This window comes from Parasteatoda tepidariorum, chromosome 9 (genome assembly GCF_982258835.1).
Source record: "Parasteatoda tepidariorum strain Cologne lab strain chromosome 9, Ptep-v5.0, whole genome shotgun sequence".
In the NCBI taxonomy this organism is placed as follows: Eukaryota; Metazoa; Arthropoda; class Arachnida; order Araneae; family Theridiidae; genus Parasteatoda; species Parasteatoda tepidariorum.
This window is the reverse complement of record NC_141763.1, coordinates 43,006,424-43,126,712: the sequence shown is the minus strand read 5'-3', so window position 1 is coordinate 43,126,712 and position 120,289 is coordinate 43,006,424. Positions and strand designations below refer to the sequence as shown.

At 28.4% G+C, this 120,289-nt stretch overlaps 2 protein-coding genes across 6 annotated transcripts; one reads left to right on the top strand and one right to left on the bottom strand.

Annotated features, from left to right (window-relative positions):
- Positions 1-5,380: 5,380 nt before the first annotated feature.
- Positions 5,381-29,992, top strand: Arr1 (arrestin 1). Its single transcript, XM_043052374.3, has 10 exons — positions 5,381-5,443; positions 7,155-7,215; positions 12,120-12,370; positions 15,167-15,294; positions 20,543-20,763; positions 22,243-22,315; positions 24,426-24,569; positions 26,393-26,479; positions 28,627-28,695; positions 29,673-29,992. Exons 1-10 carry the CDS (start codon positions 5,396-5,398, stop codon positions 29,737-29,739), a joined length of 1,149 nt encoding a protein of 382 aa, XP_042908308.1. The 5' UTR covers positions 5,381-5,395; the 3' UTR covers positions 29,740-29,992.
- Positions 29,993-30,799: 807 nt separating this feature from the next.
- Positions 30,800-83,072, bottom strand: Ctps (CTP synthase). 5 transcript variants are annotated; one of them, XM_071187194.2, is made up of 18 exons: positions 78,331-78,595; positions 77,658-77,728; positions 62,282-62,453; positions 60,817-60,986; positions 59,367-59,465; positions 59,097-59,213; positions 47,203-47,286; positions 45,788-45,868; positions 44,288-44,587; positions 42,763-42,890; positions 41,762-41,856; positions 39,882-39,994; positions 39,711-39,755; positions 37,540-37,636; positions 36,420-36,569; positions 35,836-35,961; positions 34,751-34,849; positions 30,800-30,886 (listed from the first exon to the last, which is right to left on the bottom strand). In XM_071187194.2, exons 2-18 carry the CDS (start codon positions 77,694-77,696, stop codon positions 30,873-30,875), a joined length of 1,929 nt encoding a protein of 642 aa, XP_071043295.1. In that variant the 5' UTR covers positions 77,697-77,728; positions 78,331-78,595; the 3' UTR covers positions 30,800-30,872. The 5 variants fall into 5 exon arrangements, with proteins under 5 accessions (XP_071043295.1, XP_071043294.1, XP_071043297.1 ...); XM_071187193.1 differs by lacking the exons at positions 77,658-77,728; positions 78,331-78,595 and adding an exon at positions 82,824-83,072; XM_071187196.1 differs by lacking the exon at positions 77,658-77,728 and having other exon boundaries at positions 78,331-78,727.
- Positions 83,073-120,289: the final 37,217 nt, after the last annotated feature.

Below are 120,289 nucleotides of genomic sequence, written 5' to 3'. Positions count from 1 at the left end.
GTTAAATCAGCAAGCTATTTCCAAATTCAGTTTTTAGCAATTGACAGAAACTTGTTTACTGAAAGCGTTAATAATAAATTGTTAATTTTTATGAATAAATTAAAATGTATTAATTTTCCTTTTTGATGTTTTCTAAACACTTCTCTTCATTTCAAATAATCCAAACAAATTGAAAGACATTAATACTTTTTACTAGACCATTTGATTTTTATACATCGCTTTTGTATTGCCTAAAATTTTGCACATTTTTCTCAAAATTAGTTGTTAGCAAAAGTATATAATTTTCGTTAGGTGAACTTTAAAATATGTTTATATATATATTATAAAAACTTATATAAAATACTTGTCTTCTATCAGTTTTTTTTTTCTTCAAAGATTGCTTTTTAGAATAAATAGGTTGTCAATTGCCCAATAAAACTCAGAATAGAAAATGAGAAAAATATATTTTAGAAAGCAATTTTAAGTATAAGAGTGAAAAATAGGAAAATAAATATAATTTCTTTTTACCTTTAAAAAAAATTATCTACTCCTTGACTCTTACATAAAAATTTATTTTTCCCTTATTCCATCCTTTATTTATTTATTTTTTGCAATTTATTGTCTCAGCAAATGTATTTGTATTTATCAAAAATATGTATTTTGTATTTAAAAAATTACATATTTTTTTTTAACTGTTCATTTAATGTAATATTTCTTTCCGCATAAAATGATCAACAAACAATATATTTTATTCTAATTATATTATATTTTAATTACATTGTATTTAAATTTACATTGTATTTAATTACATTGTATCCAAATCACTTGAAAATTCTTTCCTTTATCTACTAAATAAAATTAAAAAAATTTCTGATGGCGAACATCACAAATGATTTTTTTATGTTAAAATGTTTTTAATAAATATCTTATATAACTATGTAGATAAAATGCTTGGTAATATGTTAAGCTATATTTCAAATCGTTCAGGAGAGCCTTTTTGTAAGCAGTAAGATGTCTTTAAGTATTGCCGTGTTACATAGTGAAAGTTCCATAAACTTGAAAAGTCCTTAACAGGAAACAATATTAAGGAACAGTTTGATGCTAAACTGTCACCTTTGGAAAACAGTATATCATCTTAAAGCCTTCAGTATTCATATCTTTCTGTATTTGATTTTATTGCAACCTTTTTCTCTTTGAGTTTTGTGAATACCGAGTGGAATTGTATATAAATGTATAAAGATATATTTCTATTTTAAAATGTTTTTAATTGTCTAAAAATAAAATTTATTTTTACGTTGTATTTATTAGTCCATTTTTATTAAAATAAAGTCATTTATAATGAAAATAAAAGAACTTACTTTAATGGTTAGTTGTAAAAAAAATTGTTTTAAGTTAAGAAAGACACATGTAAGAACGTATACATCGCATGTATACGTTCTTACATGTGTCTGTCAAGAAATAAATTATTGTGCAAAGTATGATAAACAATTTTTCCTTGTTTTGCCACTTTTGTTTAAATCTATTCGTAAAATATATTTTTACTTAATATTTTGTAATTGCTATTAACCCTGTGCGGAGCAGCAAATTTTGGTTGAAAATTTTAGTGGCAACTGCAACCCTAGAGAGTATATTCTTATTGAAGAGGCATGCTTCCTCTCGTTGTTGCTTAAAAAATAGTGCAAAGATTGTTAGAAATTTGTGAACATTTAGAAGCAAATAGTTGTACATTTATAGTGGTTTATATCATTTTTGAATCAAAAGTAGCCAGACTGGCAACAAAGTGCCAGAAAGGGTCAAAATGATTATACTGGTTATCAATCACAAAAACTCTCTTGCCACCAAATTTGGGCATTCACGGTCACTGTGGTAAATGATGATAAGTCTTTTTGAATAGGGATCGGGGTTAGTCATTTCACTTTAGTGTGTGTCCGAAGAATCATGCCATTTCTTTAATTCTCTCCCTTATAGAAATGATTTTACACATATTCCCATAGCTGCAGACAATCTAATACTTTCAGTCCACAGGTGTTCTCATGATAGCTGGATAATAAATAACATTTATTATGTATATCTTTACAAACTTTCAAGTCAGCACATGAGATATTCATAAGAATAACAGGCAATCATTTGTAATTAAAAATTAAGTTCCTATATCTGATAGAGTAGGAGATTAATGACATGTAGGCAATAGTCGGAACTGATACTGTTAGCAGGTTAAGAAGCTTAAAAGTTTTTAAAACTGGTTTAACCCCGATGCCCGAGTGTGCTATAAGAAAGCTTAAACCTGCTAATCGAAACAAGGTATAACTTGCTGCAAGTAACATGTCTCTGAGGATTGGGTTTAGACTTTGTAATCAGTATGAACGCGTCGAAATATAGTAAGCAATTTAGCTAAAAGTGAATTTAAACATAAACTTACTCACAAATATTACTTATGAATACGTAAAAATTGGAATTCATGATTTCTCTGTATGTTTGTCTACTAAAAAATTAACTCGTTTATGCCCAGCCACAATAAGTGGTCTCTACTTATGGAGAGTCCCACAGTGGTCTGATTGTAAGACACGGTTTCCAGTTGATCATCCAGGAATCACTGGCAATGGTCAGTGAGTGGGTGGTTGGCCATTTCAATCACAGCCTGCGAAAGTACCAAATGCTAAACTGTTCTACTGTAAAGTGCCCGACTTCGCGTGCAGATTGTCGGGTTACTAAAGCGGATGAGCCATCCTCTCTGCAGAGGATCAAAATTGGGATTGTATGTCTTCAGATTGTCATCAGTCATGCTTACCAGATTATCGCCAATAGAACGTTGGGCAGTTCTAGTGCGATGTAAAAAAACTACTACTACTCAGTGATCTCCAGATATTCTATGGTAAGTGAGCAAATACTAAGTTTTGTTATCTCCGAGCGATCTCGACGTTTGTCAAACGCTCTGTAGCGTCGAGGTAGCGGTTTTTAAATTTTACCATATTTCTGTAATATCTCTTCTCTAACTTGTACTATCTTCAAATTGACATGTAAAAATGAATTTAAAGGGTTTGTAAGTCGTATTTGTTATGATATCTACTTCTTCAGCACTACAGCCTGTCATAGGCCCATGCTGTCTTCACGAGCCTTCCTCTTTCTCTGTCTGGAGCACCAGATTACCATCGATTGACTCCCAGATTCCAAAGATCTCTCTCAACAGAATCAATCCACTTGGCGAAGGCTTTTTTCCTTTCCGTGAACCTCAATTTTTGAAAAAATCACAAATTTAGTTGAGTTTGATTCATTTTGTAATGATAACCCAAATCTGCATATATATTGTGTAACAATAAGTAAACAATACTTCACAACTTTTCGCCTATGTTTGCTTTTTGAACCGTAGAAAGAACCCAGAGTGCAAAAGGTTAATATTTTATTCTAGATAGAAACATCGCGTTTTTAAAAAGTATTTCCGAATAATGAATCACTACTTTTTGAAGAAAAAAAAGAAACGCTTTTTTAACAGGGCGCTATGCATAAATTCTTAAAAATTACTGATAAACAGTGCAAAACTGTAAAAAGAAACCTGAATAATAAAAATAAGTTATGGTAAATTTATTGTTTTAAATACAGTTAGCAATTTTTTATTTTAACTACTACATACCTGATGGCTATCACGAATTTTTATCTTTAAAAAGGTTACATAACTTACATTTCAATATATTTAAATTAATTTGATATAAAATGTTTTTTACTAAACTCATAAAAAAAATTTAATAAATCTATAAAAGTCCGGTAATTAAATTTTTGAAATTCTAAGTATTATTGAAATTAAAAAAAATTTCTATCTTTATTCACCTACTATAAAAGAAAACTCTGGCCAGAAAATTTGAAAGTTTGCATCTATCACTAATGCTTCAGATAAAATCTTTTTAACCCTTGTTCGGCACAGCAAATCTCAGTTGAAAATTGAAGCAAAAACTACTGTGACCGTAGATAGGATTCTGATTGAAGAGCTATATTTGAGAGTTCTATCTATGTTGTTAAAAAAAAAAATTATTTATCTAAGAAGCAAATAGTTTTACATTTCTAGTGGTATAGAACATTTCCTAGTGGTTCAATGCTGTAAAGAGTTTAAGGCCAAGGTTCCTATCAACATTTTTAAAAAAGGTAAGACTGGTAACTCAATTATATCTTACCTAGAAAAAAAGACATTCTTATTTTCGATAGTATATTAATATTTTAAATATCAGAACTGAAATTATGCTACTGCGATATTTTAAAACCCGAGTGTTAGGCAACATTCGAAAACATCGGGTTCCGTCACCCATAAATAGTCTACCCCTTTTTTTAAAGGTACTTTTTACAAGATTGCTTTTTCGTAATATTATTCTGAAATGAGTTAAGTTGATAATTACGATGAAATCCTCTTATGACTAACTTTTGTTTTAATAATTATTTGAAAAAAATAATTCAATCGAGATTATTTTAAATAACCGTTTTGAGGTTTAAAATTAAGAAATTTACACTCATTAAAGCCAACATTGAAAAATATCAAACTTGTCTAAGCATTAATGGTCTACCACTTATTCCATGCATGTACTTTTTACATCATTGCAAAGTGTTGCATTTTTACAACAGTATTTCGGAATGGGTGGAATTATGCTACTGCGAAAATTGAAGATACTAGAAAATATCGAATTCGATTAAGCATACATATCCTACCACTTAGAGGTACTTTTTACATCACTACAGAAGTACTAAGCGTTGTTTTTTTGTGAAAACAGTATCCCAGTATGGGTTAAGGCAGTGCTTCCCAAAATGTGGTACGCGTACCCCCAGGTGTACGGGAACAGTTTAGCGGGGGTACGCGTTCTTATGCGAAATATCTTGCAACATATGAAAATTTCAAAAATATGTTTATTAAAAAACAAAACCAGCTATGAAAATTTACGATAACGTATTTTTCTATTGGCTATTCTTTGCAGAGTTAACAGTTAATAATCAGTGGTGTCAACAGCCAGTTGTGATTTTTAACTTTTGTGCACTTTTTATAGTAAAAAATACATTCATTTTTTTTATTAGTGGTACACAGCGTTACAAAAAATTTAGAAAGGGTACACAAAATTCATAAGTTTGGGAAACACTGGGTAAAGGCAATATTATGTTCGCTGCGATAAAATCATTTTATTACCATCTCTTGTTTTATTAATGTTTTTTAAAAATCTGACTCATAAACTATTTTAAGCAATCGATTTCAGATCTAAATATACATAATTTGCAATTTTCATTTGTTGTTAAAAAATGTGGAAGAAGAAGAAGCCATGGAAAACTTTCGTTAAATACATAATTAGATAATAAAATACTTATTGGGTTTCTCTCGGAAAAGAAACTTTTATGCATCATAAGTAACCATATTTGCTTGTTTACTTCGCAGCTGATTACATCCAAGATGGTTGCTACCTGCAGAATCTACAAAAAAAGTTGCCCCAATGGAAAAGTAAATTCTATTCTAATTATTATCTATTCTAATTTGATATTCTAATAACTTTAATTTTGTGGAAAAATTTCAAGAGCAACTAAACGTGTTGAAAATTAGAATTTCGTTATATTTTGCAGGTCATTTTTAATCTAAATGTGTATGCAGTTGGACCTCGGTTTAACGAACGGATTCCGACCGACAAATCCGTTCGTTATATCAAATATCAATTTTTATAAAGGTATATTGGTATTATGGTATAAAAATATCAATGCAAAATACTCTTAGATAATGAAAAGAAGTGATTATTGTTTACTACGAGCTTAAAAATTATAAGTTGTACGTTAGGAAATCAACTTTAAAATGATCTTAATTCTTTAACGCTACTTGCTTTGAAAACTTAATACATGCATATAATTACATACTTGGATTAGGGTGTGAAATATTCAAAATTTCAAGTGCGAAAAATAGTTTTAGTTTCATGTGAGAATTTTTTTTCCAGATTTTTGTACGTTTAATCAAAGCTAAAAATTCGCTAAAGGAGAGCATTTTAACACCCTTTTTGACGGACAGAAAAAAATTCGTTAAATCGAGGTTCGACTGTATATATATACATAAAGTGTTAGTGCGTTTATTTTGAAATGAAGAACATGTTCTCTTCTTTTAGCCATTATTTTTATTAAAAAATAATGATTTCCGATCCTGATGATTTAATCGTAATAATGATTATGTGATGAATAATGATTTAATCGTAGATCCTGAAACTGAGAATCGTTTTTCTTTTTACCTCCATTCATAATGAACTTCTAGCATTGTTGTCTAGCGTCCTTTTTCATCATCATGAAATTCTAGCATTGCGGTCTTGTTTGAAATGCAAGTGAAGTAGAAAAGGGGCACATTGCCACCCTATACATAAGTGAAGTTTTTACTTTTTTTCTGTATCTTGGAGAGGGATGCATCACTACAGATTTTGGCTGCTGTTCGTCGTATTCTGATAACATATCAAATTGGAAAATATCATTGTTGGGCCTTCTAAAAGAAGTTAGAATTTAATTTAGCAATATGTTGGTAAATATAATCAATTTTTAATGGGCGATGTATGTCTATGTTGCAAGCAGAGCCTCTGCTATATTGCATCAAGCGTTCAATAGGTCACAGGTCAACATGTTTGGATATTTATAACAGGATTGCTAATCTTTAAAGGGAAGAAAAATACTGGTAGAAAGAAAACGACACTTTTATCCATTTTTAGGAAAGGTAAATTATCCAAAACAATCACGACTTATTATTATTATTTTTTAATAACATATTCAGATATTTTTTAACTGACAATAAATAGTGGTAATCAAGTATAATTAACTTCTCTTAAAACAAAAATAAAAATTAGAGATTTTTACAATGAGTACTTTACGTATATCGAAAATTAACAGCCATGTAAAATATTTTGATTTATATAAATATCGTGATTCATCTCAATTATTTTAATGAATAAATTACTAGCCATTATTTTAATCAATTAACAGCCATGTAAAATATTTTGATTGATATAAATATCGTGATTCATCTTTTTTATTTTAATGAAAGAATTACTAGGGCTACCACTTTTAATCTATTTAAAAAAATGTCCTGTGCTTTTAATCGCACCAAAAATAAAGTTTTACTTATTTAATATTCCCTTGAAGTCAAAATGTTTTGTCTTTTCATACTGTGCATTTTTTCTTTCTTTATATAGGTTACATTATATCTATCCAAAAGGGAATACGTTGATCACATAACTTTTGTAGATCCAATAGGTAAGAAAATATGTTTACGACTAATTTTAATTTCAGGTAAAGTAGTTACAAAAGTGTGATTTGGGGATTTGTTTGTCAAGTAGACTATAAACGCTGACTTGCGAGAGAAAAAAATGTAAACGGTTTATGTATAAATACGGATTATTAATCGAAACTGTACACAAAAAACAACCAGATTGGCTTCGAAACTTAAAAGTCTGTTCTAAAATTACTTTTTGTTAATAGAATCCATTATTACTTTAAATATTGTAGAAGTTTATATTTTCAAAGTGAGAAAAAAATGGTTAATAAGTTATTATTAAAAACAGAAGGGCAATGAATAAAATAGAACCTTGTAAATAAAAATCACAAATATATTACAACGATTAATTTCGTTGTTACAAGTTTCGTAGCTATTATGTTGTTACTTTGTTACAATTCTTTGCAAGTCTGTTGTTACAAGTTTCGATGCTTCTCTGGGGTATGATATCCAGAACACTATAAAATACAGAAAATCCTTACAAATGAGCGGATAAGATTAACGAAATACATAACTTCATACACTGAGGAGACAAAAGTCGCGAGATACCTTTTAATATCGTGTCCTCCAGCTCAACGATATGATAGGCTTCACAAAAATCTAAGCCTGCTGAATAAAAAAATGTTGTAAGACACAAAAAAAAAGAAAAAAAATTAAGAGCTTCGGTAGCACAAAATAACAATTAATGGCATTCAATCTGTTAAGATTGAGAAAGATCAACATTCGAGATCCCAACATAATTCAATGAATTTTTTTATTATTATAATTAATACGAATTTAATTTATTATCGTCGTTGAACAACCAACCCAAATTTGAGTTTACGACTACTAATGTTCAATTCCGTAGCCTCGTAATTTTGAACCCAACCCAGAAGACAAGGGAACTACTAGATCAGTACCCCCAAAGGTATTGATTTATTATACGAACCTGAAAGTCTTAGTGACCCTGACAGATTTAACGTGAACCAGTCACCATTTAACGCACAGGAATTTTTCAGCCGGCTGGATTCGAACTCCCGTTCTTACGAACACGAAACCAACACTCTACCAACCAGACTATCCCGGTCCAATTATTACATAATATAACAAATTCACTATCACTTTATATCTTAATTTGAAGAAAACAGACAGTATTTACGAACTCAAATATTCATGGGAACACTTATGATAAACTAGCCGCCAGCTGGTCTACCTATAACAACTCACCGCTTCGCGGCTCCACGTTCTTTCATACTGCTTTCGGCAGCATTGCTCTAAATCCTCAGCATAATTATTTTAAATTTCAAATTTAAGAATAAGTCTTTTTCGAATTGGCCAGCTGTGGCCAGATGCTTTGCCCAACCAAACTCAAGGATCCACAGAGTCGCTAATTGCCCCGAATTATCCCGATCGTTTAAAAATATTGAAATAAAGCATTTCCAGCTTTTCTGCTTGATTCATAAAAAATAGATGATCTGAATTTGACTTCCATCTTGGTAAAAGCTTGATTACTGTCAATTAGACTAATTACCCTCAATTACCGCGATAATCACAAAACATTGAAATGAATCTATTGAATGGTCAGAATTAGAGAAATTTCTATCTTGGTACGGAAGTGCTATTTAATATTAGTGTCAATAAGGTAAAATATGATCTCGATAATAACAAAATATCGAAATAAAACTTTTTAGTTTGTTTACTTATAACATAAAGGACACACGGTCCTAATTTATGACTTCAATCGTGGTAAAGACGTGCCATCAAGCATTTCTGTAGATTTAGCTTACTACCCCGATAACTATAACCCTTACAAAAGAGGTTTTTGAGGTTTATAAGATGTTTCAAGGCGTCATGGTTGATTTGAGGTTTATTCAAAGTTAATTAAACGAAGAAAAAAAAAACCTTAGAAGATCAACCTTCCAAGGTGTATTATCAAAGTGTATGAAGTTGTTTTATTCACACTCGAGGTTGATGGAAATCTACTTTAGAGCAATCAGCTTAGGGAGGCTGTTTTTTAGATGCACGGATTATTTTTTCTACACTTCAAGCAAATATGTATATTTGAGCAGTGAATAATTTCGCCCCATCTAAGCTAAAATTATTTGAGTTATATACGAGATTGATTTTGTGAGGTGTAAATGAGGTTGAAATGAAGGTTTATAAATGAGGTTATTTTTGGTGCAAAACTTAAGCTCATTTTCCACCTCGGGTGTATTTTTTTACAACCGTCAAGCTCAAAAACAGAGTATTTTTTTGTAAAGGAAAATATCAAAATGAAAACTTTTTTTTTAATTTTTCTATACATATATTGCATAAAGAACAGATGTCCTCAATTACGGGTCTCTAACTTCGTGGAAAGTGGGAGAATTAGTGATAAGTGAATGAATGAGGCGTATATATAGAGAGAGAGCCATGACATTATGACCACCCTCCATCTATAACAATGGGCTTGACCAGGTTTTCATGGTTTCTCGTCCAGGAACAATGTTTTCATGGGGTACATTAGGACCCATAATCTTCATAGAACAATCCCTGACGTCTGTAAGCTACTTGAACATAGTTGCAGACCAGGTTCACCCATTCATGGCAACAGTTTTTCCTGCGGGGGATGGTGTTTACCAGCAGGATAATGCACCATGTTATAAGGGTCGAATCGTCGAGGAACATTCCAGTGACTTTCAAATCATGTCTTGGCCCCCAAATTCACCTGACCTTAGTCCAATAGAGCATTTGTGGTCCTACTTGGAAAACCAAATTCGTGCTGCCACGCTACCCCCTCGCAATGTGAGTGAATTGCAGGACCAGTTGGTGGGGAGGGCTTGGTACCAGATACCTCAGACTACCTATCAGCACCTTGTGGAATCAATGCCACGGCGGGTGCTAGCAGTTTTGAGGGCTAAAGGTGGTCCTACATGTTATTAGCAGGGTGGTCATAATGTATAATGGCTCTTCGGTGTATATATATATATATATATATATATATATATATATATATATATATGTATATATATATATATATATATATATATATAAGTTCAAAATGAAGAATAAAACAAAGAAAAATTATAGACATATGAAAAAAAGGGGGTGGGAAATAATAAGTAAAAAAATAACAAACATATTATTTAAAAAAAAAAAAAAAAAGAAATGAAATTTTAATTAAAAAACCGGGAAAAAAAAGATATAATCTTTTCTTCAGCCCACACGATTATATCCGCAAAACAGAGTGCTTTCTGATATTGTATCAATAAAGCCAAAGCAAAATATATTAATACAATAGTGTGAGGAGCACTCAAAATTTTTTTTTATAAAATAACTACATAAAAATAGATCATAAAAAGTAAAAATAACATGTAAAAACAGATAATAAAATAAAATAAAAAGAAAAAACATTAAAAAGGGGGGACTATAAAGCGAGTAGCAAAATCATAACAACTTACATGGACTGATATTTTTCAAAAATGATTTAAAAATGTTTTCGCAGAAAGATTGCCAGATTACAAAATATGAAAACAAAAGATGAAAGCAAAAGCGCAAATTGAGTGTAACAAGAGGGTTTTAAAGTGTCGTTCCTGGAATCATTTCTTTTATCGTATAAATCAACAAAGCAGATATTTTCAACTTTCATAATACCCAAATCCAAAAAATTGAAATCTGCTTTGTTGATTTATACGATAAAAGAAATGATTTTAATATTAATAAACTAGTTACTTGGAATTCTAATGTTTCTAGGAGCATCTATTTAAATACCACTTTTAATGAAATGAACAGAATTAAAAGAATATGTAGTAATATTTATTTATCCAAAAAACAAATCGATAAACTCTTTCAAAATCTGATAAAAAACAATGGATTATCTATTAAAATTCTTTCTTTAATAATTTAAATAATTTTTCTATGTGCTAATCCATATCGTGCAAATCCGCGGCTAAAATTATTTGCAAAGCAGGCAATTTATGTTTCTCTTTTCTATTTTATATTTTTTCTTAAATAAACATCTATCTTCTAAAACTATTTATGATCAATTTTTAAAATTATCCAGTATAATATTACCTTGCGCACATCCATTTCGGGACCATCCTTGGTAACTAACAAATCAAAACTCAGAATAACAAATCACTTCAGCAGTGCAGTAAGAACGACACTTTAAAACCCTCTTGTTACACTCAATTTGCGCTTTTGCTTTCATCTTTTGTTTTCATATTTTGTAATCTGGCAATCTTTCTGCGAAAACATTTTTAAATCATTTTTGAAAAATATCAGTCCATGTAAGTTGTTATGATTTTGCTACTCGCTTTATAGTCCCCCCTTTTTAATGTTTTTTCTTTTTATTTTATTTTATTATCTGTTTTTACATGTTATTTTTACTTTTTATGATCTATTTTTATGTAGTTATTTTATAAAAAATTTTTTTGAGTGCTCCTCACACTATTGTATTAATATATTTTGCTTTGGCTTTATTGATACAATATCAGAAAGCACTCTGTTTTGCGGATATAATCGTGTGGGCTGAAGAAAAGATAATATCTTTTTTTTCCGGTTTTTTAATTAAAATTTCATATATTTTTTTTTTTTTTTAAATAATATGTTGTTTGTTATTTTTTTTACTTATTATTTCCCACCCCCTTTTTTTCATATGTCTATAATTTTTCTTTGTTTTATTCTTCATTTTGAACTTATCTAATGAGTGCTGTTTACTTGCAGCTTAAGCGCAATAAATGATACTTATTGTTTTTCTTAACTTTCTTAGTGTTTTCTTGTATTTATTTATTTATTTATTATATATATATATATATATATATATATATATATATATATATATATATATATATATATATATATATATATATATATATATATATATATATATATATATATATATATATATATTATTTACTCATTGCAGATGGTATTATTCTATTGGATGATGAATACTTAAAACATCGCCATGTCTATGCTCACGTGATTGCTACTTTCCGTTACGGCCGAGAGGATGACGAAGTAATGGGTTTAAAGTTTGTAAAAGAACTTTATTTGGCCTCCGAACAAATCTATCCTCAACCAATGCAAGAGGAACCCACTACCAAGACTAATTCAAAGATGCAAGATCGGCTTTTAGAAAAACTTGGTCCAAATGCCTATCCTTTTACACTCAAGGTAAAATGAAATCTTTAAATGATATCTTTATTCATTGGCATAAATAAATATTTATTTATTATCATTAGATTATCAACGTGAGGAGATAGAAAAATTTCTGGTTTCAGTTTTAAAAATATGATCGCAGGAATCGGAATATCAGAAATGGGAGGAGACCCTTTTTAAAAATATATTCGGAGTTACATCGTTTTTTAATCTATTTTCATCCACATCTGTTTAAATCAGTTTTTTAATGATATTGCTAAATACTATTTAAATTTATTATGACCGTATAATAAACAAACTTCGATACAGGGGGGGAGCAGGGTTAGATCATCGACTCCGCTAAGACCCACCGAGTAAATGCGATATACTAGCTCGTAAAATTGGAAGTCCTGTGGTCGGTCGCTAAGTAGTACCATGGGTACACGGACCTGGAGAAAACTCTCTTTCCTTACAGATCTATGTCTAATTTGAAGAAATGGCCTCACGAATGAGTGGTGCTGCCATCTGTCTGTAGGATTTTGACGCAAGACGTACTTTCACCCTAGCGGTGCTCTTCAGTAATACGAAAGGCGTACCTTCTTGACTTAATTCGCAAAAAATAGTCACTGGCTGGAGAGCTTGGCTTTTTCAAGTGTTATTAGAAACAACAACAATAATAATTTCTATTGTGTGTAAATATCGATCATCTTACAAGGGAAACTAGGGAAGTGTGACTCGCCAATTTTGAAATAAACTAGTGGGATATATGCTTCATGAGAAATAATTTTAGGGGGCAACATTCGTTTCGGCCCATAGAAGGTCCTGTGAGAGATAAAAAATAATTCGATATATAGAAAAAACGGTATTTTACTACTTCAATGCAGACTATTAGTTATTGTAATTATCTCATACTCCAATTAATTTTGTGGTACTTTCACGTACTATATAATGCATATTTACTGTCAAAACTGATTTCGAAAATTTTATATATCTGTAGTTTTTCAGAAAAACCTGTTAGGTTAATTTAAAAAAAAAAAAATTGACATCAAATTTTTAAAAAAATTTCTTTTTAAAAATTTTCCAAATTAATTGGAGTATGTAAATGCAAATCAATTAATTAATTAATAATTAATTTGCTAATTAATTTATAAATTTTCTAATTCATTTATTAATTAGTAACTTAATTAATTAACCAATTACTATACTGTTCGAATTAATTGGGACAAATGAAAAAAGAGTGATTTATTGAAACTTTAGCCTTTAATCATTACATACCTTAAGTTACATTGATACATGTCTGTAATAATATGAAGTATGTCCTCCTTCAGCAGATATGACTTCAAGAACATGTTTTGGCATTGATTCCACTAGTGTAGCGCACATGTTCTTGACTTCATCGTCGTGGAACCATACTTGAATAGCACTTTTTATCATTTGTTCTGCTGTCGTGCAATTCATCTTGGCTAAGCTATTCTTTAGAATATGCCACAGGTTCTCAATGGGATTTAGGTCTGGTGAATTACCAGGCCAATCAAGCACTTTTATTTTGTTTTCTCGCATAAAATTCTGGACCAGTTTGGAATTGTGACAAGGGGCCAAATCATGTTGAAATGTTCCGTCGAATGTTTCCATGAATGGAACAATCCTACTATGTAATATATCGATGTATTTGACTGAATTCATCATGCCTTTTAGAGGCACTAAGCTTCCAGTGCTGTTGGTTGTGAAGAAGCCCCAAAACATTTGTTTAGAAGGGTGTTTTACTGTCTGTTGGATATGATCTGGTCTAAGACTTTCGCATTCACTTCGTCTATCTACACTTGATTTGTATCCCTGCACAAATAAATGTGTTTCATCACTGAAAACCACTTTCTTCCAGTCATTTACAGTCCATTTTTGGTATTTTCTGGCCCATGCTAAACGTTTTTTCATCATTTTCTGAGTTAGAAATTGTTTTTTCCTTGGTCTTCTTGCCTTACGTCCAACTTCTAGAAGCCTTTTTCGTACAGTTGAAGTACTCACATTAACACCACAATCCAATAAATCCCTTCGGAGGTCTGTGCTCGTCTTTCTTGGATTAATTTTACTATTTCTTATTAGACTTTTATCAGTTCTTGGAGTAGTTTTCCGTTTGCATCCACATTTTCCTTTTCTTTTTGGAGAGGATGAGCCGGAATCTTGAAATGTTCTGAGAATTCTGGAAACACTAGATTTCCCTACATCAACTGCTGTAGCGATATATCTTACTGTCATAGAAGTGTGTTCATTAAGTGCGATAATTTTTGAGCGTTTCCTTGGACTAATATCCATCTTTTATAAGCGCATCACTTGTGTTAGACTAAACTGAAAATTATAACCACCAGTTTCCACACTGAAATTCTCACAACTGAACTACAAATACACTAAAACTAGTCAGACGAGTAAATTATAGTGAAGATCTAACCGTCACCGCAGCTCAAGGCAGATATAACTGTTTTGAAGCGGTTCGGGACATCACTGGCAATCCCATACCCACTCGAATGAGAAAATCTTGCTTGTCCCAATTAATTCGAACACTATAGTAGTTACAAATTAATTGGAGTATGAGACAATTACAATAACTAATAGTCTGCATTGAAGTAATAAAATATCGATTTTTCTATATCTTGAATTATTTTTTATCTCTCACAGGAGCTTCTATGGGCCGAAACGAATGTTGCCCCCTAAAATTATTCCTCATAAGGCATACATCCCACTAGTTTATTTCAAAATTGGCGAGTCACACTTCCCTAGTTTCCCTTGTTAGTCGTAATTTTTATTTCCCTAATAGTTTTATATTTTCATTTATTTTAGCTGCCCGAGAACGCTCCTCATTCTGTAATGTTACAACCTGGAGCTGAAGAACAAGGACAACCATGTGGTGTATACTACGAGGTTAGAATCACAGTAGGAAATACTCAACATGACAAAGGGCATAAGAGGTGAGACATATTTTACATCAAGTTCCATATTGGAAATTTTAACAATTTATCTTCCGGTGGTAATTGCAAATAAAAGGTTTCGATCATGATACCAAGTGTGAAACAGATGTAGCAACATTTTTTCAATACCAACACTTGATTAGCTGTGTGTATGAAGGTTTTAAGTTCAATTTTAAAGAATTAAGTTTATACGTTGTTCGCTGTTGGAACATTTGATAGAAGATTTAACGATGGTAATTTAAAACTGTCATCACGCCAATGGCCTTCATTGTCATACCATCTGTTCTTCGTTGCATTAAAATTGAAACAAAAGCGCAAATTCTTTTAAAACTTGTTTATTTTTCTTTAAAAATAGTAATCATTTTCAATCAATGACAATACTCACGATAATGGCTTATATGTTGACATAAAAATAGTAATAAAATAAATAAGTAAAATTTTTTTTGATGAATAAATCTCCCGATACGTTGCAATAATATATAAAAACCTAGTGCAGAAGACGAGTTATTTCGTCCACCATGATGATAGAGTTAAATTCGGCTTTCATAATCTCAAATGTTAAACAGTGATAAGAACATTATTCCACTACCAACATTTGAAGAGCCGTGTTTATAAAATCTCTGTCTGCGACATTTTGTCATTTTTAAAAGAGAAAAATTTGAGAGAATTTGTATAGTTATCTATATCCAATAGTGTTGACCATCTATATAAAGTAAGACATTAAAAAATAACTTTAATTTAAATAACTATGGAGCTTCCTCCCCTGCTCGCTAGAGGTAATCAATTGGTACTTTTTTCTGATCGTTCGGCTCACTCCTTTTACCTGTCCAAATCGTATTAAGAATGGGTTACTGATAGAGCGAAAAATAATTAAAGTATTGAATGGAGTTGGTATTCGTTCGTAAGGAAAAGCAGTTTAATTATTTCAAAATTAATCAGATATTTAAACAAAGTAGCATCTGCTTCAATTTACTGCATTGTGTAAGAATGCCTTATTAAAGTAGTAAAAAAGTTTTGTTGAAATTTGTAAAATGGTTTATGAAAACTTCATCATGAGTCCGAACCCGAAAACAAGCTCGCGTCGGGCTGAGACCGTCGCCAACCCTCGGAACAACTTACTTAGTTCTGAGATTTCTTTGCTTCCTCATTTCACGAATCTTAAATTTAAAATAAAATACATATTTTGGAAAACTATATTTATATAAGTTTAGAATTCAAAAATGGAAATACAAGTCTGAAAAAAAAAACATCATTTCGATTTATTTATTTATTTTTTTAGTTTTTGCCCAGAATAAAATGAGTTTAGATAATTAGTCGTAGCCTATTAATGGTCTAACTAAGGGGCTATCTGGCATCGAATACCCCAGTCCCAACGCCAAGAATTTTAAATTACCAATGAATGAATTTTAAATTAACAGTGAATGCACCAACTAACACTTAGGAGCATGAGAAGAGATCCAAAGTTGGCGAGTTATCGATAAATAATATAGCCAAAAAAAAGTTAACCCCACTTCATTAATATTAAATTTTAAATAAGCTTGCCACAGTTTCAACATCCAAAACACCGTGAGAAATGACTATAACCCTGCAGTAACCGAAACAGATTTGTGGTTGGAGAAATAAAGCAGCTTAAAATTAAAAATAAGTTTTGATATTCGATTTAGTCGCGACAATGAATTAGTGAGTTATACATTTGTATTGAATTAAAAAGTTAGCCTTTACATTGATTATTAAGAAAAGAATAAAAGTATTTATCTTCTCTTTTATAAAAGTGATTAAATCAAATAATTGGTTTTATTTAATTATAATTGGATTAAGGATGATAAAAAATTATATTCAAGAAATTAAAAGAATTTTGAAAGCTATGAAAATACGAAAACCCTAAATGTAAATTATTTAATTACTCCAAAACTAATTATAAATTAATTAGTTTTATAACTAGCTTTGAACAGTCAACACAATTTTGAGAGTATGACCATCAATCCGTAGTCTTGTAACTTTGAACACAATACAGAAGACAAGGGAACTCCTAGATCAAGCATTTTTATTTCATTTTACAATCGTCGTTGAACAGCCCACCCGAATTTTGGGTTTATGACTACTAATGTTCAACTCCGAAGCCTTGCAATTTTGAACCCACAGAAGACCAGAGGACTCGTGGATCAAGTATTGGGAGAAATATGTCTTCGTAGAGGAATTTTTGATTAAACTGACCCACATTTGCGTTACATGGAGAGGAAAACCTCTCACGGTTAGACTGACGGCAAGGAGTCTAACCCATGATCTGTCTACCCTTGAGGATATTTTACGTCAGCATTGCGGTCGATGCGAGCCGGGTGCGGAATTCGTATTGACCAACCATCGCTGGGATTCGAACCCGATTTACCTCATTTGAAGCTGAACCTCTGTCTTCTGAGCTAACACGGCTCTGGATTAAGTATTTTTTTTTATTACCGTCGTTGAATAGCCGACCCAATTTTCTGAGTTTATGACTAATGTTCAACTCCGTAGCCTTGTAATTTTGAACCCAATCCAGAAGACAAGGGAACTCGTGGATCGAGTGTTGGGAGAAATTTGCCTTCGTGGAGGACTTTTTAGATGGAGCTAACCCGCATTTGCTTTACATAGAGAAGAAGACTACGAGAACCTCCCACGGTTAGCCTAACGGCAAGGGGACTCCGACCCATGATCCGTCTACCACTGAGGATATTTCACGTCAGCACTGTGGTCGGTGCAAGCCGGATGCGGAATTCGTATCGACTGGGATTCGAACCCGGTTCACCTCATTGGCTGGTGAACGCTCTATCCTCTGGGCCACCACGGCTCTGGATTAAGTGTTGGGACAAACCAGCCTTCATGGAGGACTTTTTGATAAAACTAACTAGCGATTGCGTCACAAGGAGAGGAAAACGTCCCTCGGTTAGCCCGACTGCAGGAGAATTCAAACCCATGATCCGTCTGCCACTGAGGATAGTTCATGTGTAAACTGTGATCGGTGCGAGTCGGAAGTTCTAAAAATTTCGATCAACTATATCTGGGATTCTAACCTGGATTAACTCATTGAAAGGCGATTCCTCAATCCCCTGAGCCAATGCGTCTCTCCAAAACTAATTAAAAATACAAACAAAGTGAGGATTGAGCCAAATGAAATTCTGCCTGGTGATGGAGCCAGTATATTGCATCTGTCAGCAAGCCATCCTCTGTGGAAAGTTCAGAATTGCCAAGTCGGAAGTTCTAGCTCTCCACATTATTTAAAGTGGCAGTTAATTGATAATTAAGTTAGCAAAACTTCTTAAAATTTCGCCTCCACCTAAAGACAATGCTATTTGCTTTTCCGTCATTTCATGTATTTCTTTTAACTATACGTATTTTGTGGTCGCCAAAATCTTTTTAAAACAAGCATTAACCCTTTCGCGCCGACTGTCACAAATACGCGCCAGCATAAAACTGTATCAACCAGGGTAAAAAGATAAAACTGGTAATCAAAGTAATTCTTTAGCAGTTTATTTGTGGGCGGAGTTATAATTGTTTGATTTATTTAATTCACCATTACTTTGTTCGAAATAAAACTATTTAGTTATACTTTGAATTAACATTGATTATATACACTGGTGAGCAAAACTTAAGCAACAAGTGGTTTTTCGGCCACAGCTCCCCAACAAAGTATAAGATAGCCATGAAATTGTAGTATAATATGCACGTAATTCAGTAAAAAGATTATTTGTATGCAAATTTTAGAAATAAAACGTCGTAGGTGATGTAAGTGTACGTAAACCTTGTGGGTCGGCACGCGCAGGTCAAAGCTGTGATAAAAGGATGAAGAGCACCGTAGTTAAAGACATTCGCTGCAAGTGCAAGTGATTTGTTTTGTGTAAAATGTCTTCAAGAAATCATTTAGACGACTTTACTCGAGGAAGAATGATTGGGAAGCTTGAGGAGGGGCGTAGTGTGACCAGTGTTACCGAAGAGTTCGGGATCAACAAAAGTGTTGTTTCTCGTGCTTGGAATGCCTTTAAAACTACTAGTACAGCTGTTCGGAAGGTTGGTGGTGGCCGTCCAAGGAAAGCAACACCAAGAGAAGACCGTTACATTGTCCTCCAGGTGAAAAGAAACCGTTTTCAGTCAGCGAGCGCCATATCTCAGCAACTGTGCACAGCACAGGACGACAAGTATCAAGATTTACAGTGGCCAGACGCCTCCACAAAGGTGGCTTATTTGCTAGACGTCCTGAACGCTGCATACCTTTAAAAGTTAGCCATCGGCGGCACCGTTTAGAGAACACGAAACCTGGACACCTCATCAATGGAGTCGCGAGATCGTTACGGTGGTCCTGGAGTTGTCGTCTGAGGTGGCATTATGTTGAACGGGCGGACTGAGCTTCAGACAGACTTCATTTTTATGGATGACAATGACCGACCACACCGTACTGCTAATGTTCAAGAGCTACTGGAAAGTGAAGATATCACACGAATGGATTGGCCAGCTTACTCTCCAGATCTAAATCCCATACAGCATGTGTGGGATGCATCAGGGAGACGTCTTGCGACACGACAGTATCCTCTTGGTAACGCCCATCAGCTGAAAGATGCGTTAAAGGAGGAATGGAGACGTTTACCTCAAGAACTCCTGGATAATCTGGTGCTTAGCATGGAGAGAAGATGCCAAGCAACAATTACAGTAAGGGGAGGGCATATCCCATAATAGGGAACATCTGCCAGTTGTACTTACGCTTCTTCAGGCAATCATGTGTAACGCCACTATATGTCAAATAAAGCCTTTTTTTGTTCCATACCCTACTTTAAGCTTTATATTCATTTCTGCGCCATTATTCTTTTACCATCGTTTAAGTACAAAATAATGTACATCATATTCAAATTTCATGCCAATCGGATGATTTCTTGTAGAGTTATGACAAAAAACGCACTTGTTGCTTAAGTTTCGCACACCAGTGTATGATTAAACTAACAATAATTAAAGTAAAAGCAAAATAAGTCTGTCAAATTAGAAACGACTACATTTAAGTTACCGTTTTTTATTTAATTACGTCCCGATCCTGATTTTGTACGAATGCTTTTCTGAATCACCCGTCCCCAAGGGGTTAAAACAGAAATTCCGCTACCACTTCAAATATTTGCAAAAAATCTCCGGGTAAAAATCGAAAAAAGTTGGTATGTCTGAAAGTGTTTTCCAGACAGAAATTTCTTCTTGAAAAGTGATAACTTTTCTTTTATCGTCTCAAACCATTTAGGAATTCAGTATCGATGGCCATTCGTAAGGTACAGAGAGCTCAGCTGATAGGTAACCGTCAACCATGCTCTGTCATCAAGAAGGATTTTCTACTAAGCCCAGGACATCTGGAATTAGAAGTCACCTTGGATCGTCAAGTGTTCGCTCACGGAGAGCCTGTCAATGTGAATATCGCAGTCAGGAATTATTCCAATAAAACTGTCAAAAGGATCAAAGTCTATGGTAAGTAGGGAAATTTACCATTATATATTTAAAAAAAAAGTGCTTGGACATGCGTGGGCTTACACTAAGTTGAAATTTTACAGGCAATGACTACCACTTAAAGTTTGAAAAAAATATGCACACTCATAATTTAATTTCAAAACCCAAATTAACCCTATTATAACAGAGATGCCAACTTGCACCAGACAGAAAATATATATTATAGGTAGTTTATCAATTGTGAATTTTGGTTTAATAAATTCAATTTAATAGGTTTTAATCCAACCCTATTTCTAAATAATTCGTAGGCTTATACAATTCACCACTTTATAGTACTTATGTCATGCTATACCTTTTAAAAAGCAAGCAAAAATAGTCAAATATTTGCAAAATTTACTTTGTAGTTATTTACCGTTTTTTTTAATTATTTTAGCGTGTGCGGAGCAGTTGGCATCTCTGTTATACATGAGTTTTTTTTTTATTTGAGTTATAAAAATATTTAGATATGATACAAGCCCATTTAGTATTTCGGGATTGTAGCGTTACAATTTATTTGTGGAAACTGTTGTCCTCTGAATGATTTTTAGTTTCCATGTTTCAATGTAGAAAAGCACTAAACGGGAATGAAAGGAAAGTCCTACTAACATCGCACTTACTTTGGCACCCGATGGAAAAAAGTAAAAGAGGAAGGGCAAGACTTACTTGCCAAAAATAAATGCACCAAGATCTTTGTAAAGCAAAACTAAATGGATGGGAGAAGGCAAGAGGGCTGGCTGAAAGCAGGGTTGCCTGAAAAAAGATACTTGAGATCTTATGTGCCACCTGGCACGAAGTGGATAGGCAGACCAAAAATGTTTGTAAAATATCTGCATTACAAAAGGCGAACTGAATTTCTAAAATTGACGTGAAATTAAAGCCTATAAAATTTACGATAACCTCATAAAACATTTGCTATCACTTTTTAAATTTTTTCAGACTCATGCCACCCCGTAGAGTCTTAGTTCATACACAAATGGTTTCTATCAATCATACAGGGTGTCTCAGGATTATTGGGGACAAACTTTCAGGGGAGGTAGGAGACATCACAAGGATTTCGAATTGCATTGCAACTCATGATCGGAAACATCTTGGGAAATTAGTGTTCTTTCACGGAAAGAACTTTCCTTTCCAGTAAACCTTATGCTTGATTTTAGTGGTTCATATCATTACCAAAAAAAGTGGGACCCTAGCTCCTGAGAAGATTTCAACATGCATTTTAATTAGAAGCATGCTAGCATTATAGTCAAAATTTTGTTGTATGCTAATAGAAGAGGTTATACTAATTCTAACAAACAAGCAATTCTAAAAATCTTTACTAATTTATAATTTAAATTTCCAATTATATACTGGTTATATATTAATAGATTTTCCAAAACATAAGTCAATATCGTGTTAAATGTTTGCATTTTCTGTTCATGTTCATGATGATTAATACTGAGCAATATTTTCATTTATTCCCAGGAATTCAAAATGCTGATATTTGCATGTTTGCGAGCGGACATTGTAGAACAATAGTAACTTCTATGGATACCGAGTAAGTACTCTGACTCCTTCACAATTTATGCCACATATGAACCACTTTCGGCAACTTTGCTCTTAGTATTTTAATCATAAAGAAACAATTACACTGGGCAGACATTTTTCTGTTGCATGAGATTTATGAACGGATATTGGGTATTTCCGCGATGACGATTTCAAATCTGCAATCGGTTTCTTTCTACTAGCTATAGTTTTTATGCAATTTGATAATATATTCCCAACCAAGGATTTTTTAAAATTGACTGGAGAGAATAATGAGAGTCCTTACTTCTCCGCTACGTAGGGAGTGGTATAAAGAGGGTGATAATACATTTCAGTTACGTTAAGGTCGTATGTTTTTTTTCTTTCCTTTTTTTGTCTTAAGTGTTATCTTTAAAGAAGCATATATATATATATATATATATATATATATATATATATATATATATATATATATATATATATATATATATATATATATATATATATATATATATATATATATATATATATATATATATATATATATATAATGCTAAAACAATTATATATTAAATATAATCCATAAATAGAGCATTTATCTAACGCGCAAACGTTTAAAACCCTTTCCCACAAGAAAGTAATAATATTGATCTAATTATCTCAAAAAATGTGATGATGTGGCTTTAGTAGCTTGGGAAATTGATCAGTCCCACGCTACTGAGACCTATTAAAATTTAAATATATTGTCCAGAAAGATATAAAAACCCTCTTTCCAAGGTCAAATGTGCTATTCTCCACCTATCCACCAGCATGTAAGGTTGTCATTCTGGGGCTCTGGCCCTTACTTTAATAAAATTATATTATGATTCCTGCATTTTCCTGTATCTTTTTCAAGAAGCACCGTCCACACCCACACTACGAACTTACAATGTTTAGGCTTTCAAAGCGTAACATACATATATATATATATATATATATATATATATATATATATATATATATATATATATATATATATATATATATATATATATATATATATATATATATATATATATACACACGTTTATTATGAAGTTGTACTTTCTAACAATAAAAAAAAGACTTATATAATTTTGAAAGAAAAAAATCTGTAGCTTTCCGAACAAAACAAATTTCAGATTTGGAATCCCCACACCAGAATTTAAGTGAGATCATAAATCAAGTACGTATTTGTATAAATGAAACAAAAAATATGTTCCCCAAAGTTATTACAGGGTCAAGGAATGTAGGACGGAAAAGCTGGCATTAAAACCATTGCACTTGCAGCTGGTTTTCATAAAAGTTAAAATAAGCTATTACTAATCTTACATAAGAACTTTCCATATATATGTGTGTATATATACATGGGTGTATTTGTGTTTGTATGTGTAATATTTGTGTTTCTATGTCATAGCTGTTAAAATATCTTGGTAGCATTTATATTTTAATCTTTTCAAAAAATTGGCTATAATGAAATGATGAATTTCTTACTTGTTATTTTTCTTTTTTCACTCTTCCATCTTGATGTTTAATTCGAGTCCCGAAATTCAAGCAAGATTTAAATCAATGACTAATTTTGTGTTGCAAAAAAAAAAAAAAAAAAAAAAAAAAAAAAAAAAAAACGGCTTAGGAGCTGGCAATTGAGGGTTAGTAATAATGCAGCACTAGACGGAAGAACAACGAGCTTTAGTTCCTAAATTTCGTACAAAATTATTGATTTAACTTCGTCAACTGTGAAACGAGTAATAGAAAATTACAAAGAGACTGGATTAGTTCGATACATTAAACACGCTGGTCGTCTATTAATAAGACGTTCAAATGATAACATCAAATCAATGCGTGAGAATGTCGTTAAAAGTCAAGGAGCATTATATTATCGATTCGGCGTCATGGGCAAGAATTGCAAATTTCAAGAAGCTCCTTACAGCGAACGCTCACTAAAGATTGAAAACGGCCAGTCTAATTCGACTCCTGTATATAATTAATATGTTGAATAAACAAAACATGAAAACTAAAATTTGTATGTACTGTCATTTTGCTATAATGTTCCTATTTTCAGAATTAACGACATTCCAAATCAAGGGATTTCGGTAATATTAATTCAAATACTTTATATCGTATAGATCCGGATGCCCAATTGGACCAGGAGGCACTCTCCATAAAGTCGTAGAACTTTATCCCACAGTTGTTGACTCTCAGAAAACTAGGGGTCTAGCCCTCGATGCTCCTGTTGGAGATGAAGCAGTTTTTATGGCAGCTTCAACTATGTAAGTATGTAGTGTAACAAAATATAACTTCGGCAATTTAAACCATATTTTTGGAGCATCGATATTTCTAGGCAGCTTCAACTATGTAAGTATGCAGAATATCATGATTTCAAAACTTCAACTATGTATAGAAAATACCAATTTTACTTCACTAGTATTAATTAGATTCGAAAATATTTTTCGGCAGCTTCAACTGTGTAAGAATTTTTAATATTTATAATACCTCGGCAGCTTCAACTGTGTAAGAATTTTTTATACTTATAATATCTCGCAGCTTCAAGTGTGTAAGAATTTTTAATATTTATAATACCTCGGCAGCTTCAACTGCGTAGGAATTTTTAATACTTATAATATCTCGGCAGCTACAACTGTGTAAGAATTTTTAATACTTATAATATCTCGGCAGCTACAACTGTGTAGGAATTTGTAACACTTATAATATCTCGGCAGCTACAACTGTGTAGGAATTTATAATACTTATAATATCTTGACAGCTTCAACTCTGTAAGAATTTTTAATACTTATAATGTCTCGGCAGCTTCATCTGTGTAAGAATTTGTTATACTGATATTATCTCGGCAGCTTCAACTGTGTAGGAATTTTTAATACTTATTGTATAATATTTCGGCAGCTACAACTGAGTTTCAAATTATTAATATTCACTGCTCGTGAGTTTTATTTTCAAGTGTAATATTTACACATTGATGCGGATTAGAGCCGAGTCAAACTGATTTCATTGAATAGAATAAAATTTGGTTAAAATTAACAAATTTTAAATTTATATTTAGACCTAAAATTGAGGGGATGTCATTATTATTATTTTTGAGAGTTTAATGGGTATACAACTGGGGAAAAAATCACACACTTATGTTCAGCATACATTTACGGATGGTGTTTTCAATATAAATTAAACCACAACAATCTCGAACTTTTGGCCGGCTCTACTTCCGGTTAGAAAGTATACAGCTGCTTACTACAGCTTATTCTGCTAGGCGATATTTTTTTAAACAGATAATTTTGTTTTGAATAAAAGAAATAAATTATACAATTTCTGAGCTCAAATCTGCTGTATTTCATAAGATATTAAGTAATTCTGGCGAGTTTCATGTGAAATTTGTTTTAGTTATTGAGAGATGTATTCTCAAAAAAGGTGACATGGTTGCAAGATTTTGAAAGAACTCGCTTTTTGGCAGTTCTGATTTGGCCCTTTTTTACTTGTTTATTATTGTCTGTTCTTGGAGCAAGCTGTGCACCATCATACGTTAGTGTTGACTTATAGTTCGAGCAGAGAGATTAAGTTCATTTTACAAATTATAATTTAGGTTTAAATTCCTAAGTTGGCACATTGTTAACAGGGTAAGAAGTGTTTTATAACGATTCTTTTTCCAAATAACAATTCTTACGTCTTGAAATTACAGATTTTCAAATGACGATTCTTCTTTTAAATACAAATAATAAATCAGGTAACAAATACACGTGTACAAGAAATACCACTCAAGATAGTCTCAAAACCCAATGATCACGTTGTGAGCCAAATGGCTTCAAAACACATCAAAAACAGTGGCCAGGAAGTCTAGTCAGCCAAACGCTTGCAGCGCTCCCCAGTATAAGAAACACTATCCATTTCAATTTTTCATATTTTGAGTTTTGTGTGTCCCCTGATATTTGTTTTACAATTCATTACTTATTGCATTCTAGGACCATTATGATTTCTTTACCTAATAATGGTTGTCTTAGTTTTAAAAAATGACGTAAAGTTATAAAAGCATAAAATAGTGAACCCTTTCGGAAAAAAAATATTTTATCTATTTGTTCTTTTTCAGACTTCCTGAAGACCAGGAGAAAGATCCTTTTGGCATTATTGTATCGTACTCAATAAAGGTTAAACTTATCTTAGGAGCTTTAGGAGGGTAAGTTAATTTTTAACAAATCAAAACCATGCCAAATCCTAAAAGTGAAAGTTTACGCGCCTCGTTTAACAAGTACACTGCTAATATTATTCAAAACTTAAACTGATTTGCGGCCGGGATAGCCTGATTGGTAGGACGTTGGGACCATGTCCAAGGGGTCGTGAAATCGATCCCCACCAGCCGATTTGCGTTACATGGAGAGAAAAACCGCGAAAGCCTACCACGTTTAGCCTGAAGGCAAAGGGACTCTAACCCATCATCCGTTTGCCATTGAGGATATTTCACATCAGCACTGTGGTCGGTGCGGAATTCGTATCAACCAGCCATCACTGGAATTCGAACCCAGGCACGCACCTCATTGGGAGGCGAGCGCACTATCCGCAGAGCCACTACGGCTTTATATGAATGGTTGACTGTATGAAGCTAAGCACGAGTTGCTTTTTTTAGTTACTATTCGTCGTAAGAATTCCGGATTCGGGTTAATTCGGGATTCGGTTTGAAAATGGGCGCCAGTCAATATTAATATACTTGTAGTACAATAGGACACGTTCTTTCATTTTAACTTCAGCTTAGTCCGTTTAATTTTAGCAGAAAACAAATTTGAACAACTTCTAAAGCATGTCGTGATGCAACCCAAAAAAATAACAAATGGCGATATTTTATACAAATATATCCAAGTGAGATATACTACACAAAATATGGTAAACCTTACGCTTTATTTATGTAGCGATATTAATTTTCCTAATTTTATTTATGGCTCAAGACCTTTTAAAATTTATAAATTACAGAAAGCTTTTTTATGCATGGTAAAATTAGACGTAAATTTAAACACAAATCACAATACTAAATCATCCTAGAATCAAGCTTATTCAAACGAGTACTATATACGTTCTATTTATAGGACTTCATCGCCTCGTAAACGTAAAAGGGATATACAGGAAGTTTAAATAACTTCCGGTTTTAAGAAGATGTTGAGACCCCTATAAATCAAACTTGTAATTGATTTTCAACAATTTAACCTCCTACTTTTAGTTTACATCAAAATCGTCATTAGAGTAGTAATTGCATCGTTAAAAAATTATTCAAACGTTGCAGTTACAATAAACTGTACTAGAACTAGTCCTATACAGTTTTATGTTTCAGCAAAACCTGTTTTTTTTTTTTTTTTAAATTAAAAAAATCTTGAATCGTTGTACCATCCAGAAAAGATCGTATGACATATTTGCATTAAAAAACTAACGACTTTTGCATTTATTTATTTTTACTCATACATATATAGACATTGCTCATTTACAAAGACGACTTGGACATGTCTGAAATACATCAGGGTTATTCGAATCAGTTCACTCCATGGTACGGAGCGTTTGGCTAGGCAGGAATAGCAACTGGCTTTTATGGGAAGAGAGTTAGCAAAAAATTACAAAAGTAATTTTTACAGGGTTTTAGCTTTTTTTCCCCCAGGTGTTAAGAAAGAATTTTTATTTCCACTGAACTAATTTTAAATTAAGATTCCCATGTTTTCCCTGAAGAGTATGACTCATGCCGTAGCTAAAAGAATATCAGCTGGTTTATTTGTTTTAAATTAATTATGACTGCAATAAAAAGGATTTTCCTAACCAGTGTGAAGTGTGCGCTGACCATCTAGCCACCCCTGACCATATATTAAATTGTCTGGGGCTCTGCAGACCAGATCTTTTCACAAACCTAATTCTAGCATTGGATTTTCAAAGACACAAATTTCACAAACCAGATGTAGCGTTGCTAAACAACGGAGATATGCAATAACAACAACATGACTGCAATAGATTATTACATTAATGTGGAATTCTAGTGTTGCCTTTGATTAGGCACCAGAACGTTAAATAGGTCACTCGCAATAACATGGACAGTATGATGAGGAGAGATAAGTGAGGCTCGATTAACCTTTCAGCAGGTGGCAAGAATGATGGCGGTTAACAAGAAAAACCAGACTGAAGGCCTTATGTTACCTATGATGGATAAAGATTATTGGTTATATAGGTTATTGTTTAAAAATCCCACTATGTTCCATTTATACTCATTTTTTATCTGTAATTGAATGAATTCTTCAACATATTAGCATCATTTACAAGCTACGTACTTTAAATCATCATCATTTTTTTTTCTAGGGAGGTTGTAGCTGAATTACCTTTCGTTTTAATGAGTACTGGAACAAAGAAAATAGCTGCGGATCATCCGTAAGTTTTCCTTATAATTTTTAAATTACAAACATTCTGCCAATATCTTTTATTATTATAAACTGTATATACACAAGACCTATTTCTGTTTTCTTACCAGTTTTTCGCCTTTTCTTTCCTTTGTTCCTCATTAAAAATTCTTGTGACTGATAATTTATTTTGTAATAAATAAGCTCGTTTAATTTTATTTTTTTAAAACAATAACTAGTCGACTTATTTCTTGATTGCTTTAATTGCGGTCTCATTGTAAGATTTTTTTCCTAGTTTTTTTTAGCACATTTCCACATTGGATAAGATATCTGCTTAAAACATCAATAGCAAGTGTTTAGTCTGTATCAGAAGAACATGGTGACTCATTCTTTAGTTCATTACGATGTCTCATTCTTCTTCGTCATTTTCATTCATTGTCTTTGTAAATTACGTTTACATCCCTTAATTCAGTAAAATTATCTTCGTTACAGTTGGGCTTTGCTGAGTTTAAAAATATTATTTTTACCAACATGCCAAAAAACTTTGTCTTTAAACAGAGAAGCTGTCACCCTTAAATACTGATTTTTCTGCCATTAAGGAGTTGCAAAATATTTTTTTTAAATTAAGACTGTCGTAAAAAAAAAAGAAAAAAAAGTGTAGTTAAAGAAAGACTCTAAAATATATGAAAGCATGTGTGTAATTATGTATTTAGCAGTCAGAAACTAATGAAAAGTAAAAAAAAATTATCTGAAAAAGAAATTAAAACCTACAACATTCAGGTAGGAGGCAATTATTCAAGCGATATAGAAGCAGATTTAAAAACTTAGAGCTCATACAGTCACAATATGCCCACACCTTAGCCGAAATAATCTAAAACGTTAAGAGTTTTTTTATTTGCTAAACATTTATTAGAAATCATAAACTAACTATTCTTATCTCAAATTCTGGCTCTACTAAGAATTTTGTTTGTAACTGAGCAAAATCTCTCACAAAATATTTATTTTCAGGTCTTTAGTGGCTAACAGAGAGCTATCAGTTGAAAGTACAACACCTCAAAACAAAAAGGAAGCTTAGTGAGTCTCAAACTCAGAAGAATGGGATACATTAGTAAAAAAACTATTTAAAACTTGTCATGCAAATTTATTGTGTACTTAATATTATCCATCAGAGAAAGGCAGAAATGTTTATTCATGGATGTATTAATTATAATATTAATTATTTATATTTAAATTTATAGATTCAATTTTTATTTCTGAAAATGTTATTTTGATCTAAGTATAATTAATTGTACATCTTTATGAACAATAAAGAATACCTATTTTGAGAACATTGATGTTTCTTTTTCAAAAGTCTATTGTCGGCATGATCAATCAGTTACAAAAGCTGTTAACAGCACTTTTAAAAAAAAAAAATCTAGGATAATTGTATAAAATATTTTGTCAATTAGCAGATTGATTATTTTTAAAAAATAAATAAATTGTATGACTGTCATGGAACAGCAGACCTAATTTTGAATTTATGACTATCCATGTTCAACACCGTAGCCTTGCAATTTTTAATCCAACCCAGAAAACAAGGGAACCCCTGATGTAAGGAACACCTAACTTAAACAAGAGAAGTTCTGGAGTTGAAAATAAGCATTTAAAAAAAAAAAAAAAGGAAAATTGTTCTAAAAATGATACAAGACCAATTTCTTGTTGGACAAGATATTGAAATTTAGATATCTCAATTAATTCATTTTCTAAGGCTTTTTGGATATTTTAATTACATTCACTAATCCTTCTTGATTGATAAAATTCACAGACCTTTCCCTGTTCTGTGGCTACCTAGTATAAAAATAAATCCTTTATTTTATTTTGTATGAGAAATTATTTTCAGATAAATAAAAAGTTAAAATGACAAGTTTGATGAAAATCTTCTTAAATTTTAACTATATAATAGCTTTAATTTTAACTACCTAAGGCCCATTAAAAAATGAATGTTTTGCTTTGAAAACTGAAGAGTAAGGTTCTAAATGACTTTTCAATGAATTTAGAAACATAGGCTTTAGAAAAGATAGTAACAACTGAAAGCTGTTTATGAAATACGTTTTCTAATGCTAACAAAACTAGATCTATAAAAAAATACAATAATGTATGTCAAAAAATATTTATTAGCACATAATTATGTACATTTCAATAGAATTTTTATAAATTTCTCTGCTAACACTATTTTGCATGACCTAAAGAGAAAAAAATAGTATTTGTAAGCATAAAATATTTATTTGATACAATGTAAAACATTTGATGAAATTAATCACTAAAATGAGAAAAAAAAAGAAGTTTTTATGCCAATTTATATATTAAAAGGTATTTTAAATCTGATAGGTGAACTAAAATGTCAGAGTATAAAATATATTAACTTTTATATAATTTGTTAAGATCTCTTTTTGTTTCTATCTAATCATTTTCCTTTTTTGTATTATTTTTTGAAATTTCTTAATAAACAGGAAGAGGGGGGGGGGGTGGAAACACCGTAGATAATAGATTCAAAGATTAGAACGAAAAGTCTCAAAAATAGCAACTGCAAGATTGGTCTCTTAACTATAAAATCATAATAATTACAGATAAATCGTAATAGTTGGCACCTCAGACAAAACATTCCTACTATATTAGGACATATATAATCCAAAGTAATTGGGATGATACCTACTTTGGATCATAAAAACATAGCTGCCAACCTTAGGAATCAAAAATTAGGAACACTATATGTGACAAAATAATACGCAAAAAATTACGAGAATAAGACTAAAATTTAACTATTAAATAAAAACATTAATAGACATATATTTAAATACCGTAAATTAGTAAAACAAAACTAGAAACACTATCTTTTGTGGGAAATAAATAATATTAATATTTTATAATTAGGAATACCGGTATAATAATTTAAAAACAACCATTACCTATTAATATATAATTATTCTTCTCAAAATTATAAAACACAGGTAAATAATAATCTACATCATAAACAAATATTTCTGATGCAAGTGTTAAAATACTACAATAAATTAAAAAAAAAAATAATAGTTGTTAAAGATTCATCTTAGTGAAATGATCAGCAACAGCTATTGGAATAGTATTTCCTAATAAAAAGCTACTAAAAATTACTTACAATAAACACATTAAGCGTGGTTGCAGCGATCAGAATAAGAGATTGGTTAAAAAGCAAATATACTGCAATTTTATGAAAATTCAGATTTTTTATAAAAAATATCAGAATTGATTTAAAAATTAGGAACAAATCCAAAAAATTCAAAACAGTTGGCAGCTATGTAAAAATATTCAGATCAATTGAGATAATATCATTTTTCAATCCATACTCATCAATAAATTCTGAAACTCAAGTTTTGAGAATAATACTGCTACATGGTATTTAAAATAAAATTCGATTTAAACAAACTTCGATTTGTAAAACAGGTATAAAGATATTTTAAAATTCATTTACAATGAAGTATTTATAAATGATAAAAAACAAAAACAAAGAGATGAATGCAAGAAAAGAAAAAAAAGATTCAGTAGGGGCTGAATTATGACAGAATATTATTGAGTGAGGAGGTTAAAGGGAGAGGAAAAAATAAATACATATGCAAAAAGAAAAAAGGAATCACACTTTAATTAACAAAAATATTTGTAAATTAAGCTTCTACTAAACTTAATTTTTAAAAACTATTTTTTTTTTTAAACTTCAAATTTTCTACATTGTTATCTAGTACAGTGAAACCTGCCAAGTTGACCACCCTTGTAAGTTGGGCACCTGCATAAGTTGACCTAAATTATCAAGAACGGAATTTTTCCTACATAATATAACGAAGCAAAACCTTTGTAGCTTGACCACCTGTCTATCTTGTATGTTGACGACTGAAATAAGTCAATTTTGTCTAGGAGTATTATGAAATTCTATTCTAAAACCCTCATAAGTTGACCAGAAAAAAAAAAAAATTCAGAAAATTTTCTGTCATTTTTGCAATGTATGTTAAAATTTCACTTGTTTAGCGAAATAGTGTAAAAAGCTAATCAAAACCCTTTTGTGAGTTGGTCATCAGGGGAAACTGTAAGGGGTCAGCTTTTGACCATTTCTTTCATCCGTTCATTGAAAACAGGTGTGTTAGTTGAAAAGTTGCTCTTCCAGTTGCAATAGTGAGCATTTGAATAAATGAATGCTCTGAAATATGCTTTGATTCTTTATTTATGGTCTTTGATCTTTAAGTGTAGTAAATAAATTTTAAAGTGATCAAATAATTTTATTTTGTTAAAGTTTTCAAATTACATGTTTTCGTGTTCTGATATTTTAAGAAATTATATTTATTTAACACTTCACATGCACAACTAACGAAATAATCTTTAAAAAAAAATTAGTTAAATATTAGAATTATATGTATCAAATTGAAGTTCATTCAGGTTTAAACACATTTCTTAAGATATTCATTTGCATATTTTCTGAATAAAATTTTTAAGTCAAGTAAAAAAAAAAAAATATTAAATATATAGCAACATGATATAGGAAACGAAAAAGTAAACAATGACCCACCCCCTCTATATGTTGACCACTAAAACAATGCACCACAAGTGGTCAACTTACACAAGTTTTACTGTATTTAATTTGGCATTATTCACTAAAAAAATTTATCTAATAAAATATTACCAACATGATATGAATTGTTAAATGTTTTATTGAAAAAGTATAAACAAATTTCGCATTCTTAAAAAAATTAGAATAAGCTTAAATGATTTTGTTCCAGAAGCCAGTGCACGATTGCGCTGTAAGAAATTTAATAACTGATTTTTTTTGTTTTAAGAATGATTTTTTTTATTACTTCAATATGGATTAAGGCGCATTTGATTCTTAAGGAAATTCATATAATGAAAGATTACAAACAGCATGAACTGAATAGTTAAAAGCCTTATTTAAAAAATAAAGATAATATTGTGTGTATATTTAATTTACTATAAAAAGCTTTAAAATAATCTTACAGTCTGTTTTATTACATTTTATAACACCTTCTTACTTTTTTTTTTCATTATGAGATTATAATGATAACAAGCTTGAAAAGGTTTTACACTGCATTAAAATAAATCAATAATTAAAGCTGAATAAATTCAGAAATTGATATACAACATAAATATAACAGTCATGGGTGATTGTGACACTAAGTAAAAAACCCTGAAAATTTTATGCACAAAAACTCGATAACAAGATATCAATTTCTATACTAGTCATATTCAACATAATTTTTTGAGCTAAGATTTATAATTTATTTATTATTAAGATTTGAGCTAAGATTATTCCCTACCAAATGGTTATATTGAATTTTTAAATCACATAAACACGAATCGTGACATTGGATTTTAAACTTGCATAAATTCAAATCCAGATATTGATTGTATATTAATTTCTTATTAATACAACATATTGTAAATATATACAATATATTGTATATACAATATATTGTAAATACAATATATTGTAAATACGAATTGCCATATTGGATTTTTAAACCGTGTGAATATGATTCACAAGTGTAACTTTTAAATCAGTTAAATACAAAACTCGTTGTTTGACATTAAAATCATGTGAATATGAATCGTGCTGTTTAAAAAAAATCTGACAAAATAAAAAAAAATTGGTGTAAAAATTATGTGCATGAAAACGTCTCGCTTACGCGATTTAGTGAAAGTTTCGAAACGTAAATTTTAGATCACCAAACTCTTATATTAAATTTTAGACTGTGGTGAAAATTTTGTCGTTTTATAAGTTTTTTTCCGCAGAGATTCGGCAATAAATCACACGCCCTGCTCTTAGTTTCTAAGCCTGGAGGGATGATACAAAAAACTAGAAAATCTGGGGTACACACGGAATACAATCACTTTTGAACAGTGTCAAGAACAATAATTTTTTTTTTATTTAGTTGAATATTCAGGGAAAAAAAGAAATAAGAAGGAAAAATGTATTTTCTTGCATTATTTTGTGGAAGGCAAACAACAGAAATGAAAGAACTACTAAATTATAATAAAAAATAAAGATGGAAATAAGAAAGAATAATTACTTGTGATTGATGTGGGCAATGATTCATTTGCTTCAATTTTATTTTCTATTCTATCACATTCATCATCTGAATATATTGAATCATATTGAGGGATAGTACCTGCAATGAAATTCAAAATATTAGTTGGATAGAAGCTTGAGCAAATTTGAAGACCTGACTTCTTATTTTTTTGAAAAATGAAAAGCATTTAAATGGATAACTCTAAATACTTTATCACAGATAAAATTATTGTATTAATATCATTTGTTTTCAAATAATAAAAAAAAACTTAATATTTAATTATTTTTTTTTAAAACTATAACAATCTCTCTAAATTTTATTTGACACATCATGGGTCTTGATTTTGAGTTAGAAATCATTTATAAAATCAAAAACCATCTGTCACAAATAAAAAGTTATTAAAAAAAAAGAGCTTGAATTTTAACTTTGTGAACTGTAAATCAAAGATCAGGGGGGAAATGTCAATTTATGAACAATTTTCATATATTTTGAAACAAAATTCCCAGGAGAAAAAAAAATTTATGCTGATTCATAGAAGATCCTAATGCCAGTTAGTTACGTTTCATTGAGGAAAAAACACACACACTCGAATAGTGGGAAATTCAAAAGTCCTTCAAAAGTACTTCTTTATTTACTTAAAAGCATCACTATGATTAATAATTATTGTATATAGGCAATTGTTTCCCTTTATTTCTTCCATAACGAATTTGTGTCGCGACCCAGGCCCATACATTACACAATTTCCTTTTACACTAAAAATTCATTTAAATGAACAATTCTTAAGAACTTATAAGCAAATCACAAGAAACAAAAAACAAGAACAAATAAATAATATTATTTGGTTTACAAATAATAGTCTAGCTAGTTTGAGAGTGTTATAGTCTCAGAATTAAAAGAATATATAGTTTCATTTAAAACAATTTACATATTTACGCTCCTTCAGCAAATTAAATATTATATATTATTGATAACTTAATGAATATTTTTGAAAAAAAATTTAAAATCAACAAAAAATTAATAAATAAATAAAAAATTTAACATGAATTAACACTATAAAATAAATAAATAATATTAAAATATATCACCTTTTTCAAGAACATATTTTAGTTTATTGCAGGATGCTAATATGAATCCTAAGTAAGGGGGAGAAGGTTTCATAGGTCTAGACATATATTCAGGATGAAATTGAACAGCAACAAAATAAGGATGATCTGAAATGATAAACAAAGAATTAAAACATGTTATGTCTTAGATAATACAAAAATCAAGAAAGCGTGTAGAATTTTCAAAAATATTCTTAAATGGCAGCCTATCAAAACAGTTCCTGATTAGCCCTTTGATGCAGAATTTTTATAAAAGATATTTTCTTCATTATTTGTATTAATTTAGGTCAAAATAAGCGAAAAATATTATATTTAGCATTTAAATAATTCATGGTTTGGTAATACAGCATTGAGCACCAGCATCTCTTTTTGAGCCAATTTTAAATGGTCCAGTCAGATGAGCAAACCATCATTAATTTCAAGCCTCAATAAAGGTTAAATAATTATTCATTCAAAAGAAATAAAAATGATTAAACAAATTCCAAAAACAAATTTTTAAAGAAATTTTGATTTAATAATCCAAGTATTAAATAAGGTAAAACACTAAATAAGTATTTTAATATTACCTTGTAATTCTAAAATTTCTAAACGTTCACCAGTTTCATCTTCTGCAATAAATTTGAGACCTCCTTTTTCGATTTCAGGAACATAATTCTTATCCACTTCATAACGATGTCTATGACGTTCTTCAATGACATCTTTCTTATATAGGGATCCTAAAACAAAAACAATAGTCACATAATCAAAGGAAATTTTGGAACAAAATTATTTTTTCAAATGCAAGGTAACTTTACAAAATCATTATAATGAAACAAAGACTAAGCCTAACTAGCTTAATATCATTTAAAATGTGATTTTATGAAATAACTTTTTGAAGAAATAGAAAATAGCTCATTTGGTAAAGTGAAATTAAAAATGTGTCTTAAAGTAATTTTTTTTCGTAATGTAATAAAAAAAATTACCATTGAAAAATAAAAGACGATAAGTTAAATCAATATTATATCACTAAACATTTTTAACAAAATTGTTCCCAGAATATCAGCAATGAGTTTAATTAGTATTGCATTATGAAAATGTATTTAATTATTATTCTTTACAACTTAATTTTACAAAACATAAAAAAAAGCAACTTACTCAATATTGTATCCTTAAAAAAATGTATTTCAAAGAAATATATTTATTGCGATGAAACTTAATTACCCATGAAGTAGAAAGTATTAATTTAATATTATATCTCTAAGTGCCTTTTTTTACAATATATTACATAATTTTTAATGAAAAATGAATTTAATTAGTATTGTATCATTGAAGCTGGAAATATTATTCTTTACAACGTAATTTAATAAAATATTATAGTAAAATAAAATAAATTATTCAGTTTAACTTAAAATGTTCTTTTATAATATATAATGTAATTTTATAAAATATTATTGAAGAATTATATATTTGGTATAACTGAATATGTATTTCATAATTATTTTTCACAATGTAATTTTTTAAAATTTTATAAACCAGTTAAAAAAATTAATCATACATTCTTTTAAAACAAATTGTTAAAATTCAATGCAGTAAAAATTTTGAATGAACTACATAAGATAAGCTTATTTGTAAAACATTAAAAACTTTTAAAGTTACCTTGCAACAAAACTTTACAAAATCAACATCAAACCACAAATTTAAACTTACTTAGAATTGAATCATTTGTTTTGAATATTGTAACTTTTTTCCCAAGTCTCATTGTTCCTCCCATTATTCCAGTATGGTGTTCGGGCATCTCAATTATCTACAGAAAAGATGTCAAATATTATTTTATAAAGAAAAAAAAATTTATAAATTCACAATAGGGCTGAACAGTAATGTTAACATATTGCATATATATAAGAGCACAAAGCAACACTTGTTATTATTACTCAGATGGAGAAAAAAAAGAAATTCCTTACTTATTATACATGCTAGACTTTTACTTATAAGAATATTAATAGTACAGTAAAATATAAGACTAAATTCTGATGTGTAAAAAAAAAAGTTATGTTCTAACAATGTGTTAAATTTTGGAGTGTACACTTTTCAGTGTGAGGTAAAAAATTGCACTACCTTGTGAGTCAAGTTTTAGCAAGAGAGGATCGAGGGCAAATAGGAGAAATTTTATAGGTTTCTTAACAAATAAGGCATTGTTTTTAACAATTTTTTTCAGATGAATCCTATAAGACAATGAACTAACAGTTAAGAAATAATAATCATTTTAAATATAAAAACCACAAAAAACTAAGTCCAAAAATTACAAAGATTTTAGTGTAGAAAAATTATTCTTTGACTTGTATCAATTTACTCTTTTGATACACTATCTAGTAGACATCTAGCCATAAAAAATATTGCTTCTAATGTTTTTTTTTTTTTTTTTTTTTAAAATGAATCAAGATCAAGTACAAGTTGATAAGATAAACAATTTAACTATTAGTTTTATTTTATTCTTAATTTGTCGTACATGATTCAGCATTAAAATGTGCATCAAAAACACTTCACTTGTTCATGTAGCTACCAGATGTGTATGTAAGCACAAATCATATACTGTTTGCAATTAAAACCATGATTACCTAAAAATTATCGCCATTGTCTTATATTTGGTCATATTGCACTGAGAGTGCAAATATACATGAAAATAATGCCTTACTTGTCTAAATAGCAATGTCAACACTGTAAATAAGTAAAAAAATAGGATATATTATACCTAAAACTCTTATACTAGTAGAGTCAATGAATTGAGATTCATTTCATTTATTTAAAAATGAACGAACGCACCCGCACACACACACAGGAAACAATACTTCACTTGTATAGACAGCAACAACAAAAAGAAGTACACAGCTTGTTGTTTGACAAGATAACTATGTTCGTTGCATAAATAGGTATGAGTCAAACATTATATGTTTTTAACATGAAATTATTATAATTTCTTAATTATTTATCCTATTCCTTCATACTCATAAAAAATATCTAATCAGGACTGTACCTAACATCAGAAACAATACCCAATATGTCTAGATTTTACTAGTATTTGGTTCTTCCTTAATTTTCTTTTTCTTTCACGCAATTTTCAACCACTTACTAAAAAGAGAATGCTTAACAACTACTGACTGGTTAAAACTTTCTGAATATACAGGCTTCGACGAATTTTGGACTATCTTTACCGTACTATCAAAAACGCACAGTAACAATGCTATTAATTATTTTAAATACATTAATTGTGTACATATTTCACATTATGGTTTTCTGAACTAAAATTGAAAATTAAATGCATTAAGCATAGACTTAATGCTATTAAAAATGCCAGTATGATTATTTTCACTGTTTTTACGAAAACTGATAATCCTAGCTGTACGTTTAGAGAGAGTTACAAATGACCGAATGCTCAGTATTTTTAAATTTTTTTTTTATTTATTCACATAGTTTTAACATTTTGGGATTTACGAGTTTTAGACTGTAATACACAATGACAAAATACAGCAGCATTTATTTTTCCAGAAGTAAAAAAAATTCCAAACAATTTCACTCCACTTAGAATCCACAGCTGCAAAATAACTAGCAACCCCAAAAAATTTTGAAACTTTCCTAAAACAATTGCTAAAAGGAAAATATGCCATTTAATTTAAAAATAATGTTTTAACTGCGGAAAAAGTTATAAAAGGGAAAACTAAGAATATTTCACATCAAAGCTATAGAGAAACTAAAGGGCAATAAACAAAAAGGCAAAACAGCATCGAAATAGAAATATTAAAGCCTAAAAATTAAAAACCACATGATGTATAAAAATATATTGTTATTAATATATATATATATAAAATTTTAAGAATACATACAACATGCTTCTTGTTCCGCAATTCGCTATCAATATTTTCTTGACTCTAAAATAATTTCAAAAATATGGAAATAAATATTCAAAATTAAACATACTTAAACAATATTGCTTAACGTAACAGAAATATACCAAAATGTACATTAGTTCTTTAGGAACACAAAAATATACTTACAAGACCTTTTTTGCTCAATCTGTCTTGAGCAATTTCAAATGAATCTGCATCCTCCCACCCTACTACATTGCGAGCAAATTCCACAACAGCTAATTGAAAACCCAAACATATCCCTAAACAAAATAGATATACATATTTAAAATTCAAATAACTCCTAGGCATAAAAGTAACAAAGATAATTAGGAAAAATACTTAAAATACAACTTTTTCCCATGCATTTTCAGACACTATTTAATACTTAGTGACTTTTAGAAACTTAGTTATCTGATAATAGAATTTTTAAAAAAATTGGAAATATCATTCCATAGATAATTCTGGAGTGTTAACTTTGAATAATTTAATATGCTAGTAATAAAAAAATCTACACTATCAATGGTGATAATTTATATTTAAAAAAAAAAGCTGTGTTAAGTGCACTCCCCTATTCGAAATTTCATTTCTCAAATAACAGAAAAGGAAAGAAATTATTCTCTAAAAAGCTATCTCTGATAACACTGCTGCTTAGTACTGCATATATTTAAAAATTTAAGAGTATCAGTTGATTGGAATTTATTACAACATAGGCGAAGATTCCACAGGGCTTGAAAAGATCTGTCTCAAAAATTTTAAGTTTGTAATAATAATGAACTGTTACAAAAACTGAATTCATTTTTACTTATACAATTTTTCATTTAAAAAAATTTATTTTGGATCAGATAAATGCTAGAACAAAAAACATGCACTTGTTAGTTTAGATAAATGCAAGAATAAAAAGATGATTCCACACAAAATCTACATGTTATATTGCTTACTTTCAGCTCACGGGTATAAGTCGCAGATTATATAAAAAATATAAAATTTTTGGATTTTTTAAATCATTTGTTTCCAAGATATATAGTTTTGAAAATGATCTTATAATAAAAAACACCATTTATAATTTTACTACATTTAATTTTTATTTTATTTATTATTTAAAATCATTTTATAAAATATATATTAAATTTAAAGATTTTTAAAAAATAAATAAAAACTAGAATTAAAAATAACTAAAAAACTAGAATTACAGACATTAAAAAATAAATAAATACTAGAGTTCAAAATAATTTGCTGAAATTTAAAAAAAACCCCAAATTGAAATTTTATCTTTTTTCAGAAAAAAAATATTTTACTTATTTCCTATTTTGAAACTTCCAGAATGAATTCCTATTGGATCATAAAGAAACAATATTTTCTAATACAACAGTTACATAAATCAGGTAATAAAAACCAGATTTTGTGTTATTGAAGAACTGCACTGGCAAAAATGTGGCACATTCATGTAAATACATGATTTATGTATATAAAGTATAACTTATAAACAAGTGGCGAAAAAAATTTTTTTGTTGCAAAATGAAAATTTTGCTATACAATATATAAACATTAAAAAATATGAAGAAAAAAAAATTATAAGAGTAAGTGAGTATCCTAACTTATAATTGATTGATTAATTGCTGAGTTTAATAAAATAAAAAATATCCATACAATAGTGCAGATAAATATTTAATACTTATATCACAATAGCTAGCAATGAATATACAGCACTAAGCAAAAGTTTTTAAAAAACTCAGTGAAATAAAATCAAAGCATGCAGAAAATGTCCAAATCTGTCAAAGTTCATGAGGGAGGGGTAGAGAGACTTGGGCAGCGCTGAGGAAATTTTTGATTAAAAAGTTTTTTTTTCTTCTATTTATCATAAAGCTAAACAAAAAATATTTAAAAAATTATTTGGACTGTAATAGACAATGCAAATCACCAATCAATAAATTACTTCTACAAATTAATTCTGTTACAAAATGAATAATTAAAAAATATAAGTAAAAAGTAAAATAAAAATGTATTTTTATATACTTAAGCAAGAGTACCTAAAAATGGAATTTTATTTTCTCTGGCCCATTTGATTGCTGCCATTTTTCCTTCAGACCCATTAGAACCAAATCCTCCAGGAACTAAAATTCCACTGTAAGAATAAAAATAAAACAAACTATAAACATTTTTATTATTTTTTTTTTATTTGGAGTAAGATTTGTATGCTAGTGTTATGTTTAAATGTCAGGATTTGAATGTTAAAACAAATAATGTTGCATCTTTAAGTTTAAATTGTGAAAATCAAATAACAACATACCAATATTCTGTAAATGTAGTTCATATTCAATCAAAATGTTAAATGTAAATAAAAACAGCTAAAATAAGATAAAAATTTAATATAAATGCAGGAATTAATTTAGCTTTTGAGTATTTGTAAAATTTAACAAGGAGAAATTTTACTTTGAAGTATAGGTATGCTGGTTTTTAAAGTCAAATACCCTTTGAACAAATGCGAATTTCATAAATGGCAAATAGTGCACTGTAATAATCTTAAACACTTAATATTACTAAAATAAAGTTTCAAGATTTTGAGGAGCAGAAAATGGCATATTTTGCTTGATTAAACAAAATGAAGTATAAAAAAATAGTAAAATAGTTATATAATAAACTTTCAAATATATATATATTTGAACAAGTAAAACTATAGTTTTATAATGCATTTTAATGTATTATGCTGATTCAATAAAAATGCGTACTATATTGAAAACAATAACTTTTCCTAAAATCTGTAAGCATAAATTACTGTAAGTATAGATTACTTTCAAATTAGTAACTGTATAGTAATTACTTTTAAAGACAGGTTGTGTAATAATTATTTAACAATGGTAATTAATTTTAAAATACTAATTGTTCAAATATTTTCTAATTACTTTGTAATTACAATAATAATAGTAATTAACTTTAAAGCACCTAATTATATACTAGTTTAAACTTACACATCTGTAAGTATAAATTACTTATTTAATCTTTGAACAAAATGTAATGTGTAAATACATACTCAGCTTTGCATAAATTTTGCCAAGCTTCATGATATCGCATGGTTTTTTGAGTGAGAGTTTCAAGATCATTATCTGTTTTCGGACTGCTTTCACAATCAGGTTTTTCAAGATCAGCAGCAGCAATGAACTATAAAAAGAGAAAGTAATTAGCGTCTTAATATTAACACTGACTCTAAATTTTACAACAAAATTTAGATGTTGCACAGGGGTAAAAAAAGTAGATATACAAAAGAGAGGAAAATTCAGTAGAGAAGATAGACTTTTAGGCAGTGATATATATATTAAGGAAGAGGTAAGTAACTATTAAAATGCAATCCTCACAACAATAGAGAAAGAAATTATTAAATAAAACAAATGATTTACCTTATAAAAGAATGAAGTTAAAAGAGTGTATACTCCACTGATTTTTCAATGGGGAGGAATGGGAGAAACTTGGTGTATCACTCACTCAGAAAAGAATAATAATAAATAAAGTCAAATTTGGACAGTTAAAAAGGGAAAAAAGGTGAGGGCAAAAAAAATCTTTCATAGCGAAGATCTAAAGAAGATTTTGACCCTAGTTAAATGCGAAAAGTTGAACTGCGAAATAGTTGACTGGAAAAAATGTTCTAAAAAAAAAGCAAAGACTCATCTTGGGCTGTCGTGTCACCAATGTTGATGATTTATATGAAGTTGAGTCTTTCAAATTTTTGATTGATAATAATTTATCAATGGTCATAAAAATATTTACTCTTAACATGTAATTAGAATTTGCAATCTCTGTGTTTATTTTCCAGCTTATAAGTAAGAAGATTATTTATTTGATTTTTAGTTTTGAAAACTAAATTACAGCAAATATAAAATTTCAAATATTACAAAAATATTAATATAAGAATATAAAATTTAAAGTGTTATCTAATTTAAACACTAATATATAAAAGTTAAAATGCAAAATTTTAAATGACACAGCAATTCACATTAATTATAAATATTAATATTTGATATAAATTAAAAGTTAAGTAAAGTGTTAAATTTTAAATGTCACAATAATTCACATAAATTGTGATATAAAACTTAAATAGTATTGTTTAATTTAAACATTAATATTTTATATAAATTTAGCTAAAAAAATTAAATGCGAAGCAATTCACATAAATTGTAGACTATCAATTTTTTTTTGTAAAAGACAGATAATGATTAGAAGACAATAAACCTTTATGACTTTTAATGTTTACAATACAATACATGATGAAACAAATTTAGTAATTGCATTAATGTACTCATAACACACAATTCACATAAATTGTGAATACTAATATGCAATATAAAACATAAATAGTATTATTTAATTTGAATATTAATATATGATATGAAAGCTAACTAAAAAATTAACTGATTTAAGCAATTCTCATAAATTGTAAATCTATCATCTAAGTTTTTTTTGTCAAAGGCAGGTAATGTTTAGAAGGCAATAAACCTTTTTGACTTTAATATTCACTAAACAATACATGAAAGAAATTTAGTAAATGTGTTTAAAATATTTACTTTCAAATTCAACTTTACACTGCACTCTAAAGTTGCGTGCTGCAAAGCTTTTATGACAGAAGCATAGGAATCTTCTAAGCCAGTATATTTTCCAACTAACGCAATTTTTACTTCATTTATATGATGATCCATTCTTTGGACAAGTTTTTCCCATTTTTTAGAAAGATTTTTACCTTCTTCAGATAAAGTTAGAGTTCTTAGAGGTAGCTGTAAACGATCATGGAAAAATTCTACCATTCCTTGTCCTTCCATAAACATTGGAACATGATATACAGATTTCACATCATGTAAGCACACAACCTATAAAGAAGAATATTTAAAAGATGGATGAGAAAAAGTTGGTTTTAAAAATTATAACAATTTCATCTAAAATTATCACAATAAAAAATGTGTTAGAACTCTCCGAAAAAAGTTAAAACTTTCTGATAAAACCACAAAAAATATTTAACAGAGATAAAAACTGTTGTAAAAAGAAAATTTGCTGTTTTATATTTAATTTTATTCTTTCGTTATGTATAGAATAATTTATAAGTAAAATAAAGTGTTTAAGCATAGACTTGGAAAAAATTGAATTTTTTTTTAATAAATAACACGAGTTAAAAAAATGAAATTTCAGTTTACCAGCTCTGAGCGTCACAAACATATAAAAACATTGAAACTCTTGATGGGATTAAACTAAAAAACAATTTTGAATAACTGTTGAAAAAAATGAGAAAAAAAAACATGCTCCCTATCAAGATAGTAATTGAGGTATATATGAAAAGTTTTTACTCACAGAAGTACAAGAAAAACACTCAACCTTTTCAGGGCTTAAAATTAATGATGACCTTTAATCCAAGACCACTAAAATTTGACTAGGAACATCATAAAATATATAGTCTACGGACTTCCAAAAAAAGCTTTCGACGTTAAAGGAGGGTGTGCTGTTTTGATTTTTGTCCCAAAATAGTATATTTCATGAAAATTGTGAATGTTACACATTCACTGTATTTTTCCATTTGGATTAACCAGATAGTAGAGAAAATAATTGGTGGATAAAAAACAAAATGGTGGATTCATATGCAGCTTTGCCAGGAAGAGCTACAATTTATCTATTTAAAAAGTGCACATATTTTCAAATAAAAGCAAAACTTCAATTTCATTTTTACTTAAAGTATAATTTATATTCCACTAATATTATTCTGGACTTCTTAAGTTTATTTGAAAAATACTTTATAAATCAAAACCATATGAAATAAACACCTTTTTTAAAAAACTCATCTAAGTGAACATGTACTTAGTTTAAAAAATACGAGAAAAAATTTGCTAAATACGCATTTAAGAAACCATTTATCAATTTACATTGCTAAAATACAATCTTTGTTACGTATGTACTCACATCATCTTACCATAGAGAAGCACCTAGCCATAATTTTCATGATTTATATTTTAACAATATATAATCTTTACACAATAATGTTTTTTATTTAAAAAAATAATAAATCGATAAAGTTAACTTACTTGTTCTGGTGGTACATGGCAGAAATTTGAAATTTTTTCTTTGACAACTTTATCAATGGGATTTTCACTCCTACAAACAATCTTGAGAGAAAAATAATTCAATAAGATATTCAAATTACATAAAGAGAAGCATTATATAAATAAATTACATTGTGGTCTTGCAATAACAATATCAACCCTGAAAATCATTAAAAACTTTATTATCTTGATCACTTTAAATTTTAAAAATAAAAATTATTTAAATTCTTAAGTCAATTAATTATTAAATTTTCCATAAGAGATTTGTGTTTTTGCATTATATAATTTCAGATAAATACCATTACGAATGAGTTTCTGATCCATGAGATTACAAACTTTATTTCATACTAACTTTGTCATGCAACCTTAAAAATTGCAGTCATAAAAACTTTTACGCAAAAGTTATACTCTATAAAAAAGTGCACTTTTAGATGCATGGACAAAATATTCAAAAACTTATTAGTGAAAACGTAAAGTAAATATGAGATTAAAAAATTAAGCATTTAGCAAAACATAAGATTTTTTCGGCATTGAATTATAATAAGTAATAATATTTATATTTAAACTTTAGAACTTTGAGACAACAAACTTGATTATGATTATCAAACTAGGAAGTTTGATAATCATAAATGCTAAATACACCAAATGTAAGTTCTATTTTGTACATTGTTTTAGAACAAGCTTTAAGTTTTAAAAAGAATGTAGAATAAATTGTGTAGTATGTGTCTTCAAAGTGTAGAATGCTCAGTAATATTTTTCACGGCTACACAGTAGTATTAAAGAAAATAAATATAAAAAAAATTCAAAAGAAATGTAAGCAAATTAAAGGATAGAAAAAAATTTTAAGGTACCAGCTTAGTATTTGCTAAAATCAACTCTAAGTTTCATAAAGAGTTTAAATCATAGTTTTATTAATTCAAAGTAATTTTTTTTAAGTTTGGGAAGACAAATCAAGTGCACAATTTTTAAATTTAACTCTTATTCAGCTTAAAACTCTTGAAATTCAAAGATTAACTTCTAATCCTAATTGGATCTTCACTAAATTTCAAATCACAGCTTGTAAATCAGAAAATTTAAATCTCATTGAATATTAAAACAGAATGTTTATTCATAATGAAGGTTTATTTAACTTGATTTCAAATTTGAGAAATAGGACAAAAAAAAAGTACAAAATTTAAAAAGTTTTAGGAAAAATCCATTCATTAAAAAATTTTGGATTAAATATATATATATATATATATATATATATATATATATATATATATATATATATATATATATATATATATATATATATATATATATATATATATATATATATATTGCATAATAAAAATCTATCTTTGTTTATAAGAAAAATAATTAAATGCAGGTATATTAAGTATAAACCAACTTACTAAATCTGGTGAAAGTCCTAATCCTCTTAACTCTCTCACACTGGCTTGGGTAGGCTTACTTTTATGTTCACCAGTAGATTTTGGCTATAAAATAAACAGTAAGGAAATTATTGTAAGCACCAGAAGCCTTTAAGAATAAAAATGAATTTTTTAAAATTAAATTGAGCATTTTTTAGAAGCTCTTTTACCAAGGAATACAAAAAGCCAGCATTGAAGTAATACAGCAAAACTCCATTTTTATGCTGTCTGTTTCATGTTATCGCATTTCCTAATTAATTTTTTGCTTGTCCGTGAAACTGCCTATAATGTTAAATTATCCCGGATTTTACATTTCTGTTCTTAAAACCCCCACTTTATATGCTTCTTTTTTTTTTTTTTTAACAGATCAAAATCATTTTTTCGCTACAAAGTTCGTGCAAACTTTTTCTCAATTTGCTTTTTAAATTTTTTTACTTATTTTTTTTTAAAAAAAGAGACTTGTTTATTAGCTGTTTGTAGCTTGTTGCCTTCTAATTTTCTTTCTATTCTATATTAAACATTTTGTTTGTGAGAGAAATTTTCTCCTTGTGTCAAAATCAGACAGGTGGTAGGATAGGTAAAGCAAGGGAAGGTGGAAGGTTAAAGGAAGCATGGGAGATTAAATAGTATAATTTTCTAGTTGAATATTTTCCAGCGAACCTCAATCTTTGAATCTTGAAATAATCTTATCTTTTAAAGAACATTATTCTAAACAACTGGTTAGGTTATCACCTCGTTTTTGTGAATTCCGGTAACTTGCATTATGCTTTTAAAGCAAAAATAAATGTTCTGGAAACTCAGAATTAATTTATACAACATTGGCTAGCGTCAACTAAAATGTATTACAAATAGGTTTAAAAAAACATTTAGGGTTTAATTGTTTCTCGGTATCCAACGGAAAACATTGGACCTTTAGAATATAATTGCAGGGCTAAAGATCTTCAGAAGTCTATGACGCGTATATTGAATACAACACATCCCATTACTTTTCAATTCTTCAATATCAGATTTGATGCTTGCTTCAGATGATAATAAATCATAAAGTTCAACAAAAAATATCAAAGAATATAACCACAAATAATCAAGAGTTTGAAAGGATAAAAAATATAAAACATTTTCAAATAGCAAGTATTAAGAGGAATATCGTTGAAGTTGTAAAAAATTTTTTAAAAAATTTTTAAAGGTTACCCATTTCTCTCTAGTAGTTCATCTTGCAAGTGTCAATTTTTTTAAAATATACATATATTTTTCAATACCTCGATTTTGTGTCATCCCACTTCCAGCATTTTTTAACGCCAGTCTGATGGAAAATGAAAAATCGAGGTTCTACAGTATTTTAAATAGTAAAAACTAGATCACAAATTTTTTCTTTCCATTATCATAAAACTGTGAATGTTTTTCATACAAATGTTAGATTTTTGTAATTAGCATAAATTTGAATAACTGTTACAAACTAAAAAAAAAAATTAAAATAATAATAAAAATTTTATATTATTAGCTAAAAATCATCATGACATATGACAACAGTGCCTTAAAAATCAGCTTTCAGAATTCAATCGAAAAATAACTAAAAAGTAAATAAATTAAAATAACAAATGTATCAACAATTTATCAGATATTTAGTTTTTAATAACAGATTTGTAAAATAAAAAATTAGATTTTTCTTAAATTATCTATCTAAAAAAAAATTTGTAGCATTTGTATATGCTGTAAGAATATATTGCTGGTAAGTCACATTATTGGACTATTAATTTACAAAAAGTATATCATTCGTATGATTGAAGTAAATGTACAGTCCGCAAAAAAACAAAAACGAATCACCCTGAATAACTTTCGTTCTAATGATCGGATTTTCACGAACTAAGTGTCAATCTTAATGGTTCTTGTGGGTGACTTCAAATATGCTAATTAATTAGTGCTAACTATTAATTAAGTTACGAAATCAGACACAAAAACGCACTTTCTCTGAATAAGCATACATTTTTTTCCACATATTTGGATTCTTAACCTTAAAAATATAGGGGGTAGCCGCAATCTGGGAAAAATGGTCCCCATAGTTTGGTCAGGAGAACGATCCAAAGTTCGTACCCCTTAATGTTAATTTAACTTTTTACGTTTTTTGTCATATTTTCAAAACTAATAAAGCAATTTAAATAAAATTGCACCCACTCATAAAACTCATTTATCCAAAGATAATATCATGAAAAAAATAATTTTTAATGATTATTAATTATTTTTTATTATTTAATTAAAGAGAGGATGAAAAAATTTTGAATTATAAGGTATGAATTTTTTTATACCATATTAATCTACATATTTTTCAATTGAAAAATCTAGTTTCAACTGTTTTTATTTATTAGAAGCTGAGAAAAATTAAAATTAATTATTTAAAAAAAAATAATTTGGCGACAATAAAGAAATGATTAAATGGGGCGATTAATATTAAAATGTGATAAACTTGACATCGCGCCGTAGTGTAAAATTTCATTCATATTTTTTTCGCTAATAATCGTTTGCTAATCTTTTAATTTTTATTGATTTCTAACTATAAAATACAATGTTTCCTTTTTAGTCGCTTAATAATTTATTTGCAATTTAGTAAAGAAATTTGAATAAAACATTTTGAATAAAAAACACTTTATTCAAGGAATGTCTAGTTTTATAAAATAGGATATGATATGATCTTCTGATAGAATATGATTATACACCAGATTGTGCTTATTTAATGTGATTATTTTTTATTTTCTGATTTTGTTTTTCAATAACTGATACAATTTCAATAATATACATACGTATGCATAGATTTGGAATAATATGTTTATCAATTTCTTGAATATATATTTTATAAATATTAATAAAAATACGTAATCAACTTTTCTAAGTATCTCTCGCAACATCGCAAATTTCTCAACATCTTATAGAGTAAATTAACGAATGAAAGAACACTTAAGCTTAGCTTGCCTTTAAGAAAAAATCATAAAAATTTCAAAATCTGTAATTTTAGCTAAATGATGGTGTCAACATATTTGTTATTAAATACAAATTATGTAAAAAAAAAATTAGATAACTTACAAAATATTGTTTTAGGCTTTTGGTGGTTTAAATAATAAGTAGTAAGATAACCAATAAGTAGTAAGATAACCAAGTGAAGGAACAGTTCTTACCAGTGAATAAACACTAAATTTTCCAGTGAATGAACACTTAATTTAGAAAATGTTTCATGCTCGTTAGGAATCCATTGGCCACACAAATGTCTAAAAACAAGATTTTTCTCGGAATTACACAGTTAACGCAGAAAATGTTACTTTTTTTTCCGTCATGGAATGGAAAGTAAAATATGTTTGAATACATAATTTTAAAAAAAAAATGTTTTTCATTTTTTTCCCTCACAGTTTAATAGTCCGCTCTAAATTATGAATGTTTATCATTGCGTAATCCGATGCTTTTATTATTATTATAATTAGATCACTTTTTTGTTTACTCTTTTGGTGGTTTATTATTTTTGGTAGTTTATTTTGGTGGCTTTGGTGGTTACAGTTTTTAAGCTATTTTTTAATCTTTTTAAGTATTTTTTTTTCTCTTCGTCATATTTTCTGCTTTAACTTTTTTTTCAGCTCTTTCAATCTCTTGAAATTTTCGTTCTTTTTCTGAAGTTAATGCAAAAAAGTAATTTTTTCTTTTGATTTAACCCTCCTCTTTTTTCCAGATTTTTGGCCAATGTAAATGTATCTTCGAAATTTCTTTTGATTTTCCAATACCATTTCTAGAATTCCTCACTGGATAATAAATGAGAAAAAGGAGTTTCGAAGTTTGAGTCAAATCCATCTCTCATTGACTTATATCTAGTGGGTCTTCAGCAATACTTACCATTTACTTATGGAACCAATTGTTTTTGCAACTAACAATGCCTCAAGAGGACTTATATCAAAATCAGTTTTCAAGATACTTTCATTATCAATGTTAGTTGCATCAGCTTCAGTGCCAAAATTTGATTAACCAAATGTTCTTTTTGAAATAAATTCTTCAATATTGAGAAAAGCACAGGCTATTGGATATTTGGGAGATTAAACTTTTCTGTCGTCAATGTTCCTTTAAAAATTTGCAACATAACTTGTGAGATTTCCCTCTCAAGCTCCTGAAGAAATAGTGCATCGTAACTCTCGAAGCACGTATTTTGTTGATAAGTTGTCTTGCTCATTAACTCTTGGTGTCTGTTTTGCATGCATTTGTTAAAGTCAACGTTTTTTACATCGAATGGAAAAATATCGCATTTCATAAAAGCATTTTAACTTCATCAGTTGATGCCTCAAAATCTTATTTAAAAATGTATGTAAAATTTTCTCGACATATTGCTTTACAATTCTTTTAAGATCTAACGGGAGATTTCCCTGAATTGGGTAGATAACTAAACTAGTAGAAAATTTGTTTTGATGAACATAACTTGCTCAGTTTCAAATTAATATGAGATTTATACCTATCCAAAACGAGCAAAATAGGGAATTTGATAGCATTTTTAATTAGGCGTGGGTAGAAACATTTGCAATATATTTGTAAAATGTTGCTGCGGTCATTGTTTCATTTCATGAATCGCTTTTTCCAATGAAATATATAGCAGGGACTGATTCTGTAATATCTCAAAGAATTCTTCAGTAAGGAAAAACTACCAATTGAGGTACTTTTTCTTTTCTAGGTACTTAAGAATATAAATCCTTATAATTTTTAGAGCCAAGGATTTTTCCCGTTTAAGGGCAGTATTCAACTCTTGTTTCGTTCGCATTGTAAATGCAATCACTTTCTAAAAGGATGCCAGGCTACTTCATCTAAAGTTCTTAAAACCAGTATTTCGAATATTATTCTCTAAGGGAAGTTTTGCCTTTTGAAATTATCTTCGCATTGCACTGAGTTATCGATGGATGTCGCCTTAAAAAAAACTTCACCCATTTTTCACCTGGATGATTGTCTTTAAATGGATTTTTCCTACCAGTTCCTGTCTGGACGTTAAAGACCGCAATAAGATAATAACTTAGCTAATTATTAGCACAAAGGCCTGCAAAGAAATTTTCTATTCAAGCTTTTATTATTATATTTAGTCAGTGAACATGGCTTATTAAGGTGTCTAAGGTATGATGTAATAACTAATCACTATATTTATAACGATAAATAATTAACAAATTATTATTATAATTCTTTAAATAAATTTAGCAATTAAATTTGCATTTTGAAATGAAATTGTTATAGGAACTATTCATACAACATTTAACTGAATTTAAGGTGTCCTCTATATCACAGAACTACTAATTATCCTTGTAAAATCATATTTCACACATACTGTTCATTCACTGGGAAATCTATTCCCAGTGAAGAAACTTGCCTGTTCCTTCACTGGTTAGAAGTTGTTTTTTGTACTTTTAACATAATTTTGATGTATAATATGACTAAAAGTACAGGAAAATTAAAACTTTTCTTTATTTTCATTAACTTGAAAAAATCCCAATAAAGGAACACTTGTTTATTCATTGGTTTTTCATCGTTTGGTAATCCAGTTAATAAGCACCCCCTAATCTCAGTACTTGCTTATGTTATGATGCTTGAAATAAATACAACGTAACTTCAATAACCATATTTTGAATTCTATTTTTCACAATGAGAAAAAAAGCATTATTATACGCAATTAATTGTACTTTAAACGGATAACTACCACCACTGACCTTATAATGAGGAACCTGCATGCTGTTTTTTTATGTTTTAAAATGAAACATCATGCCATTTTATAAAGATAGACACCAATTTCAGACCGGTGCGATAACTAGTTATTTTGTTATTAATAGTTGAAATCGCTCGATTAGCCCCGCCCCCTAAATCGCTGCTAGGTTTCCCATCTGCTCTGATGACGTCACGATACAGTACAACCACAACTCCCATCATGTAAAACGGTTAAAGCATATGCCGCTCGGAGTATAAATTTTAAAAATTGGCTCCAAACAAAAACTACAAGTGTTGCATTGTACCATGTGCAATAGTTCTACATTAAACACGCCAAATAAATTATTTTTTAGTGCACCAAAAGAAGAAAAAAGACAAATTTGGTGCAAAGCCATCAAACACGATGAAAAAAATACTCGCAAATTGTCTGCAACTACTGCATTATACTGTTGCTAAGACCATTTTACAGTAACTTACTTAATTATAATTTAATTCTATAAGATTGTTTCTCTGATTGATAAGCTTCTCTGAATGAATAATTCATTATACTGAATTTTAAAATGTTTTTGAAATGCTGTTCAGATCACTTTCTTTCTTTCTTCTTTATTCTTTAAAATGAAAGAATTTTTTTTTCTGACAGAACAGTTGTGTACAGGTTCCTTTTTTTAAAGTTAAAAAATAATTTTATTTGGAAGAAAAAATTATCAAAGTTAAAATAAAAAAGGAAAGGATTTTATATATAAACAAATATAAATAAAAATGAATCAGTATAAAAAAATTAAAAATGAATTTATTTTTTTCTAAAGTTGTTGAAAAAAAAAAGTAGTTTCGATTCGACATTTATTTTTTACTTCATTATACTGAAGGGTTTTGAGTTAAAAAATAATTAATTATTTTTATCTGAATGAAAAAATTATGAAAGTTAAAATAAAAAATGATAGGGGTTTAGCTTTATTTATATTTCTTCAAAAAAAAAGAAATTCCTGAAAATATTTTAGAAGTTAATAATAAAAAGAATTTTTTTAAAAAAATTTACCTAAATTTCAAGTTATATACCATTCATTCCATACCCACCAATTGGGATCAACTTATTAAATAAAAAACTTTCAAAACAGTTCAGACTCTTATATATAGACAAATATAAATAAAAATGAATCAGTATAAATAAAGAAAAATGAAATTTATTTCAAAAGTTATTGAAAAAAAAAAGTAGTTTCGACATTTATTTTTTCATTCCTCAATTTTATTTCATTATGCTGAAGGGTTTTGAGTTTAAAAAAAAAATAATTTTATCTAGAAGAAAAAATTACGAAAGTTAAAATAAAAAATGATAGGAGTTTAGCATTATTTACATTTCTTCAAAAAAAATTTAATCAAATATTTCAGAAGTTAATAATAAAAGAGAATTTTTTAAAACATTTTATTTACCTAAAAACTTATAATTCCGGGTCATATACCATTCATTCCATTCCCTCTAATTGGGATCAACTTATTAAATAAGAAACTTTCAAAACAGTTCAGACTTTTATGTATAGACAAATATAAATAAAAATGAATCAGTATAAATAAATAAAAATGAATTTATTTCAAAAGTTGTTTAAAAAAATGTAGTTTCGATATTTATTTTTTCATTCCTTAATATTTAAACTATATATAAATAATATAAGCATGAAAGAAAAACAATTTTTAAAAAATGCGGTTCAAATTAAAACGCCTTTGTAACACATTTTTAGATAGGAAGCTTTGGTTTAACTCCTCCCGTTCGCTGAGATACTGTATCCTGACGTCATAGCAAACCACGCCTCATTTTGTGTCACGTGATGTTAGTTTCGTTTTGGGCTAATTTTAAGTTAAGTTTTTTTTAATATTCGGGTCAGTTTTTTAAATTCTGAATTGATTTTAGGGAGTTTTAAGATATAAACTATTCAAAATAATCAACATTCTGCGATTACCCGAAGCATGCAGGTTCCTCATTGTGTCAAAGAAACAAGGCGTTGACCAGATACTAACAAATTCAAAACTTTTTCCAGAGAAGACTCTAAGACCAGGTAACTCAATGAATTGTTAGACGACTTCCTATTGTTAGGTAGTAAGCTACTGTTACCTATCAATCTAAATTAAAACATTTAAAATCTTATTTCTAAAAAATATCTATGAAATGTTCCTTCACTGGTTGGTTTACCCTATATCGTCTTAATCTTAAAAGAAATTTTCGGACGTGTTTCACAAGTGTTTCGCAGAACTATTTTACCTATTATTTAAGTTTTTAAGAATCTTATTCTTTACCCTTTTACGTTTATTATTTCTTCATTAATATACTAATCAATTTTTTCAGTTCTTTAATTTAGGTTTTCTTTAAAGTAAAGTTCCTTTCTAAATTATAGTCAAGTTTTCTTGAAAAGAATTATTGTCTGCTAGCTAAGAATAAAATCTTGTAAAGAAATTAAAAACATTCCGCTGCTTAAAATTATTTAATGCAAAACAGCTGATTATTTACTAAGCATACTATTTTTTTTTAAAAAAAAAGAGTATAAATTATTGATTGTCTTTCTTTTGTTTCTCGTGACTTCAACATAGATTATCTAAAATAGCGTTGATGTATTTTAAGTCACTACAAAGAGTATAAAGATACAGAACATAAAAAGCTGTCGAATGCGTAGCCAAAATTTTTAAGTGTCTTAAAATATCTCAGTATCTTAAATGTCGTTCTAACATCTTAGTTGTGAAATTAAATTTTTAATTATCTGACCACGAGTGATTCACTTATTATTTCATTATATATTTTACTCTTTCTTTATGATACCAAGTAGATTTTTTTCCTGATAATATACTAAACTATTTTGTTTAATTTTTTACCTTAGCACGATTCCCAAGATATTATTGTAGTATAATTTGTTATCAGGAAAATGCCTTATTTCGTTAAGCAGGAAATACTAAAAATTGAAATTTGTAAGAAGATTCCGAAGCCGTGACAATTTTAGAGTCCTCTGATTTTAAAAAAATGCTATAAGAAATACGCAATTTCCGAACTCATTTTAATAAAAATAAATTTAAAAAACGTGGCAAGAAGGTGAACATACTTTTTACAGAAACTGTGAAAACTAATTTTTCCCATATTTCGTCAAAAGAGGATAAGAGTGATATTGCTCCAAGGGGCCTACTCAATAATTTCGCAATTTCCAGAATGAAATCTGTTTGATCGAAACATATTATTCCTTTGAAATCAAAACGAGGAAAAAATTAGCTTTTATTATTTATCTAAGCTTATTCCATTTATTTAATGATAGCGGTATTAAGGTTAAGAATATGCTATGGAAGCCCCGTTTACTATTATAATTTAAATGCATTAAATCATGTAGCTTGAATAATTTATTTTAAGCAAATTATTTAATAATTTAAGCAAATAAGGGTGTAAAAATAAACTCGATCAAAATACTCCGAAAGTATACCCTAAAATATATGTAGAATAAACTTTGGCATCGATATATATAAAAAATACCTTTTCAAAACTTATTTTAATATCGAGTGAAATAATTTAATATGTTGTGTAACTAAATGGATAATCCCAAGAAACTGAATCGAAAGTATAAAAATTTCATTGATTTAAAAAAATAATGGATGATAATAAAAGTAGACATGATTTGAGCGTCCAATAATGAAAGTCACAACTTATTCAAGCCTGACAAATCTTGAGAATGGGCGATTATATTTGAACGCTCAAAGCATGTCGACTTTTACTTCCCTCTTCATACGTTTCGAAGTCAGTTGGGTTTGTATCGTCAATTATACGGTTTTACATTTGGGTCTTGATCATTATTTTGATAAGGATTTTGATAAGGATTATGCATTTTAATATTTAACAGGATTCATGTGGTCTTTAAAAACGTAAGAGCATCAATATTGTAAAAGTTATATTTAACTTAAAAATTAAAATTTTGAGTTAATGAAATTATATATTTTATCTTTTAAGTTTTTCAGTATCTTAAGGATCTTACTAGCTCTGTTTAAAAGGAGAGTATCAGATATATATAAGAAAACATAAATAATCGTAGTAGCAGTATTTGGTGGTAAATGTAGCTTATCGTAATTGAAGAATATGCTGTGCGACATTGTATGGTGAATTTGCGAACGTAAGTTTCAGAATGCATCGAAACACGAGGATGCAATTTGCTAATCATCTTTATCCAAAGAAAACCATGTAACCTAAATATCTAGCAGAATGAAGCGATTTTATAAACAACAAATCATACAATATGCAACATATTATTTCAATATCTTATTCATAAACATAACATATTTCAATGTCTTTAAAATGCCACTAAACATTCAGCAATTTCTTGAGTTATAGAAAAAAGAAATATCGTAAATTACAGAAAACCTTGTGAATGTGCATTAGAATTACTATACAATCTACATTTTATTTTTCAAGCACTTTTTTTCATCTTCAAACTTTCTTGCCTAGAAGACTCGATTAACCCTTTCGCGCTGACTGTCACAAATACGTGACAGCATAAAACAGTATCTACCAGGGTAAAAAGATAAAACTGGTAAACAAAGTCATTCTTTAGCAGTTTATTTGTGGGCGGGGTTATAATTGTTTGATTTATTTAATTCACCATTACTTAGTTCAAAATAAAATTATTTAGTTATACTTTGAACTAGCATTGATTATATATATGATTAAACTAACAATAATTAAATTCAAGGCAGAGTAAGTCCGTGAAATTAGCAACGCCTGCATTTAAGCTACCGTTTTTTATTTATTTACATCCTGATTCTGATTTTGTACGAATGCTTTAATGAATCACTGTCCCCAAGGGGTTAAAGCTGTAAAAATGATTATCCCTAAAATTTTGTATATAGCTGTAATAAGTTATGTCAATTTGATTTTAGTATGAAATACTCGAATAAATTTAGCAAAAACAGCATAATCTAAACAATATCAGATAAAAAGTTCATGTATTTAATTTCTAACAACTTAGAAAATCATAAATAATTTATAAATTGATTTAAATTTTCTTTTCAAAGGACATTAAAATAATTTTTTTTTGCTTTTTAGACAGAAATCAGCTTAAAAATTTTCTATTGCCTAGAAACTTCGAGAGATTTTCTATTAACAATGAATTACACCTCGCTGAGCAATCACAAAACATTATTTCAATTTTTTTACAGACATAGTATGGTTGCCTAGCAACCTAGTAAAATTAAGCATTCCTCTTTTGAATTAGTCAATGGGTTATCTTAAAATATTCATTTGCGCAGGCGACTTTTTTTGGGGGTTTTCTGGACTATCGCCAAATATATAAACCTTTATTGCTGCCCAATTTACCACCCAATTTTTTTGAAATTTTGTCTACCCCCCCCCCTAATTTAAGTGTCTAGATTCCAAATATGTAAAAAAAAATGTGTTTATTCAGAGAAAGTACGTTTTTGTGTCTGATTTCGTAGCTTAATTAATAGTTAGCACTAATTAATTAGCATATTTGAGGTCACCCCCAAGAACCATTAAGATTGACACTTAGTTCGTGAAAATCCGATCATTAGAACGAAAGTTATTCAGGGTGATTCGTTTTTTTTTTTTTTTGCGGACTGTACACTGTATATATACATATTGTTAATTTCTTCTGGATTCATGCAACATTTTTAATTAATACAAAATTCATACTTTTTACTGAATCTCCTTCATTGTTTTGTTAAAAACTTTCTCCGGAAACTTGTTTGGAGCAATTTTGAAAACTTTCAAGTTTGCTTCAGCTTTGATATTCGGTGTCACATCACCATTACAAATTCCAAAATCAAACAGACTTAAAAATTGTGACTTGTATTGCTTCAGGAACTTGTCAAGAAGCCAATTTAAAAACAAAGCAAATTTGCCAAGTCCAAATGAGGATAGGTTATAAATTGTGCTATACAGGAAAAAAGCAAAACAACGAATATAAGTACAGAAATGAACAAACTAAGTATAGGATGTCCATTTATGTATCTCTATGTGTGTTTTATTCACGCGGCTGTGTTTTATTCAAAGTACCATAGTTTACATAAATTAAACAATCAAAATACATTGAATTTTATAATTTATTATACATGAGAAGTTGTTATTGAACAAGTAGATATCAGATAATTATTTTTAAGTGGTAGAAATATAATTGGTAAAATATAAAAAAGATACAAACCTGGGGTACTAAACTAACATGAACACAGCAGAAATTTTCTTTTTTAACTCGGAATTGGAATTGACGAAAAGCCTCTACGAAAGGCATCCCTTCAATGTCACCAATTGTACCACCCAGCTAGTAAAGAAGAAAACGCATTCATAAAAACTAGCATATTTAACATAAAAACACTTAAAAACATGTAAATTTTCAAACAGTATTTTTTCGACTTTTTAACAATAAGCGTGTTAGTAGTTTTTAAAATAGAATGATTATTCAAAGGTATTTTACCTCAATAATGCAAATTTCTGGTATACCACCACTGGAAACTGGTTTTAAAGCAACTCTCTCCACCCATTCTTGGATAGCATCTGTTATATGTGGAACAACCTATATAAAATTAAAACCATCAGCTAAGTAAAACAACAAAAAAAACTTTTTTTTCTCTTTCTGGTACATAACTATTAAGTGTAAAATGAAACAACTAATTAAAATATGAAGAAAACTATTAAATATTTACATACATAAAAAGTAAAAAAGGTTGTAAAAATAATATATTATATATTTTATAGCGCATACTAGCAAATTACTTTATCAGTCAGACAGACTATTGAATTCACAGAACTGGAGCAGTATGCAAAAACTAAAATAAAACAATTATGTTTTTTTTTTTTTTTTTATTAATGAAAATGAAAAAGAATCGTTATGAACTTTGAGAATAGTTATCAGTAAAAATGTATTTCTTTTTGAAGAATTTATTTATTTTAATTTTAATTATGTTTGTTTTATTTAATTATGTTATGTTTGTTTTTAATTATGCTTGTTTATTTTATGTTTGGTGGGAAATATTAAGGCAATTTTTATAAATGGGTATCTTTCTTTATAATTTATTCAAATACAAATAGTTAGAACAAATATATAGATTTTCAAATTTTATAATATTTTCCCCCAGGTATTTTACTGAAATAATTTTTAAAAAATAACTAGAAATTCTTCCACAAAACCCCAGAACTCTGAGGAACACCTATTGGGAGCGGCTGCTTTAAGATAAACTTAGAATAAAAACAAAAGTTTTGATAAAAATAATACTTTCTGAACATTAAAGCTGAAACATGATACACAATATCAAAATTTGAATACTCCTCCTATTAAAATCGCTTTGTTACACTTAATGAAGAAATATACAATCCTTTCAGGAAAAAGACGTTAACAGTTATATGATAAAAAAATAATTTTAATTAACACTACAATTGTACAATAACTATACACTCTCAATTGATTTGAAGTTAATTTACATATTTATTCCTTATTCCTTTTCTTTTCCTTGAAAATAAATGCTTTAATAACTCATTCTTTCTGTTAAGAAAATTGAACAAACAACAGTTAAAGATACATACATATTAAAAGATACTTCAATCATTTTTATCCAGTAAAGTTAATCAAAAAAACTAAGCTGATTACACGAGGATACAGAAAATTGAGATATGGAAGGAAGCTATGACACCTATACCCCCCTTCACAATAGGAAGAAATGATGATTGATAAGATATGACAATATTTTATGTAAATTTAAAATTAAACATTTAACCTTATCTTTATCTTAACTTTCAACTGAGTTAATACTTAAATTGAAAACCTAAAAAAGGATCTACATAAACTTTATAACAAATTAACTTTAAAATAAATCGAGAAAAGTAATGAAGATAAAAACATTTGAAGCTGAGTTATAAATGGTTTTTACTTGAACAGTCTTCCCCAAGAACTCTCCTTTTCTTTCTCTGTTTATTACAGATTGATATATTTTGCCAGTGGTGATATTATTATCGCGGAACAAATTTATGTCCATGAAACGCTCATAGTTTCCCAAATCAAGGTCAACTTCACCTCCATCATCCAATACAAACACTTCTCCTGCAAAAAATTGCATAATGTTTGTAACTAATATTACGCAAATCACAATTATTAATAATGCTGAACATTAGATCACATTGAAAAATGAAGAAGAGAATTTAAGATTATATTCATTTTAGTCTTTAAGGCATTACTTTAATTAATGTAACAATAAGATAAAATAACAAAAATAATGTGAAATAGTATATAAATGAAATGAATTTTCAAAAAAGTTCAAAATAATTTATTATATTATAGTCTTGTTTAAATAACTTTTTCTTCACTGTTTTTCAAGCATATTAAAGCAATAAATAACTAACAGTTTTGTTGACTTACAGATACAAAATTTAACAAAACATCATACATTAAGCTATCGACAAAATTTATTAATTCAATTTTGCATAAGGCTTAGAAAAACAAATTAGAACAAAATAATTTTAACAGCAATCTAAAAAATATATTGTCTAATATTAGACAGTATAGTTTTATGAACAGAATATATCAGGTCATAAACAGAAATGTCATAAACTAAATGTCATAAACAGAAATTTTTTAACCAGTAAATAAAAGACTAGTAGATGTGTTCTAAATCACACCATTGGGGGCCAAATCAACATAAACAGAAATTTCTCAACCTGTGAATTCAACTTAAAGTGCTTTTTAGAAGAGAAAACAATTTTCTAAAAGAGGGTGCAATGATAAATCATTTAATAATAAAACAAATAGCCATCTAATACAACCATAAAATAGTTTATTTCCTTGATTACTATGCATTTTTAAGATACTACTAGATCATCATTAAGATACAACTGATAACTGTGTTCTGTACATTGTATGACTACTATGCATTTTTAAGATGCGACTAGTCATTGTTTTTTTAAACACCATCAAGATACAACTAGTCACTGTCGAGTCATAATATAGTGCCAAACCGTGCCATAAATAGATATTTTGCAACCTAACTGACACAAAGTGGTTCTTTGGAAGAGAGAATTTTTGATCATTTCCTCAGACAGGGGACAACACTGAATAATGTCACTTAATGAGAAAACAAATATATATCTAACACAATAATAATACAGTTTCGTTCTATGATGACTAGCATGAATTTTTAAGAAATGACTAATCAAGATGACAAGTCACTGTTTTCTTAAAAATGAAATTCTGCATAATTTTATACATAGTTCATTTTTAAGAAAACAGTGACTTTAAGCAGAATTTAAAGTTTAATAAGGCTTCGTGCATAGACGTACTATTTGCATGCATCTCAACTTTATGTTAAACTCCTAAATAAAACTATGCAAAAATATATTTACCATGCTCATAGGGTGAAAATGTTCCAGCATCTATATTAATATAGGGATCAATCTTTATTGCTGTGACTTCATAGCCATTAGACTTCAGAATTTTCCCAATGCTACTGGCAATGACACCTTTGCCTATGCCACTGATGACACCTCCGGTTACCAAAACATATTTCATGTTTGTCTAAAATAACATGAAATAAAAGTTTCATTAACTACGAGTGTTAGTATTCATTAAAAAATAATAATTACACTTAGTCAGGGTTGCCAAGTTTTTGACACATGACCGTTTTTACCGTCATGTCAAAAACCCCTCTGTCAAAAATCCATAGTTTTTGTAAAACTGTATTTTTATTTGAGTTTAACTGCTTATAATTTAAAATTAAATCATTTTTGGGCAATAAAATTAGTTACAAGTTATGAAAGTTTATTTTAGCTTATTTCTAATATTTAAGAAATGCCAAATTTTAAATTCTTCTTTTTAGTTCTTGAATTTATTAATAGTTCCAAGCTTTTTTGTTTGTTTGTTTATTTCTAACAATTAAGAAGTGCAAAATTTTGAATCATTTGCAAATCAAGCTATAATGATAAAAGTAAGTACCACTATTTTCAATAAGTATATTACAATATTACTGTATGAATGTATATCCTTCTATAAGAATACATGTATATAGTTGCAAAATCAATAGCAATCATTTACAGCATTCATTTGTAAAGACAATTATGTCAAAATAATATATTGTCCGCTATATGCCATAAATTAAAGAAAACAGTAGGTTTTTGACTGTTTTTACCAGTAAAAACACGGCTTTTACCACTGTCATGTCAAAAACCAGTTATTGACGGCAAAACCCCAACCCTGCACTTAGTTCTATAATATAGATGCATCTGCACACATCATGCATGGATTTATTTGTAGAAATTCTTAAATTTTATTATTAGTTGAATTTCTTGGAAATTTACTTTTCTATCATGTTAATTAATATGGGTACAGCTAACCAAAGAGAACAGCTTCAAGTTTGTAGACAAACAGATAAAAAAAGTTCACCCGCTTACTTTTATTGATAAATATTATGAATATCTTCTTACTATTAAGGATAATTATTATAGTTATATTTCTAATATATATACAGTTTTTTATGCATATTGAGAATTTTCATGAAAGTTTTTTTCCTTCATTTTTATGATAAAATTAAGCTGTTTTCAAGGAAAAATATCGGTTTGCAAAAATTTTTGAATTGTATGTCCGTAGATAGTTCTTTTATTTATTTGATCTTACTCTGTACATTACCAATCTTTAATCAGCAAATTTCTTAGTTGTAGATCATAAAAAAAAACTACATTGTAGGCACACAAAAAAATCCATTTCAGTTGAATTTATTTAATAAAGATAAATACTGATTATTATTATTATTTTTTTTTTTTACTTTAATAGAATATCACTTTAAATAAAATGTTCAACAAAGGAAAAAAGAAACAGGATTTCTACATACACTCCAATCAAATTAAAATAAGTACTATATAAATGTTTTGTCTATTGAGAAAAAAAATTGATATAACATTCTATGAATTTATGCAAATAAAATCCTTATTGCTTTGCTGAGATCCTTCAATAAATATAAATGTATCTATTAGTTACCTAATGTAGTAATGGTTAAATTTTTATTTTCGGAAAATGAAAGCATAAAAAACTACTTTTCAAACATTAAATGGACTTTTTTTATAATTTAATAGGTTTCTAGTATTACTACTGCAAAATGATTTTTATATAAATTAATATTACTACCACATAACTGTTTTAAAATTTATATTGCAAAATAAAACATTGAATGCCTTATTTTTTGAGGAAATAAATAATAAACATTGAGAAATTTTTATACATTTAGATATTGATATTACAAGTAAAAGCAACTTAAAATTTTTTGTAAAAAATTATTCCCTGGAAAAACAGTACCTACTTGTTTCAATTTTAGAGATATGATATTTATATCTTTCTAAAATAAATTTTTTTGGTAAATTATTGATAGTACAGATTGTATAACAAAATAATAAAACATGTTTTTCTTTTTTTCTTTGAAGTATTCACTTATGTTTATTTTAACATTTCATTTAGTAACACAACTATTGCAATAACCTGAACCCTAATACAAATATTCTCTAATTTATAGATAAAATTAAAGCCTGTTTGGTAGTAGAAAATTATAAAATAACAATAATATCATGGAAAATAGTGTTTAAAATGATCACCTTAATTTGTCAGAATTATTGTTTATCCCTATCTTAATTACTAGTACATTGAACCTTTACTTATTTCCTTAAATATACAGGCAAACAAATAACCTGTTATTTACTTTCCAATTACTTACAATAAAAGATCTGTAAAATAAAATGCTATAAACAGTGAATTATTAGCTTGTTTTTTTTTTTTTTTTTTTTTTTAGATAAGTGCTCGCTTTTATTATTAGTCGAGCACTCTGGATTTGCTTACATTTATTTTAGTAGTTCTTCAGAATTTAAAGATGCGACTGTACGTGATAGGTTTTGAGTCTTGCATATGTTATAAAAAATCTATTATAGCTGAAGTAAATATACAAAAAATAACATTAGTAAGTGCATTAGTATAACATACACTTAATAACGATGTTCTAAATTAATAAGTTTAAAAAAATGAATTGATTAAAAAAGAAAGACAGAGTACTTACAAAAATTCTTTGATCACAATAAAATTAATATGAAATGTATAATTTATCCCGATGTTTATTTTTTGTAATAACGTGCCTGCTGCAGTTTTCCTTGCAGTGGCGCGAAAGAGAGAATCAGATCGTTAAACGAAAGACAGTAGTAAATACTGCGCTTATAACCTTATGACGCACTGTATTAAAGCTATGAGTCAAGCCAATTTCCAACTCCTTTCAAAAAATACTCTTTGCCACGTGTTTTTGGTACTGTACGGTACTTTTTATTTACGTCACATTAGAGCTGCACAATGGGCTATTTGGCGTCTGTACTTTGGCTATTTGGCGTCTGCGTAAATCTCGCAGTGGCGTACATAGACTTAGGTGTGCCCCCCTGCGGGGTTCACAAATGAGCCCATAATGAGATGAAAATGCTCAGTTGATTGAGATGAAAGGGCAAAGTTTAGAGGAGGTACTATATTGAAGCATCGTATACATTTACCACATTGAAGTTAAATTCATCTTAGTAATACGGAAAAGAATACAACATATTATAATAATTATATTCAAAGTTTATTTAAGAGTGTAACTAATATTTATTAAGCAGTGAATGGATTTTTTTCTCTCTTTGTGTGTAAGTTCCTAAGATTCCCAAGATGAACAGATGAGTCTACACTTTCCCCAAAATTTAAAAAAAAGGCCCATCAAACAAACAAAAAATACACATAAATATTTTTTATATAAATAATTATTCTTTACTTAAATCTGAACGTTATGCGAATAATTTCACTGTCAGCAAGATTTAGAAATCGATATAAATTTTTGCATTCGTGAAAATTCTTTTTATTAGTTTTAGTAGCTAATTAATTCACTTTTCAGAAATATTTTAATTGTTAAACTAATAATTTTCGACAAAAAATTTAGATTTTTAACAAGACTTCATTTTAACTACAATGTTAAAAAAAGAGAGAGAGAAGAGGAAAGTTTATTGCTGTAAACTTATTTTAATTAATTCTTGCTTGATCAATAAATTTTTAAAACAATATTTGATTCTATTCGAATTACATTAAATTCGAGCTCAATTTTTCTATGCGAGAGGAACTTATTCCCTTCCCTCTGAGTTTTTTTTTCCTGGTATTCATTTTTTTTCCTTTGCTATACTTTATTTTTCAGTCTTTTTTTTCCAGGTTATTTTTTTCAGCTTACATGCCGTATGAAAATATAAAGTTTCAAGCTTATCGGAGTCTGTTTTTCGAAAATTTAATTTTCCGTAATATTCCTTTCGTAGAAAAATTTCTATTAGTCAATGTTGTTAACAGTTGATAAACTTCGGAAAACTGGAGAATTGGCTGATTAAGATTCCTTTTGTCTCAACATCCTTTTGATTAGTAAGCATATTATCAGGAATATTAACTTCGAATTTACAGTAAACTGATATATATTAATGAATTTTTTTCTCTAACCGAAATCGAAAACCCAACCTTTAATACACACGAAATGCATCAACTTCATCTTTACGTAAATCAATTTCACATTTGAAAGGAGAAGACTGCAATTCTGAGAAATAAGGTTGTACAAAAGATGAAAGTTTGAATTTCTTAGACGACTCTATCATTTCTAAATAAAAGAAAGTTAGAGTAAAAATGACTTTAAAAAAATGCTCCCTTCTTCCCAAAAAATATTCAAAATTCCGGTTACAGTTCAACCAAACCATTGGTTGCAAACATATTTATCTAATCTGTTATTTTGTGAATTGAAGGTATAATTTTGGCTAGGAAAAGAAAAAAAAACTCATAAAAATTTTTTTACAAATAGATTTTCAAAAAAAAACTTATCATTCAGAAATATTCCTGCTCCTATTTTATTAACACTTTAACGCATAATTTTCATTACATTACATAATTCATTACATTACTGTGAAAAAAAAATTTTTTTTTCCACAATAAAACATATAATTTAGTTTTTAATTTTGAACTTCATTTTACTGAACTTTTATGAATTTCAGTCACTATTTTAGCAGGAATAAAAGCGATCGCTCAACTGAAATTATATAATATTTCAGACTGAATCTTTAGTTAATTGCTTAATAGTTTAGTTAATTGATTAATAGTTTAAGGATTGATTCTGCCACTCCTAAATTTCAAATGTGCTTTATACAACTAAAGAAATGATAAAATGGCAAAATAGACAGTATATTGTGTAAGTGAAAATGGATAATGTTATATACACAAAGGAATAACCAATTTTCAATAAAATAAAGTGATGAAATAAGTAGCAATTTGAGTAGTGTTTTCACTGTGTGGCATTGTGGGTAATAAATTGTCTAATTTTAAGAAGCTATTAGATAGAACTATTATGCAGGAAACAGTTTTGAGAAATAGTTCTCATTTTCAACTATTCCAACCATGAAACCAAAAATTTAGAAACATGTTTAAGAAGGATGGATAATAACGTCATAAATTAAAGCTAAATTGCGAAACAGTGAATGACAGGTAGAAGTTTTTATTTATAAACATGATAGTAAAAACACACACAATTTGAAGTATTAGATACTATAATTCCACATAGAAATTTATAATAAACGCTAACTCAGCACACGCAAAACAAACACACATCAAACACATAGAAATAAATAAAACACATAGAAATTGTAACATATTTTAGAAACATAGCATGCTTATCTATTTAAAAATGTATAACACAATAATACTGTTTCATAATAAAAAATGATATATAATAATAAAAAAATGATTTAGAATAATAAAAACATAAGTTGATATGCAATTGGATTACACTCCTTTTATCACAAGTCTTTTGAAAATGTATAGTTATGCAATGCATGATGATAATGATGTAATCAAAAAATTTTAACATATTAAATTTTATTAAGTGTTAAGGGATTTCCTGTGTAATCAATTGAAAAAATAATGATTAAATTCACAATCAAAATCTTTTAAAAAAAAATTAAATAAATACTTTTTTTAAATAGAGGATTCTATCAGTTTACAAAGTATTTTTTAAATGAATTTAAAAATTAAAAAATAATTCTTAACTATTTTCTTTTCCAAAGGAAAAACATAGAAAAGGCTTCTCATGGAAAGAAAGAAGAGTATTTTCTAACTAATGATACTTAGGAAATGCCTGAAAAATGTTTATTATTTATGAGAATTATTTATGAGTCATGTTGGCTAAAGAGTTTAAATGAAGAACTTATTTTTGAAAAAAAGAATAATTAGCTAGCAGTATTTTCACAACTAACTTAGTTTGTTAAAATTAAATGAAAGATGAAATGGAATTATTACTTTGAAAATATATTCCATCATTAAAACAAGGTTTTAAATTTAGTAAAGCTCAAAATACGAGGGAAAATTTAAAATTTATATAATCAAGGAATGTACAACTTGTTTTGAAAGAGATCCAGCTTCCGCTCAGAAGGACTAAGATTCCATCAACGATGCAGCTCGAGAGAGCTTCAGATCAATGGGTGCCAACTCCTTGGGGGAGTAAAAGTGGCTGGTGCACAATGCATGTAAATAGTTTGAAATTGTGGTATCTTTATTTTTGTAATCCCATGGCTGAGAACAACCTCTGGGGGGAGTGCTTTGAGAAAATTAAATCCTAGCAGGTTTTTGTGGAAAATTAAATTGTATTTGTTTTTATGTAAAAAATTCTTTTTACTGATTATAAGCAATATTTGAAATACATTTGCCTTCAACATCTTTAACAAAAAGAAAATTTTCCATACAAAAACTGAAATGCTAAAATATTGAAATCTTTTGACATCCTGCTTTAGTACAGTGTCAGCGACTAATAAAATCAATGGATTAAAAAATCAGCAGCTTTTTAGTCAAATCTTCGAGATCAGAAGTATAACGAACACCAAAACATGCTAAAATCATTCTTTAGAAAAATCATTATTGCTATTTTATAAAATCAAATTTCTTGTTAGGTATATGTTTCAAAAATGAAAAATTTGGTTCTTGATCGAATCATGAGAATTGTCCATTTCCTCAGGTTTTGAAAGATATGTATAACTAATAGATGTGGATTGCACTTCTTAGAGAAATTGAAAGAAGAGAGTCAAAACAATTATGGAAATTGAGTGAAACAGAATCCAGATAACTGTTTATGTAATAAGTAAAGTTTTGGAATGTCAGTCATTTTTCAATGAGGTGGTAAATATATCTTCAATAGATGCCAAAAAAGTGTGTAATATTGAAGATTAACTTTACAACAAAGAAAAAGAAGCATTTAATGTTACAAAATCTTTTGGAAGCTTTTAAACCATTTTAAACTTTTAACTATTCTTAAATTAACAATTGTAGCTCATGTTTAGTTAAAACGTCAAATTCAGTTAGAATAAATTTAGTAATCAATTTAACTTTTAGTGCACTTGTAGAGTTTCAATTAGAAAATTTTTTCTCTAAGTGTAGATATTTTGGTTTATAAAATCAATCACATAATAAAATTATATGGTCTTAGAATTAACATGATTTTAATACACAGCGGGCACTGAACTACCTTTACATTATGGAATTTTAATGCTATAATTTCATTATTCTCAAGTTTACTAAAATTAGTAAGAAAAACACTTATAAAAACTTCTTATGCTAGTTATGTATTGTATCAAATAAGTTTTTGGTTGAAAGGTAGACAGCTGCATACTGACCATTTTAGGGCTGCTGGTTAAATTTTCTAATATAAATAATCCAATTTTGTATTACGTCAAAGTGCTCATATATCATTAATTTGTGTTAATTTTAATTAGAAATGAAATTTTAAATTTGCAACTATGCGAGAAAAATGAAAAATTTCAATTTTTGATGAAGCTTTATTTATTAATTTTTTCAATGGAGTTTTTAAAGATAATTATGAGAGATACATTAAAAATAAAATAATTGCCTCAGAATCACACATAAGTTTATAAAAACACATATACAAAATTAAAGTTAGTTCATTTTGTTTAAAAAAAAAATATATAACGTTACTCAATTGCAGTATCTACAATGTTAGATGTAACATTTATATAACTTAAGTGAATAAGTATTGGAATTGTTAAATCGTAATTATGTGAAAAGAATGAAAAGTTGCAACTCTTAATACGAAAGCATTTACTTGTAACTTTGGAAGTGACTTTTCGAAGTGCTAGTCATTTTTCTAAGAATTATAAATAGCAAACTAAAAAAATAAAATTAAAATAAATAATAACAATAGAATTATTTCTAGCTTACTCAAAAGTTCACAAAAACTTAGTAGCACATACAACTAAGCAAATATGCCTAATATTATAAAAGTATACAAAAATAAATATACACGAATATATATATGCTCCCTTTGCTAAAAGGAATCTGTTAAAATAATAAATTTTTGCGAAAGTCAACCAAAATAAGATATAAAATTTAGAAGACTTCAAGGAATGTGTTTCAATATGGATTTATTTGCATTGACTCCCATAATAATGGAATCATAACTTTAAAAGTAGGGATGTATCGAATATTCAGTATTCTGCACTTTTGCCTAATATTTAGAGAAGTATTATTTGGAAAATTATTTTTTGCTAAAAATTTTTTAGAGGGGAAATTTTAAACGATTTAATAAAGAATAATGTAAAATTTTATTTCTTACTATACATTATTATAAATAGTTTTTACACATATTTCAGTTTTAAAATTAGATTATGTTATACTAAACCATAAGTTTTGTGAAGCTGTATTTTTTAAAAATTATATTCATTTTTTAACACTTTATTTTTTAAAAATTGAGACCTGTACTTATGGTTTATTTTCGCTTGTTTTTCTGTTTAATTTAAAGCGAAGCATATTAAAGGTGTGTTTCTAAATAGACTCAATTCTTTTACTGTCTCTTTTTCTTGTACAGTAAGACAGATAACTGGTAATATTGAAAACCGAGATTCTCAGCGTTAAAATCATATTTCGGAACTATAAGTTTTTTTTTCCTATTCATTTGGCTTCCTTTTATTAATTTTTCTTTTTACCAGCGTTTTTATTACAACAGCATTTCTTAAAAAGCACTTCTAATGAACTTTATTCTTTAAGGTCACTTTTTCTCAAAATACTGTAATGTGAAAAGGTTAAATTAAGATTTCATCATTAAATCTTTCTTTTGAAAACTATGAACGATTGTTGCTTTATTTTCTATCTAGCTTTTTCTTCTTCAAAAAACTTATGTTTTTATTATGATGCAGCAATTAAGAGGTTTTATACTAAACTTTAGTTTTCACTTTTCTTCAAAATACGGTAATTGGAAAACTAAAATGTTCAGTTTTAAAATTTTCTTTCTGTTTTGCTTCTGTATAGAATCTTTATTTTATTATAGGCGTTTTATGATAGAGCTACATTTTTAAAAGCATTTCTGATAGACATCTCTAGTTTTATTGATAGGTCAGATAGTTTTATGGATAATATTTTAAGCATTAAAATTTTGTTTAAAGAATTGAGAGGTATTTTTTTCTATTTTTTTTTTTTTTTTTTTAATAGGCACTAGTTTTTTCATATTTTAAATAGTTCTAATTATCTTAATATCTAATTATCTTTATCATGTAAAATATTTCTCTTTAAGTTTTTTCCCTATTACCCCATACCAGGGTTGAGTTTTTGACGTCAAAAAGTGGTTTTCTCTGCATAGCAAAACCGGTTTTCCCATGTTAATAGATAGGGGAACTGTGTGTAGGGGAGAAACATTCTCCCAATTTTGCCCATTTTCTTAACCGCCAGTGGGTTAAACTGTCAAAAACCCGTCAAAAATGTCAAAAACTGAAGTTTGCCAAGAAAATATATAAACTTCAAAACTACCAACAGTTGCCATGCATTATATTGAAATTTAATTATACTATAGGTAATCAGCAGGTTTTAAAATATTTTTTAATTAAAATTAAGGTAAAATAACAGATTTAAAATCTCAGAAATTTAAATTCAAATGCATGTGCACAAAATATTGCACAAAAATTGTTGAAATATTTATATTTAAAAAAAAAAATTTTTTTTTTTTTGATACTTAAGAAAATTAAAAGTTTATTACTATGCATTTTTGACATATAAGGAACATATAACTAATATTTATAAGGAACTTACAAGTTATGTTGCATAAATACAAACTTGATACAAGTGTATAAAAAAATTTTTTTTAATGTTTTCCCAAATATTTTTATTATCCAGTATGTTAATTTGAATTTAAAAGTAGTTATATTTATGAATAATTATAAATATAATTCATATTGTTTATTATATTTATTTATAATTATTACACTTATCATTTTAAAACAATTTTTATCTCTTAATTTTTTTCTCTCCACTTGTATTAAGAATACAAATAATGCATATCTTGAAAGCAAGAAGTAATTATTCAACAGCTGAATATTTAGATATTCAACAAAACTATATCGTATTCAGCAAAATAAAATTCACAAGTATTTGGATAAACTAAATTTTCAGCATAGTAAATGAATAGGCTGAATATACTGTAAATCGACACTAACTACTCTGTGTATTTAACAGAAAGCACTTAAATTTGTATTGTCTTATGTTAAAAAGATTATTAAGAAGATTTAAAGGAATATTAAAAAGATTTTTCTTTAAAAGATGATGTCTAATGTACAAAACTGCTAATGTTTATCTTTAAAAATGTCTAATTTTTAGTATAATCTATACTATACACTAAATTTGGTTATAAATAAATTTCTTAATAATATCACTGCAAATTTTCAATAACAAATGAAAATGAATACATAATATTACAAAAGATGCAAGTTTTCAAAAGTACAAGATTTTGGTTACTATTCAAAATATAAGTGTTTCTTCAAAATTTTAAATTTATTTTTTCTAGAACATTTAGAAACACTATCCTTTATAAAAAATATATAAATTTTATGTATTAATTAAATTTCACATATGAATAAAGGTTTTTGAAATTTTCGACATTTTTGACAGTGAGGTTTTTGACGTGACGGTTTAAACTATGGTTTATACTGTCAAAAACTGTCACATGTCAAAAACCTGCCAACCCTGCCCCATACCAATAATATAGCTAAGTTTTGAATATTTTTCAATAAAGACTAAACTTATTTCTACACAAAAAATAATATTTTTTAATGATATTTTTTAAATGTTGCTATTCGGCCACTGAATATTCAGTATTCAGCCAAATTACTATTCATTACATTCCTATTAAAAAGTAGCACCTTATAAAATGAAAGAATTTTCTCATGGCATTGAAAAAGACTTTTAGAAGTTGTTGCCATTTTTTGAAAATGATTATCAAAAATAAACACTGAAAATAATAAAAATAAAATTGTCTCTGATTTTACATCCATACCTGCAATAATCAATATTGTACACAGTAAATGCAATAAAAAGGGGACAAAATGGATTTTCCTTGCTATTGTATCAAGCCTCTGAATTGTTACAACCCTACTACACAAGACAAAATTTATCTATAAAATTTTAAGTAAAATTTTTTACTGTGATACATGCATTCTTATACAAATAAGGATATGCTAAATTTGCAGAAATAAATGCAATAATATAAAAGAATCACTTAATTTCTAAATAATTGAAAAAATACTAAATGTGAAATTTATTTTTAAAATATTACACAAAAATTATAAAATTTAAATATTTCATATTTAAAGAAGATTACTTACATGCACATAGTTCATTTTAACAAAAAAGTTCAAAAACTTGAACATAAAATTGGATTTAGTTCATTAAAATAGAATGGGAAATGGAAATTTTTGCTACAAAAATTGTATCTCAGAATATTTCAACAATTAAACTGGGGAAATTTGTTCGTAAAAAATTTGTTCATAAATGCAAGTAATTACATTCAAAAATTCAAAGATTAACCAGTTTTCTGCTTTTAAAAAAATTTTTGAAACATCAACCAATAACATTTAACCGCTCTTTAACGGCTTTGTGAGAATTTCGGCTAATGTTTTAAGAAATGTAGAGCAGGAGGAGTGACGTTGCATTTGTAGGAATATGACATCAAAGATTTTTAAATTAGAAGACTTGGTTTAATCAATTATTTTCACTTCAATCTGTCCTAAAAGCTTTGAATGTAATGCATCGATTTCAGTTTTATCACGATATTCTCGCATATAGCCTCTCCCAACAGACCGACAAGATAATAAGTTCAAAGTTTTTAATTTTTCACAATTTTCTATCAAATGAATGACTGTTTTAATAGCTACTTTTGTATTGTTTAAATCTAAATATTCCAAGTTGTCCATTCTACCATTAGTGCATAAGTCAGTCAGCATTTCATTGATGTATTCTAGTGGCATTTTTGAAATATCAATGACAGAAAGGCTTTTTAACCACCTTGTGAGTATTTCATTTAATTTTTTGGTTGTCACTAATCGGGTTCCTGAAATATATAAATTTTCAATATGTGTAGCAGGTAGGGACAATATTGCATCAGCAGAAATAAAATGACAACCTCTGATATCAAGGACTTTTAAACCTGGAGACTTTGAAAGGATATTAATTAAATCATTGTCAACAAACATACATACAAATTTATTAGGATGTGTAAAAACTTCTAACATCGGAAATCCGGGGAGTTTATTTCTTCCATGCTGAGTAAAAGATATTGGGTAGCCTAAACGTAAATTTTTGATTTTATTACAGCCTTCCTGAAAAGGTTTTAAAGGAAGAATTGGTACTCCACCAGTACTTATAATATTTTGGACCAAGAGCTCTTCCAGATTTGGACAAGATTTAGCAATGGCAAGAAAAATTTTAGTAATGCCTTTAAGTTCCAAATTAGATAAATCTATAACCAATAGCATTTTCCCTTGAAGTGTCAAAAATTTGTTCAAATAATCATCAGAAATTTTGTATTTTGGAAAAGATATATCATCAGAAAATTTTAAAGCACACACTTTTTTACAGTGTTCTTGAAGACATGTGAGAACATTAGGATGCATTTGTGGTATGTTTGAAAAATTTACAGATTTCAAGTTTGGCATGCCAGCAAATATATCTTCCACATATTTTGAATGTATCAAATTTGGAAAACGAGAAAATTTAAGTTCTTCTATTTTAACCAAATAACCTTTTATACTGAAAGAGTGCAAAGTTCTGGATCCTAGAGAACCATCAAATTTTTTCCAAAAGTAACAGTCTTCTAAAATGTTTTTCCATACTGTACAAACTTTTGATAAAACTGAATAAAATTCATTTTGGGTCATATCTGTAAGCATATTGTTGAATATAATAACTAGTATTTCCTTGGGTAGATCCAATATATGAGCCATATTATAAGGAAGTCGAAGTGCTTATATTATTTGAAAATAATATTCACGAGAAATTTATCTTTACGTAAGAAAACTGCTTCCACTCACTACATTTGATTGATGAAAATTAACCAATTTACACGATACAAAAGTTAACTTACACTCAATTTAAAGCGTAATTTTTTTAAATCCATATCACTTTTTATAAAGTAGATAGCGAATGTGGCCTAATAGTTGTTCAGCTTTGTTTATGGGTTTATTAGTACAACATACATTTGCAAGGCTTAGCTTTGTTTACTGTTCACCCAGCTTTTTTAAGCTTTAAATTAATGCCATTAATTCTTCTAGCAGCTTTTGAGAAGTGATCTAACTACGCTTAAACCTAACTCTCTTTTTCACATTAAATTAAAAATTTACAGTTATGAACTTATGCTGCCATCTAGTTTATTCTGAAGTAAACTAAAAATTAGATTATGAATTATATTAGTTCAATTATAAAAACACAAAATTACTTAATATTAAAATAAAATATAATAAAAAAATATATATGTATAATTTTGTGTTTGCAGAGCAGCACTTCTTCAGGGGACACACTGCCGGCAAACACACAGGAGCATTTCTGTTGTTAGTGGCGGACGCCAAAACTAACAGTGGTTCGACGCCCCAAATGAAAATACAAGCAAAGATAAAATAAAATAAATACCGCATTAAATTTGGAAAAAATCATATCCCAGATGTACACATAAAATTTTTTTTGAATGAAACGCCTCCTTAGTTCAATTAGTTCTTTTTTGTGAATTGTGGAACAGAGATCATACTACCTGATTTTTTTATTGTAATTTATTTTGCGAAATTTGATATGGAGTAAGGGGGGGGGGAAGGGCTTTCATGCCACGTAATAGAAAAAAATAAAAAAGAAAAAAAGTTATCACGAAAAATTGAAAAAGCTGATTAATTTTTTTCTTTAGTAGTAGACAGAATATCACACCGAAATGCCAACTGTATAAAAATCTAAATTTGACTTTTTGTCGCTTACATTGATTTTTTTGAAAGAAACCAATTAAAAAGCTAAGCATTTTAACCACAAGAAATTATTCCTGCTTTTACACCTGAACCTCAAAGTCCAAAAAATAAAATTTGGGGAGGAAAAAAATTGCATTTTCAAATCTTTATTTTTCAAGAAATATACTGTCTTTTTCTTAAATTTTTTTTATCTAGGTCATTAAAAATTACACAGTTCATTATTTAGCCTATTACTAAGTTAAGCAATAAATAAATATTCTTTTGCATGAAAAAGAATATTTCGTTCATTGATAAAAATTTCATTGATAAAATTTTTTTTACTTAAAAATCTCCCGCGATATGGTAAAACATTCAAAAAGTGTGATCTACGTATAGGGACACAAACTTTGGATTATTTTCCTGATTAAAGTATTGGTACCATATTTTTCAGGTTAAGGTCACAAAAATTTTGTAATCCAGAAATCTTCAGAAACAGAAACCGATTGATCTGAAAATGAAAAAATGTAAATGGAAATGAATTGGCCATGTTCTACGTAAACCTGAAAAATTTAAAGTATAACAAGTTTTTCTTTCGCATCCCCGAGGCAATAGAGAAAGAGGAAGACTAAAATATACGTAGACTCAGGGCGATTCTAAACGAATTAGAAACAATGGGAAAAACATAGAGAGAGGCAAAATATCTGGCCACAAATAGGATGAGATGGAAAGCTGTGTTAGAAGCACCAAGCTCCAATTTGGAATGAAGAGGAATATGCGTGTATGCATGCTTCACTCGGAATAAAATATTCCTGTTACTTATTATACGTTTTAAATGTTCAAAAAGTTAGTTATTAGAAAAGAAAGAAAAAAGCTATAATGAACTTTCTGTATTTTTTTAAAAGCCAAAATCAGCTAATGTGAGGATTTTTCAATTAATGACAAATTTTAAAAAATTGTTTTAAAAAAGGATTCGAAGATCAGACGAGTTGTTCAGTCGCAAGCATTATCCACAGTTTCTTATTTCAGCTGAAAAAACTTCAATAACAGTTCTCTTTCGGTACAAATTACAGCACGGAACGCATAAAATGATTGTAACGTATGAAAAAGAATTTATTTCCTCATAAAGTATATATATATATATATATATATATATATATATATATATATCATGAGGCTGATCGAATTTCTTAACCACTTAATAAATTTCTTTAAAAACAAAACAAAAAAACAAACAATAGTTGTAAAACAGTTAATAAATTTAGACACTGATTTCAATAAGTTTATCTTAATATGTAGTGAATTTAGTTTTCGACAAAAACTAAAAAATGTAATTCATATGAATGGCAAGCATCTGAGTTCAAATAAAACATTGCAGCAAAATGTATTTATTTTATATTTAAAAAAAAAAGAGATGTAAAATAGGCTAAATGTTCGAAAGGATAAAAAGAGTACTTACGTTTATAAATGGTAGCATACTTTGCAAAGCTCTAGGCATTAAGCTCCAGGATTTAGATAGGCAGTGAGTAACTGAGATTACCAAAAGTGACTTAAGATTACTAATCAGAGCATTCTTCATCGATAACAATAGATACCTTAACCTTGAAAGCCTAAGCTAAATCTCGCGATTGCAAAATTGACACTGATTACGATTATTGATTATTTTTGATTAGTAAATGAATTATTTTTTACGAGTTAAATAGGACTTTATTTTCTGCAGGTGTTGGTTATTTTTTTTAAAAATTCTTTATTAGTCAAATCGACAGTAACTTAGAATATTAGTAAGAGCTCAACATTTCTGTTAAATGAGACTATTAAAAATCGGAAAAATCGAATCTAGTATTTACAAAAATAGGTCTTTTTGAGTGAATGATACGTACAGAATCACTTCAACGCAAATATTGAAACTTTTAAAGATTATGTTTATTTATACAGTTAGTGCTGATCATTTGCTATAAGGATATCTTATGTGTTATGATTTATCGTTAAAAACATAACTGATATGCAAAAATAAAGTCATTATTTGTGTTATTATTTTTCGTAATTTTTTAAGCATTCCTAAATATTTTTATTCTACATATTTATTATTATTTTTTTTAAATAAACGTTTTCAAAAGAAGTAGAAATAATACCAGGCAATTGAAACTTGCAAACGTATGGCTTGAGGATTATGCCTTAAAAATTGTTGTAAAAATAAAACAATATTTTGAATTTTTTCATCGAATCATCGATAGTCGACATGTTCAGCATGCAGTAGTAGTTGGTTATTGGTTATTGCAATTAAATAAATTTTCAGGCTTGTGTGCTCAAAATGGGCTTATACACCTTTGTCAAGTAGAAGAGGACAGATAGCACAAGAGAAGAGACAGTACCAAGTAGTGCCGCCTCCAACTCCTCCATGCAGTAATATTTACTTATTTATTGAAATTACATACATTTGCAGGCTTGTTTGCTCAATTTAGACTTATTAACCTTTGTCAAGTAAATGGACAGATAGAACAATTTAGAGAAGGACATCACAAAGAATACATCCAGGGTTATGACGGGACTCAAACCCGCCACCTCCACGCTTCACACTCCGAGCTGTATCGGGCGATACAGCTCGGTCAGGGAGGCCCCAGTATTTACTTATTTTATTGCTACACACATATATGCAGGCTGATGTGCGTACAGCTAAGCCCTTGTCTAGTTGAAGAATAGATTTCACAAACTAGAGTAATAGTTGTACTATATTTACGTCGCACTAGAGCTTGCACAGTGGATTATTTGCGTTTGGGAAAAATCCACAACGATGATCCGAAGACAGGTATCACAAATTTTATTCTTTGCAGATGGATGGCTGTCCCACTTTGATTGCCCGACGATCAACAGTGATGTCGAGCACTTTAGGGTAAAACAGTTTAACGAAGATCGATATTGCACAGCCTCGGTCCCTTCAGCCTAACCAAAATGGACACCTATCCTCACACTAACCGCTGCCAATGTTGAATGCCGGTGATCTGCTGGGAACTTTGAAGAAATTATAGAGAGGCATCACAAGATATGTCCAGGGCTGTGGCGGGTTTTGAACCTGCTACCTCCAGCAGAGCATTTGGTTGTTGTTGTTGTAGTTAATTTACGTCGCACTAGAGCTGCACGATGGGCTATTGGCGACGATCTGGTAAACACCCCTGAGGATGATCCAAAGACATACCATCACAATTTTGATCCTCTGCAGAGGGGATGGCACCCCTGCTTCGGTAGCCCGACGACCTGCACGCGAAGTCGAGTACTTTACGGTATAACAGTTTAACGAGGACCAATACCGCACACCCTCGGTCCCTACGCAGAGCATTTGGTAGTACTTATTATTATTTTTATTTTTTTTTAATTTTCTCACATAAGTGGGTTTGTGCATTCAATGCAAAAAACGGCTTTTTAAACCATCGTCAGGTACGAGAGAGATGACACAAATAAGTCAAGTACAGACACAAAGATATAGTCAAGGTTGTGGCAGATCCCTGGAGGATTCGAACCCACAACCTTCACGCTGCAGGCGTCCCTCACCCATAGAAGCTTTCATTAAATAGTTTGACATACCTTTCCTTACTAGTCGACAGGGCTGTGTGGTGCTCAGGGAGCTGACCTCACTTTAGGAAGGTCCTGGGTTCGAATCCCGGTCGGAGGCATGGATGTTCTTTCCTTCTTCTCTCTATCTTACTCGTCCAATGTTGGAAAGATTGACACAAAGATAAGTCAATACACCTGCCCTTCTGGTAACCGAATGACGAAAGTCCTGGTCTTCCTCACAATTTAACGTAAATGGGGGTTAGTTCTATCAAAAAGCCCCCCACAAAAGCTAGTTTGTCCCAAGGGGTGACCCAGGAGTTCCGTTGTCTTCTATATTGCTTTCAAGATACAAGGCTGCGTAGTTGAACATTGATTAGGTTGGAAACTTAGAATTGGGTGGGCTGTTCAACATCGGTTTTAAAATATAAAATAAAATATATACGGATGGTCACTAGAGAATTTTTTTTTCTTGCAATAGTTTAAAGCTCTCAAGTGAATCTGCTTTACATCACATTAATGAATTAACAAAATGTGAAAAGTTTTAGAAATAAAAATTGGAAAACTTTTCTTTGCTGATCACAATGTTCAGGGAAAAAAAAACTGTAGTACAAAGAATCTGTTTTTGCAACTTGAAATATTTTGCCTATATATTAGTTGACTTATTTAAATTTCAGATTTGCCTCACGATCCATTCTGAAATTTCCTAGTAGTTTATTAGTAGCCTGCAGGATTAAAAACAGTAATTAAGATCGTTTCGATTTTTATTTAGTCGAATGCACTTTTGAAATATCCAGAAGAAAAAGAAAACATATTCACATTAAACGATTATTAAAAGTTGAGGTTAATTGTATATAAAATAAATTAAGCGCACTTTATAACTCTTCATACATCTTTAAATATCTATTATATTTAAATCATGTTGATATTTGCACTGCAATAAACTTTTTTTTTCCCAAAATGTTTGAGTGCCATGATTATTAAAAGCGCTCAAGAAATTATTTTGTCAGAAATGGGATAGAAAACAGTACATATGCTGGGTTCCCACGACCTGGAAAAAATAAATGGGTGATAGCTAAGATTACTGAAAAATGATTACTACTTACTGAAAATTCACGAGTCATTTTCAGCACCCATATATATTTCCTTTAAATTAAATATTTATTAATAATTTAAAACTTCTAGACATATAACATTTTCGCTACCACATTAAAAAATTTTCCAGATCGTAGGAACCCTGTTATGATGCAACCAAAATGTAGGTAATGCACTGTTTAGGCATTGTTAATGCCAGTATATTGTAGATTTTCGCTTGTTTCTATAATCAAAAAAAAAATTTAAATTGTAAATTCTTACATTTTATTTAGAATTTATATTCATAATTGTTCTTCATTATTTTTACATATATTATACCAGCAGATAAAAGCTGTTCTGTAATTTAGTTTTTAAAACAGTGTTTGCAATTAAAATTTATTCCATATAATAAAAAAAAATATAAACAATATTTTTATATATATATATATATATATATATATATATATATATATATATATATATATATATATATATATATATATATATATATATATATATATATATATATATATATATATATATATATATATATATATATATATATATATATATATATATATATATATATATATATATATATATATATATATATATATATATATATAATTTCAAATATATAATTAAATCTGATGTTTGACGTAATTACTTTAGATTTACTTCATAATGATATAAATAGATGGCGCTAAAGTGTCTAAAATTTTAGTATATGTTTTTATTCGGTTTACAAGTTTTTGCTCAATGAATAGCAATCAATAAATGAATTATTTTTTTCTGAAAAATAACGCAGTAATCAGTGAATTTTGCGCAGTAAAACAAAAATTATTAATTAGATTGTAAATCCATTTTTTTAAGAGTTTGTTCCTTCAAAAATTGTACCTATGAAATTTTTATCATAAGATAACTGAATCTAAAATGAATTCTTATTAAATATTAAAAAAGATAACTAATTATATCGATAATTCCTAATTTATTATATCATGAATTCATTTATTAAAAATATATATAAAAACTGAAGTATGTCGTAACAAAATAGGTGACGAAAAACTTGAAAAATGGACAAGCGTGTGAATATATGTATTAGGGGGAAAAAAAGAAAGAAAGCGAAGTAAAATGTATTTTCACCGTTTCTAACATGCATAAAGATAATTATGCCAAATTGAAATTATTAAAATTGACATTAGAGTTAGCAAATATTATTAAAGTTTATGAAGAAAAAAAAAACATTATCAGAATTAGTGGAATTATCACGAATTCTCAGAACTGGCGAGAAATTGCAATAATTTATAACTATTAGGTCAAGTTTAGCCTTTCTTTAGCCGGTTCCCTCTATGTTTGTTCAGAAAATGGAGCAAAACGTCACTATGAAGAAAGGCCACAGTTTCTAGAAATTTAAAAGCGTTTGTGGTAAAAAAAAAAAAATTATATTATTATTTACTTATTTTTTAAAAAATTTAAAAGCATTTGTGGTAAAAAAAAAATTAATATTATTATTTACTTATTTTTTAATAAATCAAAAAATACATTTTTAATGTATATTAATTTAATTTCTCTAACGCAGCATTATCTGGACCCACAAAAATTTGCAATAAATTGGAATAAGGCATTGATTTTGGAAATTTTCATCTAGGAGCAAAAATGTCGCCATATTGACAATTTTTAAAATAGTTTATAACTTTAAAAATATTTTAGTTATTTGTTCGCTCCAAAACCCAGGGAATTCTATACAGCAAGAGTAGTAAGCGCCCCTCTTCGAGCGGCGGTAAAAATCTATTAATATTAAAAAAAAAAAAAAATATTAAACTTAAAAAAAAGAAAAAAATACAAATAAGCTAAGAAATATTTTTACCTCATCGTCAGACTCTCTCATTAACAAATCAGAGACTGCGAAGATCGTTATCGAAGATCGATTATATATATATAGATATATACATAATTAATTGGTATATAATATGTATTAAGTAAATTATAAACTTTATTTACTTACATTGCTTCCTGAAGAAGAAGAACTTTGACATCGTTGGCGTTTAGGCATTATTTTTCAAGAACTACGTACACGAACAAATAGAACACGAAATAAAATACTTCACACTACAAAATCACCACAGTGCAGGAAAAAGATATTCCACCTAACTCGATATTAAACTAGTTTTAAAATATTCTATTACTGTCATCTATGAAGAGCTCTCTCTTTCTATATATACAGTTGTTATCGACAAGATTCTTGATCATGTATATAGATAAGGTCTAACATTATTCTTACACCTCTGACTAACCAATCAAATTCAGATAAAGCTCAAACGATACAGAGATCTACCTGGTAGAATTTTGTGAGAAACACTTGTTCTCCCACGTTCTTTAATCAGTATTAAGTACTATGTTATATTCTACCGTAATTGATAAAACGTGAATAAAACCAAAACGTCCCGGACAGATATTATCTTTGAAAAATTTATGAGAAATGGTTATCGTTCCGTAATCAGTATCCTTTAATACTTTTCAAATGAACTCTTAATTTGAAAATAAAGTAAGTTATTTACATTATTATAATATCATATAATAAAATGAAGTATTTATAGCGGCAAAAATTCCCATTATGTGTTTCTTGTATTTAAAATAATTCACACATTTGAAACTTTAAAGTAAATTAATCTATAATTGATGGCATAATGTAAATATGTACCTATTCATTTTCTATCAAAAAATAAAATTAATTCAAATATTTTTTTTCATAAGATTTAAATTATAAATACATTTATATTTTATTATAATAATTAATTTATTATATTTGATCGAGTTTAAAAGAGGAGGAATAAATCTATTAAAAAATTTAAAAATTATAATTGGATATATACTATAGATATATTATTATTTATTCTCTTTTTTTTAAATTAGAAAAATAATTTTTTTCATTAACAAAAATTAACTTATAATTCTTAAATATCTTTATTAATGTGTGTTAGAGCTCATGTAAAATACCGAAAACTGAACATTAGGTGTAACTAAATTTATTTAAATCATTAATTAATTAATAACGAAAAAAAGGACGCATTAAATTAATTAAATCATAGATTTAATTAATTATTTATTAGATTTATTTAATTAATTATTAGTGTCCTTCATTACAACAGATTATGTCATACTATACGAATAATGAAACTAATATGTGTTTTCAACCGCAAAAGGTAAAACAAAATTAATCAGTAGGTAATTAAAATCAAAATAATGAGAAAAAAAACGAAACTATAACATTTTGCCTCTAAAAAATACATTACGACTTCCGGTGGGGGCAGAAATAAGCAACTTTTTATTTTCCATGATGACGTCACTTCCGCCACACGAAGAGGGGATATGCAGTTTAAAATAATAACTTTACTTCAAGAATAAATTAGTTTAAAATAATAACTTTACACTTAAACTGTGGCTTTTTTGTTTTCCTTGGTGAAATAGTTTCGAAAAATCTTGTTAAGACGGTATTAAAAACAGTTTAATTGTCAGATGATAAAAAATACTTGTATCCTGAGCAAACTTATTTTTTTAAATATAGACATTAAACTATTTTTTAACATGTAACTAGACATTTTTATATATCGACATTGGGAATTGATACCTGAAAACTGCCAGACGACCGTATCCGGATAAAAGAGATTGTACGAAGCGCTCTTTAGCTCCATTTGATAAACAAACTGCTTTTTATTTTGATCACCCAGATAAAAAATTTTAATTTATTTCCATGAAATGATTTTAAGGAAGTTATTGTTTATCTCCTAAATATTAATTTACAATCTTTTATGTTATTAATTGTATCTATTTTCATTTCAACAGATTTTATAAACTTTGATGGTAAACATTATAAGTATATAAATTAAAAAATGGAGCATTGTTAGGTAGAATTATATCAAATGTTTCTGACGAATTTAAATAAATATTATTTAACTTGAGCTATAGAATTTTGCGATATCCAAATCTAAACAAATCAATATCTAGGAAGGCGGGACTGAAGACATAAAAACCGTTTTGCTGAGAAAAGATCAGAGAAGTTTAAAAGCAATCATTAGAAATGAGTCCAAGTTTCATCAGGCAATCAAACTGGCTCCGATGTTTTATATCCCACCTTAGTGATACGACAATTTTCGATAGGGTTTTTATCATCCTTGCTTAAGCTTGCATTTCAACCCCTAAAAGTGAGTGATTCTCACTAAATACGACAATTCACTGTCTCAGAAATCTAACATCATACAAAAAAACTGAGGAATTTTTTTAAAACTCTAATTAATACCATTATTGTTAGCTTTTTAGACTGATTTCAAACTGATTTTAACAATTATATATATTTAAAAATGTATGTTGAGTTTCAAAATGTTTTTTTCCTGGCATGTCGTTAACGATATTTTACTAATTACTTGCTTTAAAACTGTATATAAATTTTTCTCTGTCTAATTTTTTACTTTTAAACTGTTGAAAGCAATTTTGGAGTCTGTGCACAAGAAATGATTTCCAAAATATTTTGTTAAATAAATTTTTCAGTCATTAATTTGTAATTCACGCGAAAATCAATCATTTTTCTGGCCACTTTTATTTTTATTTCTCTATAGCCAACAGAAATGACGCTAGCGTTAATTATTTTTGCTTAAATGCACGATTGGTTAGTAATTTTCTTTAAAATGAATCTTACAGCAGGAACAGAAAAGACAGATTCAGAGAAAATTCAATTTATAGAGATTTTAAAAAGTAACCAGCTTTTTATGTCATGTCGTCATTTTCCTGCCTTCTCTAAATCATTAATAATAATACTTGATAATAATAAATAAAGAAAAATAATAAATAAAGGAAAATAATAAATAAAGGCAAGTGATAAATAATAATAAATCAATAATAATTAATAATAAAAAATAAAGGAAAATGAAAGTAAAGCATGAAACTTGTAAAGTAATTTTATAAAAAAATTAAATATTAATATAAAAACTTAATATTAAAATTTAAATTTTAATATTAAAACTTAAATCGAAAACAACTTTTGTAAATGTAAATAGAAAAACTATATCAGCCAAGTTTAGTTTAATAATTGCTAATAATAAGTTTTAGGACACATTTTTTTTTTAATGAAAGAAGAAAAAAACTGCCATATTAATTGTAGTGGTTGTCCATTGCCTCTCATTTCTTCTTATTTCCATCCGCTTTACAAAATAACTAGAAAATTTTCGAAATTTTATTCTATTGCGGCAAATGACATTGCTTATTTTATCAAACGATATTATTTTCGCAATGAACGATATTTCCAATGGCTAAACGATAAATTACATTATCTAATGGTCGGTAAAATAAATAAATAAAAATATGTAAATAAATAAATAAGAAATAAAATAAAAGTTAAATGCAAAACTCAATGAAGCATTTTCTCGAAATTTAATAAGCATTTTAAGCATTAACAATAAAATTTAAACAGCAAAATAACTTTTTGAAATTTAAATAGCAAATTTATGCATTAATTTTATTTTATTTTTCTCTTCTTTTTTTTCTAAAGAAAAATAACTGCCTAAGAATTGTAGTTGTTTCTTGTTTCATAACGTGTTTTTTTCATCCACCTAAATGACTAAATAATTAGACAGTTTCTCAGATTTTATTCTATTGCAGCAAACGACATTTCTTATCTTATCAAACGATATTTTTCCAGCAGACGATATCTCCAATGGCGAGAGGATTAATTACTTTACCCAATGCTCGCTCTCGTTCGGCGACAAAAGCGCGCCCCACCCACACTGCCGTCCAATATTGGATGGTGACTTTCTTCCCTTCTACCGACTCCTCCTCCTACGCTCATCTTCCTCTACTCACACCCACACTATGACTCTGGAGACGGGAGTTCCACATTTGGCTACTATTTACAGCGCTCAACCTCACTCTTGGAGTCTGTAAACTTTTGTTTTATTTTTTTAAAAATAACAATTGAGTCATAGACAGTCTATTAATATACGTTGACGACGTACTTATACGAATCATTTACTGAACCAAAAATAACAGATGTGTTAAAGCCTTGTTGCTAGAAAAATAATTAATTTTATTATTACTGTTATTTATTTTCTAACATTGTAAATAAGTATCTGGAGCAAGCAAAGAGAAAGACAAATAAATAAATAAATGAATAAAATACGTAAATAAATAAAACAAATAAATAATAAAAAAAAACATAAAATTACTTTTGCATCAAATTTTGTCAAGTGTCATAGACTTCTATATCACAGCGTGATATAAGCAAGCCTCTTCTATTTAAAGAATAAAAGATTAAATAAATGAAATAAGTAACAACATAAATAAATTAAAACATAAAAAAATAAAAACTTACGTAAATAAATAATAACATAAGGAAATATAAGAATAAATTAAGCCAAATATCGCGTTATTTATTATATTTCTTAGCGAACAAGTATAGGGAAAAAACAAGCAAATAAATAAATAACTTCTCAATCAAATATCATGTTTTTTTCCTTCTTTACACCAACAACAACCTCAGCGAAGGACCCCTCACCTTGCCTCACAAGAATAAAGTGTTCGTGGTAGTAGTTTTAATTTATAACAAATGCTAAACAAGTATCAATAGTTTATATAAATAAATAAATAAAAAAAATTATTGGGAGAAATTACATTTGTTTTATGGACATTTATTTCACAGTTTGGTAAACGAGTATTCAGAATTAAAATAAATAAATAATTACTGGATAAAAATATGTCAAATATCTTAAAATTTATTTTTCAGGATAGGAGCTAGTATCTGGATTTTAAGAAGGGAAATCATTTTTGAATAATTTTAATGCAATAAATAAATAAATAAGTAAATAAAAAAACTCATTATTACTGTTTTAAATTTCACAAAATGCCACCAACATTTATTTCATAGAGTGGTGAACAAATATTTGGAATTTAAGGAAAGAAAAAACAAGTAAATAATAAAAATAAAATATTATTCTATGTAATTATTATATGAAATATAATTTTAGATTGTGGTAAAAAAGTATCTAGTATGAAGGAATGAAAGGGGGGGGGGATAAAAAACCAAATAAATTATTAAGTAAAACACTTAAAAGAAATAAATTAAAAACGAAAATATATTCTTTGGCAAAATTGCATAAGAATTTTTAATCCTTTCAAAAAATAAAATAAATAATACTTATTGTGTTTAAATTAATAAAAATTTTGCTTTGTATCAAAATTTATTAAACAATAAAGGATTTATTGTGCTTTCTAATTTTTTACGATTACAATCAAGCTCAAGTAACGAATGGTTTAACATGGTATACAAAAAAATGTCTAATTTGATCCTGTTGCCTTAATTTCCTCTTTCTTTCTTCGTTTAATTTATTTATTTTACGCAATTGACCGTATATTGTGTGCGCAAATTTTTCGAGATTTTTGGTTTTAAAAGAGTCATAAAAATTATTTAACATTTAAAAAATATTATGCGTGAATTTAAAATTTATTTAAAAATTGGAACAAGAACTGGAATTTAGATGCATAATTTAAAAATTAACAGAAGTGATAAGATAAACATGATTAAAAAGGTAATATATATATTTACAGAAATCTATATTACTTTAATATACATTAACGGTAGAATTCAAAAGTTATAGAAACTAAAAATATTTCATTTTTAATTAAAAAGAAGATTTTTATTTGGAGAACATGCGATAATTATGCTTACAAGCAGTTTTTGAAACTGTATTAAATGCTGTTACATAATAGTTTGTACACCCTGCCATATTTAAGAATTATATTTAGCTAATTCTTCTACCTCTATTACCTTCTACCTTCATTATTTTATCATTCATTATTTTATTCTTCGACATTTATTATTTTTCGGTCCTTTTTTTCGCATCAAAGAAGTGGGTATTCCAAGATAAAAGCTAGCATGTCCACGAAAAATTATAAGAAATATTAAGCAAATTTTAAAGGGAAAAAAGCAATTTCAGACGATAACAGCCTGAGCGTTCATATTCGGAGGCATTGGGAAAAATCGAACAAAAAGGAAACTCCTTTCTAAAAATGGTTCTTAACATTAAACCTATAAGTGATCATAGAAATTATAATAGTGATATTCAATTGCAAGATGAAAGAAATCGGAAGACTTAAACCATTTTGTTGTCGTTTCTAGATCGAAGATCGCGTGACCTGGATCCTGGGTATCTGTGAAAATCGCTACAATTTTAATTACTTTTCGTCCATTTGATTCTTCCGGATATTCTCCATGAATCATTTTCGAGGGATAGCAGGGGAGGGAGTTCCTTCCGCGCTTCCGCTCCATCATTCGAGGCGCCTCATCGATTCAGGAATCGTATCGTTTCTTCATATAATCGCCATGGCACGGCGATGATTAAAGAGGTTCCAGCTTCGAACGTAATTCTTAGGATCATTCTTTTTTCTCGCAAAATCTTAGCGTAATGTTTGCGCAATTTTATTTGTTTGGTGGGGGAGAACCGGAAAGAGGAGTTTGTAAATCCGCTTATCGTTTGGAATGAATTTAATTAAATTAATTGCGCTTAAAGAACATGGCTTCAGATCTGTTTCCGTTTGCAAACGATTTCTTCTGATTATTTACACTTAAGCACACAAAAATGAAAACGATTTTCGAGAGAAGCTGCAATTCGGCATGGTTTATCATTATTTACGATTCACTTGAGTATTATAGAAGAATTCATTAGTTCATGATAAGATATCTTGAAAGTTCTTTCATATTTGTCTAGCTACTATTTATTTGTATAGTTTTATCTTGAGATTCAGGAAAATAATTTTTTTTCCGTTTTGAAACTTTATCAATGAGCAAAATTCTATTCCTAGAGATATTTTTTCACCTACTACCTAATCAAAGTTTTGTTTAATGTTTACAAATATTATCCATAAATTAGTTTAGCTAATTAAAACATATTTTAAGCTTCATAAAAAGCTTTTAATTTAAATAAATCGATAGATAACTTGTATGCGAAAAGAAATATTAAGATGGTGTTTAATCGCATAGAAAACGGGAAGTAACTGATCTTTTTCATAGAGCTTTATTAATTACTCAAGGAACTGGAAATTAATTTTTTTAATGTAATTTCCAGTTTCTAGAGTAATTAATAAAGCTCTTTGAAGAAGTTCAATTGTTTTCCGTTTCTTATACGATTAATCAGTCTTAATGTCTCGTGTAATAGTTATCTCTTGATTTTTTTAAATTAAACGCTTTTAAAATTGAAAAGTTTTCAATTTAATTTCCATTAAATTAATTAAGTGATTTTGTATAGATTTTAATTGCATTTGTTGGAAAATAGTTGCTTTTTAATGGAATTGGGGAAAAGGGTATTTTGCGAATTCTTTTAATTCTATTAATTTGACTGAATATAGTATTTATGTACGATTTAATAAAAAATGCGTAATTTTAAGAATTTAAAATAATTAATTCTTAAAATAATTAAAACTGTTAAAAATATATCTGATACTTAGCGTAATAGTGGAAAAATAAGTTAATACAAAGAAATATAATAGAAGTGACGAAATATTGGATCCTTATGTTATACCATTCATTTGAATAATTTCTTTTTTCTCTATTATAAAGATAATCAGATAATGAAAAGACAAGAATAGAGTATTAAAATTGGCACTGTAAATTTAATTTTCAGTTAGCAGCCAGTAGCCGGTAGACTGTAACTTAGTAGCCGCTTTCTTCTCAAACCTAATAAGGGAATGACGAATACCGTTAGGACTTATACGTTTAATAGCCAATTTTACTTTTTCTGTTTTTGTTTCTAGGATTAAATTATATTTTTGAAAAAATTCGTATTAGATCTAATCTTCTAAAAACAAAACTCAGTGGCGCGACAGCCCATAGAGGGCCAAGGCCTACTGTGCCCATATCAGTTTTCTTGACCTTGTGCTCTGGAGTGCAGGAGCAGATGTTCCGGTTAGGTGGTCAGCCGGACGCGGAACCCCTAGTGTTTAGTTCCCAAGCATGCTTGGTACTCATTTATCGACCCACTGAAGGGATGAAAGGCTGAGGTAACCTTGCCTGGCCTGAGAATCGAACCCAGGACCTGTGGCAAGGGAGCGTTTATTATATATATATATATATATATATACACAAATTAACATGAAAAACATGAATAAAATAAAAATAAAAAACTAAATGGTAGAGAAACAAGAATGGTATAAGCAAATAGTCGTTGTCAAGACACATCTAATTGCCATAAATAATGCGATATTTCTGAATAAAGAATAATTATCCTAAGATAAAAATTATTCTTTATATGTGTCGATATCGCAAAAAACCTTATTTTGAAAAAAATCATGAAATAAAAGAAAAATGTAATAGGAAATCAAACTTACCGGCGTGAATTAAAACGCGGTTTAGGTTTAAAAGTACAATAATAAAACAGTTAACAAAAATCGCGAAGATGTAAAATATTGCTTATAGCTTGAATCGAATATAATAAAATTAAAAAAACATTTGATCGAAGAAGAAGAAAAAATGTTTAGGTAAAATATTAGTGCTGCCATCTATGAGAAACAATTAGTAAAAAGGTAATAAAATTGAAATAATAATAAAAATGTTTAACGGATTGAATAAATTAGCAGTCTTAAAAAAATAAAAAAATAAAAAAAATAAATAAATAAAAAAATATAAAAATAAAAATAAAAAATTTTAAAAAAATTAAAAAAATCATTAATAGGGAAATTAATTTAAAAGTCAGTCTGTCAGGATAGAAAGCCGTTTATAGACTCATCCATCATTCATAATTTTACAGAATACACATATCCATCTTTCATAGGGTGACTTATTTAAAAATCAGAGCCTGCATACAGGAATAGAAAACCGTTTATAGGTTTTATTCTTCATTCATACAACCTTACATAATTTTAAAGTATACACGTATCACCTGCATTCATTTGGGGTGGTTCTTTATGAACCAGAGCCCATTCCACTTATACAAAAATAAAAAATAATTAAATAAATAAATAAATAAATAAATAAATAAACTGTTTATTATACTGGACAATTAAAATTAAATTAATTTTAAGAGGCTACAAATATTAAAAAGTAACTAAAAAATATTTAACTAATCCAGTATAAAAGGTCATACATCCAAACTATTCCGTCCAGTGGCTTTAGGAATAGTTTATCATAGTTAGTTCCTACCTTGAAAAAATCAGAGCTTATTCTTAAAACAGAAAAATTAAATAAAAATTAAAAATTAATGTACCAAGTTTTTTAAGATTTTTTTAAAATAGAAATTAAGAAATGAACTAGGAAAATGGCTATTAATTAAATCGTTTTTATATATATCAGTATCTAATAAAAACTCGTTATAGTTAGAATTATTCCTGTAAAATCTATGAATTTGATTGGCAATAATATTAGAAAAAACCTTATTGGCTAAGTTAGAGTTGAAATCTATGCATTTTTTAACTGGAAATTTAAATTCATTTCTTTTGTCAAAAAGTTTAAATGTAATATTTTTATCTGCATTAATATCAAGAGTCAAATCTAAAAAATTTGCTGAAGAATTACTATTATTTGTTTTATTAAGAATTAATTCATTTGGATAAATATGTTTTGCTAGAATATCGAAATCATTAAAATTAATAACTAATAGATCATCAATGAATCTGAGAAAGAGAGAATCAATTGGAAGATTAACATGTGATTTTACAAATCTATATTCTTGTAGAAAAAGAAAAATATTGCAGATGTTAGTACTAAAATTATTTCCCATGGGAATACCATTAATTTGTTGAAAAAGGTGGTCATTGAAAAGAATATAATTGTTGTTAAGGTTAATATGTACTAGAAAGTTCCAGTTATCTTCATTAATAATATCACTGAGATTAAACATGCTATGAATTTGAAGAAGGTCATCATGAATTTTATTAGTTGGAAGGGAAGTATAGAGGTTTTCGAAATCAAAACAGTGAATTGAATCTACATTTTTTAAAGTTTTTAGTGTATTTAAAACCTGAATGCTATTTTTAATATTCCAATTTAAATAGTTATTATTTTTAGTAAGTTTATTAATTTTGTTATAAACTTTTTTAAGAATGTTCTCAAAGTAAATACCGATTTTTTTCATGTTACTATTAACGCCACTTGCAATAAACCTGAATTTGGTTGGAGTCTTATGGAATTTTGGATTGGCAAAAAGAAAAGGAAAATTGTTAATATTATTTGGTTTAATTTTATATATATATATATATATATATATATATATATATATATATATATATATATATATATATATATATATATATATATATATAATAAACGAAAACTATGACAGTGAAAAAGTAAACGAAAAAAATCTGATATACGAACTGTAAAATTTTTTAGTTTACACGAAATACGAAAAATGATGGCAACTATAGACCAAAACATTTTATTGTATACAATTTGAAAGTAGTATAAAATTTGCATCAAGGTCACGTGCCTTTACACCATACTTTAAATATTTTCGCTTTCAAAAAACTGCAATGTTGGCACCTTTTGGTTATCGTCTGTAATTGATTACAATAGATAACGAGTTGGTAAGATTTAGTGGTTATCTTAAGTGTTGGTTTACATCAGCCAACTGAAAGTTCGTTATGTTTGTCTTTAGTTACGTAATAAGGGCAGTTATATTTTAAATTTTAAGTCTCTATAAACTGTATTAAATAAAATAATTCCTATCTGATTTTGCTTTATTAAGCCTAGTTCAAATTCGTCTTAATATTCTCCTTGCCTTACGCGTATGTTTAATTTATAAGATAATTTCTGTCTCGTGAAAAGCTTTGGTGTTTGGTGAAAAGCTCTGATTGTTATTGTTGGAGGTAGTAAAACTGAAAAGAGAACAGGTAGCCTTCCTATGCAAAATCTCTTTCATTCTCTCAAATCTCTTTGATTCTTTTTCATTTGAGGAATTTGACTTGTCAAGTTCTTCAAATGAAAAGATAAGCTAATAAAGATAAATGAAAAGAAAAGATAAGCTGGCTCAAATGGACTGCGTTACTCGTCTTCGTCTTGACACACGTTTATGACTAACATTATGTGACTGATACTTCTTTAAATTTCACCAATTGTTGACATCGCTGTTGCCATTAATTGCTGTGAAATAGATAAAAATTGCTGATTAGGACAGAGCTATAAATATTGCAGCTATCTGAAGTGAATTCCACAACGTGCTATCATTGGCAGTGCATGAAACTAACAGAAACAGCAATCTGCGAAACTGATTGAAGTGTACTGTAATACTCACGGCATTGTCGGTAACAGCTAATTGTGAAATTTACAATTGTGTGCTGCAATTAGCACAGCGCTGTAAGAAACAACAACACTTTGTGAGGTTTACAAGAATATACTGTATTACTCACATCACTGTCAGTAACAGCATCTTGTGAAATTTACAATGGTTTGCAGTAACTAATGATATAACCCAGGTTCGAATCGCAGAGGTGGCTGAATAGGAGGAATTTTGCACCTGGCTCTTACCAACCACAGTGCTGACGAAAAATATCCTCAGTGGTTGATACATCATGGGTTAGAATCCCTTTGCACACTGGGCAAACCGTCAGAGGTTTACGCGGTTTTCTTCTCCATGTAACGCAAATGTGGGTCTGATCCTTTAAAGAGTCCTCCACAAAGGCGTTTTTGTCCCAATGTTTGAGCTAAGAGTTTCCTTGTCTTCTGAGTTGGGTTCAAAATTGCAAGGCTTGGGAGTCTAACATTGATGGTCGTAAACTCAAAATTGGATTGGCTATTCAACACCGGTTATAAAATAAAATAGTTTGCAATGATTGGTGGTTCAGAAGACGGAGCATTCGTTTCCCAAGAGGTGAACCCGGGTTCGAATCCCAGTGGTAGCTGGTTGATGCGAATTTTGCTGACGGCTCTCATCGACCACAGTGCTGACGTAAAATATGCTCAGTGGTAGATGGATCATGGGTAGGCATCCCCTTTACCGTCGAGTTGACCGTGAGAGGTTTCCGTGTTTTTTTTTCTCTTTGTAGCGCAAATAGAGATTAGTTCCATCAAAAAAACCTTCATGAAGGCTTCTTCTCGATCTAGGAGTTTCCTTGTCTTCTGGGTTGGGTTCAAAATTACTGGCTATGGAGTTGAACATTAGTAGTCGTAAACCCAAAAAATTAGGTCGGCTGTTCAACGTCGGTTATAAAAATATATATAAAGAAAAAAAAAGCTCCAAAATGTGAGATCGAAACTTTCTTCGGTATACTTCAATCGCAATATTAGTAAGATAGTCATAGAATACAACTTGGTTATAATTTATTCTAAAATCGAATAAAACCATTGTTTAAATCTTTTCCCAAAATACTATAAAACTTTATAAGCCCCGACCATAAAATCGAATCTTCTGTTTATCGGCTTAAAACCTAAGTATATATGTTTTATTACTACCTGTCAGCACCTGGTGAAAAGACACCAAATCATATTCCCACCTGTACCAACAGGTGAGGTAAAACTTGAGAAAGGAAGTAAACAACAAATTACAGGGGTGTCTGCTGGAGATGTTTATTATTGGTTACATAAAGGGCGTACTTACAATAAGCCGATTACCTAATTATTATAAATAACTAATCTCTTACGGAATGACTTAATTTCATCGATTGTTCTCCAGTTAGTAATTGCAGAGATTGAGAATAATAAGGCATGTTTAAACATGTTTCTTACATTATTCGGCCCCCCAGATATTATCTTAATATTTACGTTTACTTTTAAATACCGATTAATTTAATGCTCAGCGGATATAAGACAAGGACATAATAATAATTATGGCTTTGAAACCGCAAAAAGGGAAAGAGCCTGATTGATTTATAATTTTTTAAAAAAAATTTCCAATTTAATGGACTGAGATTGATGTTGAAGAAAATGAAATTTTATTTTTTATAGATGAGGATTTTTATTTTAACTAGGAGGCTCCCCTTACCAAACCCCATGATTGTCTTGGATTCATTATTGTTTTTTTCTTCTTAAAAATTGATATCTTCCATTAAAACAAAGAGGTAGGTAGATGCTTTATTTACGTCGCACTAGAGCTGCACAATGGTTATTGGCCTGGGAATCCATCCATCGCAATGAGGGACAGGCCATCGCAATTTTGATCCTCAGCAGAGGGGATGGCTCCCCTGCTTTGGTAGCTCGATGACCTGCTCTCGAAGTCGAGCACTTTACGGTAGAATAGTTTAACGGGGACCGATACAGTGCCCCCTCAGTCCCTACGCAGGCTGATCAAAGTGGTCACACACCCGCCTGCTGACCACAAATAGTGATGCTTGACTTCGGTGTTCTACTGGGAACTGTGTCTTTATGATCAGTCCACTGCGGGACACTGAAAGCAAAGAATATTTTTATAATATCTGTACTTTATTATAACTTTATGTTACAATATTTTGCTCATAATCGACAGAAAATGAACTTTTACCTGGATTTAAAAAATATTTAATTTAAACTTGAGAATACAGTATGTTTGAGTTAAAAAGAAGAAATAAATGAGTGGTAATTTCACTTGTTAAATGATTATAAACTTTCAAACAGGTAAAGGGTTTTGTTTCTCTTGAACTAATAATTGAATGTTTTTAAAAATATCAATATTTAAGATAAATATTTGATAATATCTAAATTCTCTCTCTCTTTTGCTACTTTCATGCGAGAGATTAATAAATTTTCCTACTATAAAGGATAAATATTAATTATTTACATAAAAAAATGCAAAAAAAAAATCGTGAAAATGCGCTTTAAATTGCAATAGCTCTCAAACAAATTGGAATTTTTTTTGAAAAAACTATGTGTTAAGCTCATAAGCAAACAATACTTTTTCATCATGCCGAATTTCAAACTCTGTTCAACTTACAGAAAAGTTCGTGTGGTATTTTGCACGTCAAGTTTAACAACTAATAATTGTCGAACTACAGTCGGACCTCTATCTAACGAAGTCACTAAATCTCGATAATAAGTTCGTTATACGGAAAATTCGTTATATGGAAAATTCGTTAAATAGAAAATCACCTTTGGAAATAATTAAATAACACAAAACAGGTTATAAATTCTTGAACTCTAGACAAAATTAAAATAGCAATTGATACACCTTTATCTTGTAAACTAGTATCTACTATTTAGTTTGTAAATCTCAACCATAAAAGAAATCCGCGTGGAAGGTAAGAATAGAGCAAGACATTATCCAGTGTTACTCAATCATGCTACTTACATTTTCAACGAAAAAAAGATAAATTTATGAATAAAATTATCGCTGCATTTATTATAAAAGTAATTTTAAACATACATTACCACATGTGCTCTTAAGTTAAATTGCTACTGATTAAATCCGTTAATATTGTCTGAGTTTTAATGCAAACAAAAAGGAAAAGGGTTTTTACTGCTTTCTCTAAAAAATAAGTGGCTTCGAAAATCAATTTAAGGTCATTTCCCCCATAAAATACATTATCAAGTTTGAAATATTTTTGGGAAATGGGGAAATTGGATCTCAAAGAAAAGTTCGTTAAATAGAAAATTCACTTCACTATTTGGAAGTTATTTTACGAAGAAATTTCCAAAATGCTCCTGGTTCCTCGAAAGAAAAAAAACGCAAAATAGAGAAATTCGCAAAATGGAAGTTCGTTAAATAGAAGTTATCGAATATTATTTTTTTTATTCCATCATACCCCGCGTATAGTTTTCTACAATCAATCATAATTTTAAGTTTCAAGGACTTATAGTTATTGCGTAAAATGCAAAATGAAACGTTAAGTTGTACGATTAAAACAGTGTTGATGTCAGCAGCCGCTGTTAGAGAAAGATTATGCAAAAGAAGATAATTCTACACTTATTAACTAATAATTGCAGTATCTTACATTGTTAATTTCCGTTACTTTAAATTAATGTTTAAAACTAATTTTTATTATTAAGAAACTCTTTTTTTGATTATTAGTTGATAATCATTTAATATTCTTGCCTGTTTTTCTAAAGAGAAGTTTATTGGAAAAAATTCAGTTGGTACTTCAGTGATAACTTTTATTTATTTTATTTTCTGTTTCCCATTGTTGAAATTAACTTTAAATGAAACATTTTTACTGATGCTTTGTGTTTTAAATCATTTTAATACTGTTAGCAATAAAATAAAAGGAAATTATGTTTCTTAAATTCAAACTAAATTAAAATGTAAGTTTTTTTTAAAAAAAACTTTTAACTTTTTTTTCAATTTATTTTCATGTTTTCTTTAAAACTCCTTGAGTGATTTTAAAAGCAACATGATTGTATACTTTTGAAAACTTTATTCACATTATACTTCTTTTTCATTTTTATTATAATTACAGCTTATTTCTTACTAAATAGAGTTTTTTTTTTAATTCGAAAAAGATTTTTCTAAAAATAGAAACAAAATTTTAAATCTTATTTAAAAGAAATATGTAGTTTAACTGAAATTAATAGAAGCATTGATTTTGTTTTTTATTAAAAAAAAAAAAAATAGATTTGTGTCAAAACAATCCTAATTTTTATTTTTATTTTTAATATTTATTCAAATTATCAAATAAAAAACAAAATAACATGTAACTAAATAATTGTTGAAAAAATGACTAAATAATATTTAAATTAAATACTTTAGCACCTTCTGCAAATACTGTACCGTTTTACAAGCTATACTACTTGAAAAAAAGAAAAATGTAAGATATATTTTTTTCTTTCCAACAAAATTTCTAAAAAAAGAAATTATGGTTCTAAAATCAAACACATCATTTCTTTATACCATTTTAAATATTCATAAGTTAACTGAAAAGCTTCAGAGAGGAAAAAAAATTACTTTGAATTGCATCCAGGAAATTCACTTTCATCGCAGCGAGCTATAAGCTAAGTATTCCCCCCCCCAATAAATAGAACCCATAACATATCTTAAACTGAAATCAAAAGACTAATCACATAAATTACATAAATAAATAGATTTTACGCTTAGTATCAGAGGTCACAAGTAATACAGAAGTCCTATCAACGCACAGGAAGAAATTAGCAGTTGAAATACAAACAGTTCCCTAAAATCCGCAGTTAAGATTTTTTTTTCTTTCTACTTAATTGAAAACCTTTTGGAAGCTATCATTCCATTGAAGACAAAATAAAAAATAAAAAAATGTATCAACGTTTTAAAGATCGTTGTCTTTGGAACAGAAGCTCAACCACGTTTTCCCACCAACATCGAATAAACAGTTCATAGATTCATTTTCTTCTAAACGATAATGAGAATATCGTGATTCCGCTAAACCACTAATTGGTTCGATATCGTAGTTTTTGGTGGTCGCCCTTCTACTGGCAGTCTGTTATTAGGTGGGGCTGAAGCATATTTCTTCTTTAAGTTTCCAAGGAATGATTTGATTCGGTATTTGCGAGTCGCATTTAATTTGACTCTGTAATAGACGAGTATAATTCCGATTTAGAATTCGTGTGATTGTGGATGTTTGTTTTTAAGTTTTGTCGGTAGTTGGAAGTGATGTTTTTGTGTTATTTATTAAGTGTTTTGATCTTCAAAACTACACTAGAACAATGGAATATTTCATCTTCAGAATTCAATGAACATAGTTTTTTCATATTTTAGCTTCTAAGGAGAGATTAAATATTACGTAATGTCGTTACGGGGAAAAATGCACACATTTCATTCATGTGCAACGACGCTTCAATTTCTTTAATACTAGTGGGCTGCGCCCCCTGCTCGCTAACGCATGCCAACCCCCGAAAATTGCTACGCAATCCTATATGGTTTGCTTCGCAAGCCAAGCTCGCTTCGCTCGTTACTAACTTAGGTACATTGCAAATGCACAAAATTCTAAAAATTCAAAACAATCATTCAAATCCATATAACAACTTTTTTTTAAAAAAAAATTACATCTTTTTAGTGAATACTAAGTCATTAAAATAAATTTGAATTCAAATAAATGACATGCAATTCGTTAAACCTATTAGAAATGTGCTATAGTATAATTCGTGATATAAATCAAAAATCGTCAAATAAATTCGTAATATATAAATTCGTAAAAAAAAACAAAATACTAAAATAGAGACAAAATACTCTTTCGACAAAATACTAAAATAGAGATCTATCGACAAAGACTACTCACTTCTGCCTAGCTTAATAGTGTGAGATTGCAGCGGCTGATGCTCTCTGGTTATTTCAGTTTCCGTTTTTAAAAGCGCTATATGTTGAGCCACCTCAGCTAGATTTGGCATATGACATTTTTAGCTGCAATCATTGGTCGATTCGCCGTGTAAGAGAAATAGTAACGTAAACGAAACAAAGCAGACGTTGCCACTGGCTGAAAAGAAATACAGCCAAAATTTGGGAGCCACGTAAGAGAATTATATATATTAGATAGAGCATTTTAGTTTTTAGAACGTCGAAATACTAAGAATTTGTACGGTTTTCAGCACTATATCATAATATTAAATTTTGAAAGCAATGATATCAACTTTTCATTTTAAGCTTTTGAAAAATGCAGTGTATTGAAAAAGAACTGGGCATATTTTAATTAAATTTTGCACATCATGTTTTTTTTCTTCCTTCGATTCAAAACACTACAATGATTTCATTTCAGAAGTTTTGGGCCACCGGGTTTTAATTTGGCCCACTGGCTTTTAATCACCGGAAAATAACACCGTTTCGGTGCATTTGATATTTGCTATCAAGATTTTATTTTTGATCAATAATGTATTCACCCTCGTCAGCAACAACCTTTCAATGCCCGATCGAAAATGAATAGAAATGGATTAAAAAAAAAATGAATTGGGTCTTAAGGCTAACGAATATTTAATGCGCCGAAACGACGTTACTTTCCGGTCCCCCTAATATTTTAAATAGTAGTTAAGTGACTTTCTGAAAATTTTTGAAAAAAATTTAATAATTTAATGATATCAAAATTTTAGCAATTAGAATTCTGTTTCTCTCATTGCTGTAAACTGATAATTAAACAACACAATGCGAGAAACGTTTTTTAAGCGGTTATGTTGCATACAATAAGTTAAAAATTAATTAATTTATTTTTTAAAAATTTATTTACAAATCTATGTTTATTAAAACGTAATCCTAATTTTTTTTTAAGAAAAATTAATTCTAAATTTGGAGTTTCTTCTGTTCTTGCTGAAGTATATCTTAGATTAAATAAATATAATTCTTTAAGATAAGATATGTTAAAAAAATCTAAATAAAAAAAAATAATTTTAAAATATTTGGACAAATAAAAAATATTAGCTATAAAAATAATTAAAAGAATTAAGTTAAGATTTAAATTTTGAATTTTCTTTTAACTAAATATATCTATATGTATTAAAAGATCGTAGAAGTTACCTACCCTGCAGCTGCTGTTTTGGGTGTCCAACTTAACGCGAAATTTTGTTTTGTGGTGCAAAAACTGTTTTGAAATTATGAAGGTGTGCAGAAAAATTTGCAAAGAGTACAATGGAACAAAAATTTCAACATTCAACAATTAGTTCAAGAATTATTAACTGTTAAACTTGTTAGAAAAAATACCATATGGCATGCTCTACAAGCCGTAGGAACGTAACTACTGAGTTGAAATTTAATACGCTGAAATGACCATAACTGTTTATGAATTTTTAACAGAGAGTTCTAATTTGATCGATAGTTATTGCTTCTGATAGCGCTTTTTTCTGAATATTTCTCACTTTTTTTTTGCTTTGCTGCACAAAACATTTAAGAGTTAGAAACTTGTAATTACGCTGGTATTTAGAAAAAATTATACGGATTTTACGACAAAATAAAAAATTGAAGATGCGACATTGAGAATTATTAACTGTTAAAATTGTAGGAAAAAAAATACCTTGTTTAATCGATCTCTAGCCCGCTGAAATGCAGCTCCGGAGTTGAAAGAGCCATGTTTATTTGTGAAATTCTAATCGTTCGTTTTGAAATTCTAATTCGTTTGAAAGTTATTGTGAATTGAAGCACTTTTTCTTGAAATTTTCAGCTTTTTTGTTTGAAATACTGACTATTATGCATTGGTATGAAAAATTTACTTTTTCCCTCACAAGATTTTTATTTCTTTATTTTATAAGTTCACGCAAGAGTAAATATCACTAAAAAAAAAAAAAAAAATTGAGTGAGAGAGTTTGCATGTTGCCAGATATAAATCTTAACGTTTATAGTAAAAATTATTAAAAAAGAAACTTAATAAAGAGCAATAAAAACTTTTGTCTATTCGAATGGTTTTAAGTCACGTTATCGAATAAAATTACTTATCTTTTATTCCTTCTTATTGAGTCCCACAATCTGTATTCCTTGAGTTATTTTTTTTTAAACAGTGATGATTATTTTTTAAATCTAAGAAATAGTCTATTTCATTGCGATTAAAATACTAAAAAATGTTCTTACATAAAGCTGCAAGAAGTGTATATATTTGAAAACAAAATGTTCTGTAGAAGATATTAGTAAAAGATATTGACGTTAGAAAAAAATATATGAATGAGAAGTAATTAAGGGGGTTGATAAACGAACCTCACAGGGGAATAATTCTCCTAGTATATATAAAATATTGTATCGAAATTAATATTTGAAAAAATATTTTTTGAAATATTAATTTAAAAGTTACAATTTTTTCCGCCCCTCGATATATCCCATAAGTAAATGTATGTAAGAAATAAACTGAAATTTATGCGTTTAAAAAAATTTATATGTTTAAAAACAGAAATGAAAAAATAGAAATATTTCGTCAGTTTTTGTTAAAATGTATATATATATATATATATATATATATATATATATATATATATATATATATATATATATATATATATATATATATATATATATATATATATATATATATATATATATATATATATATTAAAACAAGCATAAACGTTGTAAAATTCTTCCAAAATTTAAATGGTAAAGAAACAGGGGGATTTTTTAAGGGAAAAAAATGGTAACATAGCTACAATCAAATGATCATAAAATACAACCATTTGTTTTCGTTTTTTTCTCGATTCATTTTCATCCAACGAATTCGATTTGTTAACTATCTTTGGTAGAGAAAAAATTTATTCCAAAAAAAAACTAATGCGGTTGATTCGGTTTTGTTTGGGCAATAAATATAGGTTTAGCTTAAAGACTGTAGAGGTGTCTTAGATAGGAGAATAGTTCTAAACTCGGTTATTAGCGCGGCTGTTTGCCGAGTAGTAAATTATCGGTTTTAAAAGCACATCTGTTTCTAGGCAGGAGCCATTAAATGCATGTATTCTTTGTAAATTCTTAGACATTTTTTGGTCAGGGGATTCGAAGGTCATGAAACAAATCAATTAACATAAAAAACATGAGTAAAATAAGATAGCAATGACAATTCCCTTCCCTTTCATTTGAATTCTACTTCTCTGTAATTTAATCTTTTTATGGAAAATAAAATATATTTTAACATGAATTGTGAAATAGTGATAATTTCATGGTCTAGAATAACTATGTCAGTTGAAAAGTGTTATTATATACTCACCAAAATGAAGGAATAGTAATAATTATTTTCCTGAAAGTAAAAAATAAGCATTTAAAACAAATATAATTCAGTAATTTTCTAGGAAAATTCTATTTTTGAATGGCATTAGAAGGGAAATTACATTCAAAATAGACTTAATTGTGCGATTACTTTCTGTTATTCGATCATTAGATATATTTCAAATAAATGGAATTTCAATAATCAACATCTTAAGAACTATTTAAAAAAGTGTTTATGAAATAATAGGATTCTTGGTATCGGTTTAAATATAAATAAAAATTTAAAATATCCGACTTTACTGTTATTCAGCGATTTCAGCGAAAAAAATTTTTTACGAACGATTTTTTTTACGAACGATTTTTTAATGAACTATTTTTTTTACAAACGATTCTTTTTACAAACGATTTTTTCTGAAAAACTGAAAGATTCTTTCTACAGTTTGCATTTGAATTTCAGTTTATTAGTTTTTCAGAACCTTTTAAATTTTTGAGATCTGATTTTTGAAATGAAGTTATGGTTGTATGCTGACAGACGAAACCAATACCGGAAGTAAACTCAAGAAAAAAAAAGAAAATAAAATTACTTTGCGATGCTTTAAGCATTTTAATCCTTTTTTAAAATTAATTATATTTTTAAGACAAATAAAAATCATTTTCAGATATTAATTTTTGAATTATTAGTTTTTTGTTGCTAGAATTTTCTTACATTACAGAATTTTCTTGCATTTTAAATGCATTTTCTGAAGATAGATTTTGAGAAAATTTCTTTACGCCAACACACATAACAAAAAAAGTTTATTATAGAATTCTTGTATGAAGATTCTTATAATGTAAGCGATGTTTTGAAATAAAAGCTAAGGTCTAAGTGTGACTTTATTTTTAACAAGCTTCAAGTATGAATATTCAGAATATTTCTTAAAAAATTCAATATTAAAAACTATATTTAGTTCTATTTCCTTTATTTTTTTAAGGTTTTTAATTCAAAACATAGGTAATCACATGATTGGTATAGTAAAAAAAAATATGTACAGAAATGTATGATTATGAAATTTATACATTACAACTTGTTGTGAAGTTGTTAGCATGGCATAAAAAATTTTAGTTTTTAAGCTCAAATCAGCACGTATATTTTGAAAAATATTTTATATATTTTTAAACTTTTCTTTGATTTTATAGTTTTAGGACTCCTGCTGGCCAAACATAAAATTAAAAATTTAATTAAGCACTTTTTATTTAAGTAGTATACAAAATTATAATTGGTTATTATAAAAATAATTAAGAAATCAAATAAAATAAAACACGAGTATATTGATATTTTAGTTAATTATTTAAATAAAGATAATAAGATAATTAGGTGAAGATAATATTTTCAATCAAATTTATAATTGCGTGAGAACTGCAGAAATTTTTTCTAAGGGATCGTTCACAAATTATGCCACTCTTGGAGAGGGTTTCTGAAAGTGTGACAGTTTGTAACAAAGTTCCCAGAGGAGGTAACATGAAATGGGATGTCGCACAATTTGGTTAACATTTAAAATTAGCAGATTAAATGTATTTTAGTTAGTTGTTTTTATATTATTTCTTTTTATATTATTTTTTTTTATATTACTTCTTTTTATATTATTTCTTTTTATATTATTTCTTTTTATATTATTTCTTTTTAAATGATTTCTTTTCAAATTATTTAATTTCATAAATAACTGTGGTATTTACCCGATTAAAAACTTCATTCACTTAAAAACTATATATAAATAGGAAATAACAGCTCACATTCTTAGAGAGCTCAAAAACAGACGCCCATTTTCAAGACTTGCTAGCACTGTTATTTTCAAATACTTGATAAAACTCAGTTTTAAATATGAAAAATTATTTTTTGAAACTTTTAGCTTCAAATATTTCTTTTCGTCATTTTTAAAACATCCTAACTTTACTTTCTAACTTTATGAATATTTTTCCCTATGACGTATCTACTTCAAATTTTTTTTCTTCCTAAGCTGTGATTTATAAAATAATTATATCACACGTCTTTCAATTTACGAATGATATTAATTACAGTGGAGCATCGTTTATACGACGCCGAAGGGACCACCGAAAAACGTCGTATAAACGATAACGTCGGATAATCGATTTTTACTTCTAAAACTAACTCTGTTTTCAGTTAATTTTAATGTTTAACGTGTTGATTTACATAAATTTCTAAATTAGACAAAGCAAAACAAACAAATAACCAAAGGAGAAAAATTGCAGTGAGCCATTTGAATGTATGTTACCTTTAATTATATTTTCTTGCTATTATTCTCTACAATGCTTTGAATAGCGAGTTGAAGTTACTGCTTTCTATGATGCAATTTTAAATTTCTAATCACGGCCAAATCTGATGGCTGAAGCGCACTTGTGCAATTTGCAGGAAAAAAGAGAGCTCTTACATTTTCCAAAATAATTAGTATCGATGGGTGCGCTGGACATTGGTCGATGAATAGCAAAATTTTTCGTTTTTTCCTCTTCATAACATTGTCTAGTTTTTTCAGTCATCTAGTAAAAATTACGGTCGTTATCCAAGCATTCTTGTTGACACCCTTTTCTGTATCATTCATGTTGGCAAATTCCGCCCTTTTTTAAAATACACAAGAAAAAATAAAAAATTAAATAAGGAACAAAATCTAAAAATCGACGTATAACCGATTCTGTGCGTCGTATAAACGATATATTTTTACATTAAAATGAATAGGAATGATTTGGGACCACACTAAAACGTCGTATAAATGTAAACGTCGTATAAGTGATCGTCGTATAAACGATGCTCTACTGTAATTAGAAATTATTAAGAAAGAAGAAGTAAATCAACAAATATTCCTTTAATTCATGACTTTAAATAAATATATATACTTAAATTAAAATCTTCAAATGAAATCTTAGAGACTGTCTAAATACCGTATGATTGATAACAAGAATATGACAGAAATATAAGTACAAGAAATCCCTAAACATATATGGGTGATTCTCACGAAATATGACAATTCACAGTCCCTTGCTCTAAGATCTTATACTATGATACTAAAGGAACTTTTTTTTTAAAAAAAATAAATAAGTTGCATTGCTGTTAGAATTTTAAAATAACTTTGCACTAGCATTGATTGTTTTGTATAGTTAAAAAATTTAATTGAACTTCAAAATGTCATTTTCCTGGCATGTCCCAAACAATGTTTCCAATAATAACTAGCTTCAAAATTTCCCGTAAATTTTCCGATATAAATTTTTTTTTATCTCAACCGGTGCAAGCATTTCTAGAATATACGCCGAGGGTATTATTTACAAAAACTTCGTTTAAAATAATTTTTTCTGTCAATTATTTGTTTGTCCCAAGAAAATCTGTCATTTTCCTGGCTACTCTTATTTAGTGGTTTATAACCAAAATAGATAGAGCCAGCAATCAATATCTTATGTTAATAGATTGATTAGATACCCTCCTATATGAGCATGCCTTGTTGCATGAATAAAGAACCAATTTTCTGGTTCAAAATCTATTTCTAAAAATTTTTCAAGGTGAGTAGGTTTTTGTGTTGTCATTTTCCTGTCTTTTTGAAATCATTAATAATATAAACTACATAGATTTATCTGAGTTATTTTAAGAAATCCTGTTGTTTTCTGCAGAATATAAACGTCTTCGGCCAAAATATTAAATTAAAGTAAAGTTATATGATATAAAATGGCGAATTTGTCATTATCCTGGCTGTCATTTTCCTGGTTTATGAATGCCAGGACATTGAAGTGTTACCAGAATTTTTTTTAACTGCTAATACTGTAAGGAGGAAAAGCAAATATTCACCTAATACCAAGTTTATGTATGATTGTAATATGGTTGGATGTAATCAAAGTTATTTATTTATTTAATGATTGATTATTATACAGAATTTTATTCTGTAAATATCAGCAACCAAAAAAATTTTGATTCTTTCTACAGTGGATAAAAAGAATTAATTTAAGCAATTTATGGTCCATCTAACATATAGGCTTAAGTTGAGTTACTTATTATTAACGTAAAATGACTGTTTTTTAAACTTCTAAGCTAATATGTCATTTTCCTGTCATTCAAGATTTGGTGAATTTCTATTTTATTTTTTTTCTCGAGCAAATGTCGATAAACTACATGGCTGTCTGTGAGATATTTATAATTGTAACTAAAGAAGTATACAAAAAAAACTTTAGATTATTTTGAAGACTTAAAATTTGAAGAAATTGTTTGGTCCGAAATGTCATGTTTAAAAAGAATCACCCATATACTTAAATTAAAATTTTCTAATGAAATCTTAGAGACTGTCTTAATCTCGTATGAATGATAACAAGAATATGACAGAAATAAAAGCACAAGAAATCCCTAAACGCATATATTTAAATTTAAATCTTCGAATGAAATCTTAGAGACTGTCTAAATGTCGTATGATTGATAACAAGAATATGACAGAAATATAAGTACAAGAAATCCCTAAATATAGATACATGCATTAAAATCCTCAAATGAAATCTTAGAGACTGTCTTAATGTCGTATGATTGATAACAAGAATATGACAGAAGTACAAGCACAAGAAATCCCTAAACGCATATATTTAAATTTAAATCTTCGAATGAAATCTTAGAGACTGTCTAAATGTCGTATGATTGATAACAAGAATATGACAGAAATATAAGTACAAGAAATCCCTAAATATAGATACATGCATTAAAATCCTCAAATGAAATCTTAGAGACTGTCTTAATGTCGTATGATTGATAACAAGAATATGACAGAAGTACAAGCACAAGAAATCCCTAAACGCATATATTTAAATTTAAATCTTCGAATGAAATCTTAGAGACTGTCTAAATGTCGTATGATTGATAACAAGAATATGACAGAAATATAAGTACAAGAAATCCCTAAATATAGATACATGCATTAAAATCCTCAAATGAAATCTTAGAGACTGTCTTAATGTCGTATGATTGATAACAAGAATATGACAGAAGTACAAGCACAAGAAATCCCTAAACGCATATATTTAAATTTAAATCTTCGAATGAAATCTTAGAGACTGTCTAAATGTCGTATGATTGATAACAAGAATATGACAGAAATATAAGTACAAGAAATCCCTAAATATAGATACATGCATTAAAATCCTCAAATGAAATCTTAGAGACTGTCTTAATGTCGTATGATTGATAACAAGAATATGACAGAAGTACAAGCACAAGAAATCCCTAAACGCATATATTTAAATTTAAATCTTCGAATGAAATCTTAGAGACTGTCTAAATGTCGTATGATTGATAACAAGAATATGACAGAAATACAAGCACAAGAAATCCCTAATCGCATATATTTAAATTTAAATCTTCGAATGAAATCTTAGAGACTGTCTAAATGTCGTATGATTGATAACAAGAATATGACAGAAGTACAAGCACAAGAAATCCCTAAACGCATATATTTAAATTTAAATCTTCGAATGAAATCTTAGAGACTGTCTAAATGTCGTATGATTGATAACAAGAATATGACAGAAGTACAAGCACAAGAAATCCCTAAACGCATATATTTAAATTTAAATCTTCGAATGAAATCTTAGAGACTGTCTAAATGTCGTATGATTGATAACAAGAATATGACAGAAGTACAAGCACAAGAAATCCCTAAACGCATATATTTAAATTTAAATCTTCGAATGAAATCTTAGAGACTGTCTAAATGTCGTATGATTGATAACAAGAATATGACAGAAGTACAAGCACAAGAAATCCCTAAACGCATATATTTAAATTTAAATCTTCGAATGAAATCTTAGAGACTGTCTAAATGTCGTATGATTGATAACAAGAATATGACAGAAGTACAAGCACAAGAAATCCCTAAACGCATATATTTAAATTTAAATCTTCGAATGAAATCTTAGAGACTGTCTAAATGTCGTATGATTGATAACAAGAATATGACAGAAATACAAGCACAAGAAATCCCTAAACGCATATATTTAAATTTAAATCTTCGAATGAAATCTTAGAGACTGTCTAAATGTCGTATGATTGATAACAAGAATATGACAGAAGTACAAGCACAAGAAATCCCTAAACGCATATATTTAAATTTAAATCTTCGAATGAAATCTTAGAGACTGTCTAAATGTCGTATGATTGATAACAAGAATATGACAGAAGTACAAGCACAAGAAATCCCTAAACGCATATATTTAAATTTAAATCTTCGAATGAAATCTTAGAGACTGTCTAAATGTCGTATGATTGATAACAAGAATATGACAGAAGTACAAGCACAAGAAATCCCTAAACGCATATATTTAAATTTAAATCTTCGAATGAAATCTTAGAGACTGTCTAAATGTCGTATGATTGATAACAAGAATATGACAGAAATACAAGCACAAGAAATCCCTAAACGCATATATTTAAATTTAAATCTTCGAATGAAATCTTAGAGACTGTCTAAATGTCGTATGATTGATAACAAGAATATGACAGAAGTACAAGCACAAGAAATCCCTAAACGCATATATTTAAATTTAAATCTTCGAATGAAATCTTAGAGACTGTCTAAATGTCGTATGATTGATAACAAGAATATGACAGAAGTACAAGCACAAGAAATCCCTAAACGCATATATTTAAATTTAAATCTTCGAATGAAATCTTAGAGACTGTCTAAATGTCGTATGATTGATAACAAGAATATGACAGAAATACAAGCACAAGAAATCCCTAAACGCATATATTTAAATTTAAATCTTCGAATGAAATCTTAGAGACTGTCTAAATGTCGTATGATTGATAACAAGAATATGACAGAAGTACAAGCACAAGAAATCCCTAAACGCATATATTTAAATTTAAATCTTCGAATGAAATCTTAGAGACTGTCTAAATGTCGTATGATTGATAACAAGAATATGACAGAAGTACAAGCACAAGAAATCCCTAAACGCATATATTTAAATTTAAATCTTCGAATGAAATCTTAGAGACTGTCTAAATGTCGTATGATTGATAACAAGAATATGACAGAAGTACAAGCACAAGAAATCCCTAAACGCATATATTTAAATTTAAATCTTCGAATGAAATCTTAGAGACTGTCTAAATGTCGTATGATTGATAACAAGAATATGACAGAAGTACAAGCACAAGAAATCCCTAAACGCATATATTTAAATTTAAATCTTCGAATGAAATCTTAGAGACTGTCTAAATGTCGTATGATTGATAACAAGAATATGACAGAAATACAAGCACAAGAAATCCCTAAACGCATATATTTAAATTTAAATCTTCGAATGAAATCTTAGAGACTGTCTAAATGTCGTATGATTGATAACAAGAATATGACAGAAGTACAAGCACAAGAAATCCCTAAACGCATATATTTAAATTTAAATCTTCGAATGAAATCTTAGAGACTGTCTAAATGTCGTATGATTGATAACAAGAATATGACAGAAGTACAAGCACAAGAAATCCCTAAACGCATATATTTAAATTTAAATCTTCGAATGAAATCTTAGAGACTGTCTAAATGTCGTATGATTGATAACAAGAATATGACAGAAATACAAGCACAAGAAATCCCTAAACGCATATATTTAAATTTAAATCTTCGAATGAAATCTTAGAGACTGTCTAAATGTCGTATGATTGATAACAAGAATATGACAGAAGTACAAGCACAAGAAATCCCTAAACGCATATATTTAAATTTAAATCTTCGAATGAAATCTTAGAGACTGTCTAAATGTCGTATGAATGATAACAAGAATATGACAGAAATAAAAGCACAAGAAATCCCTAAACGCATATATTTAAATTTAAATCTTCGAATGAAATCTTAGAGACTGTCTAAATGTCGTATGATTGATAACAAGAATATGACAGAAGTACAAGCACAAGAAATCCCTAAACGCATATATTTAAATTTAAATCTTCGAATGAAATCTTAGAGACTGTCTAAATGTCGTATGATTGATAACAAGAATATGACAGAAATATAAGTACAAGAAATCCCTAAATATAGATACATGCATTAAAATCCTCAAATGAAATCTTAGAGACTGTCTTAATGTCGTATGATTGATAACAAGAATATGACAGAAGTACAAGCACAAGAAATCCCTAAACGCATATATTTAAATTTAAATCTTCGAATGAAATCTTAGAGACTGTCTAAATGTCGTATGATTGATAACAAGAATATGACAGAAATACAAGCACAAGAAATCCCTAATCGCATATATTTAAATTTAAATCTTCGAATGAAATCTTAGAGACTGTCTAAATGTCGTATGATTGATAAAAAGAATATGACAGAAGTACAAGCACAAGAAATCCCTAAACGCATATATTTAAATTTAAATCTTCGAATGAAATCTTAGAGACTGTCTAAATGTCGTATGATTGATAACAAGAATATGACAGAAGTACAAGCACAAGAAATCCCTAAACGCATATATTTAAATTTAAATCTTCGAATGAAATCTTAGAGACTGTCTAAATGTCGTATGATTGATAACAAGAATATGACAGAAGTACAAGCACAAGAAATCCCTAAACGCATATATTTAAATTTAAATCTTCGAATGAAATCTTAGAGACTGTCTAAATGTCGTATGATTGATAACAAGAATATGACAGAAGTACAAGCACAAGAAATCCCTAAACGCATATATTTAAATTTAAATCTTCGAATGAAATCTTAGAGACTGTCTAAATGTCGTATGATTGATAACAAGAATATGACAGAAGTACAAGCACAAGAAATCCCTAAACGCATATATTTAAATTTAAATCTTCGAATGAAATCTTAGAGACTGTCTAAATGTCGTATGATTGATAACAAGAATATGACAGAAATACAAGCACAAGAAATCCCTAAACGCATATATTTAAATTTAAATCTTCGAATGAAATCTTAGAGACTGTCTAAATGTCGTATGATTGATAACAAGAATATGACCGAAGTACAAGCACAAGAAATCCCTAAACGCATATATTTAAATTTAAATCTTCGAATGAAATCTTAGAGACTGTCTAAATGTCGTATGATTGATAACAAGAATATGACAGAAGTACAAGCACAAGAAATCCCTAAACGCATATATTTAAATTTAAATCTTCGAATGAAATCTTAGAGACTGTCTAAATGTCGTATGATTGATAACAAGAATATGACAGAAGTACAAGCACAAGAAATCCCTAAACGCATATATTTAAATTTAAATCTTCGAATGAAATCTTAGAGACTGTCTAAATGTCGTATGATTGATAACAAGAATATGACAGAAATACAAGCACAAGAAATCCCTAAACGCATATATTTAAATTTAAATCTTCGAATGAAATCTTAGAGACTGTCTAAATGTCGTATGATTGATAACAAGAATATGACAGAAGTACAAGCACAAGAAATCCCTAAACGCATATATTTAAATTTAAATCTTCGAATGAAATCTTAGAGACTGTCTAAATGTCGTATGATTGATAACAAGAATATGACAGAAGTACAAGCACAAGAAATCCCTAAACGCATATATTTAAATTTAAATCTTCGAATGAAATCTTAGAGACTGTCTAAATGTCGTATGATTGATAACAAGAATATGACAGAAATACAAGCACAAGAAATCCCTAAACGCATATATTTAAATTTAAATCTTCGAATGAAATCTTAGAGACTGTCTAAATGTCGTATGATTGATAACAAGAATATGACAGAAGAACAAGCACAAGAAATCCCTAAACGCATATATTTAAATTTAAATCTTCGAATGAAATCTTAGAGACTGTCTAAATGTCGTATGATTGATAACAAGAATATGACAGAAGTACAAGCACAAGAAATCCCTAAACGCATATATTTAAATTTAAATCTTCGAATGAAATCTTAGAGACTGTCTAAATGTCGTATAATTGATAACAAGAATATGACAGAAGTACAAGCACAAGAAATCCCTAAACGCATATATTTAAATTTAAATCTTCGAATGAAATCTTAGAGACTGTCTAAATGTCGTATGATTGATAACAAGAATATGACAGAAGTACAAGCACAAGAAATCCCTAAACGCATATATTTAAATTTAAATCTTCGAATGAAATCTTAGAGACTGTCTAAATGTCGTATGATTGATAACAAGAATATGACAGAAATACAAGCACAAGAAATCCCTAAACGCATATATTTAAATTTAAATCTTCGAATGAAATCTTAGAGACTGTCTAAATGTCGTATGATTGATAACAAGAATATGACAGAAGTACAAGCACAAGAAATCCCTAAACGCATATATTTAAATTTAAATCTTCGAATGAAATCTTAGAGACTGTCTAAATGTCGTATGATTGATAACAAGAATATGACAGAAGTACAAGCACAAGAAATCCCTAAACGCATATATTTAAATTTAAATCTTCGAATGAAATCTTAGAGACTGTCTAAATGTCGTATGATTGATAACAAGAATATGACAGAAATACAAGCACAAGAAATCCCTAAACGCATATATTTAAATTTAAATCTTCGAATGAAATCTTAGAGACTGTCTAAATGTCGTATGATTGATAACAAGAATATGACAGAAGTACAAGCACAAGAAATCCCTAAACGCATATATTTAAATTTAAATCTTCGAATGAAATCTTAGAGACTGTCTAAATGCCGTATGATTGATAACAAGAATATGACAGAAGTACAAGCACAAGAAATCCCTAAACGCATATATTTAAATTTAAATCTTCGAATGAAATCTTAGAGACTGTCTAAATGTCGTATGATTGATAACAAGAATATGACAGAAGTACAAGCACAAGAAATCCCTAAACGCATATATTTAAATTTAAATCTTCGAATGAAATCTTAGAGACTGTCTAAATGTCGTATGATTGATAACAAGAATATGACAGAAGTACAAGCACAAGAAATCCCTAAACGCATATATTTAAATTTAAATCTTCGAATGAAATCTTAGAGACTGTCTAAATGTCGTATGATTGATAACAAGAATATGACAGAAATACAAGCACAAGAAATCCCTAAACGCATATATTTAAATTTAAATCTTCGAATGAAATCTTAGAGACTGTCTAAATGTCGTATGATTGATAACAAGAATATGACAGAAGTACAAGCACAAGAAATCCCTAAACGCATATATTTAAATTTAAATCTTCGAATGAAATCTTAGAGACTGTCTAAATGTCGTATGATTGATAACAAGAATATGACAGAAGTACAAGCACAAGAAATCCCTAAACGCATATATTTAAATTTAAATCTTCGAATGAAATCTTAGAGACTGTCTAAATGTCGTATGATTGATAACAAGAATATGACAGAAATATAAGTACAAGAAATCCCTAAATATAGATACATGCATTAAAATCCTCAAATGAAATCTTAGAGACTGTCTTAATGTCGTATGATTGATAACAAGAATATGACAGAAGTACAAGCACAAGAAATCCCTAAACGCATATATTTAAATTTAAATCTTCGAATGAAATCTTAGAGACTGTCTAAATGTCGTATGATTGATAACAAGAATATGACAGAAATATAAGTACAAGAAATCCCTAAATATAGATACATGCATTAAAATCCTCAAATGAAATCTTAGAGACTGTCTTAATGTCGTATGATTGATAACAAGAATATGACAGAAGTACAAGCACAAGAAATCCCTAAACGCATATATTTAAATTTAAATCTTCGAATGAAATCTTAGAGACTGTCTAAATGTCGTATGATTGATAACAAGAATATGACAGAAATATAAGTACAAGAAATCCCTAAATATAGATACATGCATTAAAATCCTCAAATGAAATCTTAGAGACTGTCTTAATGTCGTATGATTGATAACAAGAATATGACAGAAGTACAAGCACAAGAAATCCCTAAACGCATATATTTAAATTTAAATCTTCGAATGAAATCTTAGAGACTGTCTAAATGTCGTATGATTGATAACAAGAATATGACAGAAATATAAGTACAAGAAATCCCTAAATATAGATACATGCATTAAAATCCTCAAATGAAATCTTAGAGACTGTCTTAATGTCGTATGATTGATAACAAGAATATGACAGAAGTACAAGCACAAGAAATCCCTAAACGCATATATTTAAATTTAAATCTTCGAATGAAATCTTAGAGACTGTCTAAATGTCGTATGATTGATAACAAGAATATGACAGAAATACAAGCGCAAGAAATCCCTAATCGCATATATTTAAATTTAAATCTTCGAATGAAATCTTAGAGACTGTCTAAATGTCGTATGATTGATAACAAGAATATGACAGAAGTACAAGCACAAGAAATCCCTAAACGCATATATTTAAATTTAAATCTTCGAATGAAATCTTAGAGACTGTCTAAATGTCGTATGATTGATAACAAGAATATGACAGAAGTACAAGCACAAGAAATCCCTAAACGCATATATTTAAATTTAAATCTTCGAATGAAATCTTAGAGACTGTCTAAATGTCGTATGATTGATAACAAGAATATGACAGAAGTACAAGCACAAGAAATCCCTAAACGCATATATTTAAATTTTAAATCTTCGAATGAAATCTTAGAGACTGTCTAAATGTCGTATGATTGATAACAAGAATATGACAGAAGTACAAGCACAAGAAATCCCTAAACGCATATATTTAAATTTAAATCTTCGAATGAAATCTTAGAGACTGTCTAAATGTCGTATGATTGATAACAAGAATATGACAGAAATATAAGTACAAGAAATCCCTAAATATAGATACATGCATTAAAATCCTCAATGAAATCTTAGAGACTGTCTTAATGTCGTATGATTGATAACAAGAATATGACAGAAGTACAAGCACAAGAAATCCCTAAACGCATATATTTAAATTTAAATCTTCGAATGAAATCTTAGAGACTGTCTAAATGTCGTATGATTGATAACAAGAATATGACAGAAATATAAGTACAAGAAATCCCTAAATATAGATACATGCATTAAAATCCTCAAATGAAATCTTAGAGACTGTCTTAATGTCGTATGATTGATAACAAGAATATGACAGAAGTACAAGCACAAGAAATCCCTAAACGCATATATTTAAATTTAAATCTTCGAATGAAATCTTAGAGACTGTCTAAATGTCGTATGATTGATAACAAGAATATGACAGAAATATAAGTACAAGAAATCCCTAAATATAGATACATGCATTAAAATCCTCAAATGAAATCTTAGAGACTGTCTTAATGTCGTATGATTGATAACAAGAATATGACAGAAGTACAAGCACAAGAAATCCCTAAACGCATATATTTAAATTTAAATCTTCGAATGAAATCTTAGAGACTGTCTAAATGTCGTATGATTGATAACAAGAATATGACAGAAATATAAGTACAAGAAATCCCTAAATATAGATACATGCATTAAAATCCTCAAATGAAATCTTAGAGACTGTCTTAATGTCGTATGATTGATAACAAGAATATGACAGAAGTACAAGCACAAGAAATCCCTAAACGCATATATTTAAATTTAAATCTTCGAATGAAATCTTAGAGACTGTCTAAATGTCGTATGATTGATAACAAGAATATGACAGAAATACAAGCACAAGAAATCCCTAAACGCATATATTTAAATTTAAATCTTCGAATGAAATCTTAGAGACTGTCTAAATGTCGTATGATTGATAACAAGAATATGACAGAAGTACAAGCACAAGAAATCCCTAAACGCATATATTTAAATTTAAATCTTCGAATGAAATCTTAGAGACTGTCTAAATGTCGTATGATTGATAACAAGAATATGACAGAAGTACAAGCACAAGAAATCCCTAAACGCATATATTTAAATTTAAATCTTCGAATGAAATCTTAGAGACTGTCTAAATGTCGTATGATTGATAACAAGAATATGACAGAAGTACAAGCACAAGAAATCCCTAAACGCATATATTTAAATTTAAATCTTCGAATGAAATCTTAGAGACTGTCTAAATGTCGTATGATTGATAACAAGAATATGACAGAAATACAAGCACAAGAAATCCCTAAACGCATATATTTAAATTTAAATCTTCGAATGAAATCTTAGAGACTGTCTAAATGTCGTATGATTGATAACAAGAATATGACAGAAGTACAAGCACAAGAAATCCCTAAACGCATATATTTAAATTTAAATCTTCGAATGAAATCTTAGAGACTGTCTAAATGTCGTATGATTGATAACAAGAATATGACAGAAGTACAAGCACAAGAAATCCCTAAACGCATATATTTAAATTTAAATCTTCGAATGAAATCTTAGAGACTGTCTAAATGTCGTATGATTGATAACAAGAATATGACAGAAGTACAAGCACAAGAAATCCCTAAACGCATATATTTAAATTTAAATCTTCGAATGAAATCTTAGAGACTGTCTAAATGTCGTATGATTGATAACAAGAATATGACAGAAGTACAAGCACAAGAAATCCCTAAACGCATATATTTAAATTTAAATCTTCGAATGAAATCTTAGAGACTGTCTAAATGTCGTATGATTGATAACAAGAATATGACAGAAGTACAAGCACAAGAAATCCCTAAACGCATATATTTAAATTTAAATCTTCGAATGAAATCTTAGAGACTGTCTAAATGTCGTATGATTGATAACAAGAATATGACAGAAGTACAAGCACAAGAAATCCCTAAACGCATATATTTAAATTTAAATCTTCGAATGAAATCTTAGAGACTGTCTAAATGTCGTATGATTGATAACAAGAATATGACAGAAGTACAAGCACAAGAAATCCCTAAACGCATATATTTAAATTTAAATCTTCGAATGAAATCTTAGAGACTGTCTAAATGTCGTATGATTGATAACAAGAATATGACAGAAGTACAAGCACAAGAAATCCCTAACGCATATATTTAAATTTAAATCTTCGAATGAAATCTTAGAGACTGTCTAAATGTCGTATGATTGATAACAAGAATATGACAGAAGTACAAGCACAAGAAATCCCTAAACGCATATATTTAAATTTAAATCTTCGAATGAAATCTTAGAGACTGTCTAAATGTCGTATGATTGATAACAAGAATATGACAGAAGTACAAGCACAAGAAATCCCTAAACGCATATATTTAAATTTAAATCTTCGAATGAAATCTTAGAGACTGTCTAAATGTCGTATGATTGATAACAAGAATATGACAGAAGTACAAGCACAAGAAATCCCTAAACGCATATATTTAAATTTAAATCTTCGAATGAAATCTTAGAGACTGTCTAAATGTCGTATGATTGATAACAAGAATATGACAGAAGTACAAGCACAAGAAATCCCTAAACGCATATATTTAAATTTAAATCTTCGAATGAAATCTTAGAGACTGTCTAAATGTCGTATGATTGATAACAAGAATATGACAGAAGTACAAGCACAAGAAATCCCTAAACGCATATATTTAAATTTAAATCTTCGAATGAAATCTTAGAGACTGTCTAAATGTCGTATGATTGATAACAAGAATATGACAGAAGTACAAGCACAAGAAATCCCTAAACGCATATATTTAAATTTAAATCTTCGAATGAAATCTTAGAGACTGTCTAAATGTCGTATGATTGATAACAAGAATATGACAGAAGTACAAGCACAAGAAATCCCTAAACGCATATATTTAATTTAAATCTTCGAATGAAATCTTAGAGACTGTCTAAATGTCGTATGATTGATAACAAGAATATGACAGAAATACAAGCACAAGAAATCCCTAAACGCATATATTTAAATTTAAATCTTCGAATGAAATCTTAGAGACTGTCTAAATGTCGTATGATTGATAACAAGAATATGACAGAAGTACAAGCACAAGAAATCCCTAAACGCATATATTTAAATTTAAATCTTCGAATGAAATCTTAGAGACTGTCTAAATGTCGTATGATTGATAACAAGAATATGACAGAAGTACAAGCACAAGAAATCCCTAAACGCATATATTTAAATTTAAATCTTCGAATGAAATCTTAGAGACTGTCTAAATGTCGTATGATTGATAACAAGAATATGACAGAAGTACAAGCACAAGAAATCCCTAAACGCATATATTTAAATTTAAATCTTCGAATGAAATCTTAGAGACTGTCTAAATGTCGTATGATTGATAACAAGAATATGACAGAAATACAAGCACAAGAAATCCCTAAACGCATATATTTAAATTTAAATCTTCGAATGAAATCTTAGAGACTGTCTAAATGTCGTATGATTGATAACAAGAATATGACAGAAGTACAAGCACAAGAAATCCCTAAACGCATATATTTAAATTTAAATCTTCGAATGAAATCTTAGAGACTGTCTAAATGTCGTATGATTGATAACAAGAATATGACAGAAGTACAAGCACAAGAAATCCCTAAACGCATATATTTAAATTTAAATCTTCGAATGAAATCTTAGAGACTGTCTAAATGTCGTATGATTGATAACAAGAATATGACAGAAGTACAAGCACAAGAAATCCCTAAACGCATATATTTAAATTTAAATCTTCGAATGAAATCTTAGAGACTGTCTAAATGTCGTATGATTGATAACAAGAATATGACAGAAGTACAAGCACAAGAAATCCCTAAACGCATATATTTAAATTTAAATCTTCGAATGAAATCTTAGAGACTGTCTAAATGTCGTATGATTGATAACAAGAATATGACAGAAGTACAAGCACAAGAAATCCCTAAACGCATATATTTAAATTTAAATCTTCGAATGAAATCTTAGAGACTGTCTAAATGTCGTATGATTGATAACAAGAATATGACAGAAGTACAAGCACAAGAAATCCCTAAACGCATATATTTAAATTTAAATCTTCGAATGAAATCTTAGAGACTGTCTAAATGTCGTATG

What these genes read in the sequence shown, in the direction of transcription:
- Ctps (XM_071187192.1), bottom strand. Translation starts at nt 77,777, where the DNA reads ATGAAGAATGCTCTGATTAGTAATCTTAAGTCACTTTTGGTAATCTCA. An exon ending in CAGAAATTTGCATTATTGAG is followed by an intron (nt 59,214 to 59,366) that starts GTAAAATACCTT and finishes CTTCTTTACTAG; the next exon opens with CTGGGTGGTACAATTGGTGA. An exon ending in TAGGACTTTCACCAGATTTA is followed by an intron (nt 45,869 to 47,202) that starts GTAAGTTGGTTT and finishes TTTTCTCTCAAG; the next exon opens with ATTGTTTGTAGGAGTGAAAA.
- Arr1 (XM_043052374.3), top strand. Translation starts at nt 5,396, where the DNA reads ATGGTTGCTACCTGCAGAATCTACAAAAAAAGTTGCCCCAATGGAAAA. An exon ending in AAAGTTGCCCCAATGGAAAA is followed by an intron (nt 5,444 to 7,154) that starts GTAAATTCTATT and finishes TTCTTTATATAG; the next exon opens with GTTACATTATATCTATCCAA. An exon ending in TTTATGGCAGCTTCAACTAT is followed by an intron (nt 24,570 to 26,392) that starts GTAAGTATGTAG and finishes GTTCTTTTTCAG; the next exon opens with ACTTCCTGAAGACCAGGAGA.